Source organism: Bos grunniens, chromosome 7 (assembly GCF_055505025.1).
Source record: "Bos grunniens cultivar Pamir isolate PY7600 chromosome 7, Bosgru_T2T1.0, whole genome shotgun sequence".
Classification (NCBI taxonomy): Eukaryota; Metazoa; Chordata; class Mammalia; order Artiodactyla; family Bovidae; genus Bos; species Bos grunniens.
This window is the reverse complement of record NC_141171.1, coordinates 50827370-50942028: the sequence shown is the minus strand read 5'-3', so window position 1 is coordinate 50942028 and position 114659 is coordinate 50827370. Positions and strand designations below refer to the sequence as shown.

The window sequence follows — 114659 nt, the reverse complement described above, 5'->3', positions numbered from 1 at the left end:
TGTGAATGGAACCTAGGAGCTGGGGTGGCCAGAGAGGCCCCATTTTCACTCTGCCTCTCCAGTTTCGCTCTGGGGCATCTTTAGTATTGCCTACCAGGAAGAAGTATAGCCCTAAGAAGGGCCTTACTACTACTATCCTGTCCCCCAGGAGCACTTAGGACATTCAGGCGGCTTCCTGAGTCAGTCTTCCCCACTCCAATTTTTCTCGGCCAGGTCATTTTTGTCTTGTCTCCCCAGCCTTTCCAGAGTCCCAGATGGGAATGGTGACTGACCATCTCCCTCCCCATTAGACTGTGAGCCCCGTGTGGACAGGGATCTGGTCAATCCTTTTCTCACAATAGTATCCCCAGCACCCAGCACAATGTGCAGCGCTGTTCATCTCAATGAATGAGTGTATGGAGGCTCCAGAGAGGCTGTCCTCAAGGGTCAGCCCCCAGGGGTCCCTGAGCCTGCAGCCACTTCCCAGGACCACCAGGTGGCGCAAACCACTTATTGCATCTCACCTGCGGTCCTCCAAGGCTCTGGATTTGGACAGTCCTGGAAAATGGACATATTAGGGGCAGAGGGAACATGTGGTCCATTGGAATGCAGAAAAAAAATATTAGAACTTTGCTTTAGATTTATTTTCATCTCATCTTTTTAAAATTTCTATTTTGTGTATGTTTTATAATGTACATAATATTTTAGTACAGTAGTACATGTATATAATTTACAATAAATAATTATACAATTAAGAAAGTGAACTAAAAGTTTTTTTTAACTGATGGGAGGCACAACTAGTGTTCAGGGAAGCACACCTGTCTGCAGCGGATGGAGCCTGCTCCTCTGCTTTCACTCACCCACCCTCAAGAGGTAGAGGGTGGGAAGCAGACCCCAAACTCAAAGGATCTTTGAGACAGCACAGAGAAAAAGTACACAGAGCTTTTTATGTTGCCACATTGCTCTTTCAATTTCACTTAAATGAACATTAACTTCCCCTCAGCAAAATGAAGGTGCCAGATGGTTTGGTTATAAAATACACTCAGCTGATCCAAATTAAATAATCTGTATTTAAATCACTACATCTCTCCACAGATTCACAGGTCCCTTGCATCAAATGTGAGTGGGCTTGTAAATGTCGGGTACTTAGTTGCAAGGTTGGCTTATCTTATTATCTAAATATATTACCACTGAGGTCAAACTGCTGGCCAAACTACAGTAATCTGTTTAAAAAATAGAAAGGATTTACTCATCACAGTTGCATTGAGGGTGCCATCACCCCCACCACTTGTCAGTCTGAGGAATGCAGGGTTTAAAAGATGCTAGTCTGCAACCATCATGTGGCAAATTGTCCTTTCCAGACATGTCCTTAACTAGCATTTCTGAGTCACTCAAAGAGTGTAAGAAATATCAGCCTAACAATCAACAACTTGTCATTCCACATTTCCCCAAGACCAAGAATTAATGGCTTCCATAGGCTTCTCCCACCAAACATCTTTGGGTTTGTTGACAAGTGGCTATTTGCAAGGCAGAGTGTCTTTTATTCCTGTAGCAGTAGATCTGTACAAGAGGTCACCTCTGGGCCCAAGAGACCTGGCAGCACCAACACAAAGACCAAAATATAAGCAGGGCCGCAGTCCCATCCCACTCACACCCCAGGACACCTGTGGGACAGACGGGGCAGCACGCACACACACTATTTATTCCAAAGCATTAACTGTAAGAGCAGTTTAAATCACAGGTCAGCCGGAAGAGGGGAAACAGGGAGCGAGGAGGACACACTATCTCTATCTTCTCTTCCAGAGAGTCAGAGCCTCCAGGGGCCAAAGAGCAGCCCTCCTCACTAACAAGTGTATCTGAGATAGGTTTTTCCATACCTCATTTCATCCTCTGATATCAGTTCCAAAACCATCTCTAAAGGGGTAGTTTATATATGTATATAATTCTTATATATATACATTTATGTCATTATAAAAGAAAGCAGGAGTGGTCTTGATGGATGGAAGGTGAGCTTGGCACTGAGGGACAGGCCTGAGAGCTGGGTTATTGCTGGGCAAGGCAGGAGAACAGGGTGCAGTTCCCAGCGCTGCTGAGTGGAGGGAGAATTGGACAGTGCTGGTGGTCTGCAGACCTGCTGCTGGTCAACTCAGAGGAAGGAGGAGGAGAAGGGGTCGAGTCCAAACTGAGACCTGGGGTTGAGACCTGCCCTCAGAAACAAGGGAGATGAGGGGAGGAACTGTGAGAAGAGGAGAGCCTGGGAAGCCAACCACCCTTCCTGCTCCTCCAGTGAGATGGTGTCTAGAGCATGCACACAACTGGCCTACAAACTGAGGCTCCAGAGTGGAGAGGGAGGTGAGGGCTGGCGACAGACTCTAAGGCCCAGAGCAGCCCTAGGATGCAAGATCGACACCATGAATAGCATCTCCATCTCCTCAGCCCGCAAGGCTCTCCACACCCCTCTGGCTGCCTAACAACTGTCTGCAGCTTGTCTGAGTGGCCCCTAGCTGGAATTGTGCTCACTGGCCCCTCCAGGGGCACTGCCTGCCTCTGAGGCCTGCCCATCCTTGCCAGCTAAGTATCAGGCCCAGTGGTATCCCTCATGGCTTTGCTGCCAGTCACAGTTCCATGGCCCTGGCTGAGGGCAGGGCTCGAGTGTGTCTTGCGGAGTGAAGGGTCATCCCCCTCCAGGGTGGCCAATCGGGCCTCAATCCGCTCCAGGTCATCAGAGCCCACTTTGATCTTCACAGCCAGGAGGTGGATATAGGTCTCATAACGGCTTTTCTGGGAAAAGAGCAGAGAAGGGCCAAAAACAAAGTCAAAAGATAACAAACTGCAAAAAAAACATTTATACCTTATATGACAAAAGACTCTCTCCTTGATATTTAGAGAGTTCTCACCAACCAATAAAAGGAGATAAACAATTTTTAAAATAGGCAAAGGGCACACACAGAAATTTAACTCATAATTTTAAAAATCAAAGTTAATTGGCAATGACTTATTGGATATGATAGCAAAAGCATAGGCATGAGAGTGAAAACAGACAAATGGGATTTTATCAAAATTTAAAACACCTCTGTATCAAAGAACACAATCAACAGAATGAAAATGCAATATACAGAATGGGAAAAATATTTGCAAATCATTAATCTAGTAAGGGTCTAGTATCCAGAATATTAAAAGGGGGGAAAAACTCCTAGAACTCAACAACAAAACACAGCCCAATTTCAAGATGTATAAAGAACTTGAATAGACATTTCACTACAGAAGATACACTAATGACCAATAAGCACAAAAAAGGATGCTCAGCATCATTTTGCTGCTGTTGTTCAGTTGCTAAGTAATGTCCAATTTTTGTAACCCATGGACTGCAGCACACCAGGCTCTTCTGTCCTCTACTAACTCCTGGAGTTTAGCCAAATTCATGTTCACTGAATCAATGATGCTATCTAACCATCTCATCCTCTGCCACCCCCTTCTCCTTTAGCCTTCCATCTTTCCCAGCATCAGAGTCTTTTTCAATGAGTCAGCCCTTCATATCTGGTGGCCAAAGTATTGGAGCTTCAGCTTCAGCAACAGTCCTTCCAGTGAATATCTGGGGTTGATTTCCTTTAAGATTGACTTGCAGTTCAATCTTGCAGTTCGAGGGATTTCCAAGAGTCTTCTCCAGCACTACAAGTCAAAAGCATCAATTCTTCAGCACTCAGCTTTCTTTATGGTCCAACTCTCACGTCCATACATGACTATCGGAAAAACCATAGCTTTGATTATATGGACTTTTGTCAGCAGAGTGATGTCTCTGCTTTTTAATATGCTGTCTAGGTTTCTCATGGCTGTAGCCAACATCTTCAGTGACTTTAGAACCCAAGAAAATAAAATCTGTCACTGCTTCCACTTTTTCCCCTTCTATTTGCCATGAAGTGATGCAATTGAATGCCATGACCTTAGTGTTTTAAATGTTGAGTTTCAAGCCAGCTTTTTGACTCTCCCCTTTCATTCTCCTCAAGAAGCTCTTTAGTTCCTCTTCATTTTCTGCCATTAGAGTGGTAGAATATCTGAGGTATATGTATATATGCCAATATCTGAGGTGGTTGATATTTCTCCTGGAATTCTTGATTCCACCTTGTGATTCACCCAGCCTGGCATTTTACATGATGTACTCTGCATATAAGTTAAATAAGCAGGGTGACAATATACAGCCTTGACATACTCCTTTCCCTGGTTCTAACTGTATCTTCTTGACTGGAATACAGTTTCTAAGGAGATAGGTAAGAATTTTCTCTTTAAGAATTTTCCACAGTTTGTTGTGATCCACACAGTTTAACAAAGGTCCATCTAGTCAAGGCTATGGTTTTTCCAGTAGTCATGTATGGATGTGAGAGTTGGACTATAAAGAAAGCTGAGCACCGAAGAATTGATACTTTTGAACTGTGGTGATGGAGAAGACTCTTGAGAGTCCCTTGGCCTGCAAGGAAATCCAACCAGTCCATCCTAAAGGAAATCAGTCCTGGGTGTTCATTGGAAGGACTGATGTTGAAGCTGAAACTCCAATATTTTGGCCACCTGATGCAAAGAGCTGACTCATTTGAAAAGACCCTGATGTTGGGGAAGATTGAAGAAAGGAGGAGAAGGGGACGACAGAGGATGAGATGGTTAGATGGCATCACCAACTCAGTGGACATAAGTTTGGGTAAACTCCAGGAGTTGGTGATGGACAGGGAGGCCTGGCGTCCTGCAGTTCATAGGGTTGCAAAGAGTCAGACACGACTGAGTGACTGAAGTGAACTGAACACAGTCTAAGGCTTTAGCATGGTCAATGAAGCAGAAGTAGATGTTTTTCTGGAACTCCCTTGCTTTCTCCATGATCCAGCAAATGTTGGCAATTTGATCTCTGGTTCCTCTGCCTCTTCAAAACCCAGCTTGTAAATCTGGAAATTCTCAGTTCACATACTGTTGAAGCCTAGCCTACAGGATTTAGAGGATAACCTTGCTAGCATGTGAAATGAGTGCAACTGTATGGCAGTTTGAACATCTTTTGGCATTACCCTTCTTTGGAACTGGAATGAAAAATGACATTTTCCAGTCTTGTGGTTACTGCTGAGTTTTCCAAATATGCTGACATATTGAGTGCAGCACCTTAACAACATCATCTTTTAGGATTTGAAATAGCTCAGCTGGAATTCTGTCATCTCCACTAGCTTTTTTCACAGTAATGCTTCCTAAGGCACACTTGACTTCACACTCCAGGATGTCTGGCTCTAGGTGAGTGATCATACCACCATGGTTATCCAGCTCATTAAGACCTTTCTTGTATAGTTCTTCTGTGTATTCTTGCCACCTCTTCTTAATCTCTTCTGTTTCTGTTAGGTCCTTACAATTTCTGTCCTTTATTATGCCCATCTTTGCATGAAATGTCATGTCACAACATGCATGAAATGTTCCCTTGGTATCTCTAATTTTCTTGAAGAGATCCCTAGTCTATCCCATTCTATTATTCTCCTCTATTTCTTTGCATTGTTCACTTAAGAGGGCCTTCTTATCTCTCCTTGCTACTCTCTGGAACTCTGCACTCAGTTGGGTGTATCTTTCCTTTTCTCCCTTGCCTTTCACTTATCTTTCCTCAGCTCTTTGTAAGGCCTCCTCAGACAATCACTTTGCCTTCTCACATTTCTTTTTTGCGGGGATGGCTTTGGTCACCACCTCCTGTACAGTGTTATGCACCTCTGTCAATAGTTCTTCAAGCACTCTGTGTACCAGATCTTATCCCTTGAATCTATTTGTCACCTCCACTGTATAATCATAAGGGATTTGATTTAGATCATACCTGAATGTCCTGGTAGTTTTCCCTACTTTCTTCAGTTTAAGCCTGAACTTTGCAATAAGGAGCTCATGATCTGAGCCTCTGTCAGCACCAGGGTTTGTTATTGCTGACTATATAGAGCTTCTCCATCAACACCATTATCCATCAGGAAAATACAGATTGAAACCACAATGAGATTATCACCTCACATGCATTAAGATAACCACTACCCAAACAAAAAAAAAAAAACATAAAGTAACAAGCGTGTTGACAAAGATGTGGAAGAATTAGAATCCAAGTACACTATTGGTGGGAATGTAAATTGATACAGCTACTATGGAAAACAGTGTGGTTATTCCTCGAAAAGTGAAAATAACATTACCATACAGTTTAGCAATTCCACTTCTGGACATAAAAGCAGGAGTGAAAGTAGGATCTCAAAGAAACATTTGCACACCCATGTTCATGGCAGCATTATTAACAGCAGCCAACCCAAATGTGCATCAGCTGATGAAAGGACAGACAAAACGTGGTGTCCAAATACAACAGAAAAGCAAAAAGAAAGGAATTCTGATACACGCTACAGTAGGGATGAAGCCTGAAAGCCTTATGTCATGTGACACAGGCCAGTCACAAAAGTATAAATTCTGTGGTTCCACTTGTATGAAGCACTTAAGAGTAGTAGTCACGTTCATAGAGACAGATAGTAGAACTGTGGTAGTTAAGGACTAGGGCCAGGAGGAAGGTGCTTAGGAGTATGTTGTTTAATAGTTATAGAGTTTCAGTTTGGAAGATGAAAAAGTTCTGGAGATTAGTTGCCCAAGAATATGAAAAGACTTAACATTGCTGCTGCTGCTGCTGCTAAGTTGCTTCAGTCGTGTCTGACTCTGTGCGACCCCATAGACGGCAGCCCACCAGGCTCCCTCGTCCCTGGGATTCTCCAGGCAAGAACACTGGAGTGGGTTGCCATTTCCTTCTCCAGTGCATGAAAGTGAAAAGTGAAAGTGAAGTCACTCAGTCGTGTCCAACTCTTAGCGACCCCATGGACTGCAGCCTACCAGGCTCCTCCGTCCATGGGATTTTCCGAGCAAGAGTACTGGAGTGGGATGCCATTGCCTTCTCTGACTTAACATTACTGAACTATAATACTTAAAATGGTTCCTTAACCATTGATTCCTTAACCTTAACCATGATCAATCTTACGCTATGCTTTTTAAATCACAATTGTTTTAACCATTTACACAAATGTTAAAAACATGCAAATGAAACACACAACAATGCTAACTATTGTTTGTGGACAGCTATAATTGCAATAAAAGTATAAAGATATAGATGAGAAGGGCCCAAAACAACTTCAGAATCATAATTATTTCTGAGGAGGAGAGAAGAAAATGTTAAAAGAGGCACAAAGAAGGACTTCAATCATAATAGAATATTCTATTCATTTAAGAAAAAATATCTGAACCAAATATGGGTGGTTCACAGCTGCTGTTGCTGCTGCTGCTGCTAAGTCACTTCAGTCGTGTTCGACTCTGTGCGACCCCATAGACGGCAGCCCACCAGGCTCCCCCATCCCTGGGATTCTCCAGGCAAGAACACTGGAGTGGGTTGCCATTTCCTTCTCCAATGCATGAAAGTGAAAAGTGAAAGTGAAGTCGCTCAGTCGTGTCTGACTCTTAACGACCCCATGGACTGCAGCCTACGAGGCTCCTCCGTTCATGGGATTTTCCAGACAAGAATACTGGAGTGGGGTGCCATTGCCTTCTCTGGGTTCACAGCTAATCTTTTTAAAAATCAAAATGGTGAGGGACTTCTCTGGTGGTCCAATGGTTAACACTCTGCATTTCCAGTGCGAGGGGCATGGGTTCCATCCTTGGTAGGGGAACTAAAGTCTCACATGCCCTGCAGTGCAGCCAATAAAATAAAATAAAAAATAAATAAATAAATAAAAAATTTAAACCAAGTTAAAACATCAATAAGATACCACTTGCTAAACCTATCAGATTAACGAAGACTACGTCCAGTGTTGGTGAGAGTATGGAGAGACAGGTGTGTTCATGAGCTATTAAAGGGGATGTAAATTGGTAAACAATTAGAAGGGAGGTTTGGCAGTGTCTGAGGTCTTGACTCAGAGCTTCAGGCCCTCACCACTGTCGCGGGAGAGGCAGGGACTAAGGGTCATAAGATTCTGTTCTCACCCAGCTCTGCCACAGAAACTGAAAAGCTCTTCATTCTGGGCTCTACCTCCCCTACTGTCCATCTGCCCTGCCTCTTCACCCCCCAGTTAAGTCAGGCTGAGGGTGAGAAAGACCAGGGTTTTGGAGGCACAGTCAGTTGCCTGGTTAGGATCCTGGCTCCTGGACTTAACTGTGTTGCCTCAGGCACATGGTCCAACCTTTCCAAGCCTCAATTTCCCCATCTGTAAAATGGGGATAACAAACCCACATCATACAGTTGATATGAGGATTAAATCAGTCAACATAAGCGAAGTGAAGAGAATCATGCCTGGCAATCAGCATGGTTATTTTTTACCTTGCAGAGAGAGTGGATCTGAGGAGGCTTCCAAAAGTTATAAAACATCATGTTTTTCCAAAAGGCAGGATTTATCTATCCTCTCTCCTCTACACCACAACAGAAAGTCAGCATGGAAATCTAGAGACTGAGATGGGCGATTCCCTGCCCCTCTGCTCCAGGGACTTCCTGGCTTGGTTTCGGGCTCTCTTGTATCTGTCCACCCCCATGTGCAGGTCAGTCCAAAATGGACAAGTGGTTCCTGCCTTCCTCCCCTCAGTCTACCCTCATCCTTCATACAGTGAAGGCAGAGCACTGCAGGACAGAAGCAGGGTAGGGGCAGAGACAAAACAGAAGAAAGGGAGAGCTCAGAAGGAGAGACCAAGGTGCTCTGCTTGATAAACCCACTGAGAGGGGCACTGAGATGTGAGGGGGGGAAAGTCACATGGAGAGGGCTTGTGAACTCTGTGGTTTGGTTGTAGAAGCTTCCCGAAAAGCTGGGCCTATGCAGAAATTGGACGTGAGGCAGGGGCTTGAAGAAGGCTGCAGAAGGTCAGGGAGGTCTCTGGTAGATACACAAGTGAGTTGTCTGTGCAGCTGGGCTGTGCAGAGACTGGCTCACAGGTGACTGCAGGTCATGACCTCAGGGGAGCCCCCAAAGTGGAGTGCTCCCAAAGAAGGAGTCCCTGGCTGTGGAAAGATGTGGAAGGAGAAGCTGGCCTCTTCCTCCTGCCCCAGCCCTGTCCTTCCAAATCCTCCTGTGATTGGCCCACCTCAAATGTGAGATAATGCTCCTTCAGCCGGTTCTCCTCAGCCTCCTTGGACTTGATGCCCCGCTCGACCGGGTGACACTTGTGTTCAGCCAGCTCTGCAGTCACCTGCCTCAGCTTATTCTCATGAGAGCGCAGCTGCTCCTCCTGCAAAGATCAGTCGTGGACAGTGAGGTCCCACCCTCAGGGGGTCGTATGGGTGGGTCTCATCCAAAGGACAGCTGCTTCCCCAAGGGGAAACCGAGGCCTTGCCAGGGCCATCCAACACGCAGGGGCAGAGCCAGGTCTGTGCCTGAACGAGTGTACCTCCGCCACCTTCCTTCGTCCCCTCCCACCATCGGCATCAGCTCCCCCCGGAGCCTCCGCAGCAGGCTCAGGAGATGCGAGGCCCTCACTCTCGTGTATGCACACTCCTTGACATAGACACACAATCACCGAGACTCAGCCCGGCGCCCCAGGCTTCATACGAAGCACACAGCCTCTCATACTCATGTCCAGACACATCTGAAGGCCACAGATCCAGGATCACACCCAAAGACAGAGACACTGTCACTACCAGACAAGTGAACAGTACACCCCACCCGCCACAGGCCAGCCAGACCCCTTTGTGCCTTATGGGCACTGGGCTGCATATGTGTATGTGTGTGTGTATGTGTATATACACACAAACGTGCGTGTACTTGAATGGTAAGTGTGCCTGTGTGGGAGCACCGAGAGTGCTGGCACAGCTGTGGACAGCAGCCCCAGGGGCTCCACAGAGAAGACCCAGGACACTGGCTCATCAGGAAAGGGCCCTGACAGGATGGAAAACATGGTGTTAACCCACTCTCCACCATGCAAGTAGTAGCCCAGCATTTATCCTCTCCTCTCAAAAAAAACCCCTGAAAAATGGAGTATTGATGTGTGTGTGTGCACATGTGCACTCAGTTGTGTCCAGCTCTATGTAACCCCATGGACTGTAGCCCACCAGGTTCCTCTGCCCATGGGATTTTCCAGGCAAGACTACTGGAGTCGGTTGCCATTCCCTTCTCCAGGGGATCTTCCCAACCCAGGGATCAAAACCATGTCTCCTGTGGCTCCTGCACAGGCAGGCAGATTCTTTACCACTGAGCCACCTGGGAAGCCCAGGAGATTTTTAAGGATTACAAAGAAACATGTAAGGGTAGATGAGGGAAGCAGCTGGATGAAGGGTTCTCCAAGTCTTGCCTGTCACTCGCTCCTCAGGACACACACACTCACAACCATTCATGCCCAGACACACAGGACACCCACAGACCACACCACATCCACTGAACACACCGCCATCGGCACACCCACACCACTGTGCGGGGTATGACCTCAGTCCCTCCGTGTGTAAGTGGGGGTGTGGGCGGGGGGATGGAGAATGTCTGCTCCTTCGGCTTGTCTCTCACCCTAGGACCAAGCACCGGGTAAGCACTGCTGAATGAGGGGCTGGGGGAGGTGATGTCGTGAGCCCAGGAGCTTGTACCTGGCAGAGGCGAGTGGTGCAGGAGGGCAGCAGAGGCCGACAGAACTTCTTCATGGAGCTAACGGCAGCAGGGAAGGAGGGCGCTGAGAAGATGGCAGCCACCAGGTTGATCCTCAGGATCCAGGACAGCATTTCCTCTTTGCTCCTGGGGACCGGAGGGGAGGGGAGGGCGCACTGGCTTCTCACAGCAGGACTCCCTATCCCCCACCCAGCACCCAGCACAGCCAGGCACAGAGAGGCCACAAAGACCTCCATGTAGGCAGGCAAAGGGGTGAGGGAGGGTGGCAGGATGGGAGCTGATGAGCCTGGTCATGTCTGCGTAGGGAGCTCCCTTCTGTTCCAGCTCCCAGACAAGACCTGGATTTCCATGTGAACATGAAGCTGCCCAGCCAGGTCCAGAGCTAATGGCTTGGAGCTAGTGAGTCTTAAGACCAGCAGGGGAGGTCAGAGGCAGCTGGGCAACTGGTCACCCTGACTCCGCCCTCTCGGTCCTGCCCTGCTGCCTGGTTCGGCACCTCCACTCCTATCCTCAGAGTTCACCTGCCAGTCTCCCCCCTTTTAAGTTCATCTGACACATGAAACCTGAATTTCAAGTCACAGAAGGATGAGGTACAGGAGCATAGAAAGAAGGCCTTATGGAGAAACCACAGGGTGAGTTTTCCGTGCCCATCACCCCAACTTTAAGTGCAGGATGATTTAGAAAGAGTCCATCTGCCTTGTATTTAAAGACTTCAGTGCACATAAGAATCACCCTGAGGTCTTATTAAAACACAACTGCTGGCCTACCTCCAGTGTTTCTGATTCAGGAGGTCTAATGTGGGACCACAGAAACTGCATTTCTAATGAGTTTGAGGGTTATTTTTGACCACACTGGGCAGCATGCAGGATCTTAGTTCCCCAACAAGGGATTGAACCTGTGCCCCCTGCATTGGGAGCAGAGTCTTAACCATTTGACCACCAGGGAAGTCCCTCTAACAAGTTTTCCAGGAGATACTGAGGGATCACGCTTGAGAAACACTGCTGTCAGGAGGGACCTGAGCTGTTTCTTTGTGCCAAGCAATTACACTTGCTCTCATGGCTGCTGTGCCAGGGAAGCTAAGGGCACCTCCCCTGAGGTAGATGAGGCAAGGGTGTGGGGCAGGTACTGAGCCCAGTGTGGGAGCGAGGGGGTGCCCACTCCTACTTACGGTGCCTGGAAGAGGAAGACCCTCCAGTCAGCTGTCTTTAGCTTGAGCACGTTGGACTTCTTGCTGTAGTCAGAGGCCCTGGTGGCCAGAGCGTGGTGCACACGGATGGCATTCTTCAAGTCACCCTCGGACAGGGCTTTGTCAGGCCTGTACTCATCCTGGACAGGCCAGGTCAGGGGTGGGCAAGCCTCTGTCATCACCAGGCTCTGGTCTGCTGACCCGTACCTCCACCCTCACTGTCCCTCCCGGTCATTCTCCTTCTCTCTGTCCCTACACATCCCACCATCTTTCAGCTGCCCCAACAAGAATCACCACACACTCCCAGCACCCAGTTGGCCCCAGAAGCTTGAACAGGCCTTACTCCTCTGAAACCCCCTTTAAAAGGCCCTTCTCTGAAACCATCAAAGCCCTCGGTGAGCCAAAGTCAGGTCCTTGATGTGGGAGGATCCAAGATCTGCCTAAGGCCTAGGCCCTTCCCAGGACCCTCTAGGCACCAGAAGGCAGGGGCTGAGTTGGCCCTTCCTGGGTAAAGATTCTGGGGGAATCTCTCACCTTCTGCAGGTACAGAATGGTCCCTTTGAGCACCGCGTAGAATTTCTTCCAGCCACGCCTCCCACGGGGCGCTAGGGAGAGGGGGCCATGGGTAGTGTGGCCATAACACCCATCCCAGTATCTCCTTCCCCGTGTCCCCCTACATGTCTGCTGGCATGTGCATTCCCAGAGGAGCAGCCAAGGGGGTGCATACCCTCTCTGGACTAGCATCCCTCCCTATGCCCCTTCCCCGCCTGACACCCACTCCTCTTGCCATCCATGTCGGCGTGAGTCTTCCGGGTCAGCACACCATGCTTGTAGGTGGTAGCGCTGAGAGCTTGCGGGACATCCAGGAAGGGGTTGCTACCATCCAGGATCCGTGTCACCTTCTTTGTGCCTGTCCCAAACTTGTCATCCACCAGCTCAGACAGTGATTTCCTCAGCTCATCTTCATCACTAGGAAAGTACTAGGCTTGAGTACCACCTCCACAGAGCCCTCATCCCCATGCCAACATGCCCTCTCCCCACCAAACACTCCTCTGGAAGCCAGTTAGAGGTGAGGAACAGAGATAAGGGGGTTTCAATTCCAACCATAGATCCAGACCTTTGACCTGAGTCTCCAATTCTGACCTTTGTCCTCTGAAATTTGATTTTTGGCCTCCAAGCTCCAATCTTCACCTTTGATCACAAAGTTGGAGACCTTACCACCTTCGGACTTACCCCCTGGTCTTCTCTCACCTCTCTGAAAGCCAAGCCCCAGGGAGAAGTAACCCATGGGCAGACTGCCCAAGTCCCAGGGACATGGTGAGGGACAGAAGATCAGTAGGTTAGGCCCCTAAAGTCTAGGTTCCCCACTGGAGCCCTGGTAGAAAAATGCCAGTTCTCCCCAGTTTGGTTGGGTTTCCTAACGATCCCTGCCTGGGACCTTCACATGGACCCCAAGACCCAGGCTGCCCTGGGGAGTACAGCAGAGTGGGGTGGAAACTTTCCCCAGAAGCCTCTTATATATAGTCTTCCCAATCAGCAAGGTCACCACACCTCTTTCCAGATGGCTGGGTACCTCCAGGTCTCACTGCCCTCTCAGGGGAATAAGTTAGGGGGCAGTCACATCTCCCCATTGCCAAGAGCAGTCACCACTTCACTTTGGTCATATTACTAGCGTTGTAAAGGGACTCAGAGCTCATGCCTACCTCCCCAAGGGGAAAGAGATAATATCATCATTGAAAATAGTGGCAATATCCCCTGAACAGAAAAACTGTTGTGAACATCATGAAACTGTCAGTTTAATCTATTCCATAGCTGTAAAACTGCACACTATTTATCAAGACAAAATGAATCCAAAGGGGAACTCAACAGCAGGAGCTGGCCAGCTGGTCAGGGGTCACCAGGGCCCTGGGTAGGAGAAATCAGCACCATGGAGAGTAACCAGCATGACTTCCCTGTACCATCAGCCACTCCCTCGCCCCGTTCCCGGTAATTCTCTCCCCATATTTGTGCTCATGGGCACTACTCACATGGCCCATTCCAGTTTTTCATTCTTGATGGAGTTGTAAAGGGTCTAGGAGAGGGGGAAAGAGAGGAGTTCAAAGAAGAGTCAGAGTCCATCTACCTCTAGCGATGTGGATGCAGTGAGGGAGTACCTTTTCAGTCAGTGGAGCAAAGTAGGTGTTTGCTTCACACTTATTTATTGGACAGGTGAATGAATGGGGTAGGTGAGTATTGTTTAGATGACTGGATAGACTGAGGATGAGTAGGTAGATGAGCTGCTAACTATGTCAATGGGCCAAGAAATAGGTGGGTGAGTGTGTATAGAGGGCTGTGTAGGAGAGTATGTGTGGGTGATGGATGAATGGATAGGTGTAGGGACAGGTGAATGATTGAGTTGCAGGGTGGGTATGTGGATGGAAGGATGGATATATGGGAGGATGGGCATTTGGGTGGATGAGTAGATGGGGAGTGGGTGGGTGAAGGGACTGGGATCATTTTATTGTACTTACAAATACACTTTTAACTAGTTCTTCCTGACAGTGAAGAACATAATTATGGTAAGAAGAGTGATGAAAGCAATGTTCATGTTCTGTCCTCCAGACTCACTATCCAATTGCCCACCTGATATCATTAGTTCCCTCTAACTCATCCTCTAAAACTGAACTCATCACCTATCCCCCAAAACATGCTCCTATTCCTCCAAGGTGGAGAGCTGACCAAACTTGAAAAGCCAGAGTTTTTCAAAAGAAACTTTTCAAAAGTATTCAAAAGAAAACTAGATTCCTTGTGATGTTTAAGGAATGAGTGGGCTTTTTCCTGTGGTGATGATACTGATGGTTGTGGTGAAGGTGGTGGTGGTGATAAGGGTGATCAGGTGAGGGTGATGGTGGTGACAGCTGTGACAATGGGTGGCAGTGTTGAGCACTATCTTGACAGAAATAATGATAGTGGAGCACTAAAAACAAACCTCACAAAGCCTACCCTCTGCCTAACTCAGGGAACACATACTAGTCATGTGTTGAGCTGGATGGTCTCTACCTCTGTCCCAAAGCCATCATTACCCTGACCCCAGAATGAAGAACTTGGACCATCAGAATTTAGTGGAGCAGAAACCTCTCTCCTCCCCACCCACCCTGAACACAGCTGGGAGCATGGGGACCCTTAGCAAGTTATACCTTCAGCAGGTCTTTGGCAAAGTCTTGGCCATCATTCAGCTGGTCCAAGTTGGCAATGAATTGCTGGCAGGACATCTTCTTGCCAATGTTCTGTAATGGAGGAATGGTTCTGCCTGAGAGTAGGGATGGAGCCTGGTATGGTCTCCACACCCTGCCCTGCCCGGCCAGAGGGGATGAGGCAGCATCAAGGGCAGTAATGAGAAAAGACTGCCTGAATTTCCCTTTGTCACTCCAAGAGTTTACAAAACTCTTTCACATTCAAGATTCTATTTGATCCTCAAGCATCACAAGAGGTTGGGGTTCTCCTCAAACCCAGATGAAGGAGTCAGGTTAGATGAAATAACAGCTGACATTTGCCAGGTGCCCAGCACGTTCCAGGTATTGTACTTGACATGCATTATTTATTTCCTTCTCACAACAAAGAGAAGGTCAGGTGGGTGTTATTATTATCCCCATTTGAAGGTAAGGAAATTGAGGTGCAGGAAGGTGAAGTGACGTGCGCATGATCACACAGCAAGGAAGTAGAAGGGCTGAGTGTGTCTGACACCAAAGCCCGTGCTCTCACCCGCTACTCCATGGTTAACTCTCCCAAGGTCACAGCACCAGGACTTGAACCCAGGCCTCTTGACTCCTGAGCAGAAGCTCTGTGTATTCCGTCACAACTGTCTCACCCTCTCACCTGTACAGAGGGGCAGCAAGACCTCCAAGAGGTAGGTGAAGTGAGGGAGAGTTTGGTCTTAAGAGAATCAAAAATCAATTTCCACCAACACACATGGGTACCCCATGCCAAGCTGCTCTGGGACCAAGGGAACCTGAGCAGATGGTTTCACTCCAGGAGGCACAAACAGACAAAGGGCTGGAATGACTGTACCCCATATTTCTGCCTTTTTTACCAATGATTAGAAGGGGGGCTCCAGCCCCCCAAACCCAATATCTGATGTGCATACTTTCAGACTCTCTGCAGTGTCCATGCTTGAGGAAACACTGATGGCACTTCACCATTGAGAAGACAAAGTCCCTTGAACACTAGATATTTATTGGTGTAGGATTTGGTGGATTTAGGTTTGCTATAAGGCAGTGTTTCCCAAAATTCACCTACAAATGAGAATAGGAATTCCCCCTGAAGGATTTCATAATCAAATAAGTTTATATGTTTCAGAGCTTTCAGTGTGCTTCTGTGGTAGTGAGGGTCTCCAAGGAGAGGATTCGATGCAGTTTCTCAATTGCTCCATTTTAACAACGATTCTATTAACACCATGTGGGACATTCACACACCACAGGAAATAATTCAGAAAACAATGATATAAAGTTTTATAAGTAGCTGAAAAACAAGAATTTTCTACACCTTTTCCAAAGGACTAAGGAGAAATGATCCTACAAATGCCTTAATATGTGTTTCATATGTCTATGTATATATTTTACATGTACATCCATGTATGTATGTATGTATGTATATAGTCATTTATGTGTACAGTCATAATTGAGGAACATGAGGGCAATGTTGATCATACTGTCTGAGTTTCACACATACACACTGAACATTCCCAAGCCATCAGTAAGGGGTGGGTGCAAAATCAAAAAATTACCAGGCAAGAGTTATAATCCTAGTAATGACAGACTCTCTTGTTGCAAATCAACCTTCCCATCAGAAACAGCTGCTGGTCAAAATATTGATAAAACATTGGAGAACTATAAGAGCAATGAAGACTTCAAGGGCAAAGGTCTTACAAAGAAGAGAAACATGGAGAGGGGAGGCCGACAAGGAGCAGTCTTCCTCTTCAAAGCATCTGTCAGTTCTCAAGCAGTGGACAAAAGAGTGAGCAACTGAGTGGTCAAAAGGACTAGAAAACGAAAATTGGAACTCAGGGCCCACCGAGGACAAGAGGCACTGGGAAACACGCCAGTCACACTTCAAAACTTGAAATTAAGAAAGGAAGGAAATTCTTCAGACACAAGGAAAGTTATCCCAGATGGCAAAGCAGAAAGGAATGAAGAGCAACAAAAAGGATAGCTAAATCTAAATGATTGCTGACTGTGAAAAATAAAAAATAATACAGTTTTCTGGGGAATAAAATATAGAAAGAGATACAAACAGTTAAAAGGATGATAACAGTAGTATGTAAGTTGAGAAGACAAATAAATTAAGGCCTTTTAAGGTTATTTCATTTGCTAGGACATGGTTAAAGTACTTTAATAAGTGAGAGATATATATTGCAAACTACAAAAAGAATTCTAAAAGAATTCACAACTAACAAGCTAACAGGGGAAAACGGTATTCTAAAGAAATACTTAAATAATCCAAAAGCAGGCAAGAAAGGAGAAAAAATAATAAGCAATATAGACCAGATGAGTCAAAGAGAAAATGAAGAGTAACCTGATATGTTTGAATTCAAATATATTAGTAATTTATTAAATGGTCAAATTAAAAGGCAAAGATTAATAGACATCTCTTAAATATAAGGAGGCAGAAATCTTGGGAAAAGGACAGAAAAGATACGCATGCAAATACTAGCAAAAGAACTCCAGTATAACTACACTAATAACTGACAAAATAGACTTGAAGGCAAGCAGCATTACTACAGAGACATTTCATAATAATGAAAGGGTCAATCTACCAGAAGATATAAACATTCTAAATTTGTATGTACCTAATAACATAGTTTCAAAAAGTAAAAGACAAAAATTGAACTAAAAAGAGAAAGACACTCACAGTCTTGGTTAGAGATTTTAACACTGCTTTCTTGGTAACAAGAAGAACAAGAATCCTAAGCAATTAATTTGCTGCTGCTGCTGCTGCTGCTAAGTTGCCCCAGTCGTGTCCGACTCTGTGCGACCCAACGGACGGCAGCTCACCAGGCTCCCCCGTCCCCGGGGTTCTCCAGGCAAGAACACCGGAGTGGGTTGCCATTTCCGTCTCCAATGCATGAAAGTGAAAAGTGAAAGTGAAGTTATTCAGTCATGTCCGACCCTCAGCGACCACATGGACTGCAGCCTCCCAGGCTCCTCCATCCATGGGATTTTCCAGGCAAGAGTACTGGAATGGGGTGCCATTGCCTTCTCCGAATTAATTTGCTAATATCAATCAATTAATGCTAACCAATTATATAACCTAGATAAAATAAGCAAATTCCTAAAAACACACAAACTACTAAAACTGGCTCAAGTATAAACAGGAAACCTAAATAAACCTAAAAAGAAGTAGACATTCACTCAGCAATCAAAAACCTCACAAAAGAAAAGCCCAAGACCAGATGGCTTCACTAGTGAAGCTTACCAAACATTAAAAAAAAATTAACACTAATACTTGGGACTTCCCTGGTGGCTCAGATGGTAAAGAATCTGTCTGCAATCCAGGAGACCCAGGTTTGATCCCTGAGTTGGGAAGATTCCCTAGAAAAGGGAATGGCAACTCACTGCAGTATTCTTGTCTGGAGAACTCCATGGACATAGGAGCCTGGCGGGTTACAGTTCATGGAGTCATAGAGTCAGACATGACTGAGCAACTTGTGTTTAACATTAATACTTCTTGGGGCTTCCCAGGTGGTACAGTGGTAAAGATTCCACCTGCCAATGCAGGAGACACAAGAGATGCAAGTTCAGTGCCTGAGTCAGGAAGATTCCCTGGAGGAAGAAATGGTGACCCACTCCCATATTCTTGCCTGAAGGACTCCATGAACAGAGGAGCCTGGCAGGCTACAGTCCATGGGATCGCAGAGAGTCAGACACGACTGAGCAACTGAGCACACAATACTTCTTAAGCTTTATCCAAAAACTGAAAAAGAGAGAATACTTCCTCACTCATTCTATAAAGCCAGCATTACTCTGATACAAAAACCAGACAACAATTCACAAGAAAATAAAACTATAGAACAGTATCCCCTATAAATATAAATATAAAAACTCTCAATGAAATACTAGCAAAATAGCAGCATAGTAAAAGGATTATATACCATGATCAAGTGGAATGTATCCCAGAAGAACAAGAGTAGTTCAACATATAAAAATCTATTAACATAATACACCACATTAATAGAAGGAAGACAGGAAGAAAACACATGATCCCTGCAAAAAGGGAAAACTTTTTCTAACCATATATCTGATAAGAGTATAGTATCTAGAATAGAGAACCTTTACAACTCAACAACAAAAACACAAACAGACCAATTAAAGAAAAGCAAAAGACACCGGTCAGAATGGCCATCATCAAAAAGTCTACAAACAATAAATGCTGGAGAGGGTGTGGAGAAAAGGGGATGCTCTTGCACTGCTGGTGGGAATGTAAATTGATACAGCCACTATGGAAGACAATTTGGAGATTCCTTAAAAAAAAACCTAGGAATAAAACCACCATATGACCAGAAATCCCCCTCCTAGGCATATACCCTGAGGAAACCAAAATTGAAAAAGACACATGTACCCCATTGCTCACTGCAGCACTATTTACAACAGCTAGAACATGGAAGCAACCTAGATGTCCATCGACAGATGAAAGGATAAAGAAGTTGTGGTACATATACACAATGGAATATTACTCAGCCGTAAGAAGGAACATATGTGAGTCAGTTCTGATGAGGTGGATGAACCTAGAATCTATTATACAGAGTGAAGTGAGTCAGAAAGAGAAAGATAAATATTGTATTTATATACAGAATCTAGAAAAATGGTTCTGAAGAACTTATTTACAGGGTAGCAATGGAGAAACAGACGTAGAGAATAGACTTATGGACACAGGGAGAGGAGAGGAGAGGGTGAGATGTATGGAAAGAGTAACATGGAAACTCATATTACCATATGTAAAATAGATAGCCAATGGGAATTTGCTGTAGGGCTCAGGAAACTCAAACAGGGGCTCTGTATCAACCTAGAGGGATGGGAATGAGCGGGAGATGGGAGGGAGGTTCAAAAGGGAGGGGATATATGTATACCTATGGCTTATTCATGTTGAGGTTTGACAGAAAACAACAAAATTCTGTAAAGCAATTATCCGTCAATAAAAAAATAAATTAAAAAGAAAAGAGTTAAATCTTTTTAAGAAAATGAAAAAGTTCTAGAGATTCATTGCACAACAATGTAAATAGATTTAATACTAGTAAACTATACATAAAAATGGCAGTGATGGTAAATTTCATATTATGCATATTTTACCATGATTTTTAATATTTTTACCCCAATTTTAAATAATAATTATATATCCCCCTCAAAGTGGGCAAAGTACTTGCATAGATATTTCACCAGAGAAGATATACAAATGGCCATAAGCACATGAAAATATGCTCAATGTCATTAGTCATTAGGGAGATGCAGATTAAAACCAAAATGAGTTACCACTTCATACTGACTAGAACAGCTATCACTAAAAAAGAAAAGGATGAAAAGAGGTGTTGGCAAGGAGGTGAAGAAATTGAAACCCTTATACATGACTAGTGGGATTTCTAAATGGTTCAGCCACTAAGGAAGTTTCACAGTTCGTCCAAAAGTTAAACACAGAATTACCATATGATGCAGCTGGTCTTCTCCGAGGAATTGAAAACAGTGCTCAAACAAAAACTTGTACACAAATGTTCAGAGTAACACTATTCACAGTATCCAAAAGGTGGAAATAATACACATATTCGTTAAAGGACAAATGGATACACGAAATGTGGCATATCAATTCAATGGAATATTATTTGGCCATAAAAACAAATGAAATTATGGCACATGCTATAATATGGATGAGCCTTGTAAACATTACACTAAGTGAAAGAAGCCAGATATGAAAGGCTATGTACTGTATGATTCCACTCACATTAAATATCCAGAAGAGGCAGGGGCTGGCAGAAGGAGAGAATGGGAAGTGACTGCTAATGGGTACAAGGTCTCCTTTTGGGGTGATGAAAAGTTCTGAAACCAGAGAACGGTGATGGTTGCACACTGTGTGAATGTACTTAACTCCACTGAAGTGCACAACTTAAACTGGTTAAAATGGTAAATTTATGTCTTATACATTTTACCACAATAAAAAAAATCATTAAGGATATAAAAGAGTTTTACAGCATAGTTAAAAAGCTTGACCTTCTCAACACATATAGAACATTACAACAAACAACTGCAGAATACACTTTCAAGTCCATGCAAAACAGCTACTAAGATCAATCTCTCTCTGGATGAGAAAGTAAGACGGTCAGTTGCAAAGAAGTCAAATCATACTGGGTAAATGAACAACAGCCACCAGGCCAAAAGATATATACCAGAAAAGGAAAAGAGAGACGGAAGAGAAGGGAAGGGAATGGGAGGGGAGAGGGAAAGAAAGGGAGGAAAGGAGGGAAGGAGGGAGGACAGGAAGAAAGATGGAGAGAAAGAGAGACATGCCCAGAACACTCCAAAGCCAAGCTGTTTTGGCTTTGGAGTTATTTGGGACCTCCAAGTTCTCAGTTCCTCCCTTCCTCCCACCAACATTTGGATCAAAAGGGCCTCCAAGCCTGCCCTTGACCCAAAAATCTGTTCCCACAGCCTCTGTCTCCAATCAGAAAAGAATTATGATTGGGCGGGCCACAGCCCCATTCCAAGGCCTTCTCTGCAGGTCTAGTGTGACCTACCTGAGGTCAGAACAATCCCAGCCTGTCTTTAAGTCTTCCCCTTCTCAAAGCAGAATGAAACAGGCCAAGCAGAAAGAAAGTAGATGTCATCCTTCAGAGCAAGGGAAGGGACCAGTCAAAAGTCTTTTGGACAGGAAAACCCTCATCACTATTTGCAAATCTAGACTAAACCTGAGTTGCACTTGGTGCTCCTTCCAAGTTCTAATATATGAGGCTTGTTCACCATCTAAGAATGGGCAGGGCCTCCCTGCCACTGCCAGTCTTCAGAATAGTATGCTGACCCGTGCATTTGTCCCTCAAGTCCTCCACCATCTGGCCCCAACACACCTCCCCAGCACTCCCACTGCTAAACCTCAAGCAGCCCAAGTGTGAGAGAAATTAAGCTTTTCTTGCAAAACAACTTATCTTTGTTTCAGCTTGGAGGTTCATAGCGCAGCTTCTCCCACCATCTCCTCCCGCCTCTCCTGGTCTCATCCTAGAGACTTCTGCTCTCACCTCAACATTGACTCCATCAACCAGTGCTAGTGACTGCACATCCACAGTACATTTATAATCTCTCTCCTTGTCTCCATCTCCAAGTCTAACCCAAGCCCCCATTCTCTCTTGTCTGGAGGCTAAGCTCACCCTCCTCTGACATCCTTCCCTTCCAATTCACCCTGTCATGAGGAATGAGCATTCCCTACTCCCAGCTAAGTCCATTCTCCATCTATGCCCTGCTGTTCATCTCAAGGAAAGCTTCAATTTTCCCTTCTATCTCCTGCATCATCAGTTTCTCCTTGCCTGCCTAGTAGATCCTAGTGGCATATACACAACACCCTAGTCAGATTTAAAACAGTCTCTCCTAAAAACAAATATTGTATTTTAACGCATATTATGTGGCATCTAAAAAAATGGTACAGATGAACCTGTTTGCAGGGCAGGAACAGAGACACAGAGAACAAAATGTGTACACAGAGAGGGAAGGAAAGGTTGGGATGAGTTGGGAGATTAGGATTGACATATTATGACCAACCTAGATAGCATATTGAAAAGCAGAGATATTACTTTGCCAACAAAGGTCCATCTAGTCAAGGCTATGGTTTTTCCAGTGGTCGTGTATGGATGTGAGAGTTGGACTATAAAGAAAACTGAGCACCGAAGAATTGATGCTTTTGAACTGTGGTGTTGGAGAAGACTCTTGAGAGTCCCTTGGACTGCAAGGAGATCCAACCAGTCCATCCTAAGGGAGATCAGTCCTGGGTGTTCATTGGAAGGACTGATGCTGAAGCTGAAACTCCAGTACTTTGGCCACCTCATGCAAAGAGTTGACTCATTGGAAAAGACTCTGATGCTGGGAGGGATTGGGGACAGGAGGAGAAGGGGACGACAGAGGATGAGATGGCTGGATGGCATCACTGACTCGATGGACGTGAGTTTGAGTAAACTCCAGGAGTTGGTGATGGACAGGGAGGCCTGGCGTGCTGCAGTTCATGGGGTTGCAAAGAGTCGGACACGACTGAGCGACTGAACTGAACTGAACTAGTGTATTAACACACACTACTATGTGTAAAACAGATAGCTGCTGGGAATCTGCTGTAGAACACAGGGAGCTCAGCTCAGTATTCTGTGATGACCTTGATGGGTAGGATGGCGATGGGAGGTTGGAGGGAGGACCAAGAGGGAAAGGATATATATATATACATATGGCTGATTCACTTCATTATACAGCAGAAACTAACACAACATTGTAAAGAAATTATACTCCAACTTAAAAAAAAAAAGTCCCTGCTAGACCCCTCCAGCCAGTGGCTCACTTCAGGATCCCATTCAAAGCCAAATACTGCAAAAGAATTCTCCACAGCCTCTACTTCCTCACCTCCTATCCTCACCTCCACCTACTCCATCCTGGCATTTGGCCCCTCCACCTAAAGTACTTTTGTAAAGGGCTCCAATGACCTTGACCATCCAATGACAATGACCCACCAATGGCCATTCCAATCCCAAAGGCTGTTTTTCTGTTATTGTCTTTCTTGACCTCATGACAGCCTTTTATATAGTTGGCCACTTCTTTCTCCTTGAAACACTTTCTTCTCTTGGCTTCTGAGACACCACACACTCCTGGTTTTCCTCCCATCTCCATGGCTGCTTCAAAATGTCTCCTTCTGCTCTGCTTGTTGCTGCTGTTACTCCTAAGTCACTTCAGTCGTGTTCGACTCTGTGTGACCCCCATAGACGGCAATGCACCAGGCTCCACCATCCCTGGGATTCTCCAGGCAAGAACACTGGAGTGGGTTGCCATTCCCTTCTCCAATGCATGAAAGTGAAAAGTTCTTGACCTCTAAATAATGCCATGACCCACAACAAGGTCACCAACCTGCCGCTCTCCCTGAGGCACTCAGCCAGTCCCATGGCTTTCATTCCATCAAGATGACAGCGACCTCGTCACCCCATCACTCTCTGGCATCCCAGATTCATTTATCCCACCACCTCCTTGGCAACACCCATGTTCATGTCCAATAGGCATCTCAAACACAATATGTCAAAAATGGGACTGGAGCCCCAGCTCTCCCACTCACCACACCTTCCACCCACCCACAGAATTTCCCTTCTCATCTCAGGAAAAAGCACCCCCATCGAGCCAGATGTTGAAGCCATTCTTCCTCCTCTCCCTGATCAGCCCATCAGCAAGTCCCGTCAGGCTCATCCTCTACTGATCTCGCTCATCTGTCCCTTCTACCCTTGTTCACTGCCCTGTCAGCCCAAGCTACCATCACCTCCCTCCTGGACTCAACAGCCACTATGAAACAGTTTTCCCGTCCTCCAAAAGTTAAATGCAAAAATACCACTGGACCCAGCAATCCATTCCTAGGTATACACTCAAAAGAATTGAGAGCAGCTTCTCAAACAAGAACTTATGCGAAGTAAAACAAGTCAGAAAGAGAAAGACAAATGCTATATGATATCACTTAGATGTGGAACCTAAAAAATATAACAAGCCAGTGAATAAAACAGAAAAAGAAGCAGACTCACAGAACAAACTAGTGGTTACCAAGAAGGGGGAGGGCAATAGAGGGGTAGGAAGACAAAAGGGTTATTATGGGATTACATGAAGTCATGCATGGGAAACTTCTGGAAATTGTAAGCACTATATGAATTTAAACAATCTTTCATTCAGTTTAAAAATAATTAAAAAAATTTTAAAAACCTTTATACCAGTGTTCATAGCGCTGTTCACAATAGCCAAAAGATGAAAACCAGTCCACTGGCCCCTCTGCCTAGAAGACTTTGTCCCTGGTCCTTCCGTGACTGGCTCCTGCAGGTCTCTGCCCCAATTGTGCCTCCTCTGAAAGGCATTCCCTGACCCCCAGTCCAGCCACCATCACACCCGCCTGTTGATTCCCTTCAGAGACCTATCACTATTTGCAATCACCTGTTGACTTGTTTATTTTCATCTCCTTTAACTAGAAGGTAGGCACCCTGAGGCAGGGGTTCTCTTTCCTTTTCATTTATGGAACGCAGAAGGTGTCGGCCCCTACAGTCCAAATGCCCCTCCTACAGGAAGCCTCCCCAATTCCTCCACTAGGCTGTGCCCATCTGGGAGTGTGCACCAACTCCCTCTGCCAGTCCCCATACTGGCTCCCGCTCTGACCAGAGCCACTTCTGGGGGCCCTAGCAGGCCCCACATTCCTGAGATCCCCATCTTCCCCCAGGCACTGAGTCTCTGTGGAACAACGGCAGCATGAGAAGAGGGAGGGATGGGGTGAGCACAAAGCAGGCATTGCCACTTTCAGGAAAGCTCCCAGTGATGCCAATGGCCCGATTCTGGGCTAAACGCTCTACAACTGCTGTCTCCTTAAATCTCACAGGGACTTTCTGATGGAGAAACTGAGGTTCAGGGAAGTCAGTAACTCACCTCAGGTCACACACTATCGTGTGAAAAATAAAGAGGATTACAACTCAGACCTCCTGCTTTTGGTGTTTTGCAATACTGCCTTAAGAAAGAAACGGATCTTCAATGTCTGTTGGCTGTGAGTATGAACAATCCTACTGCACCCACGTCTAACGTATGAAGGTAGTAATGTTTCTCTTCAACTTTAGGCAGAAGGTGGTGCCATGGGCAGCTAAGGCCCACCAAGCTCAAGAATATTCTCGACCTGGGCTTTACTGACTGCTGCCCTTGTTAGCAGCTCTCAACCAGGGGAAGAGGCACCCAGGGCTTAACACAGCAGTGACTGGGTCCTGAGATGGCCCTTGGCCCTGCTGAGCATAGGGATAGGAAGAGGAATGTGTGCTTAAAGCTCCTTTTAGGGTACGCCAGCAACACCTGCTCTCTGCAAACAGTAAGCAGTCTTGGGGGAGCATCAGCCCATTAGTGAGCATTAACTCTGGTGACATTCCCATGGAATCCACACATCTCTCCTGTTCCACACTCAGGCTGACAGCCCTGGCAGACAAAACCAAAGCTGTCACACAACTAATTTTCGTGTCAAGGCCATCGAAGCTCTCACTCACCCCAGGCCAGGCACCCAGCGTGCCCACGCCTGCTCAGGCTGCCATCAGGGCAGGTCCTTCATATTCTTGATCCTCCAGGGATCTGCAGGCTCGGCCTTCAGACTCTCCATCATTTAAATTTTAATATTAATGATGAATATGATGGTGATGATTATGTAATAATATTATTCATAATAAATACTTTACTAAGTGCCAGACCCTGACACTTGGTGGTACCTCTCCCAGGTCTCCCCAGGACACTATGGGGAAATCACCATTCACACCTCACAGGTGTAGAACCCGAGACTCAGAGTGCTGGAGTCTTGCCCTGGGTCACAGAGGTGCCACCTGGAGGCAAGAGTGGAATCGGAAGTTGGGTCTCTCCCAGCTCCTTCTTCCACCCTGAGTGTCCTAGACTTTCCTGGTTACCTCCAGAAGAGATGGAACCGGAACCTGGTTACCTCTGGAACCGTTCACATGGGCCTATTACTCCCATGAGTCACTGAAATATCCCCAATCCAGCAGAGGTGCTCTGACCATCCCAGGGTGAGCAATGATGGCACAGTGATCAGTGAGGCCAGACGGGGTGATGGGGGACACAGAAGGGGAGGATGGAGATGGGGGGGTCTAAGCTCACAGGACATGCAGACCACCAGCTACACTTACCACCTGAGGGAGGGCAAGAGAGCCCAGAGAGGGGGTCCCCGGAGCAGACAGAGGAAAGAAGAAGGAGTTATTGAGCCACAAGCAGCACTGAGATGCCCAGGGCCCAGAAGAGGCACAGGCTCACAGCCTAGGGTACCCCCCATCACTTCTCTGTTTGCCTAGTGGAGGATGGAGATGATGAAAATGCCTCTTGATGGCAACCTACCGTTTGAGGGGAAGGGGGTGCCTGGGGCATGGCCCTTCAGCAGGGCTGCAGTCAGGCTTATAGCACGAGGGGTAGGAAGAGCAGGTGATCTTTTAGCAGCGTCTGGCGTGGACACGGCTAGGGGCACATATCTTATTTAGCACATCCTAAATTCCTGTACTTCAGTTGTTCTTATGGCCCTGCTTGGGGGTGAGGACCCAGGCAGGTCTCAAGTGGATACAACTAGAGTAAGGCCAAGTCTAGAAGCCAAGTGGCCTGACTCCCAGGTCTGCTAAATAAACATAGGCCAGCAAGCGAGAGGTCTCAGGAAGGAGGCTGGAGAAAGGGCTGGCCCTTGGACAACCTGGGATAAGTCAGTGAGAGAACATACCCCGGTTCGGCCTCCCCAACTCACATGTCCGTGCAGGTCCGTGTTGAGCAGCATCAGGGCACAGGTAAGCGTGTGGATCCCATCTAAATCAGAGATAGAGGCACCCTCAGTGTAAGCATCCAGCTCTTTCTCAACTGCAGCCACCCACTCATCTCCTGCCAGAGCCAGCCTTCAGGCCTTAGAAGAGGCCAGCCACCTGCCAACTGCATGTCAGGGCCCAGGGCCTGCATGATACTCCCTGCCCCACCCCTCTACAGCATCAGAGCCACTCCCCTGACCCAGGTCAGGAAACTCTCTTCCCTTAGTGGGGGACCCGACCACCCTGGGCCTGTTCTAGCCCAGATTCCTGCCTCCTATGGCCAAACTCACCTTGAATCTCATACCCAGGAAAGGCTCTGGGTCCCAGGCTATACCCCTTCCAAGGCCCATGTCTCCTCTAATAACCAGCCTAGCCCCCCAGTTCCTGGGACTCAGGTCCACCCATGGGACAAGAGGGTGCTGGACCCAGGACTCCTGCCACACTATCGATCAGCACTGTGACAGGGAACCACAGAGAAGGAGGGCACAGAGGACTGACTCCAGGGCACAGAGGACCCAGAGGACTTTCAGGCACAGGGAGTGGCAACAGGCCCGACAGTGGGAGGTGCCTTTTCCAGCAGACAGGCCCCCTGCCACACGCCATCGTGCCTTCACCGATGTTTCTCAAGCAGGACAGAAGTGGCAGGTGGATCAAGGGTAGGAGGAAGCCAGGGCCCAACTGGGGGGCAGGGGCGTGGGGTGAGGCGTCAGGAGCACAGGGTGAGGCGTCAGGGGCACGGGGTGAGGCATCAGGGGTGCGGGGTGAAGCATCAGGGGTGTGGGGTGAGGCGTAAGGGGCACGGGGTGAGGTGTGAGGGGCACCAGGTGAGGTGTGAGGGGCGCCAGGTGAGGTGTCAGGGGCGTGAGGTGAGGCATCAGGGGCACAGGGTGAGGCGTCAGGGGTGCAGGGTGAGGCATAAGGGGCACGGGGTGAGGTGTGCAGGGTGTGGGGTGAGGCGTCAGGGGTGTGGGGTGAGGCGTCAGGGGTGTGGGGTGAGGCGTAAGGGGCGCGGGGTGAGGCGTCAGGGGCATGGGGTGAGGCATCAGGGGTGCGGGGTGAGGCATAAGGGGCGCGGGGTGAGGTGTCAGGGGTGTGGGGTGAGGCGTAAGGGGCACGGGGTGAGGTGTGAGGGGTGTGGTGTGAGGCGTCAGGGGTGTGGGGTGAGGCATTAGGGGCACAGGGTGAGGTGTGAGGGGCACCAGGTGAGGTGTCAGGGGCGCGAGGTGAGGCATCAGGGGCACAGGGTGAGGCATCAGGGGCGTGAGGTGAGGCATCAGGGGCGCGGGGTGAGGCGTCAGGGGTGCAGGGTGAGGTGTAAGGGGCGCAAGGTGAGGCGTACCTTCCGAAGTACTGTCATCAGGGTTACACTGGCAGTACCGGCGGGAGAAGTGCGTCAGGACCCGCTCACGCTCCTGCGTCTCCCCCATCAGCGGGAATGCCTTCAGGAAAGTTCTGGAGGGCGATGCAAGGGTGCTGAGGGCCTCCCAGACCCCTGAGTCGTCCGAATCCTCACTCTAGGTAGGAGCCCCCACCCCACACACATACCACCCAAGCCTGCCTGAGGAGGCTGAGGCCCCAGAGCCCCAGCATCTGGGCCCAGGAGGAAACCCTGAGCCCCCTGACAGCCTCTGGAGTGTGGAGTTTCAACCCTCATCACCCTTCAGGGCCCTTTTGGAAGGAGACGGGGGCAGATTGTGAAGAACAGAGGCTGACCAACAGCCCAGTGCCAGCCTCCGCCCCACTCCTCACTCCCTCCTCCGCGGCTGGGCCCAGGCCACCCACACCGCTCCCCCGGAGCGCTCTCCCTCAGCCCTTCCCACCCCTCCCAGATGCGATACCCCTCACGTGATGGCCCCAGGCCCAACCACCTGGGCCCCTTCTACTCCCCCACCTCAAGTCTGAGCCTCCTCTGCTGGAGAGCTCTGAGTTCCCCTCAAGGCCAAAAGTCAAAGGTCACCAGCACTCAGGGGTCCCTAGCAGAGAATACCAAAACCAGAGGGGCCGGGAGATGGGCCTGGGGTCCATCACCTGGCGCCTAGGCACACCCCTCCTTGGGAGGGGAAACAGGAGGCTGAGACAGTTTGGTCCTCTATCTGTCCTGGGTTCATAAAACTAGCTTGTTCCCAATTTTGCTGTGGTTCCCTTGGCTTCTGTTATGCCCACTATCCTCCCTCAAACTACTTCTAAGACACCCTGGGACCCATGAACCCCATTTTGGCCAGTCTTTACCTTCGGAGGTTTCCCAAAGCATGGAAAACTGCAGACCACTCTCCGATTCAATCCCAGTCAGTCAACAGCTATACAAAAACATTCCATCCACCTTCTGGTCCTCCTTTCTCTGTCTCTCCTGTTTCCTGTTCTCTTCCTTGCATCCGGCCCCTCCCTCTTCTCCTCACACTCCACTAACACCATCCCCCATCCCAACCATAGCCTGTCCTACCTATGAGCCATGCATCCCAGGTGGGGCTCGCCAGCCCAAACACCCCTTCCTTGGGGGTCTTCACCAAGCTCCAACCAAACTCTCAGGCTATCCCCAGGATCAGCCTCACAGATGGCCACCCCCTTCTCTCTCTGTATCTTGGCATCACCAGCCCTTCTGCTCTATCCTCTGCACTTCTCACACCAATCATTCCTCGAGCCCTGTGGCCCAACTTCAGGCCTCATCCTCTCCTACTTGATCCTCCTCAGGAGACTCTGGATCAAAGGCCACCAACACAGTGTTGCCACCACTGCCTCCCCAAACCCTGCTTTACACCCAGCACCTGCTGTGGCTCCCCAGGGCCTGTGCAGTTGAGTCTCAATCTATTGGGCTGTATATTCAAGGTCCTCCAGCCCAGCACCCAGGCCTCTGATCGCAAGCTGACCCACCAAACACCTTCCCTGCTGGATCATCCAGTGTGAACCTGACTCAGCTCAGGATAGAGCAGCTTTCGAGCTGACAGACACTTCCACTGAGAACAGTGAAAAATGCCAGACAGAATACATCTCTCTTAAGCTATCAGAAAACCGCTGATGCAACAGACACCAATGGGACCAAGATCCCAGGGGGTAGAGACCTCAGGGAGGTAGGCCGATCTGCAGTTCTCCCCGGGGACACTGCCGATTACGGACACAGGGCTGAGGCAGAACATTCGGTGGCTTCACGGAGCTGGCGAGACTTCAGGGGCTATAAACATGTGGCCAGTTTTCCCTGTGAGATATTTGCCAGAGTCTAAAGATGGAAGGGGCCGTACGCTGAAAAGCTAAGCTTTCTGCCTCTCTGAGAAGCATATGGATTTGGTTTTTGCACAGGCTTGCCGCATTGAGGAGACAAAATTGTAATTTAGGACCCACCAAAGGGAGAGGCCCCAGTGAACACACCAGGATCCCAGTGGAAAGCCCTGCAGCCCTTGCCCTGTGATCGGGTTGAACTCTGAGCCTTACCACACTTCAGAGCGGCTGCTCCCCAGCTCAGCCCTGGATAGACTGGGACTGTACCCGCCCTGTTCTCCTCTAGCTGCCTGGACAAGCAGAAGGTACACCCCCCGGAGGAACACATAATGATCTAGAGCTACTGTAATTTTATGTACAATGTACAGGATCTAATAAAAAATTACTAAGCACACAGAGAAATAGGATGGATGATGGAAAACCAAGAGAAAAACAATCGAACCAGATACAGATGAATCAGATGACACAGATACTGTGATAAGCAGACAAGGACTTTCAAATAATAACTGTGACTAATACGTTCCCAAAAAGAGAGGGAAAGATGGAGAAAGTAAGTAAAAATAAATGAAAAGATGAGGACTTCTCCCCCCAGAGAATTGTTGCAGTTGTTCAGTCACTAAGCGGTGTCCGATTCTTTGTGACCCCATGGACCGCAGCATGCCAGGTCTCTGTCCCTCACCAACTCCTGGAGTTTGCCCAACTTCATGTCCATTGAATCGGTGATGGTGTCATATCTTTTTGCCTTTTTATACAGTTCTCGAGGGTTCTCGAGGCAAGAACACTGGAATGGCTTGCCATTCCTTCCTCCAATGGATCACGTTTTGTCAGAACTCTCCACTATGACCCGTCCTTCTTGGGTGGCCCTGCAAGGCATGGCTCATAGCTTCATCGAGTTATGCAAGTCCCTTCACCAACGATAAGGCAGTGATTTAGAACCTACCAAAAAAGTTTTTTAACAAAATATAAGCTCTAGATCTGAAAAAATAAAACAATAGAAAGTAAAAACTCTGGGGAGGGAGGTGGGAGGGGGGTTCAGGATTGGGAACACATGTACACCCGTGGCGGATTCATGTTGATGTATGGCAAAACCAATACAATATTGTAAAGTAATTAGCCTCCAATTAAAATAAATAAATTTAAATTTAAAAAAAAGAAAGTAAAAACTCAATAAATGGGTTTAGCAGTATATGAGACACAGAGGAAGAATAAGTGAATTGGAAGCAGGTCAGTAGAAAATATCCCAATGGAAACAGAGAAAATAAAGGGAAAATACAGTTTCTAAAAATATGAAAGACACACGGGAGGTAAACAGGTATAACACACATGGACCACCCCTCGCTCGGCTCAGAGTCCGCCATCCCTACCTGCGAGGGCTCTGGCCTGGGCTCAGGTCCCTGGCACCAGGCTTCATCTTCCCATTGCCTGCCCTCTGCTCCCTAGGCCTGCACTTGCCCTTCCTGAGGGCTACTCTCCGGGTCCAAACATCAACAGGACATGAGATCAAACTGACCATGTCCAATGTCATTTTGACCATATCTCCCTCAGTGATTTTGGGGAACTGGCCCATACTTTCTCCGTTTATAAATGGGAGAGTACCACCCACCTCACAGGGGTGTCACTAAGGTGCCGTCAGCAGGGTGTGTCGAGGCTATGCCTCCTGAAGGGTCACCTCTGCACTCCTTCACCTTGGCAGTGCCCCCCATGAGCCAGCACTCAGCGAGTCTCTGCACTGTGCTGCTCTCTTGGGCCCTTCCCCACAGCCTCCCCAGAGGGCTCAAGAGGGCTTGCCCAAGGCTGCACGGCAAGTCCACACTAGAGCTGGCAGGAGGATCCAGATGTATCGCCTGTGGGCACCACCCAGCCCAGCCGCACTGACCTGAGCGCTCGATCCAGAGTCAGGCCCGAGAAGTCAAAAAAGCTGAGGTACTCCCCAGCCACCAGCCTGCTGAACTCGTTGCTGCCAGGAGAGCAGGGGGTGTCCATTAGAAGCAGGGCACAGCAAACAGTGGGGGCACGTGGGCAGTGGGCCCCTGGGGACCCTGACCCACCCACTCAGACCTGTCCATCCATCCCTCTGCTGCCTCCCTTGCTGGCCAACTGGACTCTGACAGTTCAACCTTGGGCCAGGGTGTGCTCAGTCCCTCAATCGCATCCAACTCTTTGCAACTGCATGGACTATAGCCCGCCAGGTTCCTCTGTCCATGGGGTTTTCCAGGTAAGAACGCTAGATTAGGTTTCCATTTCCTTCTCCAGCGGGCCAGGGTGTGAGAGGGTCAATAAGGCTTCCTGGAGGAGCTGATGTCTCATCAAATACCTTCAGGAAAGTAAGAGCCAGCCAGGTGAAGGGAGTAGGGTGTGGGATGATATACAGTGTCCCCAGTAGAGCACACTATCCAGAAAGATAGCAGCAGGGCCATGTGGCAGGAGCTGGAAAGCAGGAATGGGGGCAGCAGGAGATGAGGCAGGGATCTGGGCCTGGGCCAAGGCAAGGATTGAGACTTGATTTGGAAGAGTTTGAAGCAGGAGGTGAATGAGAGGGTCAGATCTGTATTTGGAACACTGCCTGCAGAGTGGAGACCTACTGAGAGCTGGCAGGAGCTGTCCACGAGAGAGACGGAAAGGGTGGGAGGAGGGATGTTTCTGAGGCAGAATCCAACAAGACACGGGGAGGGATGGAGTGGGTGTGGGACATGACCAAGTAGCCCCTAGGGTGGTGCCCAGAGCCCAGGACAACAAGTGGGTCTAGAAGCACCTACATGAGAGTTGTCTGACCCTAACTGGTAAGAGTAGGAAGGGGGACAAGCCTGTAGAAAGGGCTCAGACAGGCCAGCAGACCCAGTTCAGAGACCTGAGGAGAGCCCCTCTCAGGGTGAGCTGAAGAGACAGAAACCTCGTGCAGGAGACAGACAGGAGCCACAGCCGTAGGGTGTGGTGTCCTGGAAGCCAAGGAAGAGAATGTCAAGACCGGGTGATGCATTCTCGCCAAGAGAGAGAACATAATTCTACCTCAGTCCAATCAGGCCCCAAGCTCTCCCTCCTGTTTCCTCAACAAATACATGGCATTACCAAAAGGGGGGGGCCTGGCAACTGCTGTTGGCTACAAGGGACCTAAGAAACATACTGGCCAAATGTAATCAAAGACCTTATTTGTGTGCTGATTTGAACAAACATTTTTCAGACAACCAGAGTAAATTAAACATTGACTGAATGTTAGAGATACTAAGGAATTTTGTCAGAAATTATGACTATCTAAAAAAAAATCCTAGTCAGTTAGAGACACATACTAAACATTTATGGATCATATGATAGAGTCTGAAATATGGTTTAAAATATTCCAGCAAATGTGAGGGGAAGCTGTGGTGGGAAGAGATCAAACAAGAATAGAAAAATGTTGATAACTGTGAAGCTGAATAATGGGTACAAGGAGGTTTAAGGTATTACTTTCTCTGCTTTCGTGTGTGCTTGAAATTTTCATCATTGAAAGTTTAATTGAAGAAGAAAGGAGTGGCAGGTGTGTCGGGGCTGTTGAAGGGGAGAGAGTTGAGGCCACCATATTCAAAGAGACCAGGCTGCTACTGACTCTAGCAAGAGGGGCTTGTGTAGGGCAGTGGGGACCAGGAAGAAGCCAACCTGGAGATGCTGAGTGTGCAGAAGGGGAGAGGACAGAGGCCACCCAGAGCAGAAGACAGAATTTTGGCTGTGAAGAGGCAGGGGGAGGAAGTACATTTGAGGAAGGATTTTTGTTTCAGATGGGAGACGGTTAAGCACAATTAAATGCTGATGAGAAAACTCATGAAGACAGAATGGTTGAAAAGACAGGGGAGGGTGGGGATCAACTTTAATGAAGGAGGATGTCATTAGGTTGGGGGTCTGTAGTCCAGCGGGAGAGGCGAGGGTGCGGGCAACATGATTTGGGGGGAGGCCCAGGCAGGAGCACTGTGGGGGCTAAGGAGGGTGGAAGAGGTGGGAGTGGGGAGAAGAGGGGTGCCCTCAGGACCTCCTGTGGCCTGAGGCCCCGTCAACTCTAACTTGGGGTCTAGAGCCTGGGCTGCCTCTCTTAGCCTGGGAGCAGCCCTCGCTGGAGGCCAGGCCTGCCTCTGTGCAACCTGAAGGCTTATGTGGGTGTGGGGGCCCCTCTGAAGGACAAGGCAGACAGACAAGGGAGGCGGGCGTGCTGGCGGCCAGACCTGCTCATGACACACCGACTGACTTCACAGCTGATGTCCCCCACCCCCGGGACTTCAACCTGGCTAGTTCCCTGAGTCCAAAGACCCGGGCTTGTATGTAGGCAGTCCCCCTCTTCAGCTGGTCCCAACAGACAGTGAGTGGGGCTCAGTGAGGGTCAGGGTCCCCTTGCCCAGCTCCAGGGTCCCAGGCAGTCCCTGTTCAGACCAGGCGCTCCTCTGTTCCTGGCCTCATTAGTTCACCCACGAGACCCTGCCTGGCTGCTCCGTCCTTGCTGCCACATGCCACTCTCCCAGCCCCGAGGGGCCCCCCAACCCTACTTCCCCTCCCTAGAAGCAGAGGCCCTCGCCCAGGCAGCCCAGAAAGGAAATGGATTTAGGGCAAGGCCCAGAATGAGGACAGAGGCAGTTCTTGGAGACTGTTGGGAGCCCCCAGCACTAGGCACCCCTGAGGGAAGTCACCACATCACCCTGGGCTGACACGAGGTTTGCTTGGGGTGGGGGATGGAGATGCAACTCACTTCTTGCCCAGCTGCCGGGCCACGTCGCAGCGCTGAAAGCCCTCCAGGTGGTAGAGCCGGCGTGCCAGCCGGCGGGCAGCCTCACTGACGCCCTGGCCCCCATTGGCCAGTGGGTCTGTGCTGCCAGACTCCAGCCCCTCTGAGCTGCTCAGCTCTGAGTCCGAGTCCGACAGGCCATCCTTCAGGCTGGGGTCGCTGAAGAGGGAAGGCGGGGTGGGGATGAGGGGGTCAGAGACCCTTGGGCAGGGGCTGGAAGGTCTCCCAAGACCAGGGAAAGAAGCTCCACTGCATCAGGACAGAATCAAGTTAGACCTCCAGAAAAACCTTCAGAGGAAACCATTAGATAATCAGCCCCCTGACCCCACCCAGGCTGGAAAGACCTGGAAGGGCAGGATGGAACCTCAGGCAGGGGGTGGGAGGTCTGGGTGCAGAGGGCCGTTCACTCTGGGCTCTGGCTTATCCTGACTCGTTTTGCCTCCTCTGGGTTCTCTCGGCTCCCAGCCCGGGCCCTGCCTCACCTGGCCGAGTTCAGCAGCTTGTCCGTGTCCTCCTCCTCCTCCTCCTCCTCCTCATCGTCCTCCTCATCCCCACGTGGGCCCAGGGGTCCGTCTTCATGGAAGCCGTTGGGCACCGCCGTGAGAGACAGGCGGCTCAGGACATTTTCGGAGCGGCTGCCGGAGATGGAGCGCCGCAGGGGGCTGCCGAGCACCCCACCACCACCGGCTGCTCCCATGTCCCCCTCAGACCCCATGTCCCTAGTGCCCAAGCCCGCACCCAGCTCAGGGCTGTCCCGGGCCCGCTGCTGGATGAGGGGCGTGAGAGGGGCCTCGAAGCTGACACAGCTGTCGCTCTCGTCCGTGAGGCTCAGCACGTCCAGGGAGTCCAGGCTGCTGTACTGGGTGCCCCGCAGCAGCTCCGACTCCACAATCTTCTCAAACGTGGCGCTGAAGCCGTCTCGCACATCTGGCTCTCCAGGGCCACCCGGCCTGTGGGATGCGCGGACCAGTCACCGTCCTGCCAGATGGCCCCTTACAGGTGCTAGGATGGCACCAGTCCATGTCTGGGAGCTCCCTGGGTGTGGGGACCTGGCAGGGATCGTGTCCTGTTTATTCTCTCAGCCAACCCTTACTGAGCACAGGTGCCAGATGCCAGGCTGGGTACTGGGGTACAGTTTGAAAGGACAGGCATGGTCCTGCCCCCCGCAGTGCCCACCAGGCTTGGCCCCCAGTCGGTATCATTCATCTAAATGAATGAGCGTGACTCTCGCTCCTGCCTGGCCCAGGAGAGGGGGAGGGGGCTCCTCTTTCCAGGCTCCCCATCACAGCTAGTGTCTCACTGGGTCACAGTTTTGCTGTCCCCACAAACTGGGTGGTTCTTAGCTTGGCTGCCCAGGCCTTGCCTTAATGTCACCTCTTTGGAGAGACTGAGGGAGGCAGGCCCAGACCACCCACCACAGTGGCCCCTCATTAGTGTCTATCCTCAGGGTGCCCCTTTATCTCCTCCTAGCCCCTCCCAGCCTGTCGCCTTCTGTTTATTCCCCTATTTACACCTGTTTCCCCCGCCACACACAAGGCCAGGGAGCACCCAGCACACAGGAGATCCTCTAAGTCTTGCCGAATGGTGCGCTGGGTGAATGAGCAGATGCCTGTCAGCCTGGAGGCCCACTCTGCTGCCTAAGCCCTGCCTTGTGCTGCCCCCCAGAGAGGCCCTGGCACCAATGGTTTCCTCTGCCCAGAGTGCACTTCCCTCAAACTGGAGCCTCCCTTCCACATCCCTTTCTCACTCTGACTGCCCTACTTATAACTGGGACCTACTCTCTTCCCCAATCCCTCTTTCTTACTTCAGTTTTTCCAAGGTACTTGCCCCCTTCCAACATACTATGTAATTATCTATTATTTTTATGATTTATTATGTCTCCTCACTAGACCATAAGCTCCATGAGAGTAGGAGTTTTTGTATATTCTGTTCACTGATGTATCCCCAGAACCTAAAATAGAGCAACACACACAGATGAAGCGAGGCCTCTTACCCACTGGGGAGACGCACAAGTGAGCAGGGAAGTCAGGCGAGGAAGGGGACTAAAAGAGATCAAAATAGAGACAAGGAGAGAGAGAGAAAAAAGAAGAGAAATAAGAGAGACAAGAATGAGGCAGAAAAGAAATACAGAGAGCACAGAAAACAGAGACAGAATAAGGGAGGCAGAGAGTAACAGATAAAGAGAGACAGAGAGAGAGAAACAGAAACAGCAAAAGAAAGAAGCAGGCTGAGCCCGGCCCATTTCAGATAAATTAGGGCCCACCATTTGCAAAGAAGCACACCCTGGTCCCCTGGAGGATGTCCTGCTTATCCCCCAACCCCTGGGGTCTCACAGAGACTGAGTCGGATTTGGAGAATGAGGCAGTGCTCCACTCCCTCAAGGCACTCCTTGGACACCGCACCACCCCCACCACCATGCCTGAGATTTGATTCCTGCATGCTTCCTAGAGAAATACTGACCTGAGAGTGAAAAGCTGAGACCACAGCCATCACCCACTCCAGTCCCACAGGAGTTGAGAGGGCGGTCTCATTTAGAAAAGGAAGTAGGGGAAAGTGTCACACTGGGTCACAAGTAGGCTGCCCAGCAGGGGGCTGGGGTGGAAGCTGCCTCTACTGACCTCTGGGAGGACAGGAGGGAAGAGAAGGGCCACTGCCCTGGCCGCCAGAGAAGACACCCCAAATCTGCCCAGCAGCTCTCTCTGCCAAGCCCGTACAGGGCCTAGAACAATAAGACAGAGTCCTGCCCTTGGGTGCTCATCCCATGTCAGAACCATGAATGGTTCTCCCACATATCCCACCCTTTCATGCCCTTTCACACTTGTAGGGCAGTTTTGATAGGGGCTTGAAGACCATTAGCCCAGTCTGCAGACTCCCACTGCCCAACCTTCAGCCAGCCTCCAAAACTATACCACCTAAACACTAACAGCAGCTCCAAGAAGCCGCAGCCCCCTGCCTGCACCTCACGAGGCCCCACACCACACTAGGTCCTGCCCAGGTGGAAACACTCATATGGCACACCCAGTACATGCAGGCATCTGACTCTGTCTTGGAGACCTAGACACACTCCAGCTAGGAGTGTGTGACTCCAGCTAGGATGCATGTGACACATGCATCCACGTGCACACCCAAATGTGCCCCTAATGCACAGGCCAGGAACACCGACAGGCTCACACACTGTCATGCATGCATCAGTACACAGTACACATGGGGTGCATGCGTGCGTGTATGCCTGCTCAGTCATTCAGTCATGTCTGACTCTTTGCAACCCTATGGACCATAGCCTGCCAGGCTCCTCTGTCTATGGAATTCTCAAGGCAAGAATACTGGAGTGGGTTGCCATCTTCTACTCCAAGGGATCTTCCCCACCCAGCGATCGAACCTGTGTCTCTTATGTCTCCTGCACTGGCAAGCTGGTTCTTTACCACTAGTGCCACCAGGGAAGCCCCTGCAGCAGGGCACACTAAACCTTCTATATGCTTTCTTTTCTCAGCTCACCTTGGGGGCTTCTAAACATTCCCCTGAACCATCCCTACCCTCCTTGTCCAACTGGGACCTCTAAGATGCCAAGCCTCTCCACCTGCAGCTGGAGATAATAGAAATGGGGCTGTAACTCCAGGAAGTAGGACTTACTCCAATAAGTAGGAGTTCCTTGTCGAATTCCCAGATGGCACTCAAGGAGGAATAGCTGACAGAGATTAATCTACAAAACCTACTCTCTTTAGGTCAGTTCTCATCTCCAGGAAGCAGAAGGATGGGCCAGATGACCTCCCACATCAAGGCATTTTGGAACTCTGATGCCCAGCCTGGGATGGAGGGAGTGTGGCCCTCAAGCTCTACATAGAAACAGCCCATGGTGGAAGGGGAGGTGAGGAAGGGATGGGCTGGGAGTTTGGGATGACAGATGCAAATCATTATATATAGAATGGACAAACAACAATATCCTACTGTATAGCACAGAGAACTATAGTCAATATCTGTAATAAGCAATAATGGAAAAGAAAAAGAAAAGAAATAAGTTTTAAAACTTTTAAAAAGAAACAGCCGCTGGTGATTAGGGGCACTGAGAGTGGGGACACAACAGGCATGTTGGCCTTTGAAATCTCTCTTATAGCTCTGTCCTCCCAAAACAGGGACATCAAATTCCCATTTCAAGTATGAGGAAAAGAAGAACCAGAAAGGCTAAGTGGCAAGGCCCAGGCCATGCAGCACTGGAGCAAATGTGGTGACCCCCATTCCGAGACTCCCACTCACCCCAGTGGAGGATCCTCAGTGTCTGGACAGAGGCTCCTGGAGGCATCGTCCCCCTCAGCCAGCCCACCAGCCCTCCAGGGCCTGGGGTCTGTAGAATGTTCCAGAACGTTTGAGTCTGGCCTGAGGGCTAGGCCATTGGTGAGGGAGAGGCCAAGGCTGAGGCCATGGAGGGCCATGTCCAGGCCTTTTGTATGCCCCTCGGTGCCTGCCAGGGGGCCCCTCATTGCATGCCCTGGGCTGGTGTGGCTACTGTTTAGGTCCTCACTGGAGGCCATTCCATTCTGGACCCCAGGTTCCTCCTCAGGTTCCAGGCTGGGGTCCCAGGTGGCACCATCTTCCCCAGGCAGTGTGGACAGAAGCGTATCCTCATCCATGCTTCTCCCCCTGCTGGCCGCTCTAGGGACTCCTTTAGACCTGGCAGCAGATGGAGAGAGAACGGGGTGGATCAGAAAGAACAGGTGCTGGGAGTTCAATGCCCAGTAGAACCAGCACCAAGCAGCCTGCCTGAGGACGAAGAGGTAGGCCCAGATGATCTTCCAAGGACGTCTTAGCTAGGGTCTTGGAGGAGTCTGAGTCTCACTGCCTTGCTCAGGCCAGCCCCACTCACCTCTCTCCTGACCCCTAGCCACCACTGTGCCCTAGTCCTACCTTCTCTGACCTCTTATGTATCTCTGCTGTGTCCTTCATAAGTCACCAAAACCTTTAAGGAAGATCTGGGCTGGGCAGGACTAGGGAAAGGTCCAAGACTCCTCCAAGACCACTTCCTTTCCTGCTGGTGAGTGAAGGAACAAAACCCCAGGCCGACAGCAGGCAGCCACTTTGCCTCTTTCCATGTTCCCTCGTCCTGGCTCCAGGAGCCAGAGAAGTGTGCATGGAGAGCTCTGGATTAGGGTCTGCCTTTACAGGGAGAGTTAAGAGAGGAGGCAAGGATGTCAATCAGAACAGAGGCCACCCCAGAGAAGCCAAAGCGAGGCCCGGTGGAGGCTATCCTGAGGCGCAGAATGAGGTGCTGTCCAGGGTGCTGAGCGGGGGCGGCGCCACCCGGGAGACTCAACGGAGATCGGGGCTTCCTCCACCAGCAGCGCCCAACGCTCTGGCGGTGCGAGAGGGAACTGGAGAGGGGGCGGGGGAGCTGGGGTTCCCTTTGACACTTGGCCCCCAGAGCTCACCCAGCCTTGAAGAGGGGCTCGTGAGGAGGCTGCCATGGGGCACTCCAGGGGAGCCCAACTCACTGTGTGACCTCGTGAGGGTCCAGGTTGGGACTCCTCACTGCTCCCCCCAGGCCAACACCCCCTTCCCTCTGCCTGCTCCGGGTCTGTTTCTCCTCTGTAAAATGAGGAGACCCATTTTACCTGCCACCTCCACCCCATCCCTTTTTAAACACATCAGAACCAGCTCAGTTTCCCAGAGGCTTCCTGCCCAATCTCAGGTGGGAGGGCGGAGTGATGGGCTGTGAGCCTTAGCCCTCTCTGTCTGTGGCCATTTCTGCCCTACACCACCCCAGTGACCTCTGCCAGCAAGGACACAGACCAGTCCCTCCCAAGAACTCCCTTCCTCCTCTCTTCAGGCTTCAGCTTCCCCCAGCATCCCCACTCTCCTCTGGAGAAGAGGTGCTGGGGGTTCAGGAAAGGCTGGAGGAGGAAAATGACTGGTCAGCCTTCTGAGCTGCAGCAGAACAAGCTGTGGGTACAGCAACAGGGATTTAAGGGAGGCCCACACTTCCTACACTCACCTGGTCATCACCTGGAGGAACTTGTTAAATACAGGCCCTCCCCCAGGCCTCCTGAATCAGAGTCTCCGGAGAATGGGTCTAGTGACCTGTTACTCTTATCATACGGCAAGTTTGGGAGACACTGTGTTGGACTCCAGGAGAAACTTCCCACATAGAGATGAGCCCGGAGAGGAAGGTGAGTCTACTCTGGGGGCTCCTGAGCAATTGGAGGGAGGTCTGTCACCAGAGGACCACTTAAGGTTCACGTGCTCCTTGGTTTTCAAACATGGAGCAGAAGAGAGCAGGACTGATGGGGGATCTGGGGCCTCAGCACCCCCACCCCTGAGTGTTGCCTCCTAGAGTTCTGAAGACTGTGTGAGCAGAAGATTTTTACTCTAAAAAAAAGAAAACTTCCACAGACTTTAAAAAAAAGTGCCGAGCCAGGCTCCAGACTATCTGGGCCCTGATCCTAGGACGCTGGGGACCCCAAGGGGCTTGGCACTGAGTGAGGGATTCTTTCTGGTCTGCCCTAAATCCCTTGCTGCAGTTGCTATTTCAGTCCATTCCCTCAGGTTGTGTGCTCAGAGGAGGGAGAACAGGAGGTCATCGCCTCAGCTGAGACTCCTTGCAGGGAGGGAAGCATTTAGAAAGGAAAGAGGAGGGACGAGGAGGTCTATGGGCCTGCTGCCTGAGTTCTGGTCCTCTGGTCTGCTTTCTAGCCCACAGGCATGGGGGAGCACTGGATCTGGGGCACAGAGCATCAACCCAATTCCACCAGGATCCCTCAGGCTCCCATAGCCACACAGGGAGGCTGAGCCCAGCAGGGCACAGTGCCTCCCCTTTGGCCAGGACTCTGCCTGAGCTCCCAGGGAAGCCTGACATTTGAGAGCATAAGTGGCTTCCCCTGGTGCTCAGTCTACACCAGCCCCAAAGCCAGGGTTGTGAACAAATCAAGGACCTCTTGGGAGGCCCCAGGTCATCCCCGATGCCCAGCAGCTGCCTCAGGCTGGCTCCAGCCCTACCTGCCCTGCCACGTCCTCCTGCAGCTGACAGCGTGATGGAGGTTCTGCCAACACCGGGCACGGGGCCGTGTCCTCAGCTTCTGGGGTGGACAGACAAGGGGCACATTGAGCTCCACTTTGGGCAGGGGCCCAGAGTCCCTGCCTGGGCTAAAGGCCAACTGAGCCCAGAAAAAGCTGAGCCAGGACCCCTCCCTCTCTTGCTAGACCCAAGGAGGGGTGCATACAGGGGGATCTTCCAAGCAGAATGTTAAATGATGCCCCAAATCCTTGCTCTGAATCACCATGTGCCCTGGGACTCATCACTGTCCCGTCTGACCTTTATGATCTTTATGAACCCATCTGCAAGACGGGGGGCATCACCTCCACTCTCCTTCCCCAGGGCTGGTGGCAGAACTTAAGGTCATGAGTGCTGAGAGGGTTGAGATCCAAGGAAGAACAAACACACTACAGAGGTCAAGGAGAGAGGCAGCTACAGCCCACTCTCTCTACTAACGCATTTGACATATGGGGAGACTGAGGCACAGAACCAGGAAAAGGTTTGCCTGAGGTCACAGGGTGAGTAGCTGCCTCGAGACTCAAGAGCAGGCTCTCTCTGCACCGGGATGGGCTGGGAGTACAGGATGAGCCCCCATTTCCCAGACCCTCCCATGGGATCATGGGCTCAAATCCTCCACCAGAAGCATCTACCCAAAGCAGTGGCCCTGCCCACTTCCAGCCCTGCCAGCAAGAGCAGGGGACAGGGGGACAGCTGGGCCACAGGGCACCCATGCCAAGGAGATGCCTGCAAATGACAGGCTGGCAGTGGCTACATCTCCTGCCTCCTCCCTCAGCCAGAACCAGGCCCCACTCCAGGCGGTGGCTCCATGGACTGCCCTTGGGATAACCTTGGGCTGAGCAGCCTCTTTTTCAGCACCAACCAAGATGGGACCCAGGATGGTTAACAGAACTGTGGTTGGGCCAGGTCTCAGGTGTTCCTATAACAACCTCAGCCCCCTTCCCACTTCTCCCATGGCAGCTGGAGTTGTGAAAACACAAATTACATCACACCCCCTCCCTCACTGGTAACCCCATCGGCTCCCATCGCCAATCTGGCCTCCTCAGCATGGCCTAAAAAGGCTCTGCCTGAGCTGGTTCACGGCCCTCGGCCCATCCCCCACCCCAGCAGCCACACTGGCCTTCTTTCTGCTCCCTGAGCTCATTCCCACCTCAGGGCCTTTGCACCAGCTGTACCCTTGGCCTAGAATGCTCCTTTCCTAGATCTTTAAATGACTGCCTCTTCTGTCACTCAGGGCCTAACTCCAATGCTGTCTCTTCAGAGAGGTCCTCCCTGATTACCCAGCACTCTTTCACATTTCTTCACAGAGCACTGTGTCTGCTAAGCACCACTTAGCAGACCTGAAACTCCATTTTCCATTTGTTTCCTTATTTTCTGCCCGTCTCCCTCACTAGCTGGTGAGTTCAGTGAGGGTGGGGACTAGGTCACGTTCACTGCTGTCTCCCCCAGAGCCTAGAACAGGGCCTGGGAAACAGTGGTCACTTTTTAAATATTTGGCAAATGAAAACCTAGAGATTACCACCATCCCCACTGTAGGCAGAGGCTGAGAGAGGTTGAGGACCATGCTCAGGGTCCCAAAGGTGGAAAGTGACAAGGCTGGTGTCTGCTTAGAATGACACGGGACTGTCAAAGGGATAACTTCATAAAGTGCCTTCCATGCCGGGACCCAAGCCAGGGAGTGTGGGAAGCTCAAGAAAAGGGCTGGAGGGCCCAACATGTTCTATAAGACAGAGGGCAGATGCGAAGGTGCAGGCGCCTGTGCACATGTCTGTGAGCAAGCATACAGTACAGCATTGGTGGGCACAAACACACATGCACACACACACTGAGACACAAAAACACACACGGAGGGAGGCAGCAGCCACTCAGAAGGTGGTCCCCCAGTGGGACGTGAGGTGGGATGAGGAGTCCTCAGGCCTGGGGCAAGGTCTAGGGCAGTTAGACCTACATCACTGGGCAGCTGGCGTTGAAACCATTCTGCTCTAGGAGAAGCCAGGGCAGGGAAGGGACAACCCAGTGCTTCAGGCTAGAGCAGGGGGTGGGGGAGACAGGCACCCACAGCGACCACAGCCACACTGGTGGCGTCAGGTAGCTGAGTGGATTTGGGAGGAGATGGGGGAGTACAGGCGCACTTAATAGAAACGGAAGAACATGAGGCAGAACTGGGGTAGGGGACCTGTGGTGCTGAGTACTACCCAGGACAAGCCAAATCTAAGAGTGGGTGGGATGTCCAAGGCAGGGTATATACAGGGACCAGGAGCAGAGAAAATCATTCTGGAATGTCAGTGTAGAGGCAACAGTAAGATCACAGTGTCCCAGAGAGCAGGGCTGGGAGCCAGGCACTCAGGTGTTGCCCTTCAGGGTGCTAGGGGAGCTTGGGCAAAGGAAACCCTTTTCTGGCCTCATTTCCCTGTGTGCATCAGAGATTCCCAACCATTTCTAACCCTGAGACCTCCTTGAGCATCTGATGGAGCTCTGGATCTTGCTCCAGACAGACTCACACAGTGCACAACATTTGTGTGTGTGTGTTGAGAGTCTTATGGACCCCTACAGCCCATCCATAGAAACTGGGCATGAACCCCAACCTGGACAATCCCCAAGGACCTTCCACCTCTGACACCATCCACTCAGAGTTTCATGAAGGCTGCTTGCAAGAAAAGGAAAAAAAGCTGGAAAACTTTCATTCTCAGCTCTATTCTCTGCCTCCTGGGAACCCAAGCTGAACACCCCCAGTGGTTCCACTGCCCTTCCCCCAAATTTGTGCAACACTAACTGATTACCCAGCTCACCCAGATTTCAGCACATAAGCTGGAATATTCACACATACACAAACACACAAGGATTGTTAAGTAAGGTAATCAGCGAAAAGGGCAGGTGTGTTGTAAGTGCTCAGAACAGACCTTGGCCAGCTGCACCCCATACCACTCACAGGGCCTGGGCCGGCCCAGCCCTGCGCACTCCAGGCCTCCAAGAGAACCTGCTGAGCCGCTGACAGCACAGGCACCAGGGAGGTGGGGCCCCTGGATCACACAGCTCACCATGCTGCCCCATAACTTCTGCCAGCTGATGAGTCTGGAGGCCTGGACCTTGCTGTCGCCCCAAAGCTATAAGCACACTTCTAGGCACAGGTCAGCTGGGCGTGTGCTTCCTCCATGATCTGCCTGCCCAGGGCAGGATAGGCGTCCAGGATAGGCATGTCTAGCCAGGAGCCTTGAGAACTGCCCTGCTTCTACTCCCCAAAGTGACCCTAATCCCTCTACTCACCTGGTCTTCTTAGCTTGGACCACCTTGTGCAGCAAGTGCCTCAGATGGAACAGTCCAGGAGGGTGGGTCAGCGCCCTAACCCTGCAGTCAGACAGACCTAGCTTCAAATCCCACAAGCTGTGTGACCTCGGGACAGTTGCCCACCTCTCTGGGCCTCAGACCCCTCCTCAGCAACATGGGTGGTGGGGTGCTAACAGCATCCATCTCTCAAGGTTGTAGGGAAAACAGAGGAGATGCTGTGGGTGCAAGGCTCAGCTCAGAGTCGGGCACAAGTGCTCAGTGACGGGCAGCAGCTACTGCTCTTGCAGAACCATCTCTCAGGTCTGCAGGGAAGCAAGCTGGCTGCCCATGCTGGGGGCGGAATGCACAGGAGAGCAGTCCAGGACACCCAGGGGTCCCAGCAGACATCCGCCCCGGGCAGCCTATCAGAGCAGGTACTGAGGCAGCGGCATCAGAGACTCAGCCGGAGGGTGAAAGCAGGGGAATGGCTCCTGTGGGGATCAGAAGGGTGGGACAGAGAGGGTGCCCCTCCCTTTCCTGAGGCAGGTGAAGACCCACCTGCCTGGTCCCCAGGCCAAGCTCCCTCCAATCTTTCCATCTCAAGGCACAAAAGCCACATGGGGTACTGGGCAAGGGCCAGAGGCCTGAACCTCCCTTAAAAGGTGCCCATCCCCTACGGGTAATGTCAATCTGGGATTAACCAGGAGCCCAGCACCACCTGGCTTTCCGCCTCTCAGCCTGGCCCCTGGGGAACCAGCTTTGCCTTTGGTCGTGGGGGTCTAAAAGGCCTCCTTTCCCATGGTCAGCAAGCAGAGGTTCCTAGGGCTGGTGTGCATTTGCATCTTATTTGCATGTGCCCCACAGCCTGCTGGGACTTTAGGAGCCCCTGGGCCCAGCTCTGCAAAGGTCATTCTTTGACATCCCCCAGCTTACTTCACTCTGTACCCTCCAGCCACTTGGCACCTTCATTTGTTTAGTATTTGCATACATCTGCATGCTGGCTGGAGAGCCCTCAACACTGATGAACTTCACAGCGCCTGCTGTCAAACCCTGAATCAGGTTTATAGGTGGTGACTCCGCCCTCAGCCAACTTTCCCTGCAGGGCGAGCCCTCAGTTATGAGGAGCAACAGAGGACAAGGTTGCTCTGGTTAAGTTGGCTGCTGCCTGTCTTCCTGGAACTTCAGTTGGCACCTGGGACTCACTCTGCTTCTTGAGTCACATTTGAGCCATGAGCCTACAGACTGAGAGTTGCCCCAAAAGCTACAGTGAACTGACCAAGGGCAAGTCCTCCCAACAAGTCCTGCCTTGGCTAAAAAGCCTGGGTCGGGGCAGACTCCAGGGGCTCAAACCCTGAGCAGCTTCCCCTCAGTCTGATTCAACAGCCAGAAGAGATAACCAAGAAACGTCAAACTCCCTTCTCCCTGCCCAATTTGCACTTACCCCACACCCTCCAGAACAACACCTCGTGTTGTTCTCTGTCTACCCTGCCTCTTCTCTGCCTTCTGTCCTGAGACCTTCCTCCTCACCCTCTCCCAACCTCCTGATTATGTCACGCTACTTAACCCCTCCCTTGTGGAGTCCCCTCTTCCCCTCCCCCTGCTCTTCCCCTGCCCTCTCCTGTCTCTGCTTCAGGCTTCAGCACAGGGTCTGTGCTGGGCCATTGCACAATTGCCTTCTTGTCCTCATCTCTAAAACTGACCCTCCTATTCAGCCATAGCCCACTGATGGGAGACCTAGAGGCTGGTATAAGCCTCACCTCTTGATGGACAGTCCACAGGGTAGGAGAGAAAAAGAGAAGTCAGGAATGACACCAGAGTTTAGAGCCTGAGCACCTGGAAGGATGGAGGCACCATTCCTGAGATGGAGAAGACTGGATGGAGCAAGTTTGGGAAGGAAGATCAGGAAGAAAGGAGCTCAGTTTTGGACAAGTTGAGTTTGAGGTGTCCAGCAGACATGGCGGCCAAGATGCTGAGTGAGGTATTGGAGCTCAGGACAGAAATCAAGATTTGGGATACAAATTTGGGAGCTGAGAGCACATAGGTAGTGTGTAAAGCCACAGGACTGGTTGATGTCAACTCAAGAGTGAATGCAAATGAGGAAGAGCAGCCACTCAAGGGCTGAGTCCCTGGCACGCCAATGTTATAAGGTGGTAGTGGGAGAGAAGGAGACTGAGGAGGAGCAGCCGTGAGGTCAGCGGGAAACAGGACAATGGACGTCCTGGAGGTCAAGGAATGCATTTCAGGGAAGAGAGAGAGACTGAAGTTGTCAGATGATACAGATGAGGACTGAGGCCATTGCATACAGCAACACGGAGGTCACTGGTCACCCCAAGAACAGCAGTCAATGGACAACATTTCTGGGGCATTTTGCTGTAAAGGGGAGCACAGAGATGCAGGGATAGCTGGCTGAAGAAAATGGGAGTCATCTTTTAAGACAGGAGAAACAATAACAAGATATCTGCTGATGGAATGATCCAGTCTAGGAGGACCTGTAAAGCAGGAGGGGACATTTGCTGGAGCAGTGTAGGCCCCCCACATTATAGGCCCCCCTCTATTCCACAAGGGGATGGGATCTCTTGCACAATAGAGGGTGTCCTAAACCAGGAGCAGGGATCCTACACCCACAGGGATGGGGAAAGGCAGACCCATGGTGCAGAGGCCCATGGATGGATGAACACAGCACTGGCAGTCCGAAGACTGCTGTTGCATTCTCAAAGAAGTAGGAGGCAAAGTCCTATGCTTTGAGAGTGGACTGCAGGAGAGAAGCTAGGGCTGAAGGCAGAACAGAAAGAGTGAAATAGCTACGGTAGGGAGTGAGGGGGTGGGCCTGGACCCATGTGGGACTGCACGGCAGTGCTAAAGACCCACTTGAAGTTCATGGATTTGAACTACAAGTGAGACCAGTTGGGCAGTGGATTTTCTTAGCCCCGTTCAGCAGCGCAGAGGGCGGAGGGCAGACCAGGCACTGGATTTAACCAGGGTGGGGACTCTGCCAACAAGTATGAAGAAGCAAAATGAAGTAAGGGACTTGGGGGGCCTGCAAGGCAGTGTTCATCCTGACTTTCATAGTGGCAGCTGCCTCTGAGCCGGCCCTGTCTCCCCTCAAAGGCCCGCCCCTGCTGGTGCCTGAGAGCCCCACTGTCCGCCCCCTGCTGCAGGCTGTGTGAGGCCTTCCCTCCGCCCTCATCCCAAGCAAGCTCCTAAGAGGGGGTCACAGGTGGCCACCAAGACCTGGGGAGCTCTCCACACACTGTTCCTTTGACCTGGAAAATACCCTAGACCCCACACACTGAAAACAGCATTCTCCACAGCCTCCCCCAGCCATCCTGTGACTGCTCCCCGACCAACACCAGTGCTCATCACTCTGCCTCTTAATCTCTCCTTACTCCATCCCTTTTCCACCCCGTCCCCATTTCAGCAGGGCCATCACATGAATCCCTAGCCCACCCCACAGCCCCCCATGCACGCTGCAGCCTCAAATCAGTGCCTCAACATCTTGTGTTGGACCACGGCAGGGCCTCCTGCCCATCTTTATCACCATGCCAGCCCTGCCATCCACACCACCCTCTGCAAAGTGCCTCTCCAAGCACTCACATCTGCCTCCTTGTTCCACTCTTTAAAACCCTTCAGTAGCTCGTGGTGCCCTGGGGAAAGGGCCAGCTGTCAGCCCACATTCTAGGCCAGCGCTGGTCCAGGCCCCACCCTCTTTCTTCCTGTCTTGCCCCTCAGGCTCTCTGCTGTCCCCCCAGCCTGTGCCCCTTGCTGCTTTTTCGGGGCGTCTTCCCCACTCTGGCAACACCTGCCCTGAGTTGCAGCTCATCCCATCCACACCCCTGAGGCTGTGAACTCCTTGAAGGCCCCATCAGCATCTGCCTAAGCACCCTTCTCCAGTGTATGGTCTGAATGCAGACAACCAGGTGGATGAAGCTTCTGGAGCTAAGGAAGAGGGAGCAAAGGGATTGAAACAAAGGGACTCCTTAGCTGAGTGACCTAACTTAGCACCACTATTACAGTGCAGCTAATGACAAGTGCCTCCTGATGAGAGGCAATGAGAAGGACACGACATCACCTATGGGATATTCTTACCCCAAAATGCTTAACCTGAATCTACTCATGAGGAAGCAGTAAGACAGATCCAGAATGTGGGGCATTCTACATGAACACTGACCAGGGCTCTTTAAAACTGACATTGTCATAAGAGACTTCAAAAGAAAAAAAAAAGCAGACAATTGTTCTAGGTTAAGAGAGACTAAAGAGACATAACTAAATGCAATGTGCCATTCTTTATTAAAAAATTTTTTTTAACCTATAAAGGACATTACAGGGACAACTACAGAGATTTGAATATGGAATTATATGAGTTTAGATTGCATCATTAAAATTTCTTGGATATGATTAACACTATAGTCATTATATATTGGGCTTCCCTGGTGGCTCAGAGGTAAAGAATCCGCCTGCCAATGCAGGAGACATAGCTTCAGTCTCTGGGTTGCAAAGATCCCCTGGAGAAGGAAATGGCAACCCACTCCAGTATGCTTGCCTGGGAAATCCCATGGACAGAGGATCGTGGGGGACTACAGTCAACGGGGCTGCACAAGAGTTGGACACCACTTAGCAACTAAACAACAATATTATGTATTGTAGAAAAATGTTCTCGTTTCAGGAAATTTATACTGAGTACTTCAAGCTGAAGTGCTACGATATCTGCAACTTACTTTCAGAAGTTTCAGAGAGAGAGAAACAAATGTGGGCAAAATGTCAATAACTGACAAATGGAGGTCTCTAGGCAAAAGGTATGTATACATGGGTGTATATATATATATTCATACAGTGAGTGTCCACTGTATGATTAGGTGTGACAAGACAAAAAGTTAGGGGGAGGAAGGGAGTGGAGGGGGACACTCTAAAGAGGGGAGCTCAGGGCTGGGTGAGGAGGCACAGGGGTCACAGGCAAGGGCAGTTCTCACGCAGCAGCCCGCACACTGGGCGTGGGCCCGGCCCGGACACTGGAGTCACCCAGGCCAAGCAGACACAGTCCTGGAGCGACTCACCCCCTAAACGAGGTCAAGCTAACATATGGGCACATCAGCTTAGAAGGACAGGCCCTGTGGGAAACAACCAGGGCCCAGGGAGACCAGCAGGGCAGCCCTCAGCTGGGGCAAGGCTATCCGGAGCAGGGGCCCTAACCCACCTCTGCCTGAGCCATAGGAAGGAGCTGGGTCTGGCCAAGGCCCACCCCCCCACAAAAAACCCCAAGGGGCAACAGTCTGAGTATATCCTCCTGTGTGAGGAGCCAGGCTAAATATGGAGCCCAGACATAAGATGCCGCTCAAAACAGATTTTCCTGGAAAAGACCATCTGGCACAGAATGTCTACAGCATCGTCTGTCGCGAGAGGCAGTGTCGTTCTCCTGCAAGCCAACGTCGTCTGGGATGGGAATGCCTCGATCCTGGCTCTCTAGAAGACCCCAGCTGAGCGCCTCAGTTTTCTCCAAATTCATCTCCTCGCTCCAGAAGAGAAGGTGTTCAGTCCCATCACCCTCCTAACTTGCATCTCCAAGGAAGAAGAGGAAGACTGGGGACAGAAGTCCCAGCTTCAAACAGTTCTGTGTGCCTTGTGCTCAGCCATTTTTGACTCTGTACAACCCAATGGACTGTAGCCTGCCAGGCTCCTCTGTCCATGGGATTTTCCAGGTAAGAATACTGGAGTAGGGTACCACTTCCCCATCCAGGGATCGAACCAGGTCTCATGTGTCTCCTGCATTGCAGGCAGAATCCCTACCCACTGAGCCATCAGTTCCTCCCAAGTGCAGATCCTGATTCTGTCACTTACTAACTAGGTGACTTGGAACAAGCAAGTTTTCCTGAACTGACTCTTTGCGACCCCATGGACTATAGCTCACCAGGTGACTCTGTCCATGGAATTCTCTAGGCAAGAATATTGGAGTGGGTGGCTTTTCCCTTCTCCAGGGGATCTTCCCAACCCAGGGATCAAACCCAGGTCTCCTGAACTGCAGGCAGATTTTTACCATCTGAGCCATCTGGGAAGCCCTCCTGAGCCTAAGTATCCACTAAACAGAAACAATGGGCGTACTTCCCTGTGTAGAAGAGTATTGAGCACCGTGGCCATGCATGAGTATGGAAGCTGGGTGACATCATGTCCCCCCAGCCCTCTCAGTCCTTCCAAGAGCAGCAGCAAGTCCTTCTTTCCAGCTAATTGCTCCACCCCCCACTTCAGGAAACACTCAGGGTCAGATCAGCTGGGGAGCACATACCCGTAGCTGTCAGACCAGGACAAGCAGGAGGGAAGCCCCTCGGGCTGCTGCGTGAGAACTGCCCTTTCCTGTGACCCCCTGTGCCTCCACACCCAGCCCTGAGCTCCCTTCTTTAGAGTGTCCCCCTCCACTCCCTTCCTCCCCTGTAACTTTTTGTCTTGTCACACCTAATCATACAGTGGACACTCACTGTATGAATATATATATATACACCCATATATACATACCTTTTGCCTAGAGACCTCCATTTGTCAGAAGCCCCTCAGGCTCCTGGCACTTCTGGGACTACAAGGCACAAGCCACCCAAGCACTGTGGCTTTAGTCCCTCCCTTCAAAGGCACCAGCAAGGGAGGCCTTCCAAGGGCTTTCCAGTCACCCTCCTCTCTTGAGCTGGGCCACCACCCACCCACTCATCCTACTGTGTGGAACCCTCTGGTTCAGCCATGACCTGGGGACCTGCCCTGTTTCCACCAGGACCAAACTCTGCAGTAGCCCCATTCAAAAGGCACTGTCTCTCACCATAGGCTGGGGATAGGGGGCTTTTGAGAGGGAAAGTGGGTGTGACGTGAGAGATGTGAGGTGAGTAAAGAGGGCTTCTGGCCCATTTTGCTGATTGAGAGATCACAGGTCATAGAATTTGCAGTGTCGTTGGGAGGCGGTATTTCTAACCTCTCAAGGAAGAGGTGGAAAATGACTATATCTGCCCAGGGCAACAGACTAGGCTTGGAGGTGATCCCAATGCCCCTTCCCCACTCTACTTCGAGCTGAGTATCCTCCATTAAGCAGCTCTTGTTTCTAAGGTCTGAAAGAAGGAGCTGGAGAACCCAGGAAAGTCCAAATGCCTCTCCCCGAGCCCAGGCTGCCCACTGACCCTGGCTGAGCCCTGAACCCTCTACTTGCTCCTCATTCACCCGCTCATCGAGTTCAGCCTGGTTTATCCTGAGCTTGTCAAGAATTCTCAGACCCACTTCCATTGTGGCTGATGTCCCCAGTTCTCTCCCAGGGCCCCCCACGATGGCCCTAAGATGAAGGGATGGGCTGAGGCAGCAGCCCCCTGGACCGGTGCAGAGACAATGCCCCCAGTTCTGACTCAGGGAGCCCCCAGGTCCTCCAGGGACAGCAAGAGTTAGAATACATCCTTCTGGGTGTGGGGGGTTGTATCAGGCAGAGGGTCCCCACATCTGGACTCCCTGCCCCACCCCAGCCCCACCAGCGACTCCGAGGACCCCTCCTTCCCTGCAGCTGCCATAGCCATTATGTGCTTTACCCGCTGCTGCCTGCCACGCCCCCATACAAGCCTTGCTCAGCGGCAGAGCTGGGAGCGCTGAGGCCTGGCCGCCAAGCCAGGCTGTCAAAGTTGGGAAACTGGAAAGAGAAATAAATCCTCAAAGCTGCTCCGTGGTAAAGGTGGCTGCCAGCAGGCCTGGCACTGAACACCCCAGGTCCCTGGCCACCAAGCTCCCACTGGCACCCCATCAAGGTACACATATACACTCGGATTAGACAAATGGGGAGGGGGCATCAGGGGACAATTGGGCTGCCAGCCCTAATCCTCCCTGCAGGCTGGCCTGGGGCTCTCTAGCGGTGCCCTCTCTCCCTGGCCCAGACTCTGCCATCCCGGGCTTCCTCTTTCGGCCCCATCTCCATGACAACCGTATCCTTCGGATGCTCCAGCCGCCACGGAATTGATCTCGCAATGTAGCTTTGTTAGCAGACCCAGGCGGGCACGGAGGGCGGAGGGCCGCGCCGCCACCCAGCATGCAGCCCCCCAACCCCAGCAGCCCCCCCCCCGGCCCCCAGCCCGGCTTCGGGAGGGGCGGGGTCCGGGAACACGCCGGCCCTGGGGACAAGGTGGCCCCGCGCGGCCCCACTCACCGCTCCTGCTCCCGGTCGCTGGGTCCAGCCTCTCACGGCGGGGCCATGAAGAGGCTACCGTGGACCGGCCGTCCCGCTCCGCCACCGCCTGTCGGGGCTCCCGCGCTCACTGCTACCCGTTCAGGTGTCGGAGCCGCGGCTGTGGAGAAGCAGAGCAGAGATGGGGGGGACGGAAGGCAGGAGGGAGGGAAGGAAGGGGAGAAGGAGGGAGGGAGGAGCGGGAAGGGCGGGGAAGGGCGGGGGCACTGCGGGCGGGGGCGGGAGGAACGGATCCGCGAGGCGACAGCGGCCACCGAGGCCGCCCGCCCGCCTGCCCGCCTCTCTGCACTGAGGGCCGGATCGCGCAACCCGACCCGCCGCTGAGAAGAGGCGGCCAGACCCGTCCCGCACCAGCCCGCGCCGGCCCTTTAAGAAAGTGGGGGAGGGGAGCGCTGCGAGGTTCCGCCCCCCCTCCGAGCCCAGGCAGCTCCGGCGGTCCTCCAACCCCCGGCCAGGCGGCCAGACCCAACCGGCCCGCTCAGCCGGACCCTAGGGCCCCAGACCCTGAGCCCTCGGGATCCACCCTCCTCGAGGTGAAGGAGAGAGCGGGTTCTTGCCCTCCCCCTGGTCTGTGGTCTGACTCCTTGCCCTCCACATCCCCCAACACACACACAACACACACACACACACACACACACACATGCCCAGGGAGACCCAAAGGACAGAGAGGAAGGAGGAGTGCAGGAACCATGGTGGAAGATCCCAGAGACAGGGAGGCTGAGCCCTCCCTCCCTACCTCCAGACCTACTGGGACAGACAGAGGGACGGACAGACCTGGGCTATAGGGGTAAGAAGAGAAGGGGTCTCCAGACAGAGCTGCAAGGAATGCAGTGAGGAGGGGTGCAGGAGAGAGGGAGGAGGGGGACAGATGGGGGGGGGCGAGGAGTGCAGAGTCTCAGTGCCAATCAGGAGCCCAGTGCTGCCCCACAGACGCTGCTAGTCACCACCGGGGAGCCCTCCCCCAGCCCAGGACCCTAGCTCTGAGGAGGTGGTTGACAGAATTGTGCTTGGGCTACACACTAAAAAGAACATGCTGGCTGTGAGCCTCCTACAGAGCAAGATTCCACTTCTCAGGGGGGTGATAAAGGCCCCCTCCCCCCGCCCCGCACAGGGATCTGGGGAGACAGGAGCTGTGAGAAGCCAGGGAGGGTGAGCAGACCCCGTGCCACAGAGAAGGGAGATCAGATTATAGTCCAGCCTACCACAAGGAAGCCACTCTCTACCCGTCTCCTTCCACTCCAGCCCCCAAGGACTGTTCATTACACCCAACTCCTTCCCACCTCCACGTCTTTGCAAGTATTCCACCCTCTGCTCCATCAGGCCTTGATCCCGCTGTGCTCAACGAACTCCTACCCAATGCTCAAATCCCTGCTTCCAGCAACTAGAGGCACAGGGTCTGAGCTGCGATCAGTCTCCTCCTGCTTCATCTGGGGTACAGCTGGAGCTGGGGTTTCATCCACCCTGGTGACACTTCTGCTATTAACAGTGCATCTCCCATGTTCCAGAGTCCATACTAAATGCTTTCCACGTGTTAGAGTTCACCCTCAAAACAGTCCTACAACCTATTTTACAGATGAGGAAACTTAAGACTCCAAAAGCATAAGCCAGGAGGTCTGATCCTATAGACACAGCTGAGCAGTTAAGAGGGAAGCCTGGCATGCTGCAGTTCCTGGAGTCACAAAGAGCTGGACATGACTTCGAGACTGAACAGCAGCGTGTCGATAGTATCATTGGCCTCTGTCTGTGGAACACTGCACTGTGATGCTGGGTGCTTCCTATGTGACTCCCCATCTAACCCTCCCAGTGGTTTTGCAGTACAGACATCACTATCTCTATTTCTCATGCAAAGAAACAGATGTTAAGAGAAAGTGAGAAACTTTCAGGAGATAGTGAAGGACAGGGAGCCCGGCATGCTGCAGTCCATGGGGTTGCAAAGAGTCAGACACAACTGAGAGACTGAACAACAACAACTCATGGATTGGATTATTTCATCTCTACCTGAACAGACTCTGACCCCTTGAACACAGGTCTGCCTTGTTCACAGTGCACCCTCAGCACCTCATACGCAGTACGGCTTAATAACTACATGTGGAAAGAGAAAACAGAGGGAAGGTCCTGCTCTCTCTGCACTTGATCTGGGCCAGATTGGTACCAGAACCTAGTCCCTGGGCGGGATCTGCTCCCCAACCTTCCAAACTCTGGGGGCCTGCTGCAGGGGGCACGAGCTGGCCAGAGACAGGAAACCCAGGTTCTAGTCTGGCCACGGCTGCTTCCTGGCTGCGTGGCCACGGGCAGCTGTATCCCCTCCCTGAGCCTCATTTTCCCATGTCCAGTGGGACTAGCTCAAAGGGCTACAAGGGACAGTCACAAGGCCCCAGGTGAGCTCTGAGTGAGAGAGCGCTTTGGGTGCCGTGCACATGGGCAGAGGGTTACCGTTACTATTCCTTGTAGCCACTTTTACCTTGAAAGAGAACAAGGTCAGCGTCCCCCCAACCAGCAGCCAAAATGCTCTGTATTCCCTGACATCCCTCTAGGAAGGGAGAATCAGCAACTTCTCCCTCTCCTCCTGAGGAGGAGTCTCAGGAAGGTGCTCCTAAAGGCTGGATGGGGCAGGAGACGCAGTTCCCAGCCCACCCAGCCCACCACAGCCTCTGCCACTGCGAGGCCTCTACTCTTCCTCAGCCTGGACAAGGTGTGGCATCCAGGGAGGAGAAGAGGCCAGGACCTGAGACCTACTAACTAGGGGAAGGCATTCAGGTCTAGCCCTGGCTCAGAGAACACTTGAAACATCCAATTCTCCCATCTGCCAGCCAGGAGACTGAGGCCTGGAGGAGAGACTGGGAAGGGATTCCCTGAGAAATCCCAGTGCACTCAATGAGTACCTACTGTATGCCTAGCTGTGCTCCAACCCCACCCCCAAGACAGAGGCTTAAGCCCACCAGTCCAGCATCCTCTCCTGATACCTCCCACCTCAAATGTGACATTTAGGATCCTGCTACATCCCAACCACTCCTAATGACCTCACTTTGCATACGTGGGTCCCCTGGCTTGGATGTCTTCCCCTTCACCCACTCTCACTTGGTGGATTCCGCTCATCCCTGTAGCCCCTTCCAGTCACTGTCCCCTTTTCTTCAGCCTGCTACAACAAAGCTCCTTAAAAAGCTGTGCACACTCTCCAATTCCTCTACCAATCCCTCATGAGCACACTCCAAGCCAACTCTCATCCTCTCATCCACACTCACTCCACCAACACCAGCACAGCTGCTGGGGACAGATGTCCAGGTTGGGCACTGCACAAGGCCCCCATGGTGCAAAGCGGTGGAGAGAGCTGAAATCCAGCCTGCTGCCCTCTCACCATGCTGTGTGCCTGCTGCAAAGTTACCTGTGACCGAGAGAGAGACACCTTTCCCTTTACACTGAGGGGTCTCCCTTTGTATGCCTGCATAGCCGGGTCTCCAGGAAGGGCCACCTTCTTCCCAGTATTTGTCCAAAGGGACTCGATAGTGGTCCTATGTGACCAGTACAATGCAAATCCAGAAGTCAATTCTCAAACCTTGTCTTAGGTTATTGGCAGCATTTGACATAGTTGATCACCCCCTTCTCCCAGAAATATGTTCTCCTCTTGTCTTTTAGGACCCACACTGCCCTGGTTCTCCTCCTCTTTCCAGCTATGCCTTCTTCTTTTCCTTTGGTGATTCCTCATCCCCCACCACCTCCAAATGCCAATGTGCCCCAGGGCTCAGGCCTCTGTCTTCTCCCCCTTGCACTACCATGCTGAGCCCACCTTGGCTTCAAGGCCCATCTAAACCTTGATGATTCTCACTGCATGATTCTTAAGCTCCAACCTTTTCCCCCTGAAGTCAGACCCACACACTCAACTGCTGGTCTGAAGGGTCCACTAGGATGTCCAAAGAGCAGCTCCAACTTAACCCAACCAAACCTTCCTCATCGCAGCCCATGTCAGCTGAGCCCCCCCCCGCTCAGCTCAGGCAGAAGACCTGGGAGTTATCTTTGCCTCTCCTTCTCTCAGCCCCCACATCCAAGCCCTCAAAAAATCCCATGGGATTTATTTTCAAAGCAGTGTCAGAGCAGCCACTTGTTATCAGCTCTAATGCCACTGCCTGGCTCGATCCTCTCTCACCAGGATTATTACTGTAACCTCCTACCTGGTCCCTTCCTTCTTCCACACAGCCCCACTATCAACATTCCCAACACTGCAGCTGAAGGGATCGTGTTCAGTGTAAGTCAGCTCATGTTATTCCTCTGCTCAAAATCTTCAAATGGCTCCCTTGTCACTAAGACTCAAGCCAAGTCTTGCTGCAAGGTCCTACTACAATCTGCCCCCAGTCACCTCTCTAATCTCATACCTGTCCAGCCACCCTGGCCTCCTGATTGTTCCTCTAACATACCAGGCACACTCTCACCTCAGGGCATTTGCATGTGCTATTCCTGGTGCCTGAGACATCCTCCCCCAGGTAGCTGCATGACTCACCCCTGACCCCCTTCAGCTCTCTGCTCAAATGTCACCTTCTCCAGCCACCCTATCTAAAATCCTACTCCCTCCCTTCCCCTTCAGCTGCTTCCCTTTCTTCCATAACACACATGTGTGTTCCCTCGCTTATTCTGGTTACTGTCTGTCTCCCTCCACTACCATCACTGGACCATAAGCTCCAGGAGGGCAGGAAATTTGTTCTGTCACTTCTGTAACCGTGCCATCCTCTTCCCTCATCATGGCACATGCTACACTGTGCCATTACTGTCTGGACTGGATGGTCCAGGGGGGCATGGACGCTTCTCCCACCTCTTTGGATCCCCAGCTCCTCCTGAGCCCAGGGCCAGCACGTGATAGCCACCAAAAAGGTGATAAAGCCCAAGAATGGATTCATGAGAGGTAATGGACAAACACACGCATGGCCCATGGGACTCTGACAGGGCCCAAGGTAGGAATGCTGTGCAGTGAGGAGAGGCAAGGAATCAGAGTGGCCAGAGGTGGACTCCTGGGAGCCCCAGGTTCTTGTCTGTAGAGCCCCAACATTACCTGCAATTCCTGGGTTAACTGGGAGGAAGTGGAATGTGAAAAGACCATTCTCTTTGGCAGCACCCCCCCCCACTATGAAGCTAATGATTCATCCATTCATTCAACATTTACTGGGCACCTACTGTGTGCCTGTATGCCAGGCCCGGGAGAGTGGGGTACAGGGCCTGAATGAAGATCTTCCCTCCACAGCTCACAGCCTAGCAGTGATTTCCCAGGGGAAATGTCTCTGTAGGTGGAGCTTCCTGGGGCAGGCAACTTATCTGCTTCTCTCCATTTATCACAAGATGAAAACAAATTTTAGGTATGGATGTTACTAGTCTCCTGCCTTCAGTCTCACCCAGACTGTGAACTCCAAAAAGGGCAGAAACTGTGTATCTTGTTATTACTGGATCCCCAGCATCTAGTAGGGGCCTGGAGTATAGCTGGAGCTCAACAGGTATTGAATGATGGGAACAAATGAATGAATAAATGAGTAGAATGAATAAATGAGTAGTAGAATAGGAGCATGCCCCGAAGAAGGGGAGGCTTACAGCCAAGAGGAGAAGGCAGGGTGAGCAAGATGAAGTAGAGAGAAGGTCCCCTGGAGGACAGCAAGGCCACGTGCAGGAGGGAAGGGAGGCCACTCAGGCTCTGAGAGCTGCCTGGCCCCCTCCCTCCCCCAGCACATGTGGCCCTGCCAGTACTGGTCCAGGGCCGGTGGACAAAGCCCCACAAGGAGTGCCAGGGACTCTCAGTGCCTAGAGACAGCCGGCCCCAGGCCCCGGGCACAGGCAAAGCCCGGCCCAGAACTTTGTCTGAGGGCCATTGTGGGCCTCTGGGAGCCAGTCCAAGGAGAATGCCGGGAACTGGCCAGGGTGGGATGGGGTGCGCCCCCTGCTTCCGGAGGTCCAGCTGGCCATCCAGGCCTGGATTAATGGGGGCTTAGGAAAAGGATCTCCTGCTCCCCCAAATCCTTACCCTCTGGGGAGCTCACAACACCCCATCTTAGGAAGTGGGGGCTGCTAGGATGAGAATGGCCAGTAGATCCCATCCAAGTCACTGAGGTCCAGGGGATGGGGCTCAGCTGGGACTCAGAGTTAGGGTTGAATCTGACCCTTCCCCTCACCCCACACGTTGCCCCAGGAAGCCCAGCCAGAAAGAAGAGGAAAAGGCTTTTTCAAAGCAAAGGGACATGTCAACTCCTGCCCGGGGAGGCACGGCCAACGGGGATGGTCCAGGGAGGGCGAGCTCCGGGCTAGAAGGGGAGCAGAGCGGGGTCCACAAGGGGTCTCGGTCTCCCTCTGCTGGCCCGACTCAGAATTACCAGAGCGTCTCGCGTCATAGGGCCACGCACCGTTCTGGGTCCTCCGTGCCGGGCAGCCGGTTTCCTCTCTCTCTCACTCATCCAGAAAGGAAGCGAATAGAGGTCATATGGGCCATCGCTCTGCCTCAGCACCAGGCTCAGCTGCGCCCCCAAGGTCCAGTCGCAGGACCTCTGTAACCAACCTCGGTCCTGGGATGCTTGCTCATTCTGAAAGTCCTTTACCTGCACCAACCTAAGTATTTCCTTAACTTGGTTCAGGCCGTCTCCAAAATCCATGCTCTTCCGCAATACAGATGGAAAACTGAGGCTCTACTGATTATCCTATGGTGATCCAGGCCCCTCTTTCTTGGAACTGAGGGGCGTGCCAGTCACTTCTCCCCAGCGCACTCGGGAAGGCAGGAGTCTAACTGATTGAGAAACGAGAGGCCGCCCCGCCCATCCCCTCTCGCAGCCCTTCAGAAAACAGTTCAGGAATGGGTTCTTTTGAGGTCGGGGCGCCATCTGCTGGTGCTTATAAGGATTGCGCCTGCACCACCATGCACAACCATGGGCTGAGACCTCGGGTAACAATTACAGCAGATGACTTTTATTAAGACTGTTATGTGAGCCAGGTTCATGCTAAGTTCTTCGCATTATCTCATTTCACACATTATCTCATTTCACCCACACGGAAACCCTATGAGGTGGACATGATTCAGCCCATTTTACCCAGAAAGGCACTGAAGCTAGGAAAAATAAGTGACCTAGGAAAATCCCATGGACGGAGGAGCCTGGTAGGCTGCAGTCCATGGGGTCGTGAAGAATCGGACACAACTGAGCGACTTCACTTTCACTTTTCACTTTCATGCATTGGAGAAGGAAATGGCGACCCACTCCAGTGTTCTTGCCTGGAGAAATCCCAGGGATGGGGGAGCCTGGTGGGCTGCCGTCTATGGGGTCGCACAGAGTCGGACACGACTGAAGCGACTTAGCAGCAGCAGCAGCAGCAGCAGCAGGGCAAAATATACCTCTAATGGAAAAGAGCCCACACTCCACCCCCTGGTACGCACTTTGTCCCTGGTGTATTTTAATTGGGCTCTTCCTCCTGCACTGGAGGTGATGGGGAACTGGCAGCTCTGGAATGAGCTCTATTAGGGAAGACATCCTGCTTCCCACTTCCCTCCCCAACCTTAGGTGCAATCCATCTCAGCTTAGCTTGCAGCTTGTGTGAAGGGATTCCTCAGTCTTTCTCACCTCATGAGTGCCCATGTCCTTCTCTCCTGACAGTTTGAGAGCTCCTCTCTGGCTGGATCAAGGCAAATCTGTTCCCATTTCCCCCTTTTCAGCACTGATCATTGGGTGCCCTCCATGCGCTAAACCCTTCTCATCTGGGATGGACCCCTGCTGACCCTACCCAGCCCCTTCCTCACCTCCTAGTTCAGGAGCTCAGGCAGGCACAGTGTCAGTGGCTGCAAGTGACAGAAACTGGCCTCAGTGAAATGGGGCTCAAATGAAAAGTCCAGGTGTAGATCCAGCTGCAGCAAGTATCAAATCCAGGCCCTAACAGTGACCTTTTTCCACATCTGCAGCCCAGTGTGGCTCAGGCAGCTCTGAGCACCCATCTAGCTTTGAGGGAAGAAGCCTGCCCAATGCCAAGAATGTAAGCAAAAGTCTTAGGGTTCAGTCTCATTGCCCTGGCCAACAAAATATGCCCAGCCCTGAGCTAGTCACTGTAGCCTAAGGAGCCACTGCCTGCCTTGGAGTGAGGAGTGGGATCAGCCCCAGGCAGTCTCTAGGGACTGATGGTGGGAAGGGGAAGGTTCCAAAGGGTAACAGGGGTTAGGAGTCACAGGATCCCTGCTGCTACACAGTAAACAGCCCTGATGTCCACAACACCTGGCCCTGGCGAAAGCCCACCTTTTCTTGACTCCAACTCATTTTTAAATTGCAGACCCCTTCCTAAATTATCCTACTTTCTTTCTTCCTTCCTTCATTCAACAAACTGTTGTTGGGGCATTACATATTCACTTCTGGCAAATGATATCAGTAAACAAAAGAGGAGGAAACCCTTGCCCCCTAAAAGCACTGCTAATGTGGGGGAGACAATGGACACAACAAATAAGTGAAATTTATAATGGTATAGACAATGACGAGAACTACAGGAGAAATAGGGCACCGCAGGAGGAGTCAGGAGGGTGGACAGGGTGAGGGGTGTTGAAACTTTAAATGGAGAACTGCTGTTAGACACCCTGAGAAGGTGAATTCGAGCACAAACAAGAAAGAGGTAAAAAGAATTTGTCATGTAGCTATCTAGGGGAGGAGAGTCCCAAGGAACAAGAAGAGCCAGTGCAAAGGCCCTGAGGTTAGAGTGCTGGGCATGCTTCTGGAACAGCTAGGAGCAAAGGCAGCAAGGGGAGAGTAGAGATGAGGCAGAGAAGGGTCCAGGGGACACCGGGCCTTGGAGGCCACTGTAAGGACTTTGAACCTGAGTGACATAGGAAGCCGCCCAAAATTTAGGACAAAGAACTAACCTGATTTGATGTATATGTTTAAAGGACCCCTCTGGCCACTATGTTGGAGATAGATAGGAGGGATCAGGGCTGAGCCTGGAGACCAGTGAGGCCACTGCAGAATTCCACGGTAGAGTTGGTGGGAACCCAGACCAGAGTGATAGCAGTGGAGCTGGTAAAAAGTGGGCAGACTCTGGATATATTTTGAAGTTAAAGCCAATAAGATGAGTTGAGGGATTGGGTGTGGGGCATCAGAGGAAAAAGGAATCAAGAGTGAACAAAATGTGAGGATCTGAACGACAGGAAGGATCGAGTCGCCGGAAACTAAGGTGGGGAAGTAAAGGTTTGAGGAGGACAGGTGAGAGTTGCGGCATCAGTTGGCCACCCAAGTGGAGATGTCAGATAGACAGGCAGATACGTCAGAAAGGTCCGGGCTAGAGACGGGCATTCGGGAAAAGTCATGAAGGCCGCCAAGGAGTCAGGTGGGGCATGTCAGAGGGCTTTCCATACACAGAGGTGGATGGGGGAAAGGAGAGCACCAAAAGAGGGGGGAAGGAACACCCCAAGAGGCAGAGGAAAAGCAGGAGAATGTGGGATCCCATCACCAAATGAAGAAACCATATCAAGGAAGGAGGAGATGGACCAAGCCAGGTGCTCCTGATGGATCACATGAGATGGGAAAGACCACTGGATTTAGCAAAACAGATGTCCCTAACTAAGGACCTTGATGGGAGCCATCATAGTGAGGATGCTTGAGGGGAACCTGATGAGAAAGGTATTATGAAATAAGAATTAACAAGCTTGACAGCAGCATTATTCATAAGAGCCGAAAGGTGGAGACAGCTTGAGAACCCAACAGATGAAGGGAAACACAGCGTAGCAGAGGAGACCTAGAGCCTGCTGCTGAGGTCTGTCCAGGGCCCTGGGTTTATCTCGTCCATAGAATTTGGGGCTTTGCTTTTTTCTTTTTTGGGCACATTGTATGGGTTGTGGGATCTCCGTTTCCTAACCAGAGAGCGAACTCAGCCCCTCAGCAGTGAAAGCACAGAATCCTAACCAACACTGGACCAACAGGGAACTCCCTGATTTTGCTTTTTAACCAATAATCTGGAAGACCTAGAAGCATGATTAGTGTGCTAAGAGAAAGTGGAAGATGGGGGGAAATGATATCTGAAGCCAAAAAGAGGCAAAAAAGTGACTGGTTAAGACCACAATGTCTGGATCCAAACTACGTGGTTCTGTTCCCCGCATTTATGACTGGGTCATCTTGGACAAGTTACTTAACCTGTGCTTCAATGTCATGATGCCTAAAATGGGAATAGGGCTTCCCTGGTAGCTCATCAGTAAAGAATCTTCCTGCAGTGCAGGAGACACAGGTTCAATCCCTGGGTCAGGAAGATCCCCTGGAGAAAGAAATGGTAACCTATTCCAGTAATTTTGCCTGGGAAATCCCATGGACAAAGGAACCTGGCAGGCTACAGTCCATGGGGTCGAAAGAGTCAGACATAACTTAGCAACTAAAACTACAACAACAAAATGAGGATAACAGCAGCTCCTCAGTAGGATTGTTTGCAGGCCTGAATGAGTTAGCTCAGCATCTGGCATGTGGTGGGGGCTTTCCTGCTGGCTCAAATGGTAAAGAATCTGCCTGCAAAGCAGGAGACATGGACTCCATCCCTGGGTCAGAGAGACTCCCTAGACAAGAGAATGGCTACCCACTCCAGTATCCTTGCCTGGAGAATTCCATGGACAGAGGAGGCTGACATGCTACAGTCCATAGGGTCACAAAGAGTCAAGCATGACTGAATGATCCCCCCTTTTCACTTTTTTTTTGGCACATTGTGTGTGTGAGTTTGCCACCGTCATCCTTATCAGGACTAGCTGGATGGTTAAGTGAAAACCAACAAAATGAAATTTAATGAGGACAAATGGAAAAGCCAACGTTCAAATTCCAACAAAGCAATTGTACAAGTTCAAGGTCAGGAAGACCTAGCTGGGCACCCATCCATTCACCTGTCCATGAGAAACAGCCCCAAGTGTCCAGCTGATTGCCCGGGCAATGGCAGCCAAGCCTGTCCTTATGACCTTCAGTGGAATTCACTGAGGTATAGCATCCAAAACCAAGGAGGTAACAAGCCCATTGTGTTTGAAGCATCGAACTCAGTGGTGAAGATCATTCTTTGTTGGATGGAGTGTAAAATGGTATAACCACTTTGTAAAAAGGTTGCGTGGTTTCTTATAAAACTAAATACACACCTACCCTATGACCCAGCAATTCCACTCCTAGGTACTCAAGAAAAATGAAAACATATGTTCACACAAAGACTTATACAAGAGTCAGTTCAGTTGAGTCACTCAGTCGTGTCCAACTCTTTGCGACCCCATGGACTGCAGCATGCCAGGCCTCCCTGTCCATCACCAGCTCCTGGAGTTTACTCAAACTCATGTCCATTGAGTCGGTGATGCCATCCAGCCATCTCATCCTCTGTCGTCCCCTTCTCCTCCTGCCTTCAATCTTTCCCAGCATCAGGGTCTTTTCCAATGAGTCAGTTCTTCACATCAGGTGGCCAAAATATTGGAGCTTCAGCTTCAGCATCAGTCCTTCCAATGAATAGTCAGGACTGATTTCCTTTAGGATGGACTGGTTGGATCTCCTTGCTGTCCAAGGGACTCTTAAGAGTCTTCTCCAACACCACAGTTCAAAAGCATCAATTCCTTGGCACACAGCTTTCTTTATAATCCAATTCTCACATCCATACATGACTACTGGAAAAACCATAGCTTTGACTAGACAGACCTTTGTGGGCAAAATAATGTCTCTGTTTTTTAATATGCTGTCTAGGTTGGTCATAACTTTTCTTCCAAGGAGCAAGTGTCTTTTAATTTCATGGCTGCAAGTCACCATCTGCAGTGATTTTGGAGCCAAAAAAAATAAAGTTTCTCACTGTTTCCCCAAATATTTGCCATGAAGTGATGGGACCAGATGCCACAATATTAGTTTTCTGAATGTTGAGTTTTAAGCCAACTTTTTCACTCTCCTCTCTCACTTTGATCAAGAGGCTCTCCAGTTCTTCTTTGCTTTCTGACATAAGGGTGGTTTCATCTGCATATCTGAGGTTATTGATATTTCTCCCGGTAGTCTTGATTCTAGCCTGTGCTTCATCCAATTCAGTATTTCTCATGATGTACTCTGCATATAAGTTAAATAAGCAGGGTGACAATATACAGCCTTGATGTGCTCCTTTCCCAATTTGGAACCAGTCTGTTGTTCCGTGTCCAGTTCTAAGTGTTGCTTCTTGACCTGCATACAGATTTCTCAGGAGGCAGGTCAGGTGATCTGGTATTCCCATCTCTTGAAGAATTTTCCAGTTTGTTGTGATCCACACAAAGGCTTTGGCATAGTCAATAAAGCAGATGTTTTTCTGGAACTCTCTTGCTTTTTCGATGAGCCAATGGATGTTGGCAATTTGATCTCTGGCTCCTCTGCCTTTTCTAAATCCAGCTTGAACATCTGAAAGTTCATAGTTCACATACCGTTGAACCCTGGCTTGGAGAATTTTGAGCATTACTTTGCCAGTGTGTGAGATGAGTGCAATTGTGCGACAGTTTGAGCATTGTTTGGCATTGACTTTCTTTGGGATTGGAATGAAAACTGACCTTTTCCAGTCCTGGGGCCACTGCTGAGTTTTCCAAATTTGCTGGCATACTGAGTGCAGCACTTTCACAGCATCATCTTGTGGGATTTGAAATAGCTCAACCAAAATTCCATCACCTCCACCAGCTTTGTTTGCAGTGATGCTTCCTAAGACCCACTTGACTTCACATTCCAGGATGTCTGGCTCTAGGTGAATGATCACACCATCGTGCTTATCTGGGTCATGAAGATCTTTTTTGTATAGTTCTTCTGTGTATTCTTGCCACCTCTTCTTAATGTCTTCTGCTTCTATTAGGTCCATGCCATTTCTGTCCTTTATTATGCCCATCTTTTCATGAAAAGTTCCCTTGGTATCTCTAATTTTCTTGAAAAGGACTCTCATCTTTCCCCTTCTATTGTTTTCCTCTGTTTCCTTGCATTGGTCACTGAGGAAGGCTTTCTTATCTCCCCTTGCTATTCTTTGGAACTCTGCATTCAAATGAGTATATCTTTCCTTTTCTCCTTTGCCTTTCACTTCTCTTCTTTTCACAGATGTTTGTAAGGCCACCTCAGACAACCATTTTGCCTTTTTGCATTTCTTTCTCCTGGGGATGGTCTTGATCACTGACTCCTATACAATGTCATGAACCTCTGTCCATAGTTCTTCAGGCACTCTATCAGATCTAGTCCCTTGAATCTGTGTGTTACTTCCACTGTATAGTCGTAAGGGATTTGATTTAGGTCATATCTGAATGGTCTAACAATTTCCCCTACTTTCTTCAATTTAAGTCTGAATTTGGCAATAAGGAGTTCATGATCTGAGCCACAGTCAGCTCCCAGTCTTACTTTTGCTGACTGTATAGAGCTTCTCCATCTTTGGCTGCAAAGAATATAATCAATCTGATTTCGACATTGACAATCTGGTGATGTCCATGTGTAGTCTTCTCTTGTGTTGTTGAAAGTGGGTTCAACAACTTTGCTATGGCCAGTGTGTTCTCTTGGCAAAACTCTGTTAGCCTTTGCCCTGCTTCATTCTGGGCAAAGAATAGCAGCTTTATTTATAATGGCCTCAAACTGGAAACAGCCCAGATGTCCATCAAGAGGCAAATGGATTAACCAATTGCTATATATCCACAGTGGAATTCTACTCAGCAACAAAAAGAACAAACTATTGCTAGATGCCATAACATGGACAAATCTCCACAACATGGTGAATTAAATAAGCCATATGATTCCATTGTTAAGAAGGTCCAGAATGGGCAGAACTAGGCTAGGAAACTTTCTGGAGGGATGGGAATATTCTATATCTTGGAGGAATCAGGGCATATAAGTCTATGCATTTGTCAAAACTCAACCAATAATATATCTGTGTTTCATCTCAAAGAAGCATAGAACCATACACAAATATTGAACTCTATTAGTGACATGCATGTTGAAGGTTGGAGGGTGAAATGTACTGGTACCTGCAACTTACTTTGAAATACGCCCCCAAAATGCAAATGAACTGATGGAGGGAGGAGAGAGGCATAGATGATGAGACCAAATACAGTCTACTGCCCATTGTCAAGTCTGAGTGGTGGCCACACGGGTGTCTGCTGTAAAAAAGTTTTCAACTATTCTGTATGTTTAAAATCTGAATAATAAAATTTGGGGGTAAAAGATAACTGATGGTCAAAGTCTAGAGAAATGGACACATTCACAAGGCTGTTACCCACTAGGAGCCAAAAGTGCTGCCACCTTCTGGAAACCAATTTGTCAACATGCATCAAAATGTTTCTCAGGTGGCTCAGTGGTAAAGCATCCACTTGCAGTGCAGGAGACTCAGGTTCGATCCCTGGGTTGGGAAGATCCCCTGGAAAGGGAAATGGCAACCCACTCCAGTGTTCTTGTCAGGGAAATCGCACGGACAGAAGGGCCTGGCGGGCCACAGTCCGTGGTGCCCCAAAGACTTGGACACGACTTAGTGACTAAAGAGCAGCAGTAGTGGCATCAAAAGCCTTAAAGATGTTCCTGCTCTTCAACCTGTAGTTCCACTGATAGGAATTTATCTTAAAAAAATAAAGATGGACGGGGACAAAGATGTAGCTACAAGATTGTTCACTGCAACGTTAATTATGATGGCAAAAAGTCCTAAATATCCTAAAACAGGGCAGGGGTTAGAGAAATCATGGCATCTTTAAGCACTGGAGTATTGTGCAGCAATGAAAATGGGGCATCACAAACATTTGGTGAAGTGGGAAGGCATGCTCTCTATGTATATACTAGTTGAGAAGGAAAAGCAGTTCTCTGGGGTTACCCTTCCCCTCACTAAGGTTCCAGCCCATGACACAGGATACTCCACACGTCATCCCAATCCCTGGAGTCCTTGCTGCTGCTGCTGCTAAGTTGCTTCTGTCGTGTCTGACTCTGTGCAACCCCATAGACAGCAGCCTACCAGGCTCCCCCGTCCCTGGGATTCTCCAGGCAAGAACACTGCAGTGGGTTTCCATTTCCTTCTCCAGTGCATGAAAGTGAAAAGTGAAAGTGAAGTCGCTCAGTTGTGTCCAACTCTTTGCAACCCCATGGACTGCAGCCTACCAGGCTCCTCTGCCCATGGGATTTTCCAGGCAACAGTACTGGAGTGGGGTGCCATTGCCTTCTCCGCCCTGGAGTCCTTGGGGAGTTTTAATTTCTCATCACAGCTGGTTCCATTTCCCTATTTCCAGGAAATTCTCCATTTCCATCTGCGTCTTGCCTCCTGCAAGCACGGTCCTCTCTCCCCTGCCCTACCACTTGCTGCTGCTGCTAAGCTGCTTCAGTCGTGTCCGACTCTGTGCGACTCCATAGACTGCAGCCCACCAGGCTCCCCCGTCCCTGGGATTCTCCAGGCAAGAACACTGGAGTGGGTTGCCATCTCCTTCTCCAATGCATGAAAGTGAAAAGTGAAAGGGAAGTTGCTCAGTCGTGTTTGACTCCTAGAGACCCCATGGACTGCAGCCCATCAGGCTCCTCTGTCCATGGGATTTTCCAGGCAAGAGCACTGGAGTGGGGTGCCATTGCCTTCTCCGCTTGGGAACTCCCTAATTCCGTCACACTCCAGCGCCATCTGCTGGACTCACAACCTGACTTGGGCAAAGGGAGTGTTCACTGGATTTTATGGGAGGCTTTCCCCAGAGGTGCACGATTGCAGCCTTCATTCCCTCCCCCACTTTAAAGGGGGCTACTGCCAGTGGAACCCCAGTTTTCCCCGCTCCCATGCTGCCCGCCCCAGGCTCGGGGAGGAGTAAGGTGATGGAGCAAATGGTGGTTGGGGACAGAGCTCCAGAAACACTCTCCTACGTCTCAAGCATGGCCCCTGGAAACTGGAAATTCTTCTTTCTTTATTATCAGGATCTTTTCCTTCTCTTTGTTCCTTCCCTCAATCTTCCAGAGCAGAACTGTCTTCACAATCAAATGACCCATCAAGGTGTTAAGTTGAACAAACCTGTGTTTCTGCCCTAAAAGGCCTCCTACCACCAGATTTGACCTCCAACTTCATGAACATGGACTGGCATCAGTCCAGAAGGAAATTCCTAAGGAGCTAAAAGGGGTTGTCTCTGGGTGACAGGATTGAGGGTGTTTTTCTTTTTGTGTATTTTCTAATTTCCCTACAACAAACACATATTTTCTTGTGAACTGAGAAAGAAGTAGTCACCACAGAAGGAGCCACTCCCACCCAGAGTAACCCAGTAGAGATCTGCTCAGAAGATGAAGGGCTGGAAAGGTTTTTATGGGGAGGCGGGACCACCTAAGCTGGAGAGAAGGCTGGCTTAGGGTGGGAGGACACAGAACTCTCTGCTGCCAGTTGGGCACCTGTTCCATGCTCCACAGGGTGAGCTAGTTCCAACCAGGAGACAGCACAGTAAGGCCAGTTTGGATTCAGTAGAAGGAGCTATCCTACAATAGGACAGGCTGCCTATTAAGGCAGTGAGCTTCCTGTCACATGAGGTGTGCAAGCAAGATGGGCACCTGTCAGGAGAGTTAGAGAGATTTCTAGGCTGACTAAGAGAATGGACTAAGGGAATCTGAGATCCCTTAAAGTAACTCAGAGGGCATTTTTAGCTTCCCTGTCCAAACAAAGCGTCAGGAGAGCTCTGAGGCCATTTCTAACACTGGTAGCAGAGGAGATGGTCAGGGAGGACTTTCTGGAGGAGAAGGCCAGATCACTGTCATTCTGGCCCCTCAATCTCCACTTTGAGGGTATATATCTTACTGATTCCCCTGTCTAGGGTCCTCTAGCCCTTTCCAGATAAAAACACACAGGGCCTCAGCTGCTGCATTACTGCATGACCCTCAATGACTCCCTGTTTTTCTCTGGGCCTCAGTCTGCCCCTCTGTTCAATGGTCTCAGTTAAAACCATCCATATTTTTTTCTCCAAGGATGGCCAAACGGTTTCAGTCACACACTTAGATGCAGGGAGAGGTCACTGGCGGGTTTTCTTGAAGACCCTGGTTGTTTGCCAGCCTACAGCCCTTGGGACTTGGGCCTGATGCTTGGGTGAGATTCAACCAAGGGGGCAGGGGCTTCAGAGGCAGGCTAGGGGCTCAGCCTCTCATTACTGCCTCCCATCCCCACTGCTCCCCCAGCCCTCAGCCAAGGAAAAGGTCAGAAAGGGAACTGATGTTATTATAAGTTGTTTTTCCCATGGTGATGGGGGCATACACCTGAGCTCATCCCAGAGCCCCTGAACCCCTCCTCCCCAGATGCCTCTAGGAGGAGCCTCAAGTCCAAGTCTCCCTCCCCAGGCTGTCCAGGCCCTGACCAAGAGGGAGCGTGCTCACTGAGACAGGGAATGTCGGGGTCAGGTAAGGCCAAGAGATACCAACAAACCAGCACTCATGTGCAGATGAACGTATGCAGGGTATGCAGTGGTTAGAGCACTGGCTGTGAGGTCAGGCCAGCCTGGTCTGAGTGACCTTGGGCAAGTGGCTCCACTTCTCTGGGCCTGAGAGTTTGTTGCTGAGGATGAAATGAAAGCCACTGGCATGGCGAGGAGCTCATGGCTGCCTTTAATTACTGACACAGTCACTTGGAAGCAGAAACAAGCCACAGAGCCCCACGGAGGTTCTCCCCAGCCCTGAGCGCGTCTCTGTACCCTCAGCACACACAGTTCCAGGGCCACCCCTCACTCCCGTCGCCTCCTCGCCTCCGCTCCGCGTCCTCGGCTTCCCTCGTGTGGCCATTCTCGGTACTGCAGCAGCCTGCCCGGCTAACCCAGTGTACGGCCAGGGGTCTCTAGCCGCCTTGCTGGTCTCAGGCAGACAAGCCTCTTGTCTCCCAACCTTCAAAGCCTAATCATCATGCACAGAGGTCAGTCTCGACCCCTAGCTATGGCTCTGGATCCTTCTTGCTGGTTCCAGGCCGGTGGGAGGAGCCCAGGAAGCAACACTGCACCCTGCTGACTGGGGCGGTCATTGTGGGCAGGAGGTAGGGGAACATAGCACCTTCTTGAGAAAGATCAGTAATGATTCAGGGCCTCTGGAGATGTACACAGACACACAGACACACACACACACACACACACAAATATACACACACGTGGACATAAACACCCACATGGCTCAAGCTGCCACATGCATACACACACAGGCACACACCAGCCCTGTGTGCACACACTGTCCCACTCACATACAATGACATCACCCCCCAATTAGCCCCCTTTTTCATCCATCCATCCCTCTGTTCCCTGTGTTTCCCCTTGGCCCCCCTCTTGCCCACACTCTAAGGAAACCAGTGCTTGCTGTAAATTGCAAATACAAACTCCTTTCCCTGGCCTAAAGTCCTGGGTAACCTAGTCTACCCTTCAGACCACATCTCCCACCTCCACCCGCCTGCCCATTACTCACTATTTCTCCAGCAAAAACATACAGCACTCACTCACACATCAAGCCCATTCACTTACTATTTTCTCTCCCCAAAATATTTTTCCCCCAGATCCTCCACTGGCTGCCTCCTTCCCTTCTGCCTCAATTGAAATACCACCTTCATCCAGACCACCAAAGCTAAAAGGCTCCCTACCCTCCATTCTCTCCAAACATTCTTTCAAAATGTGTACCCCAATCATTAGAGAAATGCAAATCAAAGCCACAGTGAGATACCACCTCACACTCATTAGGATGACTACTAAAAAAATTAAGCAGAATATAACAAGTGTTGGTGAAGATGTGGAGAAATTTGGAACCCTTTTGCACTGTTAACGGGAATGGAAAAGGGTGCAGCCACCGAGGTAATAAATAATATGATGATTCCTCAAAAAATTAGAAGTAACATATGATCCTATCATTCCACCTCTGAGTATATACACAAAAGAATCAAAAGCAGGGTCTTGGGAAGATATGTGTACACCCACATTCACAGAACCATTATTTACAACGGCCAAGCGGTGGAAGCAACCTAAGTGTTCATCGACACAAGAATGGATAAACAAAGGGCAATATATACATACAGTGGAGTATTATTCAGCCATAAAAATGGACGGAATTCTGATACACGCTACAAAATGGATGAATCTTGAGGACATTATGCTAAGCAAACTAACCCAGTCACAAGAAGACAAAGAGTGCATGATTCCACTTATTTGAGCTACATAGCGTAGGCAAATTCTTGGGGATAAAAAGGAAAATGGTGGTTGCCAGGGCTGGAGAGGGTGCAAGGAATGGGGAGCTGTTTAATGGATACAGAGGTTCAGTTTTGAAGAATGAAAAGAGTTCTGGAGATAGATGGTGGTGATGGTTACACAACAATGTGAAAAGATTCAATGTCACTGAACTGTATACTTAAAAATGGTCACAAACATTTTATATATATTTATATATATATCTTACCACTATGAAAAATAATAAATAAAAATATGCATTGAAACATTTGCTTGTTTAATCCTACCTTACTCACTGAATTGTGAGCTCCGGGAAAGCAGGGCTCTGTCTTGGTAGTGCATCTGTTACGTGCTGCCAGTCACTGAGGGCTGGGGAACGTGTGACACGAGGCGCCCACCTACCCGAGGCTCAGCGCCTGGCAGAGGGAGAAAGAAAGACGCTGAATAACCAAGTAAACAAAATTATCACCTATCAAGTGAAATGTAAGAGCAGCTTCACCAGGAAGACAGTAGCTAGCACAGCCAGGCATACCATCCGGAGGAGGGGACATTTATGTGGGACCCAAGAAATGAGAGTCAGTCTCCAAGCATTTGAGAGACCAGAGCTGCAGAGAGAGGGAGCGGCAAGTGCAAAGGCCCTGAGGTGAGCCTGGTATGCTAGAGGAACAGCAGGGAGAGGAGGAGGGGAGGCAGGGGAAAGGGGAAAGGAGGCGGACCCAGGAGGGAAAGGGGATGGAGGGCATTCTTGGAGGCAGAGGAGGGAGGTCTCACCAAGTCACCAACCTCCTTTTCCACAACACATGAGCTTCTGTGAGTGCTGGCTTCTAAGTGCCAAGCTCCACACTAAATGCTCTTTGTGTGTTAGCTCAGAGAATGTTCACAGCAGTCTTTGGGGGCAAGTGCAGTCATTATCCTGAGATATCAAGGAGGAAGTAAGGTCAGAGAGCTTGGGTGAGTTGGTGAGACTATAACAGGAGGCAAACAGTGGCAAGGGAGTCTTAAGTACCCCAGACAACCTGCTCTCAGAGGCCCAGTCGGGGGAGGCTCCTTCCTCCCCACCCCGCTGCACTCCCACCCCCCACTGCCTCTGTAGGAGCCAGGTTGCTGGCTGATCCCTGCCACAGGGCTTCTCCTCCTCCCTTCAGTTCAGTTCAGTTCAGTCGCTCCGTAGTGTCCAACTCTTTGCGACCCCATGAATTGCAGCACACCAGGCCTCCCTGTCCATCACCAACACCCGGAGTTCACTCACTGCCCCTCAAAAGCAAGCCAAGGAGAAAGAACCCACCTCTCTTGTTCACCCAGTTGGGGTGGCACTGGGAGAGGGGAGACAGAAGCCCCTACAGCTTCACAACAGCCTGCTTCGAAGGTCCCTCTGCAAGTCCTGACCTTGGGGAGCCCTGTCTTAGGGGGAAGGAGCCAGGAGTCCTCTGGGGCTTGCAGACTGGATGGTAGCATGATAATCAGTGAAGAGGTCCTCCCAGGCCAAGGACAGCATCATCTTCAGGCCTGAGGGGGCTGGCCTCCTCCGATGCCCGGCCCCAAACCCTTGACAGGGAGACAGCAGGACCCCCAGGAAGAGCTAAGTCTTCCCTAGCTGGGAGGGACGTGATGGAAAAGGAGGCGGTTCCATCTCCTGCCTGCACCCCTGGGTTCAGGGAATTAACAGCCTCACTCACCACACTGACTGCACCACAGAAGGACTGCCCAGGGCTGAGGCAGCCCCGGGGCCCCACCTCATAGCTCTTGCCCTAAAGCAGACATGGAGGGGGTCTTTCACCCAGAGCAGGACCCATCAAAAAATGGAAATGTAGAGCCCCTTCCTTGTCCAAAAAGGAAGCAGAAAGTGCCTAATATTAATATACATAAAGCTTTTTCCTTTCCTGTGTGGTCTCTCAACTTGTTATGATCATTTTTATTGGCTATTTAATGTCATTCTAAGTAAAGAAAAATTAAAAATGTTAATGACTAGCATGACTTTTACCATTCACCTTTACCTTGTCCAAGGCCAGTTTTAAATGCAAATATAAGGACATTTCACTCAGATGTAGAATCACACAGTTTGCATTTTGTAGCTTGTGCATGCACGTGTATTTTATTCTTACCTGAGGGGCAGGAACACTGCACAAACTAAGTCAACTGTCTTTCTTTCGCTCAGTTGGCACACATTCTACCAACCCTCTCTCCTGTTGGCTCACTGATAAGGAGGCCCGGAAAGGAAATGGGACTGAGGGCTGCTCTGCCTCCCCGTGCTGCATCTTCATGGTCAGGGGAGGGTGTCAGCTTCTCCAGGGAAATAATTTCCAGGTGGGGAAGAAGCCCTGACAAAGACATGGGGTGGGAAAACCTGAGGAGTTACTCAGGGGATCTGAGGCTCCAGCCTGGTTGCTCTGAGGGCCTGTGAGAGATGAGGGCACAGGGATGGGCGCCGAGTGCCCTCCACTGGGCCTTACTCCACTCTGACTGTGCCACCCTTGCCTATAACCTTCTGTGGCTCCCCAGTGCCCTCAGGATAAAATCCACAGTGCTACTGCTGAGCCCCAGGGCCCCACCTCCCCTCCTCCCTCTGCTCCTGGCCACGCATTCTGCTGCCGCCATAGCACTGCTCGCCCTGAACCCTGGGCTCAGGACCTGCTCTTCTTTCCCTCCACCTAGTATCCTTCTTCTGGCAAACTCACACTCATCCTTTGAGTCTTGGCATGAATATCACCTCTGCCAAGAAGCCTTCCCTTGCCTCCTGGCCTGAGTGAGGCACCTCCCCTGGACCATCACAGGCCCTGTGCTCCTCAGACAGTAGGTGCTTCATAATGGTTATTGAATGAATGCTGAGTTCCCAGGCCCCAGTCTGGTCTATGCAGTCTCACAGGTCAGGCTGCCAGGCCAGGCAGGAAGGACCAAACAGGCACAACGCACCTATCAGGCCCCTGTGGCGCTCTGCATTTTAGACTTCATGCTCTACTCCCCATCCTGCCCAGGAAGAGGGTATTCTCATTCCTGTGACACAGATGAGGAGACACAGGGTGGGACTCATCCTCTTTTCTGGCCTCCCCCTGCCCCGCCACCTCCTCACCCACATCCAAGCCCCAGCCAGGGTGACCAGACCCACGGCCTCTCAGCCAGGCGAGTCCAGATGTCTTTGCTCAGCCAGCCCCAGAGAAAACTCACTCCCAGCTGTGGCCTGTCCCATCCTTTCTCTCCCTCCACCCCCCCTTCCTCCCCCTCCCCACTTCCTTCCTTCCTGCTCTTGGATATTCCCTTTGCAGGAAAGGCCCCAGGACTCAGGGCAAGGCCCCCAGGTCCAGCTGCCCAGGCCAGGACACATGCTTCCTCCATCAACTAGCCCCCTCTGCCCTCCCCGGGGGCCGGAAATCTGATCCAGGCCTAGGGAACACGGGAGCTCTGCACGGGGGACAGCCCAAGGTCATCTTGTCCCTCCCTCTGCCTCCAGCCAGAGCACAGCCAGAGGAGCCCTGAAGCGCATCCTGGAGGCCTGAAGTCAGAGCGCCAGGCCTGGAAGGGGCTTCGTCACTCTGCCTGTGAGTTGCTCATTACTGAGCTCCTCTTCAGGAAGGCCCAGAGCCTTGTCAACCGAGTGTATCAACCTCTAGGATCTCACGTGCTGAGTCACTTGACACAGCATTGGGCTCAAAGAAAGCACTCAGCTGACAGCACCTCTGATCATTATCTCCCCAACATCATCATCATCCTATTTAATCCTTATAACTATCCTGGGAAGTAGAGAGAGGTTTTAAATCTTCATTTTATAAGTGAGGAAACTGAGGCTTAGGAAGAAAGAAATGACTTGTCCAAGCACCTTCAGAAAGTCTCAAAACTGAGCCTAAGCCCAGACTAGACCAGTGGTCTTCATCACTTCACTGCTCAGCCACCCACTCCTCCATTCCTGTGGAAGTTGTTCCACATGCAGATGATCTTTCCATGGATTTGTGGAGGAGAAAGTGGTCTCTCCATCCTGTTCCTCTGCCATCTTGGGACCCGCCCTCCCACCCATCCATTCTTGGTGATTCTGGAATAATTCTTTACCTGCTGGGTGCCTCAGTCTCCCCATCCACACAAGGAGGAAGAAAATGGAGAAGGTGTCTCTAAGGACCTATAAATCTAAGGGAACTCACTCACTAATCCATTGAGCAGAGGCTGTGTGTGTGCATGCTTTGCGTGTCTGACTCTTTGTGACCCCACAGACTGTAGCCCTCCAGGCTCCTCTGTCCACGGGATTTCTCAGGCAAGAATGCTGGAGGGCACTGTCATTTCCTCCTCCAGGGAATCTTTCTGATGCAGGGAATCGAACCCACATCTCCTACTTGGCAGGCGGATTCTTTACCACTGGCCACCTGGGAAGCCCCCATTGGAAGATACAAGATGTTTAAAAAAAAAAAAAAAATGAGGTTGGCACTGTGCTTCTCACCAACTTCCTTCCCTTCCAGCATGTCTATAGGGTTCTAGCAACCACACTGATGGGGGCTCTTTACATCCTTCGGCACCCAGTCTAGATAGCTCCTCCACTGGGAATCCTTCCTTCTTCTGCCCTGTGTGTGCATGTGTGCTCTGTCATGTCCGACTTTTTGTGACCCCATGGAGCCTGCCAGGTTCCTCTGTCCATGGGATTTCCCCAGCAAAAATACAGGAGTAGGGTGCCATTTCCCACACCAGATGAGCAGTAGCTAACTGAGTGCTGTCCTGATGCCAGATCAGAGTAGACTACAAGATGACAGATCTGATCCCAGATGGTCCTACAGACCAAGGTCACCCAAATCAAGGACAGACTGTAGGAATCTAACTTGGGTCCTACCTGCTATAACTCCATCTATTTCCCTAATACACAGCAGAGAGAAAACCTCACAAAATGGGAGAAGGAAAGGGCACCCCGGTTCTGCCAAAGACTGGGGAACTAGTCTAGGCTGGTGGGCAGGGGACTGAGGGCTGGCAGGTGGACAGACGCAGTAATGGCTTCATTCAGAAGTAGGTGGGTCGATGGGGATCCCATGGCTAAGGGTTTAGGGCCAGGCAGGAGCTGCCAGGCCTGGAATAAAGCTGCCTCACCCTACCACCCTACCGCGAGCACACCCACTCCCCAGTCCTTCTGCAGACAGTGCACCCTGGATAAAACCCCAAACTGCTGAATCCTTGAGTAGAGATCCATTTCTTAGCCAATTCAGCACTTCTCCCACCACCACCAGTCCCAAGCTCCCTAGCCAATTCTCTCCCTTATCCCAGGCTCCAATCCCTCTGCCTTGCCACCAGAGAGGCGCCTGGATTAACAACAACCCCAACCCTCCAACCACCAACCCTCCTCGTGCCAGCACCCGGAGAGACCCAATAAACTTAAGATATTGGAAGGATGAAGAGAAGGAACGCACCGCCTTGTCCCCGTACAGCAGCCCAGGGAGCAGTGCTGCGCCATGGCCACCAGAGGGCACGCGCCCCCTCCCAGAGCCATAAGCACGACGGCGGCGGCGGCGGACCCAGCTAACAGAGGATAAGGGTAGGGGTGCGGTCACTCCCGGAAGAATTCCCTGAAATGCAGCCCCATGCTGGGCGCGGACTGAGGCTCGGAAGACAAAGGCCTGGGATGCAGCCTCTCGACCTCCACCCGGGCCGCGCCCCGCGCTTCGGTCTTTGGCTGACCAATCGCGCGCCCCCTCCTGGCCACCGACAGCACTGCAGTCTGACGGAGCTTGGCTGGGAGGATAGAGTGGGGAGGGGGCGCAGATAAGGAGGAAAGGGAGATTTAGCAGTAAGAAGACAGTGGTGCAGGTGGTGCACAGTGGGAGTTTACTGGGTTGTGGTGGTTAGCACTGGGTGAATAGGAGTACTGTTAAGGTACTGATTGTAGGGTACTGGCTGGATACAAGGAGGGCACTAGGGGCCACTAGGCAGGTACCTGGAACAGTGGGTCGTCCCTGGGGGATATTGAGGGGCACCAAGACTAAACTGAAAGGAAGGCACCACATAGTTACTGGGTAGCAATGAGAGGGAGCTGAATGGATATTTGAAAATACTAAGTAAACATAGGGGGCTAATGGATACCAACTGGAAGTGTCAAGTGGGTACTTGGAAATACTGGAAGGATTTACTGCCAGGATCCTAGGAAATACTCACCCTGGGAAGATACCAGGTGAGTACCAAAGACACTGGGTGGGACCAGAGCCCACAGTGGGAAGCACTGAGTTTGTTTCTTCAGGGTACTGGGGATATGTGCATTGCTGGTGAGAACTGGGGATACTGGTGGACACTGGGTGAGTACTGGAAGTCACTGGGCTTGTACTCATACCCTGGACAGGATGGCACTTCCCCAGCAGTATCTCAGTGCCCCCTTTAAACAGCCTCTAGAGCCTGGATCATTGTACCATTTTCACAGCATGGACTTCGATCAGAGATGTCCCTTGGCCCGTGAGTGTCTCCTATTCTGACCAGAACCTGTTCCTGATTTCCGGCTAGAGTAGGGGAGGTGAGGGAATACTGCACATGGACGCAGGACAGAACCCTCCTGTTGTCTACCTCCCCCAGATGGAGAAGGAAGTAAAGACAGGTCAGCCCCTCATCTCTAGAAAAATAAGGAACCCCCTCCTCAATCCCTCCCACCAGGCTTCGGCCTCCTGGCCCAGCTTGCTGGCTGCTGGGCCGGGAGGGGCTGCCAGGCTCGGCCTCCTGCCCACTGCGGGGCGCCGGGGGAGGGCGGCGCGCGGCTCGAGATGCCGCGTTGCCATGGAGACGCTGCCGCATCCTGACTGCTCCTGGCAACGGGGTCCCGCAGCCAGGCAGGCGCTCGGCGGGGACCCCAGGGAGCGGGCGCGCCAGGCTGCCCACGGCGCCGCCAGACCCCTGGGACACGGATACGAATCCCCCACCCACAGATACCCCTCACTCGTCCTCCCACGGCTCACACATGTACCCAGGCGCCCCAGCTGCAGCAGCCCAGGCGGAACTGCAGCCCAAGCCCGCCCTGCAGCCCCTACTCATTAATTCAGCAAACATTTGCCGACCGTCTCAGTGCCAGGCGCGAGATGGCCACTGCGGCTGCTGCGACGAGTCACACGGGGACGCAGCGCCGCCACTCCTCCCTTCCCATCTCACAGCCCACAGAGGAAGCAGACACAGAAACACCGCGATCGATACTGTGACCCCAACAACAGCCACCCGCTGCCTGCGCTAAGCCCTCCTCATGCAGCATCTCACCCAAACTGTAGGACCCTTGGAAAGCACTGTGAGAACCCTTTTTTACAGATAAGGAAACCGAGGCAAGGAGAACTTATTTATTCACCCAAGGCCACATAGTATGGATCCTAACCACTTCCCCACAGGACCCCTGCCAGAAGTGTTTCCCCACTCAACTGTGGAGGTGGCAGGGAGAATTTTAGACTAGGAGGCCCAGGAGAAAACGCAGATCTATACCAGGCAGAGCAAGAGGAGGCATCCTTGGCCAAAATGACAACCAGAGCAAACACCTGGTGAATTTAGAGTGGCAGGCTGCGTGGGAGGGAGAGCACAGGCCGAGTATGTGGTTAGAAAGCTGCTGGGAGGCTGCTCTGAGAGGCTTGGGTATGCCAAGCCAAGGGGCCTGGACTCCATTCCTAGAGGAGGAGCAAGGTGTGAGCAAGGGAGGGCGGGTCACTGACTGTTGCTCTGGCAACCATGGGTGGGGGGGGGGAGGCTAGTCCAGAGTGGGGTGAAGCTGAAAGACTGGGGAGCAGGCTATGGTCATCACCCAACAAGGGACAAGGATCCAGCCCCCTGGCAGTGGGGTCCAGTTAGGAAGCAGGACACCTCCTTCTTGCCTTCCCACGCAAGAGTCTTTCTGCCTGAAGAATCTTTCTGCCTGAATCCGGGGAGTGACCCCGCAGAGCGAAATGCATGATAATGTGGAGGCTTCAGGGAAAGCGAGCGCTTCAGGAGGCAGCAAGTGAGAACATGTTTCAGAGTGACATGAGGAAAGACCAGGGCTAGAGCCCTGGAAGGACTTCCCAGAGGAATGGGTTTGAGTTTCTGAGAGAAGCCAGGGAATCCTTGAGAAGAAAAGAGCCCCTCACACACCGGGGCACGGAGCGGACAAGCTACCCCTCCTCCACAGCTGGTACTCCGTGGCCCGTCCAGCAGATCCCGTTGGGGCACCTCTCCGACAAGGCACAGTATCCAGCCCTAACCACCCCCTGCCAAGGTTAGCCTAATTTTTTCCCTTCCATGGATTCAGGTCATTGCTCCCTGTCCTCTCTCCGAGGCGCCGCGGAATGTGACTAATTCCCTCCCTTCATTTACAGGTCCTGTTACCTGGGAGGTATTTATAGCGCGACGGCCTCCCTCCCTTCCTCCCCAGCGACTCAGCCGCTCTCCCCCCAGGCCATCTCTCCCAACCTTTGCTCGTGTCTCTCCTGCCACCGCTCCACCACCTCCCTGCCAGCTTCCCAAACCAGCCCCCACCACCCCGCCTCCCTGGAAGAGAGGTAGCTCAGGTGGGAAGGGCCTGACCCCCGCAGCCTGGCGTTTCTGACTCCAGTGCTGTCTGCAGGCGGTTGCCCCTCCCCTCTTGAACACTCCAAATAGGTAACTCAGGGGTCAGGCCAGGAGAGGGTGACAAGTGGCCAACTCTCCTGTGATCTCATCATGCAGTCTGATCCTTATACTAACAATAGATAACAATTATTAAGTGCCTATTATTATTACCTCTGGTCTGCAGATAAGGACACTGAGGCTCAGAAAGACAAAATGACCCCCCGCTCCTTGGTTCTTTACAGTTGGGGAACTCCTGCATGGCCACCCTCAAGAGCCCCTCCTGGTGTGTGGAAATACTGGCCCCAAAAGGTCAGATGGGTAGAGTGAGGACCGCAGGATGTTTAGAGAGGGTGCCTGAACAAAACGCATCTCACAGAGCCAGCATCAGGCCCTACAGGTCACAAGTCTTGGCTGCTCTTCCAAGAGCTGTCAGGGAATGGCATCAGATGGAGGCCACTAGACTACAAGACATGGCCAGTCCCACATGTATCTCCTCCTCTAGGCAGGGGTCACTGAGAAACTGCAGTGCAAGAGCACAGGTCTAGCCAAAGACCAAGGAGGGAGCCCTCTGTCCACCGAAGATGAGTGAAGGGAAACTACAGCAGAAGGGAGGGAATTCAGACCCCATAAGGGACTTACAAGATAGAAACATGGACCAGCTGCCCTTTCACACCCCTATTCTCACAACTGCCCCAAACCCCTTTTCATAGGTGGGAAGACTGAGGCCATGAGAGGTGGAGAGACTGACTCAGCTTTCCCCAGATCTTCTGACCAGAAATTCCACAACACTGATGAAGTGGCTTTGTCAAGATTTCTGGGAGACAGGAGGAAATAAAGGTGGAGGCTGAGATCATATCCCAACCTCGTACTCACAAGTTTGGTGACACTGAGCAAGTGACTGGGCCTCTTTGCGATTTACTTTCCCCATCTATAAAATGGGCTGACATCATACCTCACTCATGATCGTGAGGACTCAGAGATGTTAAAAAAACAGAGTATTAAGCAGGGGGCCCAGCACATGGCAGGAGCTCCACAAATGCTAGGCAAGTAATACTGTGGTTTGTATTTTCCCCAGCTTCCTTCTCCTCTCTCAGATCTGAGCAAAGGAGCCACATCTCTTCCCTGAGCCTAGGCCAGCCTGAGGACAGGCACTGTGTTTCTACCATCAGCCTACCATAGGTCATCCCTGGGACCAGGAGATCCCCAGGCAGGCCATTATTGGGAACGAACATTCATGTTGTTATCATCATTTTCATGGTCATTCTATATCATTCTCTAGAGCGGTAGCCCCATCAGCATTCACCAATGCGTTTGGCTGTTGTCTAGGGAAGGCATCCTCTCACTTGCCACAAAGGCACACCAAGGTTCCCACACAAGGCTCATCTAGGGGGACTTGCTGGGTCCAACAACCCCCACTGGACCCCTTCTTTACCACCCCTCCTCCACCATGGGGTGCCAGGAGCTGGCCTGGAAGAAGAAATACCCTGCATCATTCTGATTCCCGCTTCAGGGAATAGCACTGGCGCAGACTAGCCAGTTCCTCCAAGGGAGACACGACTGGGGAGGAGGCAAACCTCTGGAACTCTCCTAGCAGCCCCACCAGGGGCTGAGCTTTGGGGCACCAGAGGCCAGATTTGAGGGAGGGTAAAGGTAGAAAATGCAGCGCCCTAGTAGTTGGGCCCTGCAGAACAAGAAGTAGCAGTGGGAGCACCCTGTATCTGGCTCCAGGCCGGGTCTCTATTACCCTGGAAGGGAGGGAGCCTCACCCAATTTATAGGTAAAGGCAACAGGCTCGGAGAGGTCTTGTCATCTTCCAGCAGTCACACAGCACCTGGTAGGCAAGGGCAGGCCATGTCTGCTCAGAGGCCCACAAAACCTGATCCTCACGTCCTGAGTGGACAGCCAGGCCCAGGGCTCAGGTGAGGAGAGTGGAAGCAGCCAGCAACCCTGTGCATGCCTGCAGATGGGGAGTGGGGCCGGGCACCCAGGAGACTTGGGGCAGCGGTCACTGGTCAGTGGAGGGGAGGCTCTCCAGACCAGTTCTTCAGCAAAGTGGTGCAGTGGGTGCCCCCTGGGACTGACCATCACAGGCTTAAGTCTTTTCAGCCTGACTCACCCCACGCTTGATGTGGAACCTTGGGCCAGGCCTGGCCTCTCTCAGTTTCCCCAGTCATGCCATCTCAAGACTCTGAGCCCCAGTGTACCGCCAAGCAGTTCTAAGTCAGGCCTCCCCAGGCACACCCACAGCACCCAGAGGCTGAGGGGCCCAGACTGGGGTCTGTGCCCAGGTGGCCATCTCTTCCCCACCCATGGGCACACAGGGTGCTTGATGAAGAAACACAGTGTATACAAATAATTAAACGGAAGAATTGGAGTGATTAGGGCAGATGATTATTGTCAAATTATGATTTATCTTGTAGTGGAATTAGTATTCCCCCAAAGGGCCCGGCGTGGCGCGGCGCCCGCCACGGCCCGTGATTAATCGCCGTCTCCAGAAGGTCACCTCCAGCCACTGCAGATTAACTCAGTGGGGAAACTTCTTTCCGTAATTCAAGCTGTTGTTCCCACAACCTGTCATCCGCCGCAGAAAAGGACGATTTCGTCAGGGAGCCCAGGGCGGGGGCTGTCCTCTCCCTGAGCCCCTCCCGACTGCGGACATGATATATGGTGCGTCCCGACACGGGTGACCGCGAAGGGGGGCAGCGTCCGCCGTGGGGTGGGCAGCAGGAGGCAGGAGTAGGGGGAGTGTGGGGGGAACGGGCGCCGCCGAGCAGAAGTAGGCTGTGAGGGGAGAGAGAGCGCGGGCGGTGGCAATTAGGAAGAAAATTGGATTTTTCAGCGTCCAAAGGCGGCTGGGATCTGCGGTGTGCGGCGCAGGCACCCCCTTCCCCAACACACACGGGCACCCAGCTCAGGTCAGGCAGGGACTCCCGGGAAGGGATGGGGGCTGGTGGGGGGTGGGCGACGGACCCTCTGTGGGAAAGAAAGGGATGTAGAACCAACAGATGGCAAAAGAGAACCTGGTCAGGCCTGAGGTCAGGCCCTACAGAGCCCCCCAGCGGAGAGGAGCTTTCCTGAGCTGAAAGCTAGAACCAAGATCCCATTTCCCCAGCGGCAGCCACTGCCAGAACCACAGGCTCACATCACCTGGGGCTGCAAACCCTGGCCACTGGATCTGGGAGGAGGGGCTCAGGAGCTGTCTCCCTGTGCATGGAGAACAGTGTGCACAGAGTCCCGCATCCCTGCCTCCTCACCCCAGCCTCTGCTCATGACTTAGTTCCCTGAGTGGAAGGGGCTATAAAGCACAAGCGCCTTCCCTCCTCTGTTTGCCTTCCATCTAGGCCCGCCTGGCTGTGGCAGGGTGTGGGGGGGTTGTCTTGTGCCCATAGTACAGATGAGAAGGCTGAAGTACGTGACTTGCAGCTGCATTGCTGCCCTGGGTCCCTAGCACCCTCTCCTCCTTCAGGTTCCCCCCTTCCCGAGTCCAGCAGCCCTCTCCAGTTCAGCACCCCACTCATCCCCCCCATCTCCAGAAACATTCACTGTGCACTACTCTTTCAGGCCTCCAGGCTTTGCATGTTTCTGAAGTGTGTTTCCTGCCCCCAGCCCTCATCTGGTAAACTTCATTCTTCTCAATCCAAATTATTTGTCCCTCCAAGCACAGATGGTGTCCCCCAGGCCCACTAGGAGCCTGGCCCATGTGAGCACAGAGCCCCTTGTGCAGGACTGTGCTCTCACTGGCCACCCCCACCAGGATGGGCACTCTCTGTGTACCTATCTCCTCAGTGCCAACACAGACCCAGCCCAAGGAGGTACTCAGGAAACCATCTGGAAGGCGCCAAGGGCTCAGAGGCTTCTACCCCCCACTCTCCCCAACCAGTGCTTACTAGAACCCAGACCTGAGGGTTAGGGGTAGAGAACAGAGGCAGGGACCCTTGCAGGCTGGCGCCCTCAAGGTCCAGAGGCCTGTTTGTAGTTGAGGACAGAAATATGTATTATGTATACCGTGATTTGCTCAGAACAGTCTCTGGTCTGAGATATTTAGAGTTGTGAAGACCCAGTACTATCTGGGAGAGAAAATCTATTTCTCTCCTTCTCAGGAGCGGGGGTAGGGGAACAACTCGCCTCAAACATTGGGACTAAACGCTGGCATTTTCTCTGGGGAGAAAGGGGCTTTTCATCTCCTGCTGGGACTGTCCTGCAGACAACTCCACCCCGCCTCAACCAATCTTTGGCTGATGGCAAAAATAATAAAAACTACCATTTCTATTACATCTTACTTTCAATACCCTTTGCTGCATTCACTCACTGACTCCTCAGAGACAAGCCAAAGAAACATGTTAACCCCATTTTACAGAAGCAGACTGGGTGGAGGTAGCCTTGAGGTATCTAAGGCCAAGTGTTGTAAGCAACAGAGGCAGCTGTGAGTCTGGGGAGGATGATACTGGTCCCACTCCCCACTCAGCCTGCTCTGTGGAATCACCACCCTACTCAAGGAGCTTCCAACCTTTACCCCGTCCTTCCCCAAGGCCCAGGTGGCCTGGGAGAGCTGGGGCAGGGACTCTCCCAGGGGAGGAGCCTCTTTCTGTGTGCTCTGGGTCTGGAAACCCGGTTTAAATCCCAACCACAGCCCTCACCAGCTGTGGATTCTTGGGCAGGTCACTTTACCTCTCTGTGCCTCTATTTGCTCATCTATAAAATGAGTTTCAACCGTGTAGGGCTGTTGTGAGGATGAAACAAGACAGGGACCTAGCCTGGGAAAGAGTAAGGGCTCAATAAATGTGACCTATGCTGTCTTTGCTTGTTTTATCAATGTTCACTCTCTTACCAACGTCTTGCGGAGGAGATTGAGGGATAGGGTCCCCAGTTCCCAGAGGAGGAAACTGAGTCAGCAGGGCTTCCAGCAGGCAGAGGACACCATCAGATAAATTGTCCTGAAGGCCAACTGAGACTCTGCTCCTCCAAGAACCCTCCACTGCTCCGTGCCGCGGAATTCCGCACAAACATTCATCCATTGAGAACAATCTGCAGCTTCTTCTCCGTTCCCCGAACACGCTGATCCCTGTCTCCCAGCTTCAGTCCCTCTACCTAGAACGCCATCTCTCAGCTAGCTCCACTTTTGTTACCAAAATCTTTCAAGGTTCCGCCTGAAGGCCAGCACCCCCCGCAACCACCCACCTCAAGGAACCACCCCTGAGCTCTAGCTCACGAGGCGCCCCGGTGCCGCGGACCACGTCGTCCCCCGCAAGTGGTTTTCTGAACGCCCCCTCCCGGGTCCGGCGGGGCTTCCCAGTCTGACCCTGGGCACTTGCGCCGGACACACGGTGGGTGCCCCGACCTCGGGGCTTGCGGGGGACACAAGCCGGTTCCCCCACCCAACTCCCTCCAGCGCCACAGCCCCGTCTTTGATCCGGCTGCCTCAGCGCCCCAAACCTGATTGGCATCGAATTACGCCGCGCGGCGGAGGGAGATAATGGCGGGAGGCGCGGCAGACATGAAAGGGGAGGGGGGGCGGGGGCGCAGCGGCAGTCCGGGCCGTTGTTAATGACCCAATAAAAAGGAAGAGGGGGGAGAAATAACCCTCCCTTCCATCCCCGCCCCCAAGACAGCGGCCGGTGCACACAAAGCCGCCGCCGACTCGGAAATTACCGCGGCTCAGCCCAGCGCAGCGTGACTGGAGGGGGTGGGCTCACCTGGCGGCGCGGGAGGGGGGACACACACAGTCACGCAGACGCGCACACAACCTCATCCTGCCTTTACTATTTTTATATTTTTCCACCGTGCCATTTTTGCATTAATTGCGATTTTTGAAAAAAGACTACACGGAAAGAATTTTCCTCATTACTGAGAAATGTGGTGCCCACCGTAGTCGCAGCCCTGAAACAGGGTCACAGACAGCACCATTCAGTGACACACACACACACACACACACACACGGCGTCTCACAGGCACGCGGATACACTCCAGACAGCCTCACTCACGATCACACACACACAGACCCTGACACGCAGATGGACACACCATCGCACACACTCTCACACCTAAAGTCACTTGCAGAAACAGACACAGGGCTACATTGGAGCACACACACACACGCGCGCGCGCACGCACTCACGCACGCGCGCAGCAGGGCATGAAGAAATGCTCACCTAGAGACACACCCAGAAGCCAGGAAAGACACACACACACACATACTGAGACCAATGCGGAGAAAACACAGATACTGACAAACGCACAGGCCATGCAGAGAGACAGGTAAATTAATACATGCTGAGATCTATAGACAAACGCACACCAACTCCCAGAGATACCCCACACATAAACAGACCTGGGTCACAAAAGCACACACACTGACACATGCATCCACACACAAATCCACACCTCAGCAGTCTCTGAGACACACCCCATGCCCTCAAGGCCACCCACTTGACACCCTCACTCACATGGGCTCAAGTGTATTCAAGCAAATTCTGGAGGGTCAAGGCCACAGCAGAGATGAAGTGGGGTCACCAGGTCACGGAGGCCAAAGAACACGGCAGTGGGGGAAGGACTTGGGGTGCAGCTGCATTGAGTCCATGAAGCTGGGGCAGATGGGTTTTAAAATGTCAGAGTATCAGTTGTTTTTATCTCTGAAATAGGGTTCAACTTCTCTCCTGGGGGATTATGTGAGTCAATCGGCAATAAGCAGGTACTAAATGTTGGCTGCCATTACCATGTGGACTCCCTTAGGGGCAGCCCAGAGACTACAGGGCCTCTCTCCAACACACACACACACATACCTTCTGCCAGGAAGATCCCTCTTATCTGAGTCCCTCATGCTTTAAACTAAGCCCAGTCCTGGGAATGGAGAGGGCTAGCCCCTCCAAGGAGCCTCTCCTGCTCCAAAAAAGAAAAAAAAAAAAAACATAGCACCCTGAACACCAGGGGATCTGGGGGCCAGATGGGACTCCATGGTGAGGTCAGAGTCTGGGTTAGGCCTGCTTTGCTCTGCTGTCTGGTTTCAAATGCCAGCTCCCACCACGAACCAAGTATATAACTTGGTCAATGACTTGGCCTCTTTGAACCTGGCTTGCCTTCACTGTCCAATGGGTTAACAGCATCAGCGTCTAACACAGGAGGCCACTGGGAGGATGAAATTGCTCTCAGGCTGAGCTCATAGACCATGGCTGAGGCTGTTAGTCCACGTTGAGATCAGAGGTGAGGGGTCAGGGTGCATACTCCCCGTGCACACACCAGGACAAAGGCCCTTACTGCAGCTCTGTCTTACGTGGACAAGGGGACTTTATTAGCCAAACCTTCAGCCTAATTAACGCGATTAATCACAGACCCAGGCACACAGGCCATGGGGACAGCTGGGAAGGAGGGTCACAGTTAGCTCAGTTACTCCAAAGGGTGGAGGGGCAGGAAACAAGATTCCCAGTGACCTCCCCTTCTCCCACCACCCGAAACCCAGGTTCTCCCAGTCCCTGTTGACCAGAACCCACCCCCCAGCCCGAACACACTGAGAATGTCCCTTCTCATGTCTAAATTCAGTTTTTCTCGCTGCAGAGAAAGGAGGCACATGAGATGTGCAATCCAAGTCCTGTCTGTCCCTAGGCAGGGCAGGTCAGAAAGGCTGTGACTAGTCTCTGGGAGGCTGAACTGTGCAGTGCTGGGTTTGCTGGTGGTGAGTGGGTTGAGGCAAAAACTCTCAGTACCGAAAGTCTGGCCCCGGAGAAAGGCAAGAATGAAGAGAGGAGCTGGTGGCAAGGGGGAAGGTCCTTTCTTCTTCATCTTAGGGACCTGTGTGTGTGTGACCCCGCTGTGAGGACGCTGGGGCAGAAGTGGGGGAAGGCTCTGGACAGGGCTGCAATAGGAGGGGGCAGCCCACTCAGGCAGGGGCGCTGCCGAGTTATAAATCACCCTCGACTCAATTAGAGCCTGTGAAAGGTTGTGCACACCCAGCAGAAAGCACTGCACTTGGCGGGCAGCCAGCTCCCTGCGGGGGGTGGGGGCGAGTGATCTGGTGTGTGCCTATGTGTGTGCCTGTGCATCGCTGTGCAAACGTGCTTGTGTGTCTTTGTGCACGTGTCTGTATGTACCTGTCTGTGCCTGTCTGTTCTCCATATGCATGTGTGTGGAGATAAGCACAGGGGCCTGGGGATTCTTGTGTGTGCAACATGCTTGCATATCCTGTGTGTTTGTCATGGAGTGTGTCTGTACGTACTTGTTTGTACTGAGAGGTGCTGTGTGTCCCCCTGTGTGTGGATGTTAGTGTGAATGTCTTCTTGCCCGTGTGTACCCCGGTGTGAATGTTTATGACTGTTCCAGGCATAGGCCTGACGAGAAGGGAGTGAGGGTTTCCCAGAGCCAGGCTGGCCCAACCTTATCTTCCTCCACATGCTCAGGCGGGACTACCTCCATGTGTCTCTAGACCAAAACCACGTTTCCCTTTTTTACCCAAGCCACAGACAAAATCTTTGAGGTCAAATTATCCCAAATCTTTGAGTCAAAACCCATGACCCCAGGAACACTTGAGGCCTTGAATCAGAACCCCCATGGGAGAGCTCTTCACAAGTACCACTACCCAGGAGTCAGTTTGGGACCCCTGACTCAGTTTGCCCCACCCACAGTAGCATTTCTCTGTGGAAGTGGCAAGAGGATCTGAAATGCTAAGTCCTGAGCCTCCCTGGCCTGGAGAACCTAGGCCCCAGATCCAACACCCTACCCTCCATGGAGGGTAGAATGCAAACCCACAATGGGTTCGGCTTCTCTCCTGCCCCAGACAACTAGGATCCAGAGGGCTCAGTAGTTGTGGCTCATGGGCTTAGTTGCTCCAAGACAGGTATGTGGAATCTTCCTGGACAACCAGGCTTCATAAGGGGTCCTCCTCCCTCAGCCTCCGGGGAGACCCCCCTCCATGAACCATGCTCTGCTCCCATTTACTGACCAGGTGCCAGGAGTGGAAGGTAGATGGGTCTCCCTCAGGGCAGCCTCCAGGAGGAAATTCATCATGTGCTGCACATCACCCTAGCTTGTGCAGGCTCGTGCAGGCCCCACATCTGGAACCATTTCAGGCAGCAGAAGCAAGGGACTGAGCTGCCCCTCCTTTGATGCTGGGGCAGTGGGGAAGGGTCGTGCCCTTTAGGGGGCTGAGGGTCAAAAAGCATGGATGGCACCCCTCCTGAGGATAGGAAAACGAAGGTGGGGGAGGTGGAAAGAGCAGGAATGGGCTGAGACCTGGAGAGGAACAGCAGCTCCTCCAACCTGTAGGATGGGGTGGGGAGGGATGACTCCAGAAAGGATCCAGAAGATCAGCATTTCAATCCTGGAGGAAAGGCCAGAGCCAAGCTTCACTTTTGCTAAGCTTCAGTTTCCCCATTAGTAAAATTGGACTGTTACTTCCCACACAGGATTCTGGGGAGGATCCACGTGAAAGGATGTTTTAGCATGAGTCCTGTACATCAGTAATGCTCAGGATGGGGTAAGAGCTGCTATTATTGTAATAATCATTATTTTGTTTAGAACATAGCTTTCCCACCAAAGCTCTCCATCCAGCTGAGGAGACCAGGTAAACATCCCCAAATCAGTCAGGCTATGTAGAATCAGACACTGAACCCTTGGGAGGGGAGGATCCTGGAAGGCTGGACAATCGGGAAGAATTTCCCAGAGGAAGTAGCCTGGGGTTCATCCTTCAGAGATGGGAGAGTCAGTCAAAGCTGGAGCAGAAAGGAGACTGCATCCTTGGGGGCAGATGGGCTTGAACAACGAAATGGGACTGGAGACAGCAGGGAGTTCTACAGGACAGGTGGGCTTGATTGTGTGAGAGGCAGAGACAGGCCTGCTGGGGTGGAATGGGTATGGGAACTGGCATGACTTAACCTGGGGAGATGAATGAAGAAAGGGAATCAGATCATTATACCCTCTTTGGAAGGACTTTATGCCCTGAGGCCTACCCCACCCCCACCTGCATAGCATCCAAAAGAAGGCCTTAGGATCTTCAGGAGACCACTGACATCCACCCCAACCTATTCCCCCCAGCCCAGGGCTGCGAGAAATCAGGTGGCTGCTCTCTCCTCTGTTTATTTATTCCCCTGGTTTTTTTTTTTTTTTTCCGCTTTTCAGGAGACGATAATTATTCAGATCATCGCTGTGATTTACTCGGCAATCAGAGCCGCTCGATGCGGTGGCCGTGGAGCCGAGACAGACTAGCATCGCCAAGGAGGATGAGGCCGGGGGCTCAGCGCCCCCCTCCCTGCATCCGCTCGGCCTTTGTTCTCTTTGAGGTCTGCACCCGCGCTGCTGGAGGGCAGTGGAGGCGCCCACCCCGCGGACACAGCGCCAAGCTCAGAGTCTTGGGAAGCGGTGTGCACATGTGTGTGCTTCCTGGGGAAGGGGGTGTGGAGGGTCTCTGTTTGGTTCTCTGTTCCTTGGTGCTGGGCTGAGAACGGTGGAGCTTCTGCGTGCATGTTTGTGGTGGGGTTGTGGCGGTGGTGGTGGGGGGGCGGTGCGGTGGGAGTGTAGGATGCATGAGCACTGAGGTCAAGTGAGTAATCGAATGTGCACACCTGTGTGATCACCCAGGCCCAGGGTACATGTGTCCCTGCAGGCTTGTTCAGAAGTGCAATGGGCAGGTGCCCAAACATTTGTATTTTAGGCACATGGAGGTGGGGGGAGGAAGCTTGGGGTTCCTGTGCTGAAGCTAAGGTGATCATTGTTGGGACAGGGGCTGAGTTCTAGCGAGGTCACGAAGACAGAGCTAGGGGGTGGGGGATGGGGGTTGGGGAACAGTGATTGGCTCACACCCAAATGCCGAGTTCTCCTGGTCAGTGCTGGGGCCCCGGGGATCACGTGGACACAGGTGTGGCTGCACACGAGCGTGTGCACACACACGTGTACCCGCAGGCCTTCGCCCCCTCTTGCCCGCCTGCTGGCGCGGTGACGGTGACCTCATTACTGCCTCCGCAAAGGCCCCTTGAAATCCCTGCGCCGTCGCATTTGGCTGCTCTAAGTGATGGGAACGGCCTGCGCTTCCTGATCAATCGCTTAAAATTCAGGGTCGGCTCGCTCGCGGGAGAGGGCTGCCTGCCAGCCCCAAGCACCGCGCTCTGCCGCCTCCCCCCCACCACACTCCCTCCTTGCTTTGGGGTGGGGGGGCTGCGATACTGCCGTATTGGAAAACATCCCCGCGCTGGCTGGGGGGCCCGGTGGGGCCAGCGCTGGAAGCCGTTCCACTCGAGCAGATGGCTGTGAAACTTTGGCGGCGAGATAAATTGGGTCTGACGGCGTGAGGCCGGCTCACAGATGGGCGGGATTCTCACGCCGGCCCCCACGTCCGGCCCGGCCGCGGGCAGAGTCGGCGCCGCTCAGAGCCCCCTTTGGGTACCCGCCTGGCCAGCAAAAGCTTTTGGGGGCTAATAGCCTCTCTCGGCCGGAGGCGCCCTCCATCACATTCCTTCCGGCCCCAAATCTCCCCAGAGACAAGCCCAAAGGGAGGGGCAGCCCCCAGTCTCCGCCTGGTCACCTCCGCCAAGCTGGCAGCTGGGCTTTCCCCCTCCTCTGCCATCCGCAGAGGCCTGAAGCGTGAAGGTTAACAGCTGGGGGGGAGGCTGCGTCTCCCTCACTCACCCCCTCTCTGCTGCAGCCCCGCCCACCTGCCAGCCCTGGGGATGTCGTAAACAGGGCTGTGAGGTGTGCGGGTGGGGGGGGGCCTGAAGGGAGGGAGAGAAGAGAGAGCCAGACAAAGAGAGGAAGTGAAAATGAGCAAGAGGAGATGAGAGGCCTAAGCAGAGACCGAGGGGCAGCTAGAGAGAGACAGGCAGAGAAAGAAATGGAGACGCTGATGTAGAGATAGACACCACAGAGACAGAAGTGAGGGAAGGACCTCAGAGCCAGGGAAGAGACACACAAAGAGAGTGGGGAGGAAGGCGAAGGATAGGACGAGGGGACGAGATACAGGCAGGGACAGCCTCGACCTGCGGGCAATAGTTGGGGGTGGGGACAAGCGTAGGTTGGGGAGCAGGGTGCGGCCCCCGGCTGCCCCCGCCCCCACCACAAGGGCAGCAGCCCGGAACGAGAGATTGTCGCCTGCCCCACGCCGCGCCCTCGAGCCCAACACCACTCCCCCGCCTCGGTTTCCCGGGGAGTGCCTGGGAAGGCGGGGTGCGGGTGGGAGGGGGCGAGCTGCACGGCAATCACTCTGCCGCGGAGCCCCTGTCGAGCCGACTCCCCGGCGCATCAGTCCAGTGGGCAGATATCGATCCGGCCCAGCCAAGCTCGATACCCGCGGCCTGCAGCCCTCTCTGCAGCTGTCCTACAAAGAAGAGGAGGGGGCACACTCCCTCGGCCGCCCCTGCCGGGATTCTGAGCCAGAATAAACCCCCAGGGTCCGGCGCACTCGCCCCTGCCTGACCCAAAGTGGCCCGACTCGGTGGATCAGGCACCGTACAGCAGGGGAATGGCCCTGGTGACCCTCAGCCCCGTCTCCTCTAGGGCGCAAGAGGCCAAAGGGAAAAATCTTCGCTGAGTTGATGAAGTTGAAGTTTCGTAAAGGGCGTGAAGGAGACAGCCAATCAGCGAGACCTTATTTACATAGGCTCTCTGATTGGCTCTCACGGTCCCTCTTTAGAATGTTACTTTGAAACCTTAAGGAAAGAACGAGAAAAGTCTCACTTACGAGAAGGGGAAAGCTCAGGCCCCTGAAGTTCAAGTAGGACCTCCCCAGGCCCATCTCTGAGGGGACGTGGGGAGCTTAAATATGGGCTCACCCAACCCTCAGGACAGAGGATGCAGACGAGCAACTTGAGCCCAAAGGGTCAGAGAGAGAGACTGGCCAGGACCCTGCCCCAGAGAGCCAGAAGTGTAGTCAGGTCATTTCAGACTGGAGACAGAGGGGCTAATGTGGCTTGCAAGTGAGGAGCTTGTGGTGCACAAAATGTCAGGAACAGTCTGGGTGGTATCTCCAAGTTCCGCTGCTGCTGCTAAGTCGCTTGAGTCATGTCTGACTCAGTGCGACCCCATAGACGGCAGCCCACGAGGCTCCCCCGTTCCTGGGATTCTCCAGGCAAGAACACTGGAGTGGGTTGCCATTTCCTTCTCCAGTGCATGAAAGTGAAAAGTGAAAGTGAAGTCGCTCAGTCGTGCCCGACTCTTAGCGACCCCATGGACTACAGCCCACCAGGCCCTCAGTCCATGGGATTTTCCAGGCAAGAGTACTGGAGTGGGGTGCCATTGCCTTCTCTGTTAACAGCGGCTAGGCATATTATATTTACTTGGAGCTGGTATACTTGGTGACAGCCTTAATGCCCTCGGACACGGCATGCTTGGCCAAGTTCTGCAAGCCAGCAAATAATGCAGCTTCATGGGTAGGCCCAACTGGCTTCCCAACTGACTCTCCAGTCAACCTGATCTTGGGTCCTAGACAATCACACATGAGCCCCTAGGAGCAGAGTGAGGAGCTGAAGCCTCAGGGGCTTAGAGGAGTGGGTTTGCTCCGTGCAGAGATGAACCAGGCCACCTGCGCAGCCTAGCACTGCCTCTAGTCCACATCACTGGATCCAGCAGGCCCCGAGTCACTGTAGGGGAGGGAGGAGAGGTCTGGACTTTGGTGGCTATGACTAGAGACCAAGTTTCTGTCTTGAGGTCTCCACATTGGCCTGCCCCCTCCCCCCTCCCCATGCTGGGAAAAGGGTCCCCTGGGGATGTCATTTGCAAATCTGGCCCAACTTCCTGGCCCACACCCCTCCCTGGGGCCCAGCACTGATGACTCAGGCCTGGGGGTAGGGAAGGGTGTCCAAAGGCAAGGTTGGGGGACTAATGCTGAGTCTCTAGCTGAAGTGTCTCTACCGTCCACCTGTGGCAAATTAGGGGACAGGTGGGAGAATTCACTCTAGTGGGGCTCTAACCTCATCCCAATTCCTTCCCAGTGACACAGCCTGGAGACATAGCTCTGTCATTCAACTCCAAACAGCCTGCATGCAGGCTGAAGTCTATGTGAAAGAGGCTGTGCCTGAGTTCTTGTGTCTATGTAGCTTCTCCCAGGACAGGTCATACACACATCCCTGTGAGATCTTGGGCAGTGGCGTCAAGTGCTGAGGCAACCACATTTTGTTTGCAGAAGACTCAGGAACCTCATAGTCTGGTGCCCTCCACCACTTACCAATCCCCAGGGCTCAGCCTGCTGATGCGCCAGACTTGCTGTGTGACTTTGGGCTCAGCTTACACATTTCTGAGCCTCAGGCTTCTCTTTAAATCCATGTTCTGAACACACCATTCCCAGTGGGGGCAGCTGCAGAGAAACCCTAGAAGCAGAGGCACAGTCCAAGAGGGGCCTGGGAGGGCCTTCTCAGAAGCCCAGCTGGTTCAGCCTGTGGTCCAGGAGTCCAGGGGGACAGGAGCAAGATTGCCAAGTTCCACGGTTCTCACCAGTTCTCAGAATCTCCTCTCTCCTCCTGCCTTCCTGCCTACCTCATAAGTATCAGGAGGCTGGGCTGGGTCTGGGGCAGGAGTGGGGAACTGCATGTGTACTTGTGTGTGTGGATACACACATGGGGAGGGTGTGAGAGGCCCTCCCCCTCCCCCCAACCGCTGCCGCCATTGCACTCTGAGAAGCTGAGATAATCCCTCGCCATCTGTCTTGTGTTGCTAACCCGCTCAGCCGGACAGCTGCCTGGGCCACAGCTCTGCAGGCTAGTGGGTGTGGGGCACTGGGGGAGCTAGCCAGCTCTGAGGACCTAGCAACAGGGACACTCAGGCCTCCCACCCGCCTGACTCTAACAGAGGGAGAAAGTGAGGCCAGAGAGGAAATGGGCAGGACTTGCTCCATTCCTGCTTCTGACCATGGGAAGGAGGAGCAGAATGGAAAATGCTCGCTGATCTGGGGACTGACCCTCCCAGAATGGAGGGGGACGGACCGGATGACCAGCTGACTTATACTCCTCTGCACCCTCCACATGTACGTACACACATATTCGCTGATGGGAGAGGTACAGTAGGGACAAATCAGGCCTTTTGGGCCCAGAAAAGGAGAAAAGGTACCATCTCCCCAGCCTCTGGAGGCCAGTGTCCAAGCCTTCAAATGGCCAACTTCCCAGTGTCTGGAGGAAAACCCAGTCTCAGGATATTTGGTGGGTAATACTTAATGTGCAGGTCCTGTACCCCAAGGTCTCATGACCATCAGAATCCCCACTGTTCTGATGAGGAAACTGAGGCTCAGAGAGAGAAGCGACTCATTCAGCTCACTCAAGTGAGTGAAGGAACTGGGACTTGGACCCAAGGCATCAGGTTCTGGGAACTCTGTCTCTGTCCCCAGTTCTTTCTGTCCCCCACAAAAATCAAATCTTTCACCCTGCCTTGCCACCCCAACCTATAGCTCCCCCTGCCATGGGGCTGTGAGATTCTGCCACAAAGCTAGGCAGTCACACTGCCAGCAGCGTGGCCCCACTGCACTCAGATTCAGGCCATGCCAAGCAAGGCCTAAGGAAGACTGAAGCCATGGAGCTTAGGGTGGCCCCCCCATCCACTCCCTTTCTGTCAGTCATCTCTCACCCCCTCATACAAATAGATACTTCTGCAAACACACGCTCCAATATAGATTGTACATGCTCATCCAATCACACAAACAGGTACTCACACACAAACTTGCAGATAAACACAAGTACAATCACACATACATTGCTCATACACATAGAAAAATTCACAGATACAAATGTACACTCGGTCACCCATAGACTCACACCGGTACAGAGACCTCTCCCATACTAAAGGCCTCTCTCACACAGTCCATCCCCAACCTCCATACACTGCAGGCTCCCAGTTCCTAAATCCTACCCCCATGGCCACCCCAGTACACCAAATTTGTGTACATTAGGCAGTGAGGCTCCAGGCAGGACCAGCATGCAGGTTGGGGTGGGGGTCAAGCAGAGGGAGGTCTGCTATGTCCTTCCAGCCTATGGGTGGAGGCCCTCCAGCAAGAGTACCAGTAGATTCCTGCCCCCTCCACAGCTCCCCCTTAAGACCTCTGGGGGCTGCCATCTAGCTATGGAAGCAAGAGAACAGTCCCCCAGTCACAGCCACTGGGGTTCTCAGCTCACCCCGGTTCAGGGAGAGGAAAATGACCAGTGAGAGGGAATTGCTTTCCTGTGAGGGTCTCAGTTTGTCCAGAAATGAGGCAGACCAGGAACAGTCTGGCAGTGGGCTAAAGCCCCCACAGAGCATGGGATTCAGGTCCTGTCCATGAACTAACCACTACATACCCTTCTTCCCAAACATTTGCCTCTTCCCATCTCTCCCCACTGCATGCAGTTATGAAGAGACCCTGAAAATAGAGGTGAGCCTACCCCTCCTTCTCCAGGCTGGAATCTGACTCCAGGTCATCCTGTACTCTTGAGCCTGGCTTCCCTGCACATACACTCACACACACATTCAACCACTCACACACTCATCCTCACACTTACATACATTCACACAAAAACTCATCCTCACCCTTATGTGTCCACACACACACACTGCCACGGTCACATACACTTTAACAGTCACACTTCAAACACTCGGTAACCCTCCCACATTCACATGCTTGTACACACTGTCACACACTCTTGTGCTCTCACACACTTCCGGTCACTCTCTGACACATACACTCACCCTATCACACTCACCACCCCACCTGAACAGACTGAAGTTTGCGGGAACCAAGGTCAGCAGAGCCCCAACAGAGGCTCAGAGTGGGTGCTGACAGCCAGGCTTGCAGAGGAGGGGAAGAGTGGCCACAGAGGCCTGGAGTGAGAGTCCTGAATAATTCAGGGTGGTGGCTGATGCAGTGGCCAGGGGTGCTGTCAGCTGCAGGGAAAGCTTGCTGACTGGATTGTTCTGTGAAGATGAGGAGAATCAGTCCTGATTGGGGACTCACTGAATTTACAGAGGGCTTCTCATACCTGCTTTCACTTTTAATCCTTACTAGAAGCCTGCACATAGGTCCTATAGTCCCATTATACAGATAAGGAAGCTGAGACTCAGAGAAATTTGCTCAAGACTGTAGAGTGGGGTTCCCAAGGCTCTTGCATGCAGGCACCTGCATCTCTCTCCCATGTGCACACATGCACACATGCTGAAAAGAGGTTCCTATGGTCACTGTGCCCAGATAGAGATGAGAGACCCCAGCCATCTGAGAACAAAACTCTGGAGTGTGCTGCTGGGTCTGATTCCAGGAGGCCCCCTGGCTCAGGGCCTGCACATAGTAGGTGCTTAACTGCTGCCTCCCAAATGAGGGCATTGTGCCGGGGTAGCACACAGGACAAGTTACTAGACATCTCTGAGTTTCAGTTTCCTCATCTGTAAGATGGACATAAAGTGTACCAACTCTTGGGGGCTTGGTAAGGAATGACCAGGAAAACCCATGTAAAGCAGTAAACACAAGGTCTGGCCTACTGGAAGGGCTCTGCTTCTCAGCTTAGATTGTGATGCAGACGCATTTCCCATAAAGAGGCAGCCACAAAGTCGTGGTCTGTGTACGCACAGTTCCCACTGCCTGGGGCATCCTCTCTGCTCTGCCTTGCTGATGCCAAATGTCTTCCATGTCTCCTCTTCAAGGCTGAGTGCATCTGCCACCTCCTTCAAGACAACAGTCATGGTCTCCTGCCATATCCAGCACCCCTCACTGACCTCTCCAGCACCCTCCCTGGTACCCAGGTGGCTGGCCTTGTATGCTGAGAGTGGGTCCAGCCTGCCCCGCCCATGGCCCGTACACAGTAGGTGCTCATGTGTTGCCTGATGAATGGACAACACTGCACCGTGTCAGCACATAGCAACCAGCAGTTAGGGTGCTTCTGCAGTTAAAATAAACTGCTGAGGTCATGGGTCTGTTTTCTCTGCAAAAACAAAAATACCCAACAGCTCGTGTCTGGTGAGACGCACAGAAGACGACCAGGCATGACTGCTTCACTGCCCAGAGGCCAAGCATCAGGCTCCCAGCCAGGTCCCCATCTGAAGGGGTGTCTGCCCACATCCCGGGGTACCAACCCTTAGAGGCAGTTGGGACGTGACTGCTGTGCCCAGTGAGAAAGGTGGGTGCTCTATCCCCAGAGCCCTGAGCTATGAGCAGATTATGGAGCATCCTCCATATTTGATTCAAAATAAAAACCACAGTAAACCATAGACTCGAAACTTATACGTTGGCTGAAATTAAAATAGCTTCTTGCTACGTTTTCTGGTTTCAATATTCTGGATCTGCTCATGGAAGCTGAATCAGGCAATTTGTCTGTCCCTCTTGCTTTTGTTTCTATTGTTGCCCCTGCTTTACTGAGATCTCAGCACACGCTTGGTCTCCCCTCTGAAGCAGACCCCAGGCAGGTCTGGGGGTCCCATGGCCCTGCACTCATGAGACTGATCCCCCCACCAGCCTCGCAGCACCCCCTGGCCCCTCCCTCTTCCGGGGAACCTTGTGGCTGGGCCCGTGCCTGCGGCGAGTCTCACCCCAGTATTATTTTAGTCGCAGACAGACACGAGGCAGATGGTGACAACATCCCTTCCCCGCTCCCCACTGACGAGCTGTTGCCGCCCTGAAGCCTCAGGGTTCTTCTCCCTCAGGAATATTTCAATCCCAACTCGGTGGCTAAATGCGGCTGCTCTTGTGAGACGCGGGCACATCTGCTCCTCCTCCTCCCTACCCCCTACCCATTTCCTGGGGCTGAGCAGAGAGCCCTGGGGGAGACCCTACCTACTTCCAGTTCTGCCCTAGACCCTAGCTGCCCTACTGTGCACCAGCCACCAAGCCCTGAGCATTGTACCCACTGGGGCTGGAGGGGACAATTACTGTGCCCACTTTACAGATGCAGAAGCTGAGGCTCACAGTGAGCCTCATCTCAGTTGAACCTCATCTCAGCAGAGCCCCATCCCAGTTCACATAGCCAGAGAGGAAGTGTTCCCTTGGGTTACTGAACCCTGGAAACACAAGGTACACCCTCCAGTCCCTCCGCACACCTGAATCTCTACCTGACCACCTCTACGCACAGCCTCTGGGGACCACTCCAATCACCTCACCTTCCCTGCAGAGCAACTAGGAGCTCATTATTTAGCTGCTGTACCCACTCTCCAGCATCAGCCAACAGCCCAGGGCACAAGGACCCAAGCGTTGTCTGCCCATCCCCTCACCCTGCTGGTCCTAGCTCAGTGAGCATGTAGGCTGCAATTGTGAACATCAAGGGCAGGAGGAGGGCGTCTCTGGCACAAGACAGGCCTGGTTTCCAATCTCAGCTTTGTCGTGACTTTGGGCAAATCACTTAACCCATTAAGATCTGGTTCTTCTTCTGTAACACGCACAGCAGTAGGCCCTCTCTCCTCTCACCGATTCAGTGAGGCTAAATGCTATACTGCCAGCAACTAAAGCAGGGCCTCGAACACGCTCAATAAACATTTGTTGAGTGAATGACACATGTAATGAACTTAGCATCAGGCCTGACTCAGTGAAGCTAGTCCTACCTGCAGCCCCAGCCCAACACAGTGTGGGCCCAGCTCTGCCTCCATGGTCCACCACGAGCTGAAGTTGACCACAAGAGCCAAACTGAGCCATGCCTTTGGCCCTTCCCAATTCCCACAACAAAAAGTGCTTGGAGCCTTAGGAAGACAGGCCCAAGGCACTGGGCTACCACCTCTAGGCTCAAGTGGCAGCAAGGTGCTGGCGGCGGGCCAAGTCTGTTTTGATTCCCTCATGGCGCCTTTCCACCCAGCCACCCTGACTAGCCAGGGGTGTCAAAGCTGGACAGGGGTTCTTTGATGGTTTGTAATGCTCTGTGGGCCAGTGGGGCTTCCCTGATCGCTCAGTTGTAAAGAATCTGCCTGCAATGCAGGAGATGCAGGAGACACGGATTCGATCCCTGGGAAGATCCCCTGGGGGAGGAAATGGCAACCCACTCCAGTATTTTTGCCTGGGAAATCCCATAGACAGAGGAGCCTGGTGGGCTACAGTCCATAGGGTCAGACTTGACTGAGCACACACGCTCACTGAGCCAGTGAAGACTTGTCCATTCCCAGTCAGACCTCCCGGCTGTGGGCTCCCTAGCCCAGCACCGGCCCCACCCCCAACCCCCAATGCCTCAGCAGGCCTTCTGGGACTGGGCCAAGATATACACTGACAAACCACCACACAAAAACACACTCCCACCACAGTGACACTCACACCCCCAAAAGATATACAAAACTATATACTAAAATACACGCCACCCAACTAAAGGCACAACACACACACACGACTCAACATGGTAGGGTACACACGCTCACAAGCATCTGCACTACAGGGCACATCACATGCCACAGTCACAAACACACGTGGCATAGGACACTCCCACACAGTCACACAGCACAGCCGCGCACACCCATATGGTGTGCACAGCACCCAGGAGCACAGCAGGGTAGAGAGGCGTATCTTACGCAGAAACTGAGGTCTGTCTCCCCATCTCAGTCCTGGCCAGTTGAGGCCCAGCAGCACAGGGGGACACGCCGGAGCAGGAACACAGAGCCCCTGGAGGAGAAGAAGGGCACGCCTGGCCCAGGGTGGAGGTGGGAGGCGATCCCTGTTCAGGGTCAGTGCTGCAGCCCCCACTTTCACAGCTCCTGGGCTCAGGCCCTTATCACCCACTGACAGGCCACCACGACCAACCTCTCTCTGCAGCTGTCACCTCTGCTCAGGTCACCCTCCCATGCACGCATGACACAAGAAACCGGGCGAGGCTGGTCACTGTCACCACGACAGCTGATACAAAGGAAGAGAGAAGCTGTCAGTGCAGAAACCTGGGAGACACTTTTCACCAGGGGATTCTGGGCAGCAGACCACACTCTGCCAGTCATGGTCATGAAAGATGAGTCCATCTAAGTAGCCACATGTCACCCCACTCTAAGGGCACAGTCCTGAGGCCAGCTGGCATGGAAAGGCCTCCTGGTGAAGGCCCAGGGCCCCATCTCTGGCCCTGTCTGTCTTTGGGTTCATCTCATCCATCACTGGGCTTCCCCAGTGGCTTAGCAGTAAAAAATCTGCCTGCCAACGCAGGAGACGCAGGTTCAACTCCTGGGTTGGGAAGATCCCCCCTGGAGAAGGAAAAGGCAACCCACTTCAGTATTCTTGCCTGGAGAATCCCATGGACAGAGAAGCCTGGTGGGTTACAGTCCATGGGGTCACAAGAGTTGGACACAACTGAGTGACTAAACAACAGCCATTGCTTCCCCTGTCAACATCGTTCTGTGGTGCCTAGTGCCTTGAGGCTGGCATTCAAGATCCTTAGTTATCTTGCCTCATTATGTGTTCTTTTCCCTAGGCCTTTGCCAGTGCTGTTCCTTCCACTAAGAATGTACTCCCTGGCTCCCACCCCCACCTTTTGCATTCTGGCCAACCATCAAATCAACACCACCTCCCCTAAGAAGTCTCCCCAATTCCTGCCAGGAAAAAAATTCTCATTTTGGTGCTGGAATGAGACATGAGGACCCATATGAGGCTTCACTGGGGCTCAGTGTCCTAATCGGTGAAATATGTAAAACATGGCCCACCACCACCAAGAACAGAACGAGGCAGAATAACTCAGTACACATGAGTGTGATCAGTTTTGCCCAGTTGTGTCCAACTCTTTGCGACCCCACAGACTGTAGCCCACTAGGCTCCTCTGTCCATGAGATTATCCAGGCAAGAATACTAGAGTGGGTTACCATTTCCTCCTCCAGGGGATCTTCTCAACCCAGGGATCAAACCTGCATCTCCTGTGTCTCCTGCATTGGCAGGTGGAATCTTTACTAACACTGAGCCACCTGGGAAGCCTATAACTTAGTCCATAACTTAGTACAGTGGTTCTCAAAGCAGGGTTCATAGAACCTGGGAGTATCTAAGACCTTCTTACTGCAGATGGTGACTGCAGCCATGAAATTAAAAGATGCTTACTCCTTGGAAGGAAAGTTATGACCAACCTAGATGGCATATTCAAAAGCAGAGACATTACTTTGCCAACAAAGGTCCGTCTAGTCAAGGCTATAGTTTTTTCAGTAGTCATGTATGGATGTGAGAGTTGGACTGTGAAGAAAGCTGAGCACGGAAGAATTGATGCTTTTGAACTGTGGTGTTGGAGAAGACTCTTGAGAGTCCCTTGGACTGCAAGGAGATCCAACCAGTCCATTCTGAAGGAGATCAGTCCTGGGTGTTCTTTGGAAGGAATGAAACTCCAGTACTTTGGCTACCTCATGCAGAGAGTTGACTCATTGGGAAAGACTCTGATGCTGGGAGGGATTGGGGGCAGGAGGAGAAGGGGACGACAGAGGATGAGATGGCTGGATGGCATCACTGACTCGATGGACGTGAGTTTGAGTGAACCCTGGGAGTTGGTGATGGACAGGGAGGCCTGGCGTGCTGTGATTCATGGCGTCGCAAAGAGTCGGACACGACTCAGCGACTGAACTGAACTGAACTGAAGGTCAAAATTATTTTACCAATAATACTAAGGCTTTTTACTGTGCTGAGATTTGCAATGATGGTACAAAAATAATAGTGGGTAAAATTGTTCGTGCCTTAGCACAAATCAAGGCAGTGACACCAAACTGTGCTAGAAGTCATTGTATATATCACTGTCAGGAGCTTCCATTAAAAAAAAAGCAGCAGCTAGTTTCCCTTAAGAATGTCCTTGTTGAAGTGAAGCAGTAAAAAATTAGCGATTTTATTAAATCTCAACCTTGCATACACATCTAGTAAACATTGTGTGTGATGATTTGGGAAATTCACATAAAACAGTCTGTTACATACCAAAGTATGATTTCTACCTCAAAGGGAAGCAGTTCTGCAGTTGTTTGAGTTATGACCTGAACTAGCTGCTTTTTTATGGAATACCACTTCACTTTAAGGGCTTCCCTCATAGCTCAGTTGGTAAAGAATCAGTCTGCAATGCAGAAGACCCCAGATCAACTCCTGGGTTGGGAAGAAAGAAGGAAAGACAGAAAGAAAAAAAGACAATAAAGACTGACAGACAAACTTTAGACTTGGCTATCTGGCAGATATACTCTCAAAAATAACCAAGTGAGCCTATCACTTCAACAAAAACAACTATAGCATTTATCGCCAATGATAAAATTCTATTTTTTTTAAGTGAAAATCTGAATCGGGAAATACTTGTATAGGTCACCATGAGCTTGAGATCTTGCTGGTACATTTCTGATGAAACTGATGGTGATATCAATGTGACTATTTAATATTACATAATGAAATATATTAACATTTGAGAGATCTGCATAACTCAGTGAACTAAAATTTTTTAAATGACCAATGCATAATGTTATAAAATTATGCATGGGCAAAAGAGCCATTCAAAGGACAAGACAGACAAATGGACTTCAATGAAACAGAATATAAAGGGCTCATTGACAGGATTTCAGATTCTTCATAGCGGCTAACCTTTAAGAAACTATCACTTGTCAAGTTTTGGTGTAGTATCAAATTATCTGCAAAGGCGAGGGAAATACTCATCACTTTCCAAACAGAAATCTGTGTGAGGCCAAGTTTTCCTCATACACTTCAACAAAACAACAGAAACATACCACAACAGATTGAAAGCAAAAACAGACGTGAGAATCCAACCCCAAGGGGGCCTTTTGCTCTATTAAGCCAGATATGAGTGGGATTTGCAAAAATGTATAGATAACACCACTCCTCTTGCTAATTTTGCTTTGTTCCAGAAAATAAGTTATTTTTCATAAAAGTACATTGTCTATGTTAACCTGTAATAGAGTTAGTATTATTATTTTTTAAATGACTGATTAAATACATGTTTTTAAATTTTGTTTTAATTTCTAATATGGTAAGTCTTGATGAATATAACTCACATAAACAAAAGCTCTTTGGGGTCCTTAGTAATTATCAAGCCTCTAAAGGAAAAGGAGAGGGGGCAGCAGAGGATGAGATGGTTAGATAGCATCACCTACTCAATGGACATGAATTTGAGCAAACTTGCAGAGACAGTGAAGGACAGGGGAGCCTGGCGAGCCGCAGTCCACAGGGTCGCAAAGAGTCAGACACGACTTAGCCGTGAACAACGAAAAGGAGTCCTGAGAACAAAAAGTTTGACAACTGGTGGTCTAGCGCTTCCACAGCAGGAAAGACTAGAGGCAGACATGAAGAAACATCTAGCTCAGCAGACACAGGCAGTGACCAAAAGGGGTTACCAGAGCAGGTTCTTTTGAAGAGGTCTCGGCCCCCAGTGAGACGTCTAAGTGGGGGAGGGCTTGGAGCTGGGCGGGGCCACATGACTGGAGGGTAGGGGGTCCCCGCAGAGGCTGACTTTGCTCTGCTGCCCCTGGGAGGGTGGTGGGTATTTAGGGGGAGACCCCAAACATACAACAGACCTCCCCCGAAGCTGAAACTCAGCCCGGGAGCCCTGGCCCTCCCCCAGACAGCCTCCATCCTTCCCCCAGCACCCGCGAAAAGGATCTGAGCCTTAAAATTATCGTCACCACTGAGCAGCAGACAATACAGAGGGGACATTATGTGCCGAGAGAGAGGCCTCGTTGTTGGCGCTACGGGGAGAGACAGCAGCGCTCTGTTCTGAGCAGGCTGGGGGCTGCTCATGTGCTCCACCCCAGACCCTCACACCCTGAAGCATGTCCTCACCCCAGTGCACACTCAGACTCACCCGGGGTACCCATCAGGCCGCATGCTGCAGCACTCGGGAGCCTTGGGATGTACCCGGCTCCCATCCCCCACCTTCCCGCCCACCTCCGCCCACCGTCTACCTGCTCTATAGCTTCACTGCCAGCCCCACCTATGTCCAGGTACTCCAACCGAGACCATGGGGCGTCCTCACCTGGGGAGCCCTGGCCGGGGGGCGGGGGGACCCCAGGAGCCACACTGTGTAGACTGAGGACGCCCTGCCCTGCCCTGCCCCGCCTGGCTGGGATCACAGGGCACTGAAACCGGCAGCCGCCTAGGCTGGGCCAGACGTGCCTAGACCCGCAGAGACGCACAAAGGCTGCGTTGTTGCTTTGCCAAACCCTCCCGGCTCTGGAGTGGGAGGGAGGCACGGGGCAACTGGCGCCCCTACCCCCAGCTCCTGGGCTGGCCCTGGAGCAAGACTGGACTTTAACCTCTTAGGCCACCAGGCCTGTTGGGGCTGGAGGGCAAAGGGAGGACAATCCAGACCTCCTGATAAAAGCCATCCAAAGTGGGGCTCCCCAGGCCCTGCGCCTAAACTCCACCCAAGGTCTTTTTGTTTTCCCAGAGTTGGGATCTCTCCAACCTTTGCATAGGTTGTGCCCTTGGGCCTGGAACGCCCCCCTCCCCTGTCTAGGAAAGGGTTCATTTTCTTTTAGGACACTATTCAGAGAGCACCTCCTTCAAGAAGCCCTCCTGACCCCCAGGCTTCCCACCAACCAAATGAGGAGTTCCAGATGCCCATAGGAGAATGCCCAGCACTGCCCATCCATGACTGGGCTCATAGACACTGGCAGGACCATCAGAGGACTAGGTAAGTGGGCACAGCAGGGACTCAGTCGCATCTCATGCCCCAAGACCACTCTGTGGTGGTGGAGGGAGGAGTTACCAGCCGAAATCATAGATCAGGACAGCCACCATCACCCCCACCAGGTAACACAGAAGGGAGATCCTTGGAGGAACCTGCTTTCCCACATCCATATCCCTGTTCTCTTTGCTGAGGACACTGTTTCTTACCTGTATGCTTGTCAAGTCCTACTCACCCAAGTGGTACTTGGTGTTTTTTTTTTTTGGCTGCATGACTTGCGGGATCTTAGTTCCCTGACCAGGGATTGAACCCGTACCCCTGAAGTGAAAGCACAGTGTCCTAATCACTGGATTGTTGGGGTTTTTAGTTTTTACTTAACATTTACAGAATACGTACTGTGTGGCAGGCACTGTCTTCAGGCATATTTAGATGTATTAATTCACTGAATCCTCAGCAACATTAAAAAAAAAAACTCTTCCAAGGTCACACAGCTAGTAAGTGGTGGAGCTGTGACTGGAACCCAGCAAGTTATTTCCATGAAGCCTTCCCTGGCCTCTCAGACCAGACCAGATTAAGGCCTTTGCTATGAGCATCCCCACGTTAAAATGTCTGAGATGGAATGAGCTGGCCATGAGTTTGGCTCCCCTCTCTTGACAGTGAGTCCCTGGAGGGGACTTGGTGGTCCAGCTCCTAACACAAACCTGGGCCTTGGGGACTCTCAAGAAACACTGTTGACTAAATAATCTTAAGCTCAGTAAGGACGGCTGGACTCCCAACACCCAAGGGGAGAGGAGGTAGGGGCTGTCCAGACAGGCCAAGGAGTTCTCTCCCCTCTCGAGGTCACACACCATCTACTTTGTCACTCACAGTAAGACCTCTGTGGTCCCTGAGTATATGGGGCTGTGGAAAACTGGGGAGGGTAGAGGGGCTGTCAGGCCCCTCAGGACACCTGGAGGCCCATCTGCTCCAAGGGCTCTGCACCCCTCCAGGCAAAGTTCTCCTGAAATCCTCAGGCACCATGAACTAAAGAGACAGAGCCTTCTTATGGTCCGCTGCCCCATTTCTCTCTTCCTATATCCAGTTTGCCAAACTGTTGGGTCATTTCTCCAGCTCCCATTCAGTGTGGCCAAAATAAAGCTCAGACCCCAACCAGTGGAGAGGGACACACGAGACCGCAGGCACCGCATGCTTCAGGGTTGCCCTATGGACAGAGCCTCTTCCTCTGAGAAGCCCCGTTTCCATCAGCTGCAGCCCCAAAAGGACACACAACAAAGCACCTGCCTTGCATTGGCTGTGTCTTTACTTATAAAGTGTAGTCAACTTCACTGCCCAGAGAAGTAGCCCCAAGATGGGAGCCACTGGAACGTCAATCTCAGTCTTCCCAACTCTGAAATCAGCCTGAAGAGACGGTGGGAAAAGCTACATGTGTTTATGGACAGAGGCACCTTTGGACCTCTGGGGGCAGTCCCTCCGTCACCGCAAAGCAGAGTTCCCTGCCGGCCCCTGGATCAGGCCATCTTTCTGTTATTGCTGTTCAGACCTCTTCCCCCTGAGAAAGTGACTGAAGACAAGCCCTCCCTCTGTGAAAGGAGCTGGGGGTCCTCACCTACCCCGACCCTCCTAACCCCAGACACTAAAGGGCAGTTTCCAGAGAATTTGTTTCATAACCAAAAGAGGGTGGCAGTGGGGGCATGGTTGGACAGAGGGAGCTCCCAAATTTCTCTTCAGGCAGCAGTCTGTTTGCAAGGGAGCTGAGGGCTTTGCTTAAAACTGCCTGTGCAGCTGCTGTTTGTACTTAGACAATACATTACAGATCAATAAAAACAGCAAAATTCTCCAAAAGTGCTTTACATAAAATGAAAATGCCAATTGCCCATACCAAAAAATTAATTACTGTTACGATGATCATGACGGAGACTTTGCGGGTGCCAAGTCAATTCCCCCTCTTGTACCAGGCTGACCATGAGGGCTGCCTGGACTGAATGAACCCACACTGCTTGGAAATGTAAATCTACCTCAATTTCAACCGAAAAAATATGCTCCGAGCCAGAAAGCCCTGGGCTGGATCCGTGAGGGACAGAGATGTGAGGAAGCCCTAGATTTACCCTCTCTGGCTGAGTATCGACTCACTGTGTGCCAGGCACATCGGACACCCTTTGCCATCTTTTGTGACCACCTACAAGGGAACATTGAATCCCATTTTACAGATGAAGAAACTGAGGCTAGGAAAGGCTCTGTAACAACTGTTGCCATTTTTTCAGAGACATCCAGACCCTATGCTGAGTGTTTCTATTCATCATCTCTTGGCTCCACACTGTAGGCTCACTTTAACAAATGAAGAAACTGAGGTTCATAAAAGTTGTTGCCCTCCCAAGATCACAGAGCCAATATATGTGACAGACATGGGGACTTCCCTGGCAGTCCAGTGGTTAAGACTCAGCGCTCTCACTGCCGAGGGACAGGGTTCGATCACTGGTTAGGGAACTAAGATGCTGCAGGCCCAGCAGCATAGCCACACACAAAAAGAAAGAAAGAAATGAGACGTGAACCTAAATCCTGGTCTGTCACACTGCAATCCCTGGGCACACAAAGTACGTGTGATAATGGCTCAGAGAGTAGGGCAAATAGAAGTATGAGGCATAAGAGACAAAGGGCAGCCCCTTGCTTGTGGGAAAAAGCATATCAGAAGAGGAAGAAGCTGAATAAAACCATGAGGACTGGTTAGTGAAAGTCAGTCAGTCATGTCCAGCTCTTGGCGACTCCATGAACTGTAACCTGCCAGGATCCTCTGTCCTTGGAACTCTCCAGGCAAGAATACCAGAGTGGATTGCCATTCCCTTCTCCAAGTGATCTTCCCAACCCAGGGATCAAACCCAAGTCCCCCGAATTGCAGGCAGAAGAATGGTTAGAGTCTCAACAAATAGATATAAGGAGGGAGGAGGCTGCAGGCGGAGAGAACCACGCATACAAAGGTGCTGGGGTAGGAACCTGTGAGGTACACTATCTGTGGAACACAGGATAATGGAAAATGGATCAAGAGAAAGTAAGAGTGAGGATGTGGCTACCGGGAAGGCAGTGATAAGGAATGACCCAAGTTGTGAGTTTAAATCCTGGTTTTGCCACTAATTAAGCCTGAGACTTTCGAAAAGTCTCTTTCCTGCCCAAGTCTCAGTTTCCTTATCTGTAACATGGGAGTAACAATAGTTGTTTAACAGCATCATCTTGAGCATTCAGACAGGCGCCACGCCCAACCTAAGGTTCTTGTTACAGGCACTGGGGAGCCACAGAGGAACTCCTGAGAGAGGGATTCAAGCCCGGCTGTGAAGGGACTGACCCAGCCGCTCATGCTGAACCACAAAGGAGCCCTCCCTCGGCTTTAAGATCACTGACTCAGGGTGAGTTGCCCCACCCAACGTTTCTTTGACATCTCCTGTTTTATCTTTAAAGAAGAGTCTTGTGAATTCCCCTATAAGCAATTCAGGCTTGTTTCTACTGTATTAAATCGTAATATTAAATTATTGATCTCCCCCCTAGTAAAATATACAGTAAAAGATACAGGAAGCAGAGCCGTTCACTAGCCTGCCCCCAGCCACCCAAACAGCCAGGCCCAGGCACAGCTGCTCAGGTGATGGCAGTCAGCGGCCCAGGATCATGAGGGGAATGCTTGTCTGGGGGTTGCCTGCCTTAACATCTGCTGGTTCCTTCCCCTAAAATGCACTCTTCCTACCCCAGCCCCCAACAACACTAGATTTTCAGAAAATCTGCTTCACAACGGAAGGGTTACCCCCTTCTGAAACTCAAGTGTCAGCTTAACTGTATCCTCAGAGAGGTCTTGCCTGACCATGCTGGGGAAGTTGGCCACATCACCTGACTTTAATGCTTGCCTGTCTAGTATTTTCTTATTTACCTATTACCAGCGTGTCTGTCTCACCCAGGCAGAATGTCTGTCCCATGAAAGCAGGATTTCTGTCTTGCTCGCTGTGTTCCCACCATACGACAGAGCCTGGCCCATAGCGGGTACTCAGTAAATAAAAGCCGGGAGGGAGGGGAAAAAGAATTAACACAGAACAAAATCTGGGTTCTTGTCCCCAAGATTAGGAGGCTCCTGCAAGCCTCAGTCACTCCTTCTGTAGAAGGCACAGGGTTAGGGTCTTAATCCAGGGACTACCATGGCCACACGAGGACCCCTCCCATTCCTGCACTGCTGTCACTGGCCTGCCTCTGGAGCTGCCCTTCCCTTCCCCATCTCAGAGAGACAGAAATTAATTTCTCTTTGGCATAAACTGATTTTGATGAGCCCAGTCCCGGGCGATTCATCACAGACCTCTCGGGGAGCACTGCAGGGAACGGCGGGTGGCAGCATGACTTATGGGCCTCGCAGCCCCAGACGCCCAGCTGCTTCTGATGGCTCCGGACACCTCCAGCCCCCCTAAATCAGCTGTGACGGAGAGACCTGGAGAGCTGCCCGGCCTGTCCTCCCGCTCGGCGGGTGCCCCTGGCAGGCGCCTCCCAGGTCAGGGGGCACAGGCTGCGCGGAAGCCGGTGACTTCATCCAGGCTGACTCACCCTTAGCCAGCCTCTGGGGACTGCAGGAGGGAGGCGGCAGCAGTCCTCACCAACTTGGAGCTTTGGGGAGGGGGATCCCCACCCTCTCTCCATCCCCAGGGCTTCCCCACACCGGGCTATGCCCCTACCCCACGGCATACCACCATCCCAGAATCTACACTGATGTCCTGCAGATAGCCCAGGCTGAGTACTGGCCTGAAGAGGTCTAGGGCCCAGGCCCAATGCCCCTCATACCAGCCAGGTAAAATGGACCAAGTCAATAACCTCTGAGATTCAGTTTATTCATCTGTAAAGTGGATATGGTGACCCTGGCTCCACCTACTGCTAGGAGGTATTGGGCGAATCCGCTTGATGAAAGAGGGTCTTGAAGATAGGAAAGTACTTATCTAAGTGGAAGAGGGGACAGGAAGCAGGATAAGTGGACCCCCATGCCACAGAGACAATACCAGACCTCTTATCCTGGCGTGACATGTCCTGAGTCAATGGCCCACCCTTCCTCTACGCCTTCCCGCTCCAGCACCTTTAGCATCCTTAATTTCCTGGGATACGTTATTCTCCTTCCACCTTTCAGGCCTCATGGTTCTAGGCTGTACTCAGCCTAAAACTCTTCCCTACCACTCTTTCTTCTTTGTCTGGCTAAGTCCTGAACCCTTAAGTCCTCAGCTTAGACATTACTTCCTCTGAGAAGCCTTTCCTAGCACCTCAGGTAGACCCTCGGGTAGACCTGCGCCTGTGTCCTCACAGTCTAGCTGTTCCCAAACATTAACAGTTATCACCGGTGTCTCATATCCGCCTCTTAGTCATTGCCCTTTTCTCACCTGCAACCCTCTGTCTCAGCCAAGTGCTCGGTGTCTGGCAGGTGCTCATTGACGCAGGCTCATTGGAACTGAATTCCTGTGCCTACTCATGTCGGCTGGCAGGGCTGCCCGACGCACTGGCCACACAAGAAGTACTATGCACATCACAAAGTGAGGGGCCAGGACAGGTCAACTGTTCACGCTGCTGTGGCTACTGGGAGTTGATTCTTGGGAATCGGCACCCTTTCCTCACCTGTCCCTGCCCTCAATCACAGCGCCAGCAATGCAGAGGTGGGGAAGAGAACCGGGAGGGCTTCTGTTCTGAAATAACCTGAAGATGCTTACCTGCGTCTAACAGAAGGAATATTCACATGGAGTCAGGAAATCTGAGTGACAACTCACCACCTTCTGACTTGCTTAGAAGACTGACCCCAACACTCTTGAGCCTCAGTATCCTCATCTGTAAAAGAAGAATAATTCCCACCCTGCTGACCTCACAGGGCTGCTGTGAAGACCAAATTCAAAAGTGTGGAGGCAGATGCTTGGTTCATGCTTTACCACCTGAGCCACCAGGGAAGCCCATCCTCTACCATAGTAACTTCCAGAACCTTCACAACAATGTCATCCCCACTTCCTGGGCCTCAGAAAACCTAGGACTTTCCAGACTGAAAACTCTCTGAAGGCAGAGGCCATGTCTCCAAAGTCTGGGCTCCCCATAGAATTGAGGCCATGCCTCTCTCTTCAAACTTTGTCTCCCTCACTGGCCTGGGGGCCAGGTCTCTTTTTTAGACCCACCCCAAGCCAAGGTCAGAGGAGCAAGAAGGGGAGAGGTCCAGCCCCGCTGTCTCCTCGCAGCAGAAGCAGAGGTTCAGGCTGTGGACAGAAGTTGGCCCAGGGCCTGCCTGGTCCTAGCTGCCCCAGCTGATGTAGAGAAGCCTCGTGACTGCCCCTTCTTCCCTGACTCGGGCTCCAGCTTCCCGCCTGACTGGGCTGAGCGCTTCAAAGCCAGCAGCCTCTGAAATGAGGCTGCAGCATCCAAACTGGCAGCTGGTGGAGGGAGTCAGGCAGCCCCCCGGCCCCCTGTGTGTATCTCCAGGCACTCCTGTCAATGTTGACTTGTCGGGCAGCATTGGCCACCAGGGTCCCAGGGGATGGTTCTAGGTGCCCGTATCACAGCCAAAGGAGCATTAAAGCTACCAGCATGCCAGTGAGTCCGGGCTGCAAAAGGCCAACACCTTCATGCAAGCAGGCACTGGACGCCCACGTGCTGATGGGAGAGGGGAGCCACGGAGAGTGACTGCTAGGACATACACACGTGCTCACACTCTGCACCACACAGCAGGATGGCACTATGGGCTCTGACACTCCAGACCCAGGATCAAACCCTGCTTCCCCTATTTCCCAGATGTGTGACCTTGGGTAGCACTATGGGTTGAATTACTTTCCACCCAAAATGCGTATGTTGCTGTCTTTAACCCCAGTATGTGAGAATGTGAACTTACTTGGAGATAGGGCCTTTACAGAGATAATCAGGTTAAAATGTGGTCATTAGGGTGGGCCCTAATCCAATATGACTGATGTCTTTACAAGAAGGGGAAATTCGGACACAGTCACATATAGAGGGAAGATGATACAAGAAACACGGAGAAGACTGAAAATAGAACTATCCTCATGGAAAACAGACAATCCACATACACACAAGTTAGCTGATGGGAGAGCAAACGGTCAGGGGTTTGCCCATGTGTGCATTTGTTGTTGTTGTTTAGGCTCTAAACAACATCTGACTCTTTTGCAACCCTGTGGACTGTAGCCCACCAGGCTCCTCTGTCAGTGGGATTTCCCAGGCAAGAATACTGGAGTAGGTAGCCATTTCCTTCTCCAGGGGATCTTCCTGACCCAGGGATTGAACCCAAGTCTCCTGCATCGGCAGGCCGATTCTTTACCACTGAACCACCAGGGAAGTCCCCATGTGTGCATCCATGAGTGTTGATGTGTGCATATGTGCGTGCATAGGTGTTAATGTGTGCATTGAGTGCATTAGGATACTGTGTGCACATGCATGTTAGTATCTGTGCATCTGGGAACTCAACTGCATACCAGTGTGAATTCATACAGAAGTATATGTGTGTGTTGCACACGTGTGTGATGCTTTAACATGTGCATACACACATCTTCTTGGGTACATACATGTGGGGATGACAACATATGGGCACAGTGTGAGTCTGGATGAGTGAGCAAAGGCAGATGTTTAGGCAAGCGTGTGTGAGAACTTTAGGGCCCAAAGCTGGTGCTCCACTACTTACAGTCTAATAAGGAGGTCTGAGAGGCCATCTCGGCCATCTGCCAGCTGGTCTCGAATAGATGCACCCCTTCCCCACATCAGACTTCAATGCTCTTGTGCCCAGGGACGATCCCCTAGAACCCTCCCCTGGTTTTCAGGAAGTCCTTCCAGCATTCTAACCACAATCCCTGGGTGACACTTCAGAAACCAGTAGTCCAAAAGCTCCCAAATGAAACAGCCATCAGTC

The 114659-nt window shown here is 51.7% G+C and overlaps 1 protein-coding gene across 3 annotated transcripts; it reads right to left on the bottom strand.

Annotated features, from left to right (window-relative positions):
• Positions 1-601: 601 nt before the first annotated feature.
• Positions 602-73231, bottom strand: PSD2 (pleckstrin and Sec7 domain containing 2). 3 transcript variants are annotated; one of them, XM_086411970.1, is made up of 16 exons: positions 73103-73231; positions 53699-53837; positions 39498-39911; positions 35729-36196; positions 35211-35405; positions 32382-32462; positions 28635-28747; positions 27241-27299; positions 14928-15017; positions 13779-13822; positions 12530-12720; positions 12286-12356; positions 11734-11891; positions 10547-10691; positions 9061-9204; positions 602-2760 (listed from the first exon to the last, which is right to left on the bottom strand). In XM_086411970.1, the coding sequence occupies exons 3-16, from the start codon at positions 39869-39871 to the stop codon at positions 2551-2553; spliced, it is 2343 nt and encodes a 780-aa protein (XP_086268096.1). In that variant the 5' UTR covers positions 39872-39911; positions 53699-53837; positions 73103-73231; the 3' UTR covers positions 602-2550. The 3 variants fall into 3 exon arrangements, with proteins under 3 accessions (XP_086268096.1, XP_086268095.1, XP_086268097.1); XM_086411969.1 differs by lacking the exon at positions 73103-73231 and having other exon boundaries at positions 53699-54194; XM_086411971.1 differs by lacking the exons at positions 53699-53837; positions 73103-73231 and adding an exon at positions 41028-41156.
• Between the last annotated feature and the right edge of the window lie 41428 nt (positions 73232-114659).

Coding starts and splice junctions, on each gene's coding strand:
- PSD2 (XM_086411970.1), bottom strand. CDS start 39,871: ATGGATGAGGATACGCTTCTGTCCACACTGCCTGGGGAAGATGGTGCC. Junction 15,018..27,240: donor ACACGGACCTGCACGGACAT/GTGAGTTGGGGA, acceptor CCTCCATTACAG/AACATTGGCAAGAAGATGTC. Junction 12,721..13,778: donor GAAAAACTGGAATGGGCCAT/GTGAGTAGTGCC, acceptor GTACTTTCCTAG/TGATGAAGATGAGCTGAGGA.